The sequence below is a fragment of the Zingiber officinale genome, chromosome 4A, assembly GCF_018446385.1.
Source record: "Zingiber officinale cultivar Zhangliang chromosome 4A, Zo_v1.1, whole genome shotgun sequence".
NCBI classification, from domain to species: domain Eukaryota; kingdom Viridiplantae; phylum Streptophyta; class Magnoliopsida; order Zingiberales; family Zingiberaceae; genus Zingiber; species Zingiber officinale.
In genome coordinates, this window is record NC_055992.1 from 119,864,237 (window position 1) to 120,006,727 (window position 142,491).

Genomic DNA, 142,491 nt, shown 5'->3' on the forward strand with positions numbered 1-142,491 from the left:
AAGAGGCGATTAAGGCGGCGGTGGATTACTTGAAGACTAAAGGTCACATTCCCGCCGAGCTGACCATCCCCCCAGAGGATCTGGCTACCGTGATGGGCGTCATTCCAGATGCTCTTTTTGATTTTGACGCGTGAGGCGTGTTTTTTATCAATCTTTTTGTATCGCCGTTCGGCAAAACTTATGTCTGCTATAACATCTTTTGTTTGCCCAGTGTTGGAATTAAATAGATCATCTTTCCGTTCCCGCAACTTTTGTTTTGGCAAGAAATTTTTCTTTTGTCATGCTTAGTGTTCTTTAAAACTCTACCGCTCGGCTTCATACTTTAACATGAGCTCAAGCCGATTATTTTCAAAAAATGCCTTTCGCCATGCGACTGCATAGCCGCTCGGCCGCGAACGTCACTCGTTCACATGCTCACCTCTTTACTTCCTATTAACCATCTTTTGCTTTGCACCTTACCTCACATTTGCTAAGCGAGCCGCTCACCATATGTTGGCCTTGAAGCTCAGACTGTCGTCGGTCGGCTCTTACCGCCGAAATGTATCACATGGATGCTATCCGCCGGGCTTATGACGCCGCTCGCTCTCGATATTTAACGCCGAGCTCGGCGGCCTTCCTCTGACGGCGTTATAATCGCCGGCTGTGCCTCGATATTTAACGTCGGAGCTCGGCGGCCTTCGCCGGACGTTTATAGGCCTACGGCTCGTCTCGATATTTAACGCCTGAGCTTGACTTCCCGCCGAGCGTTTATAGGCGCCGGCTGTCTCTCGATATTTAACGTCGAGCTCGGACGGCCTCCGCCGCTTATAGCCGTCTCGATATTTAACGTGAGACTCGGTCTTCCGCTCGGACGTTTATAGACGCCGGCTCGTCTCTCTATATTTAACGTCGGAGCTCGACGGCCTATTAAGGCTAATTTTTATTATATACTCCCGAACAACATGGGGTCTTCGTCATTGAGCCTCCGACTTGGCTAACATACTCCCGGCCGAACGGCGCGGGATCTTTGACCTCGATCTTGCTTCGAATAATATACACCCCACCCGAACGGTACGAGGTCTTTGCCATCGAGCCTTCGACTCGTGTAATTTATATGTCATGCCGAACGGCACGGGGTCTTTGCCTTCGAGCATTTGGCTCGTATAATTATACGCCCGGCTGAACGGCACGAGGTCTTCACACAGTAGGCCGTTCGGCGGATAATGCTCAATGTGTTTTTATCTTTTTGCTTCCTGCATTACAAGGACATAGGCGACTAGCATATACACAAAAATGAGTTACATCGGTGCACCTCTCATCCAGCTCGATAAGGCTGGAGATGATTCGTGCTCCATGGCCGATCCAGCTGCCGTCCGTCTTCATCCTCCAAATAGTAAGCGCCCGAGTGGAGCTTTTCGATAACCTTGAAGGGGCCCGCCCAGGGAGCTTCCAGCTTGCCGACCGGCTTGACTTTCTTCCAGACAAGGTCGCCGACCTGGAACGATCTGGGGATTATGCGGCGGTTGTAGTTTTGCTTCATCCGCTGTCGATACGCCATCAGCCGAACGGATGCCTTGGCTCGCTCCTCGTCGACCAAATCCAACTCTATGTTCCTCCGTTCGGCGTTGCCATCATCATAGCTCTGGATCCGGACGGACTCGACGCCGACCTCAACAGGAATGATCGCTTCGCTGCCGTACACCAGGTGGAAAGGCGTGACGCCCGTCCCTTCCTTTGGAGTCGTTCGGATGGCCCATAAGACGCCCGGCACTTCATCCACCCAACTTCCTCCCAAATGGTCGAGCCGAGCACGCAAAATACGAAGAATTTCCCGATTAGCTACTTCAGCATGACCATTGCTTTGGGGGTATGCTATGGACGTGAAGTGTTGCTCGATGCCATAGCTTTGGCACCAATCTTCGAGCAACTTTCCTGTGAATTGCCGCCCGTTGCCGGAAATCAGTCGGCGAGGGATGCCGAACCGACAGATGATGTGCTGCCATATGAACTTTTGACCATCTGTTCGGTGATCCTGGCTAGCGGCTCGACCTCCACCCACTTGGAAAAATAATCGACCGCCACTAGCAGAAATTTCCGCTGTCCAGTCGCCATAGGAAATGGACCAACGATATCCATTCCCCACTGATCGAACGGACATGAGACTGTTGATGCCTTCATTTCCTTTGCCGGTCGGTGATAGAAGTTATGGTACTTCCAGCATGAAAGGCACGTCGACACGGTCCGGCGTACGCTGGCTGGTTGGCGTATACCCCGCCAGATCTTCTTAGCGGCGATCGTCGCGGGATGCCCTCCGCATGATCCTTGATGTACTTCTTGGAGGATGTAGGCCGAGCTCACATTTCAACAACGGGCGTGAGAAAACCTTCTTGTAAAGCTGATCGATGAGTGTGAACCCAAGCTCTCCTCCTTAGTCACTGGCTTCATTCCGATCGGACGGTGGCGCCCGAGAAACTCCGTGATGGGTGTCCTCCAATCGCGGAAACGTAAGGCCTTCCATCATCGGACGTGCGCCACCAACAATACTTGTTCAATTGGTCGTTGAATGGCGATTGGCGTTATTGAGCTCGTGAGTTTGGCTAACTCATCTACCGCTTGATTTTCTGTATCTTGGACAATGACTTCTCTAAAATTGGCTTTAAGCTTCTCAAAGGTTTCACACAGAGCTTGAGCCGACCGATTTGGACCGGAGGAGTCACCGAGCACCAACGAATCAATGAGAGTTACTACCCAAGATCCACATGCCGTGTTGCCGCAGTTGGCCATGAGGGCCTCATTCTCTTCATTGTTTGTAGCTTTATAATCCAGCTGACGGATAAGTGCATCTTTTCCTCTTGAGGAGAGAGCAACAATATTCCAATCCCGCTCGAGTCGAGTGGATGATCCGTCCACAAATATTTTCCACATAGCTTCGGCTCTGGCCTTTGCACCTCGGTCATTGCGCTTTGATTGCCGAGCGGGGTTGGTACTGGATGTCCAATTCACTTAACTCCGTTGTCCATTTGATGAGCCGCCGAACGCTTCATACACGACCGAGCGGGCTATTGGTTTTGATAATTATGGTGCGCGCATGTAGTATGAAGCGGCGAGGCCAGCGAAGCCGGCTCTTCAATTGGCGAGATTCATCTTTAATATATGAAATACACAAGCTTTCTCCGCCTCACTAGTCTAGAGCCAATTGCTTCGGATTGAAGACAAGTATAAAGTGGCTCACCCACAATGGCCTAATCTGAGGAGAGCTCGATATACCTTCAAATCTTCAAACGCCCGATCACATTCTTCGTCCGTGAAACTTAGTAGCCTTGCGCAAGATTTTGAAAAAGGAAGGCTTTTGGAGATGAATCTGAATGTAGCAGCTTATCGAACGACTTCCTTTGTATTTCGGAGGCGGCATGTCTTGTAGAGCTTTTACTTTGCTGGGTTTGCTTGCTTCAATACCCCGCGCTGTATCTATCCCAAGAAACGCCCTCCTTTCTCGAAGAGCACTTACGGGATTTAGCTTGACATATTATTTGTAGCGTTGCTCGGAAGGTTTCCTCCATGTCTTTGAGGAGATCGCCGCCGGACGGACTTGATGAGAATGTCGCCCACGCACTTCCAGATTCGCCCGACCGTCTCTCAATACTTTATTCACCAGCACGATATGTGGCTCCGCGATTCTTCAATCCGAAGCATCACATTATAGCAATAGGTGCCGTCGGCTCACGGTCGACTTTTCTTGATCTTCACAGAGTGGCAGGGATAGCCTTGGTAGCCAGCATCAGATGACATCTAATTATGACTGTGAGAGTCCACCGCTGATCTATCCCAAGAGGATAAAAGTCTTCGGGCAAGCTTTGTTGAGATCCCGAATCTGCATACTCCACTTGTTGCCCGGCTTGAGACTAATAATACCACGCGCCGAACCCTGACTCGCGTATATGGCGGCTTCGAGCTTCTCAACCTCCCTGATGATGGCACTCTGAAATCTCTTTCTTTGCTTGACGTCCGAAGTCCATGACATGTAGCTTAGCGTTATGCTAAATCTCATGGATGTCGACTGCACGAAGACATCACAATTTCTCTGAGGCATTTGATCACTTCCTCCGTTGGCCTCCGGATCGGACGCAATAAAGGTCGTGGCCTCTCGGTGGGTGAATATGCACTCTTTTCTTCATAAATTAGAGGGTGGCTTTCGGTGATGGCGTTTATCTCGATCCGGGCGCTTCAGCTTCTCGGGCGTCCCGCTGACCAGCGCGACCAGCCGCGACTGATCTCCGCACTTCTCCCACTTTGTCTTGACGGGAACTTGATCTTCGGTGGAAGGTGGAGCGCCGCCGAATCGCGGGAGGCGGTCGCCCCAAATGACGCTTGTATGATGAGAGAGAGTCCACCACCACGTCTCAGTCGCCCTCCTGACAGCTCTTCTCCAGAGAGATAGCTACCGGATTTGTCCGACCACCGACTTCGTACCCCGTCGTCCGTAGCGGGCGAGTGCGATCAATTTGTAGTGATCGAACACCTTCTTAAATATGATGTTGATCGAGCTTCCCGTGTCAACAAAGACGCGGTGAATAGTGTAATTGGCTATTACCGCTTTGATGAGGAGAGCGTCATGAGGTACTTCAACTCCTTCCAAGTCCAAACGCGATTTGGTCCACTCGCCTCCGCATGCATGGATGCGAGGCTGTGGACGCGCTTTTCTTGCTCGGTTGAGCCTCCGGCCGCCCACAGCCTATGATGTTGATTTCACGGAAGTATTGTTTATTTTCTTCTTCCCGAGCGGATGGTCGGACCGTTCTCTTGACATTCGGCGATTCTCCACCCCGGAGAGATGCGCCGATCGGAGTTCTGTTGTGCCGTCGGGCCTAGTCCGATCGGCTTCATGAGTTCTCTGCCTGTCGATCGAGGGAGACCATCGGCCGCCATTCGAGGAACGGATGAGCCACGAAGGAAGACGACAATCCCTTGTGTTGTGCGTGATCCGTCCCTGTGGAAGCGTCGGGGTCCATTTCTTCGTTCGCTACAGCCGCTACCTCTCGCACGTGGACCCGCATGGGTGAAGCGGATTACTCGCCCTTGGTCCTGGGCGGCTGATGACGGCGTGTTGTTTCGCCGCAGAGGAGCCCCTTTGAGTTCTTTTTTCCTGCCGCATGCGCTTCCTCCACGCTGATATATTCGTTGGCCCGGTGTAGCATGTGATCATAGTCTAGGGGCGGCTTCCGAATGAGCGATCGGAAGAAATCCCATCCACGAGGCCTTGTGTGAAGGCATTCATCATGGTCTCCGGGGTCGTTGGAATATCCATTGCCACCTTGTTGAACCCGGATGTAAGCTCGAGCGATTCACGGCTTCTTGTTTGATGGCGGACTAACCCCGATTTTTGATAGCGCTAGCCATCGCAGTGGTGGAGGAACCGTCCGAAGTCCTTGAAGCTTGTAATGGATCCGTCCGGCGGCCTCAAACCAACGTTGAGCCGATCCGGATAGGGTGGTGAGGAAAACCCGACACTTCACCCCATTGATATGATGCGGGGTTGCCGTGTTATCAAACTTGCCCAAATGATCATCCGGATCGGTGGTTCCATTGTACCCGATCGTCAAGGCACGTAATGCTTGGACGAGGGTCTCGAGAATAGTCTCGAAAATTGGCGGTTAATCCGCCCGCATGAGTCCCGAGGGGCTTTTCGATCATCTCGCCCCTGATTTCATCCAAGAAGATCCCCGATCTCTATGAGCTTGCTGGGTGCGGAATAGCTGGAATGCAACGATGAGCTTGAGGTGCTTCCGCCACCGATGCTGGTTGCTTCCTGTGATGCCGAGGTTGCTTGTTTGCCTCATTTTGCTCCGCTTCGCCTCAACTCGAAGCCGAGTTCCTCCGGTGGTTACTATGTGTTGTCGTCGCGGCCTCGCCCATTGTTTCCGCTCGATGCTGAGCGTTCCCACAGACGACGCCATTTGATCTCGTCCGAATGTCGAATCAGACGGACGCGCGTCGCTCCCGGCCGACGAGATCTTCGACGGTTGCACGAACCTCCCGCGAACACACAGTCGGGCCGAAGGGTTCCATGCGACCTCCGACGCTCAAGTCGGCAAGCAAGTAGTGAAAAAGATGGCTCCAAAGGTGTCTCACGCGTACCTCGGCCAAGTATGAGGCTCTTTATATAGAGTGAAAGAGCTCCACACATCCACCAGAGGCGTATACGTGTCCACACCCATACCTGTATGTATGCATAAAACTTACTCGACGACGGGCCTACCCAAGCACGTCTTCGATGGGACAACATAAAACCTCGTTGTCGACTTGGAGCATGGCCTAGCCATAGGACTTGACAATCATAAGATGTTCTTGTCCTCTCACCGATCACAGCCGGTATGCCCCAGTGCGTGGGCGAGGGAGTCCATCCCAGCGCCTCATCTTAAGCGCGGCCGGACGCACTCACATCCCCGTCGGGGCATCGATATGCTGGGGATATTTTCGGTAGGGTGCCATGTAGGGACTGTTTAGCAGTCACCTTCTCTTAGGCCTTCCGCTCGGCTCTTTGCTACTGTTCAATTGAGCGTCGGAACCCCGACTTCTGTCGGGACGACTTTTGCCATCGGCTATTCACCGGTCGGCCGGACGGGAGGTCGGCCCCTCCTTCTCCGATCGGCCACCTAGTCTTTTGACTCCCGCGTGACATTGACCCCTCAGAATGGAAGTCCCCTGTTCTAATCGCCGGATCACTATTGCTTTGAGAAAGAATTCTATTTTTTATGCTCCGAGCAAATAAATAGATACGAGTTATCATTTAATTAGAGAAAACATCGATAGAAATGAAGTTCGTACATGAAGATACAATCAACGTGTTGATATTTTTAACCAAACATTGACCTTAAATTTAGACCCTCGAGACTCCGATCCACTTCCGGTGATCCTAAACTAGTTTACCGGGTCAAAATTTAGGAGTCAATTTGAATTTAAGAAGAAGTCAGAGTCAATCTTATTCTCACTGCTGATTTCTAAATCAAACTCTGCAGAGTTATCCTCATTATAATTACTCCCCCAATTAATCTCAGTATATTTTTATAAGAAATATATTGAGAATTTTATTAGAATATATTTGAACGTAATATAAATTTAGTAGGGTTCAAAGCCAAACCATCCGCGTGGGGAGCGAGCCAACGAGTCTGAAGTCAACCACAAATGGAATTGAAGTCCTTCCTCTAAGCATGCATGACTTGCTACAATCTCATGCATGCACACTCTATATAACCCTCATCCTCCTCCCCGTTGCTCCGGCCACCTTCGTTCCAAACCAAAATCCACGATCAGTAATGGCGAAGGCTTGGTCGATCAATAACGTTTTGCTGCTTGTTCTGTTGATGTCGGTGGTGAGCTTGCAGTTATGGCAGGGCCAAGTGGTAAGCACTAAGCCGTGGTGGAGGCACGCCCGATGAAGGGGGTGGAGCGGCGGTACTGGCAGGTTGAGCACGGCAGCCTCCTGCTGCAGTCTCTGTTGCAGGGGCCGGTGCCGTCGTTGGGGCGTCCAGCTACAATCACAGCCCCAACATCAAAGGTGGTGTTATAAGATGAACAAATTACAGCGCTCCTAACTTAATTTCCTGAGAAAGAGTCTTATTAGCTCGTCTACAAGCATGAGCCCAACGTGGGCAGCTAGCTGACACTGGGCCAGACAAAATAAAGTTTATTTACATCTTCTATTTTTTGATATTTTCTGGTCTCTTTTTACCATCTAATTGAATATTAATTCGACTGTATATAGAAAGATATGTTTCGGGAATTAACAACCAAATGCATTCGGTACATTTTTAATGAATCATTTGCATCAAGATGACCACTTCATCTGAATAGCTTGTTTGTTATTCCATGGGTGTGTAGATCCTCGGAATTTTTTATTGCTTGTAAGTCATGACATGAACATGGGCGGAGATTACACAAATAAAATTAAATATATATATATATATATATATTAGTTCCAACCCTTTGCCCACGGGCCGATGGGCCAAATTTCCTTTTTTGCGTACATTTGATAGTTTCTAAGGTTTCATGGATTTCTCGAGATCAGATCTTTTGATCCATAAAAATTGGATCAATTCCTAATCCAATCTTTGCATTAATGGGGGGCAATGGCCCTTCACCTGTAAAGATGAGGGGCATTGCCTCTCACCAATCCCCTTATCTTTGTCCGTTGTCCTCGTCCAGGAGCGGACCAGGACAAGGGGACTAGAAGATCTTATCCCGGATTTCTCTCCTATATTGTGTTCTATATGCCATGTTTGTGGCGACCAAACATATAGATATCCTGCTAAGTCTAATTGAGGCCTTAGGCTAAAATTAAATTTAAGCCAATAATATTATTTTAAAAAAATTCTCACACCATGTTTCATTCCGACTTAGACCGCGTGGGTTTAATTTTTTTAAGGCAAATGAAAATATCAATTTAAAAAATATTTTTTTTATATAAAATCTAATTTATGACGTTTTCTTTAAGAAGATAATAAGCTAAGTGTAAATTAAATTAGCGGAAAATAAATGCATTCATAATTGTTTTAAAATAAAAAAATAAATGTATGTCTAATTACTTAATGCAAGATTTAGAGAATAACTCAATAAAAACAATGAAAGGGTACTGGCAACAAAAAAGTAAATAAAAAACACAACAAAACTTAATATAATCCCTAAAAAATGAAAATCACGGCAAGAGTCATTTTATTATCAAGAACTAAATGATCATTCTAGGCACAAAACAAAAAAAAAAAAAACTTATTTTTCATCACTTAATTAGAATAAGTTAATTATAATAGTTGTAAATGATAGAATAAAAATAAAAAAAATTAAAAAATTTATGAATGTTAATACATCTAAATGAAAGTTAAATTTAATGTCTATTAAGTAAATGTAATGGTTGAGATATGGAACTTGCTGTTACTAAAAAAATTATAAAATCCTTCATTTTAATCCAACACAATAAAGATCAATGCATCAATATAACAGCATTAGATGCATTTTCTCCTCCAATTTTAGCGGGCAATAGAAGCACAAAAAAGAGGAGTTGGAAAAGGGGGCTAAAAAAAACAAACATTTTTATTTTTTATTATATGGATGAGATTAAAAAATAATAATTCATGTTCTTACCGAACAGAGGAGAATGCATCATCAATAAAGAAGAAATGTAACGAGAGAAGGCAAGGGTTCAAAAATATTGAAAATGAATAGATTGAATCTTATAAAATAGCATATATAATTAAAAATAAATTTAAAATACTAAAAAGAAAACCCCTTTACAGTTCTATCCGTTGGAACCATAACAAAATGTTTGCATAATCCAAAACTTTGACTAGAAAATGAGATCATGCGAATCTTTTACAGTGAGTCCTATTCTTTTTTATTTAAAAAAAAATATATATAAAAAATATATTTAATATATTAAAAATAATAGATCCCAATAAAAATTGGAGCAATAGACATAGGACATAATAACCTATGCGTAAAGCCAATTCTATGTCCTCCCAAAGTATATTTGTTTCATCGGGACAATCTAGTGACTAGCGCATGAGGTGCTACCATCATGAGATCTGAGATTCGAATTTCGACATAGCCAAGGTAAATGTTTTCCTCATGTGCCAATCACTTCAAAAGTTAATAATCATTCAGAATTTACTTCTTCCGTATTAATTCTAGGATAAATTAACGAAGATGCTAGGAGCAAATATAATCACCTTTTACAATCACCTTTTACGACCATGAGTCCACTATCCACTCTGCAATCACACGTAATTGTTGTTGCTGCTATTTCAAATTTACTGTCACGGTCTTCAGTTTTCGATCAACCAATTCATAAATCTCAAATGAATTGTAAAACTTTAATAAATCAAGATGAGCACACTCAATGTATCATAATTTTATTATGATATCATAATTTTATTGTGATAAAGGAATTTATTTCGGGATTATGATAAAATTGAAGGTTCTCTTAACTGGAATAACTTTCTTACTTATCTGGAGTTTTTAGATGCTTATAATATCGATATGATGATGTAATATTAAAAAATAACTTTTAAAAATTATAAATTAACATCTTTATCAGAATTGAACATTAATTAAATTTTTGTAGTTAAATATAACGACAAAAATTTAATTATTTAGCAATAGAGTTAAAATTTCGTGTCTAAATTTTGTGCAGAAAAATTTAATTCCAAGGTTAAATTTAGGAACTCAAATTTAATTTCGATCAGCACTCACTATTTTTCATGTAGTGTTCGTATAATTGAACGAAGTTCACAAAGGGCAGCACGATTTACACACCCGGGCAAATTTTGAACAAAATGATTTACATTTTACATAAGAACCCAAAGAATCTGATCTTGTCCGAAAATGAGTCGATGGACACTGAGAGATGGTGCTCATATTGATTGGATGTAGACTGAGGATGATGTGAACCTCCAACGAGTTGAACCTACAACCACAGAGTCGTTAGTGCCGAGCCAGGGAGTGGTTCTCCGGCAATGACCCCCCGACGCTCAAGTCAACTACCAACGGCAAGCGAATGAAGTAGAAAAGAAATGAGCAGTGTAACTGTAGCAATAGTAGTCAAAAACATACCTCCAATGAAACTCTAGGACCCCTTATATAGAGCTGACAGGGGCATGTGCACGCTTTCCAAGGAGAGCACGCTTCTCAAAGCATACCTAGAAACGACGTGTCAGGAAAGCGTGTCTGACGTCATACCTTAATGGCCCTGGCATATCCCTGGCGTGACAGTGGAAGCTTCCACCGTACGATCCTTTACCTGGCCATGCCGCCGATCATGTCGTCTGTCGGTGACACTGGTCCCTATGAAGACATTGCCAACTGCTCCCTTTGTCTGTTATTGGGTCGAGCGGGAGAGTCGCTCGGCCAGTTTGTCGTCCGGGTGATGCAACGGTAGGGCCGAGCGTCCGCTCGGCCAGTGAGCTGTCGTCCGGCTCCACCCTGTCAAGCGAGGGAACCCTACTTGCCGGGTCGAGGCTGCGTCCGTTGCTTAGCCGGGTGGGACGACCACTCGGCCTTCGTCTCTTCCTACTTTGAGCTTCACGAGCGTTGGAAGCTCGATGTCTGACCGAGCTGTCGAAGTATCGGGCCGGCTACTCTTCCTACTGATCGGGAAGGTAGCTCGCCTGATCGGACGCCTACCCCGGATGTTGACCACTTTGACCTCCTGTCGGGCGTGCCCCACCTTACCATCGGATCACGTGCCTCCCCCTCAAGTTTAGTCGAAGGAGGCTGCAAGTCCGACTAACTGGACCAGTAGTCTGGTGACCGATTGGCCGATCGGCTGATAGGTGAGTTGGATCCCGATTGACCTCTGTAGGACTAATCTTTCTCTTCCGGTCGGCGCCTCGAGCCTTTGTACTTGGGTATTTTTCCTCATCGCTTTCGGAGGGGCGCGGGTCGGTCGGTCAATGCTGGCGCAGTCCAAATATCTTCGGGATACGCGTAAATCACCTCTATTAAGGTCAAGCACGCGCCCATGCCCATTAAATGTTGCCCTATGGGAGGACGCCACGTGTTGCCGTCGCAATCGCCGCACGTCCGAGGTGATAGTTGTTGATGTGATGTTTAGCGGTTCGAATTCAACAGCCGGATGTGCGCTCTATTTCCTGTGCCCTAGATCGGATAGCTCCGGTCGGCCGCGTCCATCTTTATAAAGCCTCAGCGTCGCCTTCTCTTCTGCGTCTTCTTCGTGCCTTTCGACGACCTTGCTCCAGCGATTCCGCTTGTGGCCAGTGCTCTGGTGATTCTGGGTTCTTTGCTACAGCGCTTCCTTGCTCCCTCTGGTGGTTCTCCCTTTCTCGTAAGCTTTCACTCCTCATTGCTGCTTTCTCGCCGCTTCTTTTTTCGCCGCCTTATTTTCCAGTTTTCTGTGTTTTCCGGCCATCTTTCCCTTCGTATCCTCTGCCTTTTCGTTTCCCAGTAATGGCGAGCTCCTCGCAGCCGTTCGACCCCGTTTTCGGTCTTTGGTACGCCACCATGGAGACTCGGTTTAACGCGGCCGACGCTGCGAGTTTGATAAACGCCTACGACATCCCTTCTGCCCACGAAATAATTTTAGTCTCCCCGTCCGATCAGCCCAACAACCCGTCGATCGGCGCAGTTTGTTTCTTCCGAGACCAATTCATAGTCGGTCTTCGGTTTCCCATCCACCCCTTCATAACCGAGGTCTGTAACTACTTCCGCGTCCCGCTCGCTCAGCTCGTCCCCAACTCTTTCCGCCTGATGTGCGGCGTGGTAGTGTTGTTCCAAGTGCACAACATTCCACTGACCCTCAGGTCTTCCACTATTTTTACTACCCCAAACAGTCCGAGTTGGGCACTTACCTGTTCCAATCTCGCATTGATCTGGTCTTCTTTGACAAGATGTCCTCCTTCAACAAATATTGGAAGGAGTACTTTTTCTACTTAAGACTCCCCGAGCTGCCAAGCTTCCGGACCAAATGGCAAGTCGGGCTTCCCACTCAACCGAACTTGAAGAAGAACAAGACCCGACTGGATTACCTCCACACTGCTAATATGTTGGTCGGGCTAAAGTTCGACATTCACAAGTTGTTTCCAGAGGGTGTGATGTACGTGTTCGGGCTAAGTCCGATCCGAGCGAAGCTCCCGAGCAGCCTAGGTATGAAATTCTCTTGATCTTTTTTCCCTTAAGTCTAACTGATTCCTTTCTTCTTTTACAGCCGACATCATAATGCTCGCTCGGGCAGCCGGGATAATAAAGGCCAAGCAGGTCGAGATTGAAGCAGCCATAGCCAAGGAGATGGATTGGCTCGGTTTGACCCCTGTTGGCTCGCAAGATGGCACAGTTGGGGAGACCGTAACTGTGGGCGAAGGGACCACTGAGCGGACCCCCAGCATTGGACAAGTGGCCGACCCAAAACCGGTCCGAGAAGCGCCACCCGCCATCCCTGCTGAGGGCTCGAGGTCCTCTGGCGATGAAGTACAGCTCAACCACAAGAGACACCGGACGGACGTGCCTTCCCGATCCGCCACCTCGGCCGTCCAAACCTCTGTAGGAGGCACCTAGTCTCCGACCGCTCTTGTAACATTGGAGGCCACTTCCTCCGAGCGAACTCCATCGTTGGCTGAGCTATCGGAGTCGGAGTCGCTCGCTGTTCAGTCGATCACCTCTTTACCACCAGCTAGGCGGAAGGTGGCGCGGTCCACCATTCTGCTAGTACCTCCCGCTCAAGCTTCCGGCCCATTCACCTCCGCTCAGTCGGCGCCGGCCGAATGACGATCCATTACTACCATGCTCCGCCTCCCGATGGAGGATCTTCTGGCGCCGGGCGACCAGCCCAGCTCTCCTCAGCATCAAGTCTACATCTGAGGTCAGCTCGCCCGCATCTGGGAGGAGGCGAGGGCATAAACGGTAATGAAACCCCCGGACGTGCTGGCTGACAGCCATCTGGAGATGTCCACCAGGGTTAGTATTTTCAACAATCAATTCGTAAGTTACCTCCGCTCGGCACTAATATTTGCTTGCAGTACTAGGTGGAGAATATTGCCATGTGCCAGCGGCTGGCACAAGTGAAGGACGAGCTGAAGAAGCTCAAAATTTCTAGAGAAGCCTCCTCCTCCCAGGGACCGCCGGTCGCCCGTCTGAAGGCCGAACTGGAGAAGGCTTCACAACTCCTCGCCGAGGAGCAGCAAAAGTCGGCCAAACAGGCCAGTAGGATGGGCCAGATCGAGGCACAATTGAAGACATATGATCATAAACTCGAGCTGGCTTCTAAAAGAAAATTGTTGGGACCTTGACGCCGCTAGAGGGGGGTGAATAGCGTCTCACCCAAATCGTCGCTTCCTACGCTTGTTAGTGCACAGCTGAAATACAAAACAAATCTAACAAATAGAAAGCTAAACCTAGAGGCAATAACCAAGACAATCAAACCTCTAACACGTTTATGTAACATGGTTCGGAAATCACTTACTGCTACTCTACGACTGCCCGTAAGGTGGACGATCTTGATCCGTTGGTGGATGACTCCCCGGAAAACCTCCGGCTAGCTCGAGTAGCTCCTTGTGGGTGGAGAAATCTCGCCACAAACTCGCACAAGCTCTTGATACCTTGGAGACTCTAATAGGGGTTAACCACCTCTATTTTCGTCAACCTTAACCAAGCTTCCAATGCTTGGTTATATAGGTCATGAGTTGGAAAACTCCACCTACCAGTCGACTACTAAAGTCATCAGTCGACTGCCCTCTGTGGAGATTCGACCGTTACAACCCAACGGCTATATACCAGTCGACTGATACTTGCATCAGCTGACTGCTCCACACTAACCGAACGAACAGAAGCATTCTATTCGCGCCCAGTCGACTGCCTTGTCGACTGCACCAGTCGACTGATGAAAACACTAGTCGACTGCTACAGTACTGCTACAGTAACACTACAGTAAACCCTAAATCCTAGGATTTAACTCCCGAGTACATTCACTCAACACTCCTCCTCGCCCGACCAACTTAGACTTAGCCTTCTAACCTCCTCCATCAGCCTTGCGTCCCTCGGATGCCTCCCCATCCTTCATGTCTTGCCTTCTGGAGCTTCCATCGACCTTGTCATTATTGTCGGGTCTTCCTTTGCCAAGAGGTCCTCCTCCAGGACTTCATCCATTGCCAAGTCACACTTGGACTTACGTTGCCAAGACTATATGCTTGGACTTACACACCGCCAAGACTCATCCTTGGACTTTCCTCTGCCAAGATCACCCTTGGACTTTCCTTGTCGTACCTGTATCCTGCACACTCATAATGCATATCAAATACACCAATAAATCTAACTTAAACCTTTGCCTAAACATCAAAACCTAGGATACCCAGATTGCTCCAACAAAAACAACGAGCCATCGTCGACCTGGAGCAAAAAAACCAAGATGCTCGGCAGTTGGCCGAGAAGCTGAAGAAGGCAGAGGACTCCCTGGTTGCTGAGCGGGAGAGCCGCTTGGCCAATGAGGTGGAGCTGCAAGGCCAAGTGAAGCGTCTTGAGGAGGAGCTCACGGCCTCCCGTGCTGCTCTGACTACTTATCAAGCAGCCGAACCGGGTCGCTTCGCGGTCCTGAAGAAATAGTACCTCCGCTCGGACACATTCTTGGAGAAGATGACCAACCAGATTGTCCACTCGTTTGAGCTAGCGATCGATGCGATGCTCAGCCAACTGAAGGCGAACGGTCATGTCTCCGAGGCCCTCTCTGATAAAGACGTGAACCGCGTCCAGCTCCTTGAGTCGATTCCCGATGAGGCCTTCGAATACATTGAGTGAGCGAGGGGGCGGTAAAGAATATTTTTGTAATGTTTTGAATGTACTCTTGTCGTTCGGCAGTGACCCATTATCAATGAAATCCTTTTGCGCTCTTTCTTCATATACCATCTGTTTGTCCATCGGCTGTATAGTTCCGATCGGCTATCATGCCCGCTCTTTCGTTATTGAAATATTCACTAGGATCATACCTCCGGGGTTTATAGTCGCCACTCAACTCTAGGTTTTAACGTCTCCGCTTGACAATCTTCTAAGGCAAGAATTTAAGGTCGTCGCTCGACCGTCGATGGAGACATGGGTTTAACATCGCCGCTCGACGATTTGGTGAAGACCGGGGTTTAAGGTCGCCGCTTGACCGTCGATGGAGACATGAGTTTAACGTCGCCGTTTGACGATTTGGTGAAAACCGGGGTTTAAGTCGTCGTTCGACCGTTGATGGAGACATGGGTTTACCATCGCCTCTTGACGATTTGGTGAAGACTGGGGTTTAAGGTCGCCGCTCAACCGTCGATGGAAACATGAGTTTAACGTCGCCGCTCGACGATTCGGTGAAGACCGGGGTTTAAGATCGCTGCTCGACCGTCAGTGGAGATATGAGTTTAATTTCGCCGCTCAACGATTTGATGAATACCGGGGTTTAAGGTCGTCGCTCGACTATCGATGGAGACATGGGTTTAACGTCGTCGTTCGACGATTTGGTGAAGACCAGGGTTTAAGCTTGCCGCTCAACTGTCGATGGAGACATGAGTTTAACGTCGCCGCTCAACGATTTGGTGAAGATCGGGGTTTAAGGTCGTCGCTCGACCGTCGATGGAGACATGGGTTTAACGTCGTCGCTCGACGATTCGGTGAAGACCGGGGTTTAAGGTCGCCGCTCGACCGTCGGTGGAGACATGGGTTTAACGTCGCCACTCGACGATTTGGTGAAGACCGGGGTTTAAGGTCGCCGCTCGACCGTCGGTGGAGACATGGGTTTAACGTCGCTGCTCGATGATGTTTTGGGTAACCTCGTACTCAGCTTCGTTGTTAGTTGCCCGGTACTCTAGCCGAACGGACAACTACACCCGCTCTTCTTGGGGGGAGACAAGCAATATGTCAATCCCGCTACCCTACCGGGTGGACGACCCGTCTACATATACTTTCTAGACCGAGTTGGGTTCAGGGTTTTGTACCTCCGTGACAAAATCGGCTAAAAATTGCGCCTTGATCGCCGTTCGAGCTGATATTGGATATCGAACTCGCTAAGCTCCGTCGTCCATTTAATCAACCGCCGGACACCTCTGGGTTAAGAAGGACTCTTCCCAAAGGGCTGTTGGTCATCACAATGATAGTGTGAGCGAGGAAGTAAGGACGGAGCCTCCGAGCGACGAGTACCAATGCAAGTACGAGCTTCTCAAGACCGGTGTAGCGAGATTTAACATCCTTTAATATATGGATCAAGAAGTACACTGGCTGCTCTTCATCGTTCTGCCGAACCAACGCCGAGCTGACTGCGTGCTCGGTCGAAGACAAATAGATTCGGAGCAGTTCACCGGCAGTATGCTTAGCTAGTACAGGTAGTGAGTTCAGATATGCTTTAAGCTCCTTGAAGGCTTGGTCACACTCCTCATCCCACTGGAACTTGGTGGCTCGGCGCAGGATCTTGAAGAAAGGGAGGCTCCGATCGGACGACTTGGAGATGAAACGCGATAACGCTATTATCCGTCCGGTGAGGCGCTGAGCTTCCTTCAAGTTTCTTGATGGTGGCATATCCTGGAGGGCTTTTACCTTGCTGGGGGTTTGCCTCAATGTCTCGCTCGGTGACGATGTATTCCAGGAAGCGTCCACTCTTTGCGCCGAATAGACACTTCTGGGGATTTAACTTGATTTTGTACGCTTTGAGGGTCTGGCAGGTCTCTTTGATATCTGCGCGGAGATCAACGGCTCGGAGGAATTTAATTAATATGTCATCGATATATACCTCCATGTTGCGACCGATCTGCCGCTGGAAGACTTTGTTCATCAGCTTCTGGTAGGTGGCTCCTGCGTTCTTCAAGCCGAACGACATTACGTTGTAGCAGTACGTACCATCGGCGGTGATGAAACTGACTTTCTCTTGGTCTTCACGGGCGAGTAGCACTTGATGATACCCCTAATATGCGTCCATCATGCATATCAGCTCGCACCCGGCTGTAGAGTCTACCATATGATCTATCATGGGTAATGGATAGAAGTCCTTCGAGCACGCTTTGTTGAGATCTCAGAAGTCGATGCAGACCCTCCATTTGTTGCCCGGTTTGGAGACCAACACCACATTGGCAAGCCAGCTCGGGAACTGAATTTTGCGTATGTGGCCGGCCTCCAACAACTTCTCGATCTCCGCCCGGATGATTAGGTTCTGCTCAGCACTGAAGTCTCTCTTCCTTTGCTTCATCGGCCGAGCGTCTGGTCGGACGTGGAGCTTATGCTGCGCAACGCTCGGGGAAATGTCGGGCAGCTCGTGGGTAGACCATGCGAATACGTCATGGTTCTGCTGGAGACAACTGATCAGCTCGGCCTTCTGCCTAGCCTCCAGGTCAGATGCTATGAAAGTTGTTGCCTCTACTCGGTCCGGATATATCTGCACTTCTTCTTTCTCCTCGTAAACCAAAGTAGGAGGCTTCTCGGTTATGGTGCTTACCTCCATCCGAGGTGCTTTCCGAGCGAACTTTGCCTCAGTCTTGACCATCTCGACATAGCATCTCCGAGCGGCCAACTGATCACCCTTTACTTCTCCGACTCGGTCTTCTACCGAGAACTTAATCTTTTGGCAGAAAGTTGAGACGACCGCTCGGAATTTATTGAGCATCGGTCGACCCAGAATGACAATGTAGGCTGAGGGGGCATCCACTACGATGAAGTTAGTGGCCCTCGTTCTCCGCAGTAGTTCCTCCCCGAGCAAGATGGCCATCTTGATCTGGCCAATTGGCAAGACTTAGTTCCCGGTGAACCCGTATAGAGGGGTCGTCATCAGCAATAGTCCGCCTCGGTCAATTTGGAGCTGGTCAAATGCCTTCTTGAAAATAATGTTGACCGAGCTGCCTGTGTCAACAAATATACGATGAATATATAATTGACGATTACCGCTCGGATAATGAGTGCGTCATCGTGCAACACTTCAACTCCTTCGAGATCGCGGGGGCCAAAGCTGATTTCGGGTCCGCTGGCTTGCTCCCGGCTGCAGCCCACTGTATGAACTTCCAACCACCGAGCGTGTGACTTTCTAGCTCGATTGGAATCCCCGCTGGTCGGCCCGCCAGCTATGGTGTTGATCTCCCCTCGAGCAACGTTGTTCCTGTTCTCTTCCTCCCGAGCGTACGACCTATTTTGCTTACGTCCGGCTCTCACCGGCTCTGCGCTCCTCTGATGAGACAACCTCGGGGATCACCTTGTCTCCTCTCGGCGATCGGAACGATGATACTCGCGCCACCGGTCAGGAGAAGGGGATCGTCGACGATAACTCCTAGGCGCCGGTTGGGCAATTGGGTTGAACCCACGATAGTCACGGGTGTTGTGAGTTGCAGATTGATGGAACGAGTAGAACAAGGGGGTCCATACCTTCCCCTTGGGTCTCGGTCGCTCGACGACAATGTCCTAGACGGCGTGTGGCCTTGCTTCCTGGTGCGGACGCACTCCTTCGGCTCGCGGTCCTCTAGGCGGCTGATGGTTGGTCGGCGGTCGCTGTTCGATTGGCGCCGATGGCTCGGGTGGAGCCTCCTTCCTTCTAGCCGCCTAGGATTCCTCTACATTGATGTACTCACTGGTCTTCTTCAGCATATGGTCGTAGTCGCGAGGCGGCTTCCTGACGAGCAATCGGAAGAAGTTCCCGTCCATGTGCTCTTGTGTGAATGCGTTCATCATGGTCTCAGACGAAACCAAAGGAATATCCATCGCCACTTAATTAAAACGTTGGATGTAGGCTCGGAGGGACTCCCTGGGGCCTTGCTTCATGGAGAACAGGCTGACGCTCGTCTTTTGATAATGCCTGCTGCTCGCGAAGTAGTGGAGGAATGTCGTTCGGAAGTCTTTAAAGCTTCTGATTGACCCGTCCGGCAACCTCCGAAATCACCGTTGTATCGAGCCGGAGAGCGTAGTAAGGAAAACTCGGCACTTAACTCCATCTGTGTACTGATGAAGAGTAGCGACATTGTCAAACTTACCGAGATGGTCGTCTGGGTCGGTCGACCCATTATATTCTCCAATCGCCAAGGGAGCGTAGTGTCTTGGCAACGGATCCTGCAGGATGGCTTCGAAGAATTGGCGGTTGATCCGCTCGGGCGACGAGTCAGCTCGAGGCGCTTTGCCCTTTCTTGTGTCACACATGGGAGCTTCGTCTGAAGAAGAACCTCTGTCCTGGTTGGCTTGAGCAATCTCCGAGGGCGTTTGAAATAATGCTCGGTGAAATGGAATGGGCGCTGGCGGAACCTCTCCAGGAGTGTCGGTCAGCATCTTGTTCTGTCCCCATATGGAAAGTTGCTCCGGTCGGTCTTCATGCGTCGCTCGGCCTCCCAAGGCCAATGTTGCTTGATGTGCTAGCCGATCGGTCAGCGCCTTCTGTTGCTACTGCTCGACTAATTTCGTCGTTCGTACTTGAATGAGCGCATCGAGCTCTTCTGGAGTGAGCGTCACGGTGTGGAGACGTCCAGCTTCCTCCATCTTCTTAGCTCAGATTCAGGTGCGTTTCCACAGATGACGCTAAATTGATCCTGTCCGAGAGTGAGTCGATGGGCACTAGGGAGTTGGCGCTCACGTTGATTGGACGTAGACTGAGGATGACACGGACCTCCAACGAGCTGAACCTGCAACCATAGAGTCATTAGTGTCGAGCCAAGGAGTGGTTCCTCAGCGATGGTCGTCTGACGCTCAAGTCAACTACCAACGACAAGCGAATGAAGTAGAGAAGAAAGGAGCAACGTAACTGTAGCAACAATAGTTTAAAACATACATCCGATGAAGTTCTAAGGCCCTTTATATAGAGCTACTAGGGGGTGCGTGCACACTTTCCAAGGCAAGCACGCTTCTCAAAAAATACCTGGAAAAGACGTGTCAGGAAAACATGTCTGACGTCATACCTTAACGGCCCAGGCATATCCTTGACGTGACAGTGAAAGTTTCCATCGTACGATCCTCTGCCTGACCATGCCGCCGATCATGCCGTCTGTCAGTGGCACTGGTCCCTATGAAGACATTGCCAACTGCTCCCTTTGTCTGTTATTGGGTCGAGCGGGAGAGCCACTCGGCCAGTCTGTCGTCCGGGTGATGCAACGACAGGGCCGAGCGTCCGCTCGGCCAGTGAGCTGTCGTCCAACTCCACCCTGTCGAGCGAGAGAGCCCTACCTGTCGGGTCGAGGCTGCGTCCGTTGCTAAGCCAGACGGGACGGCCGCTCAGCTTTCGTCTCTTCCTGCTTTAAGCTTCACGAGCGTCGAAAACTCGGTGTCTGACCAAGCTGTCGAAGTGTTGGGCCGACTACTCTTCCTGCTGATCGGAAAGGTAGTTCGCCCGATCGGACACCTACCCCGAACGTTGATCACTTTGACCTCCTGCTGGACGGACCTCACCTTACCACCAGATCAGAATCAAACTAGAGTTAACAAGTCAACCTCATCAATAGTGAACAAACAAAATCCAAAAACTAATTTTACAAACAAATACAGGATACAACAGGCGGAAGGGAGAAATTTATGCGTCAGCATACCTCACAAAACTCAGAGCTAAAAAACCAAGAGATGAAGAGTTTGACAGAGTGATTTTACACGAGGGAAACAATGAATACTGATGGCCTTCTAGTGTAGGACTAGCGCAATCCATAAAACAACAATTTAGAGAGCCTGATGTCGTCAGCCCTTCTTATCAGACCGGCTACCGTTGAAACTAAACCATTTCTTTTTGTTGGATTTATCTTTAGCATCAGGACTCCCATTTGGGCTATCAAGTTTATAATCCTCACTAAGAGTTTTTCCACTGCTACTAACATCCCCGTTGGCCACACCACTTTGTACCGTGAAGGTGGAGTGTACATTCTCCCTCTCTTTCAATAGCTCATCCACCTGAAATTAACAGAACATAAATAGAGAAGCACACAAATCTCAGGAGTGAACTAAACTCATTCAAGGCTGAAACATGATGTCTCAATTAACAAAATCTGGCAATTGAATTCATGAAGATGCATAAGACAAGTATTATGACTGCAAGAGAACAAGCAGAAAATGTTTATAAATTCAAAAGGATCTCGGATAGAGATATTGATGCTGCCCAAATCCCATGTTGCTTGATGAGGTAAGTAAAATCAAAGGAAAGAGCGGTCGGCCACTCACAATTATAATACCATTTTACCACTTCAAAGCAAGTTTTTTGTTCTTACTGGGTAGCCTAGTCCAAAGTTCTTTATTGTTGTAAGAAGTTTAGACTTCCTTTGTTTCCTTTTCTCCTCCATGTATACTATAACTTGAGGAAAGGAAACCTCATTCCTTGGGATAAATTTTTGTTTTTCTTTCCACAACTAACAGCTAAGTGTGTAGCTTGGATGTCCGAGTGATTCCACACTTGGTGACATGAGAGATTCCACTACCCAAAAAATAATTCATGGCAATCACCTCATCTTCTTTTCCCATTCCCTACTATTTTCTTGGTATGAAACCAAGGGGGCAACGGATGGTGCCTGAGTCAGGTTCAGCATGAGCCCATTCGGCCAGGTTTTCTTTGTATCATGCTTGGCCCAATAAAGCACATCCCTGAACCTGAAAACCAGCTTTAATCCGTCCAACCACTGCCCTGCCCAAGCATGGGCAAGTGAACACCATGCCTGTGCCGACTCGGACCCAACCTAAGCCTAGACATATGAGCACCGATCTCATGTAAGCCCTAGAGAATTAGAAAAATTAAATTTAAAGTATAAAAATAATTTTAAAATCTAAAAATTAAAGAAAAAAAATAAAAATAGGAAAAACAATATTTACAAGATTGCATATTAACTTTCATACAATATGAATAATCTAATGCATCTTAATTTTACAATTTACAAAAAAATTGAGTCATTTTTGATAATTTTAGGCTTAATAAAAAATATGCAGTTATTTTAAAAGTTTGCAGGCATTTTAGTTAAATTGGTGACAAGATAATCCATTTGACTCATGCTTAACACAAGGACTGTGTTGAGCAGGGTCATGTATCATGCTCAACACGCCCATGAGCATATGTTGTGCCAAGCACACAGGCTTAGAAGCGATGGCCCATCTCAACCCATGGGATAGGTAGGGATACAACCAATCCTTTGACAAATCGAGCCATGCTACAAGCAGCCCATCCTATTTGCTACCTCTAGTGAACCCACTGCCTTGGATGTCCAAGTTGCAACTAAATTTTGCTAAATCAACTTGGAACAAAAGCAAAAAAATTCTTGAAGAGTGAACTATGGCGCAGAGACAAGGCGCGAAAATGAAGATCTTCAAGTAGATATTGATGAGTTAATTTTTATGAACCAAGCAAGAGATGATGAAGAGAATCATGAGAAACTTTCCACCCACAAAACTGACAAGATGGAAGGTCTGCTTAAGGGTCATGATCAAGGAGACAACATCTACAACTCACTACCACAAAGTTGACAAGGTAGGAGGTATACTCATAATGATGAGGGGTACTCCTCCACAAACTCTACAAGAAGAGACAGAGTATCAAGATGATGATATCTGCTGAAATTAGTAGGTATTGGCTAGGACTCTTGAAGGGTTGACAAAGCATCCAAATAGACGTGTTGAATCTAAATGTAAACTCAACCTAGATGCATATGTTGATAAGGTGGCTTCTTTGGAGGCATTCTTTGAGTGAAAGGATCTAAAGAAGTAGAGAGATATAAGACTTCCAAGGGGTGAACATAAGCTGAAATGAAGTCTAAGATTGGATGAGAAGTTTCTACCGAAGGATTATGTTCAAGCTTTGTACCAAAGACTCCGCCAACTCTATTAACAGGCTGATGAGTCAGTGGCAGAATACACAAAGCAATTCTACAAGCTACTCATTCATATAAACCTTAAAAGAGAATAACAGTAAATTTGTGGCTTATTATGTAGGCAGTAGGTTGGCTGAAATCTTCTTTGAAGGGGAATTGATGAGTCATTCGCTGCTAACTTTGCAGGACACTTATCAAAAGACAGAGCAGAGAAACTCAAATAAGACTCTTATAAGAGAGTGGAGGTGTTAAAGTTTGGCAAAGACAAAGAGGAAAGACGTGCTACGTTGAACACTTTGGCTGCCAACAAATACAACGGGGAGGAGAAAGCCACAAGTTTCAAGTGTTTTAGATGTGACACACTTGGCTGCCGATCTATAATGAAGAAATGGAAGAGGGGTATATTTGTGATCCCTTATGAATGTGACAAATTCGGTGATTCAAAGGTCATGGTGAACAAGTTGAAATTGAAATGTGTAGATCACCCACAAACACTAAAAGTATCTTGGGAGGGAGAACACTTATTCCTTGGTGAAAGGAGTGAAGATTACCTTGAATCCTTTGAAAATGGTTCCTTTAATAGTGTTCCACGATAAAACAAGCTTAATATTTTGCATTGAGGGTTTTGTGTCAATGACAATTCAAGTTGGCAAAAGGGACATTTACCTCGGCTATGCCGAGATTCAAACCCGAGACCTCAAGTTGTCAGCACTTTCTCGCTAGCCACCAGACCGTCCCGAGGGGACATATGAAATTGGTAAATCAATGACAATTCAGGTAAAAGAAGAAGATGCACTTGATGTTCCAGAGAAAATTGCTAAATTGCTTTCTCAATTAAAAAATTTGATACCAGAAGAACTCCCAAGAGCACTTTCACCCCTATGACATATGCAACATCACATTTATTTGATTCCATGTGGCATTGTACTTGACTTATCTCACTACCAAATGTCACCAAGGGAGCATAAAGAGTTATCAAAGTTCAGGAGGGAGAGGGGGAGGGGATGGGGGAGTAATAGTAGAAGACAACTTTTAAGATCAAAGTATGAATTGTATGAATGGCTGGTCATCATTTCGGCTCTCAAATGATTTATGGGAGAATTTATTTTGGTTTATTATGATGATATGCTGATCTATACAAAGATCAAACTAGAGCTTGTCACTATGAAGATATCTCCTTGTATGTGGAAGTATACCCTAGGTCATGATAGTGCATTCGCCAACTTTTCTAGTCAAAAGACTCAGTTTAATGACATGACAAGTATCAGGCAGAAATTTTAGGCTCAACCAAAATTTTCTATTAATTAGAGGTAACATGAACTGAACTTGCCCCACAAAGTTCCAGAAAGTGCACTTGCAAGGAAAAAATATGTATAAGGATTATGAAGTTAGCAAAAGTTCAAATCAGAAGAAAGATAATAAAGAAATTAAGTATTGCAATCACTTTACTCAAATCTAGGAAGAGGGGAAACGAGAAATCATTCGTGTATGTAGACAAACACTATCTTAACTGTATGATATGGATTTCTCGATATCAAGATCAAGGATATAACATTCTGAAAATTAAGTGATTCTGTGAAATTAAGTCAAGTACTTACACATTGTTTTTCTTGGATATACTTGTTTGATACCTCCTGAAACTGTGCAAGTGCCTAAATGACCACAAGGAAATATAGAATCAATACACGACAATATTGTAATTATGATGCCTAAGAATAATAATGTGTACCTTTCTATAATCTATTTCAAATTGCCTTAACTCAGTTCTCTTTGCTAAAAGTTTGGACTCAATTTCTTTTAGTTTCTCTGTGGTATCTCCATATGATTTAGCGCACACAGCCTCAATGGTATATGTGGCAGGTTTAAAAAAATTATCACCTGGAGAAGAGAGTTGAATAATATAAGGAACAATTGAATGAACCAAGATATAATACTGGGGAAAAATGGGAAAACATTACATACCATAAACAGCAAATATGTGGGTGCCAGGTTTTAATTCAGACACCTCGCATGGCTGGAGACCTTCCAACTTTTTAAAAAAGGCAGCTTCAGGATCTTTTGCCATGGCTAACTGCACAAAAAAAATTAAACAAAAATTCTTCTACTGGGTATTTCCATCTATTCTTTGCAATGATAAGGATTCAAACGCAGTAGATGAGCTAACCGTGTTAACCACAGAGTCCATATGATAAACTTGAAAGTGTAAAAAGTACATCCCTGCAGATGTTGCTTTGCCAGTCTTCTCACTGTCTTCCTGAAGGTGAACAAAACAAATAGATATAAAAAAGTTAGCAACATTGGATGATTAAAATTGTCATCATATCCGAGACACAACATCAAATTCCTTAATAAAAAAATATAGAACAGTAGTAATATGGCATTACTTTATCATAAACGTGAAATATTATATGCTCAACACGCTACTGACTATGCAAATTTAAAATGAAATAAAAAATAAGCATTAGAAATATTCTATTGAACTATGATTTATAGTGCAAGTTAGAAGAATCCCTAAATTTTTGGCTAGAATAAAAAATAACAAGGGGATTGTCATAAGCAAAAGTGATGACTCGATGAAAGAATCTAGTTATGCAGATAAATAATAAACCAGCAATTACCTAGTATGTATATAGGATTAACCCCTTTGTGCCATGCACAAAAAACCAAATTTGACTATTTGCTAATTTCATTTATTGATTGAATCATATGTATTAGTTGGCAATTTGCTGCATTGTGTCATAATGTCATTACCAATCAAATCACTCAAACTCAAGAATATCTTAAGTGTTGAAGTTTATCTAGCAGTAAATGTCTAGCAGGCAGCAACCAAACATTTCCTGGAAGAAATTACCTTTTTATGTTTTGGGGAGCAACCCAATCCACCCATCCGGCAAAAGACAACTATAGGATAAGGGCTGTGTTGGTATATGGTGACATCTGGTACCATATAGCTAAATGTATGCCACTTGCATGTGCCTTCTTTTCTCCAGTGAATGACAGAGTGTGCAGCACTCAGACTATCATCTGAATATATGGCAACTAAAACTTGCTGCCTCAACTAAAAATTATTGTTCACATAACCAAAGAATGGTAGTATGTCTAGCTGGAGAATCTGACATAAGGATAGAGTTCTTAACTACACAGCAAAGTACTATAATTTAGATAATCAAATAACCCTTCACAGACTTCTAGCTCCCATGGCCAAACAAAGAACTGCAACAAGAATGTTCTAGTGAAAAATACAGACTAACTAGGTAGAAACAGAATCAGTTTTTGCATCTTTCATTTAAGTACCAAAGGCTAACTAAGGTTTTTCTAAATTATGATGGGCATCTGTTAAGATAACATAGTCTACAGTTATATGAGTTGTGTTGGTGCAATATCCCTCAGGTCAAGTCTGACCTGGTTGACCAAGCTTGAGTCTTGGTTTGAGTTTCGATGTTTGACAATGCAGTTGTGCATTTGGGGAGATTGTCTGGTGCAATTCCCCTCTTATCAGGGTCTGATCAGGTTGGATGAAAAAGAGGCAAGTAGGTCAAGATTGACCGGATACTTGACTGGGAAATCCTAACTGGGATGCTAGGCAGTAAGGAAGTCCTAGTGAGTGAAGCTAGGCAGAAAGGAAGTCCTAGTGAGTGAAGCTAGGCAGAAAGGAAAATCCTGGTGAGTGAAGCCAGGTGAAAGTCCTAGTGAGTGAAGCTAGGCAGAAGAGAGAGTCCTAGTGAGTGAAGCTAGGCAGAAAGGAAGTCCTAGTGAGTGAAGCTAGGCAGAAGAGAAAATCCTGGTGAGTGAAGCCAGGTGAAAGTCCTAGTGAGTGAAGCTAGGCAGAAGGGAAAATCCTGGTGAGTGAAGCCAGGTGAAAGACCTAGTGAGTGAAGCTAGGCAATTGGGAAGTCCTAGTGAGTGAAGCTAGGCGGGAGGAAAGTCCTGGTGAGTGAAGCCAGGTGAAAAACCTAGTGAGTGAAGCTAGGCAATTGGGAAAGTCCTGGTGAGTGAAGTCAGGCAGGAGAAATCTAGAGGGGTCAACCGGTCAAGGTTGACCAGACATCTGGTGAGAATCCAAGTAGGTCAAAGGGATTGACCGGATACTTGGCACGAGGAAGAAAAGTCCAAGTAGGTCTTAGGGATTGACCGGATACTTGGCAAGAAGAGAAAAGTCCAAGTGGGTCAAAGGGATTGACCAGACACTGGTGAGAGTCTAGCGGGTCGAGATGACCGGATGCTAGGTCTTATGTACCAACAAGTCATGGTTGACTAGATGTTGGTTTAGGGGGCTTTGGACTTGGTTTTGGGCAAAAACCAAGATCTGGATTGATCAGCCGATTGATCCAGCAGATTTGGATTGATCCGTGAATCGATCCAGCAGATTTGGATCGATCCGTGGATCGATCCAGCAGATCTGGATCGATCAGTGGATCGATCCAGAAGATCTGGATCGATCGGCCGATCGATCCGGTGAGTCCTCGCGAACAGAACCGCTTTGGATCGATCGGTGGATCGATCCAGAGGTCCCAATCGACCAGTGGATCGATTGGGACGCTGCTGCTTCGCGCGATAAGCGCTGGATCGATCCGTGGATCGATCCAGGCGTTTTTCCAGAGCACAGAGACACTCTGGATCGATCCGTGGATCGATCCAAAGCCTCCCCGATCGATTGGGAGCATTCCAATCGATCGGGATTCGACCGTTAGCGTCGATTTAAGCCGCAGGCGTTCATTTCCTTCGGTATCTCTTCACCGATTCATTTCAGATCTTCACCAGCTTCTTCACAGCTCTTCTCAAGCTCGAGATCGCCAGTTCTTGAAGGCTCTTGGAGGTTCTTCCAAGTCAAGAGGCGGATCAAAGCAAGAAGAAGAAACTAGAGTTAGGGTTTTTGCTCTCATTGTAAGCTTGTAAGCTTGTATTTCATTACCTTACCTTTCTTCTTGTATTGAGTCTTGTAGGGCTTCTCCGCCCTTGGTAGTTACCATAAAGGAGAGTTTTATTAGTGGAGGGTGTGTGTGTAGGTGTGGATCCTTGGACTAGTCACCTCTTGTGAGGTGGATACCAAGTAAACCAACCTTGTTAGCGTTGTGTGGTTTGTTTCTGTATTTTCCGCTGCGCATCTTTGAAGAAACAAGCAACGTTGAGCAACGAGCACGCGAAGAGCTATTCACCCCCATCAGAGCGAGGCTGCTCTTCACCGGAATCATCGCCGGAAGGGTCAAGCATAACAAGAAGAGCTAGAGGGTGAAGAAGTTGAAGCAAAATTGTCAAAGTCAAAGAAATTCAAAAGCTCAACTTCTACAATGGAATTCCGAGATGGGCTCGGATTCGACACGAGGGTGGCTCCACCATACACTTCCACGAGCTTCGATTCTTGGAAATCAAGAATCGAAAATTTTCTTATGATGGAGATAGAGCAATGGTTTGCTCTTATGGAAGGCTTCAAGACTCCAACAAACTCAAAGGGCAAAGTTCTCAAGAGGAGCAAGTGGAGCCAAGAGCAAGTCCAAAGGTGCGAGGCCAATGATAAAGTGACCAAGCTTTTGGTCAATTTATTGCCAAGCACCATCCTTTGCAAAATTAGAGAATTTGAAGATGCAAAGGAATTATGGAGTAAATTGGCCAAACTTCATGAAGAGATCCCCTCCACTGTACAAGAGCAAGAAGAATCCAGAGAGGGTGACTCTTTGGAGCAAGACCAAGAGGAGGACTCCGAGGTTGAGAGATGCTCAACCTCCGAAGAAGAAGTCCAAGAAGAAGCTTCATCTTCAAGGGAGTGCAATGAAGAGAACAAGGAGGGAGCATACTCCTTGTTCCATGTACAAGATGATGAAGCCTCCACCTCTAGGATTGAGGGAGAGTGTAGATCAATGAACCCGGAGCAAGAAGAGGCCTCCACATCCGGGTCAAGTGAAGAAGAAGAAGATGGTGCCACCTCCAAAATTCAAGAAATATCAAATGAAGGAGCAAGTGCCATCCCTACACAAGAAGGTATAAATGCTTCAATTAAAAATAAAAATCATATAATATGTTTTGAGTGTAGGGAAAGTGGGCACTACAAGAGCAAGTGTCCCAACTTGGCCAAGAAGAAGGGTCAAGTGACACAAAAGGGCAAAGAGAAGCCCAAGGAGACCACCCCCGGGACAAAGAAGAGCAAGGAGCACATTGTGTCTTGTGTCAACAAAAAGGGCATTACCGAAGTCAATGCCCCAAGGGGAAGAAGATGGTCAAGGCTCAAGGAGGCACTAGTCAAGGGGGAGCCTCCAAGGTAAAGAAGAAGGTAACATTTATTGAGCCTACCCCTTTACGTTATGGTAAAAAGCATGATAGTTCTAATTTTTATCATTTTAATGCAATTTACCATAAGAATAGAAAGCATGAGGGCATTAAGGAAAAGCATGTGGCCTTACATGCCAAGACTACCCAACCTAAGGTTAGGAAGATAGATAGATATTTGGGCAAGAACACTAAGGATAATAGATACAAGCCCAAGAATAAAAATGCTCATGGATCAAATGAAAAATCAAATACTAAGGACTTAGTGAGGGAAAATCAAGTCTTGAGGTCAAGACTTGATAAATTAGAAAAGACCCTAAAAAGATTGGAAAATATCCTATTAGGGCAAAATGAGCATAACCTAGGTTTAGGGGTACAAAAGCCATCAAATGGCCATAGAGGTTTGGGATACAAAACCAAAGCAAAAAATGATGTGCCTAGTTATCATAGGGTTCCATATAGTTATGGAACAAACCCTAAGTCTAGAGGTCAAGTCAAGGATACAAGGGAAGATATCCCTAGAAGTATCTTTGCAACCAAAGTGACTAAGACTTCTAAGAAGTCTAAGAAAGTCACGAACAAGGTTACAAGGGAGGCTATCCCTAGAGTTGACCTAGAAAATGTGACCAAGGCTTCTAAGAAGCCCAACAAGGTCACTAGGAAGGTATCTAGGGAAGTTATCCCTAGTGAGTACCTAAAGCATCCAAGGAGCACCAATAGGTGTTGGGTTCCTAGGAGCATCTTCTCTACCCCATAGATGGGTTAGAGAGTGTCAACTCCGATTAGAAGGGTAGTTAACCCAACTTAGAGGAAATTGACACTCAAGGAGCATTTTCAAGGTTGTTGTTAACCTTTGAAAATGAAATGCAATTATTATTTACTCCTTGAAAGAGTAAAATGTGCCTAATGGTGAAAATTTGATTTTATCTTAAAATAGCATAAATTGGGAAAACCTAGAGAAATACTAAGTTGGGATTTTGGTATTCTCTTAGAAATTTAAGACAATCTGGACCTTGATTTATGTGATTACTCTTGAGGAAAAATGGAATATGCCAACATTTGAGGATATGCTTAATTTTTAAGTGGCATAAACAAATCAAGAGAAATAGAAATGTCAATTTAGGTTTTGGCATTTCTTTGAAGCATCTAGGGCAATCTTGGTTTAACGTTTTAAGTTAAACAAGTGATATATTTTGAGTTAGCAAAGTGGTTAAAGATACTTAAATATGTAATCTAGGTATACTTTATTTATGCTAAATCTTGCCATGATTGTTTGCCCATGATATGCCATGACATCATATTTAGGTTTGTATTTTGCATTCATTCTTTTATTATGAAAAATACAAAAATACCATGTCATGTCATACATACATCATATAGTTATAGGAATCTTTCTTTTGAAAGTTATTTCTTTTTGATGTATGCCATAACATTATCATGCATTATGTTTATTTCCTTAAAATTAAGGACAAGTGTTTTTACCAACAAGTGGTATAAACAAATGACATTTATAAACAAGTGGAATCAACAAGTAACATCCTTGTTGGATGTTTACCACTCAAAATGCCTAGAAAGATATGCATGATCCCTAGATTAGGGCAAAACCAAAATTTACATCTCACAAAGACCTATAAGATGACTTGTATGTGTTTTGTGCACATTAGATACAAGTGAGATGTTAGGATGATGAACAAAACTCAATATGTTGATTTAGTGCATTCTTTTGAGTTTTAAATTCATCAAAACACATAGTTATGTGTGTTTCCCATCATTGGGAAAGCTAATGTACAAATCATGTGCATTAAGCCCAAGGAATATGGTGGGATATTGGTTTTGAAAATGTTTTTAAAATAATTTTGGAAAACCTTGGTGAAGGCTATCTTTTGATAGTAATCACCATTGAATAGTTAGACACGAACTTGAAGAAAACACTAAAGTTTTTGCAAGTTCTCAAGTTTGTGTAAATCTTTGAAAATATGATGTATTTTCATTGAAAACTATTTTTCCATGATAAATTATACCCTAAATAATGTCTACACAAATTTTTACGATTTTTGGAATTTTGTAGAATTTTCTAGGGGTTTCTGAAGTTGACTGAAATGAAATCTCAGCAACTATCAGAGCTCCGATCGATCCATGGATCGATTGGAGTGTCTGAATCGATCAGTGGATCGATTCAGAAGGCAATTCTAGCGAGTAGAAGCTCGCTGGATCGATCAGCCGATCGATCCAAGAAGACTGAATCGATCAGTGGATCGATTCAGCAGGGTTTAATCGATTGGAACCCAACTCCTATCGATTGAAGATGCTGATTTTGGCTGGGAAAGCTTATTTTCAGCATTTTGAACCTATTTTAGTCTAGGTAACCATTCCAAACCCCTGAAAATACATTTGTATACATAAAAAGGGTATTTTCGTGTGGAAAACAAGGATGGATTGGTTAAGGAAGGCTAAGTTAAAGTTTAAGTTGAGGTTTGTTTCAAATTTTGAATATTTGAACCTCAAAACTTCTAAAATTGGGTTTCCTAAAGTTTTAGGGATTCCAAGTCATTGTTGGTGCAATGACAGAAGTTACCACCATGTCTTTAGGGGGAGGGACTCTTTAAAGACATGAAAATTATTTTTCATGAACCTTGGAAGGTGGTTAACCTTCCGTTAAGAACATGCTCAAGGTTGAGCGTTTGAACTTTAATGGGGAGTGGATATCCTCATTGTTCAAGTGGTTTCAAGTGGATAATGCTCAAGGATGGGCATTTGCCTACATTGGGGGAGAATGTAGGGTTAAGGATAATGAAGGGTATGAGATCTTCATTATCGTGTTGATCACAACGAGTGAAGTTGTGAACAACGATGAGCAACTCTTCAGGGGAGAGTTTTCAACAAGTGAATTTGTTGATGTGTGTCCAAAAATGAGGCATGGTTTGATGTGTGCCAATAGGGGGAGAATGAAGGGTTTAAGTTAGGACTTCATTACCTAGAGGGAGTTTGCCCTCTTAGGAGGAGAATGAAGGGTTTAACTTATGTCTTCATTACCTAGTGGCATGAAGGAGGTTGAGGCTATGGGATTAGCCTAACTTAAATGTGTTATTGTCAAACATCAAAAAGGGGGAGATTGTTGGTGCAATATCCCTCAGGTCAAGTCTGACCTGGTTGACCAAGCTTGAGTCTTGGTTTGAGTTTCGATGTTTGACAATGCAGTTGTGCATTTGGGGAGATTGTCTGGTGCAATTCCCCTCTGATCAGGGTCTGATCAGGTTGGATGAAAAAGAGGCAAGTAGGTCAAGATTGACCGGATACTTGACTGGGAAGTCCTAACTGGGATGCTAGGCAGTAAGGAAGTCCTAGTGAGTGAAGCTAGGCATAAAGGAAGTCCTAGTGAGTGAAGCTAGGCAGAAGGGAAAATCCTGGTGAGTGAAGCCAGGTGAAAGACCTAGTGAGTGAAGCTAGGCAATTGGGAAGTCCTAGTGAGTGAAGCCAGGTGAAAGACCTAGTGAGTGAAGCTAGGCAATTGGGAAGTCCTAGTGAGTGAAGCCAGGTGAAAGACCTAGTGAGTGAAGCTAGGCAATTGGGAAGTCCTAGTGAGTGAAGCTAGGCGGGAGGAAAATCCTGGTGAGTGAAGCCAGGTGAAAGACCTAGTGAGTGAAGCTAGGCAATTGGGAAAGTCATGGTGAGTGAAGCCAGGCAGGAGAAATCCAGAGGGGTCAAGGTTGACCAGACATCTGGTGAGAATCCAAGTAGGTCAAAGGGATTGACCGGATACTTGGCACGAGGAAGAAAAGTCCAAGTAGGTCTTAGGGATTGACCGGATACTTGGCAAGAAGAGGAAAAGTCCAAGTGGGTCGAAGGTTGACCGGACATTCAAGAGAGTCCTAGCTGGTCGAGGGTGACCGGATGCTAGGTCTTATGTACCAACAAGTCGTGGTTGACTAGATGTTGGTTTAGGGGCTTTGGACTTGGTTTGGGCAAAACCAAGATCCGGATTGGGAGAAGATTGAGGCGATTTGGATCGATCGTGGATCGATCCAGATCTGGATCGATCGGTGGATCGATCGGAAGATCCTGAATCGATTGGCCGATCGATCGGTGAATGTCCGTGAGAAGCGCGCTTGGATCGATCGGTGGATCGATTCAGAGGTCCCAATCGACCGGTGGATGGGACGCGGCTGCTTCGCGCGATAGCGCTGGATCGATCCGTGGATCGATCCAGCGCTTTCACAGAATAGCCGATCGATCCGTGGATCGATCCAGCCTCCCGATCGATTGGGAGCATTCCAATCGATCGGGATTCGACCCGTTAGCGTCGATTTAAGCCGCAGCGTTCATTTCAGGATCTCTTCACCGATTCATTTGAGATCTTCACCAGCTTCTGCTCTTCTCAAGCTCGAGATCGCCAGTTCTTGAAGGCTCTTGGAGGTTCTTCCAAGTCAAGAGGCGGATCAAAGCAAGAAGAAGAAACTAGAGTTAGGGTTTTTGCTCTCATTGTAAGCTTGTAAGCTTGTATTTCATTACCTTACCTTTCTTCTTGTATTGAGTCTTGTAGGGCTTCTCCGCCCTTGGTAGTTACCATAAAGGAGAGTTTTATTAGTGGAGGGTGTGTGTGTAGGTGTGGATCCTTGGACTAGTCACCTCTTGTGAGGTGGATACCAAGTAAACCAACCTTGTTAGCGTTGTGTGGTTTGTTTCTGTATTTTCCGCTGCGCATCTTTGAAGAAACAAGCAACGTTGAGCAACGAGCACGCGAAGAGCTATTCCCCCCCCCCCCCCCCCCCTCTAGCTACTTTTCGGTCCTAACAAGTTGGGCGTCCCAAAGTAGAAAATCATAACCTTGGATGCTTAAGAATAAAACCTAAAGGCAGAAAGCTATACTTTATAGTCATCAAAAGCTGAGACCCTATGTGAATATCATCCCGACATGTTTCCTTTATGGAATCAAGTGTAATCCAAATATATTTTCCTCCATAAAGTGTTGATTATATATTCTTCTATTAGGTAAATGAACAATATCAAAAAGGAACAAGAACAATATAGCTTAAAAAAATCCACACATATTATGTTATAGCAATTGGAGAGCATAAATCTAAAAAAAAAAAAGGTAATACCTGTAAAGCTAAATCATAGCTACCATTTGCTTCCTCAAAATAAAGTAGCTGAGGCAACAAAACAGAAAAATTAGCTTTGCAGAGTAACAAAGACAACAATAAACAAAGAGCACATGAGCCAATAATTGGTTAATGAGAGTTCAAATATCATAAATAATTATGCTAATTGTCTATGTTCTTCACCTTAAATTTACTTTGTGCTGCAGAAGTTACTCTCACAACAATCCCTGCCTGGGCTTGTTGATCATTAATTGTGACACCAAAAAAATGAGCACATTGCTTATCCACCTACACCAATATTGAAAAAAATAAGAAAGGAAGTTCAATGTAGATATGGCTTTCAGTCAAATACAAGATACAAAAAATGAATACTTTTCCATTGAATGATGTTTCAAGAGCAAGCGGTCTGACTGTGATAGTTCCTTTTAGCGCTTCTTCAAGGACAGTAGCAGAAATTGTAGTTTTGATAGGAACTCCAAGTTTGCTAATAACTTCCACAAATTAGAACATTATTAAGAAGGAAATAGCATGATAATTGGTTCCCATGGCTATAACATTGTTTGAATATCACCTGAAAAGAGCTGCAAACATTGTGTTGAAAGTTCCAAGGTTCGACAAGTCAATTTCCATATCCATGCCCTCACTTTCCAAAGCCTAAGCCAAGATAACCCGTATAAACAAAGTGGTTTTTGAGAGCATTACATCCTTGCAAATAATTGACTTGACGGAATATGGATCCCACACAGGACAATACTGATTCTCCTATTCATAAAGATTTTCATGCAAAACAATGATACAAGTGAACGAGTAATAGTTTGGGACGCAAAAGAAATATCAATAAGCTACTAAAAGGGGCATGTCAAACTTTTTCTAATAAACGTGACTGAGGTTAAAAAGTAGACCTACAGAAAGAAACAGACCAAAAACTCAGTTGATGGTATTGTTAATTCTAAGAAACTCAACTTGGATGTATGGTTAGTTGATAAAAGAGTATTCAATCAAAATATGAGACAAGAGTACAGTTTGAGAGCATAAGAATGTAAGAAATATAGGTCAATCACGGAATGACAGAAGTTACAATAGGCATGTTTTCCTTTGGTATTTAACAGGAACTAAGCTGAGCTGATTTTATCATTTGGTGTAAGTGAATTGATTGCCTACTTGTTATGTTGAGCAAGCAATAGGAAGTGTTGGATTAGACCAAAGGAAACCTCAGCATCAAAGACATTATAGGGAAAAAAAGATGAAGCTAAATGAGCTTCAAGCACCTCAACTTCTCAGTCATAGGCTAATGCTAAGCATGAGGCACGCTCCCATCTATGCTCTTTAATGATATTGGTGATAAGGATTTAATTTATGGGAATAATTTTGGCATGCTGGAAAGGCTGCCCAAAGTGAGACTCCCTTGCCCATCAATGTTGGAATTTCTGCCATGGCAAGTGTCCTAGACCAATTTTGTTACCCCAGGATCAAGTATTTATTACAGTTGCAAACTGCAATAACAAGATAACTATTTATGTCTACAACAATCTGCTCAGTTATCATATGGTTTATATACAACTATAATTATGGAACCCTAGTCTGGTTTCATGGTTGATTTATCTTTCAAATCCTTATCACTCAGAAACTGTGGTACTGTCTTCTCATAAGGTAACATGAAGTTAGAAATCCAACTTCCAGGTTCTCAGAATCGAGTTATCATCACATGAGGAAGACATAGGTAATGCCTAATACAAAGAAAACAAAATTCTTATACTCTCAATAGGCATGCAATTGTTTCTGTTTCTATTGCAATCAACTTGTTCATTATTCATCTTCAGCATCAAGTTTAAAACAATCTGATTTATCAGATTCTTCATTTTCATCCACATAACACAATCTTGTTGGAAATTTGAGTTATAGTTGGTATGCAGTTTAAGCTAGCAGGCTAGGCACAACAATCAACAATCTTGCATGACAAAAAAGAACAAATCAAAAGGCATAATAGTTTGTACTCACATGATTATCTGGTTATAATACTTATACTACTAGGAAGAAATATTGTAATTGCTATGATGTTCAGCCCAATATGGAGATCACAATAATGCAGGTTTCTAGAGTTTATTTTAGCAGCATTTTCATGCAAAATCAAGCCTATCAACTGACAACAGTCCACAAGTCCTGGGCCTGAGGGGCTAGGAGCAACTTCAAAATGGATAGGCTTAAGGATAAGCATACCAGACACATGCTATGCAAAGAAAGTGCATGAACTTATATTCTTGCTTAAGTTAGACTTAATTGTCAACAACACCGACCTCAAAACCAGCAGCATCGTATTGCCTTCTTTTCTCTGGATCAGACAAGATACTGTAGGAATATGCAACTTCTTTGAAAAGCTCAGAAGCTTCAGAATTGCTAGCATTTTTGTCAGGATGGTACCTATTGTTACAAGATTTAGTCATTTCCAATGTGAGATGAAAAGCTAAAGGAGAAAACCCATTAAGTGATGAATATGTAAAACTATCGATACTCGAGCAAGAAAACCAAGAGTCAACGGAAATAAACAATATTAAATTCTGCGTAGTTGCAAAAATAAACAGAAAATGTTTCATGATAATGAAATAGAAAATAGAATAATGAAATAGCAATATTTGAGAGTGATTCAAAAGCATAAAAGAAACCAAATAATCCAAAAAAAAAAACAGTGATGCAGCACCAAAATAAACAATGCGTCTCTACGAGGAATAGCTTTTAAGGAAATGACAATGTTGGTAATTGTCTTTATTTTGGGGTGTTAAGCAATTTTTGGATGTGTTACTTTAGAGAATATCTTTTAATTTGGTAGGAGTTTATGGGATTATTGTCTTCTCCATTCCCAATTAATGGTATTTCTTTCCTATCTTAATTAGGGAGCACAGTCTATAAAAGTGTTGTGATCTTAATATATTTCCTGATCTTTTCAGTTAACAAAAGTTCCCTCTGATTAATCTCTGTTTGACGTACTCTTGGACATAATTATCCCATGTTTCATCAATTTCATCCTACTTTTATTTGTAATATAAGGGTTTAATTTTGTTACAGCATTACCACTCTCCTACCATTCCATCTGCACAAATTAAGTCAAACAGCAAGCATAAAAAAGGAGCTCCCATGCACATTTATAAAGATTTCTTTACACATTGATAATAAGCATGAGAAAAATGTTGGTGCACTCGTCACTCTAACATTTGAGCTTGAGCACTTATTTAAAGAAGTGATAGAAGCTTTTCTTGCCTACTCACTTTTGAAACAAGTGGATTTACAGGTGTCACTAAGTCTCAGAATGACTCAATACTAAGTCTGGGAGTGACTCAATTACAAAGATATTGAGTCTGTTCTAGACTAGCTAATGTTATTATTGCACCTTATTAATACCATTTAGACATTTCACAAAGCATTGCTGAGATTGTTGTGCATTTGCAGGGGGTGTAGGCACAACGTGTAAATTCAAATTTCTTTTCTTTTGTTCTTGCAAATACAAGGCCTTGATAACAATATGTTAGCAACAAGGATTCAGGTGTCGAGAAATGTCAGTCGACACCAGGAATTTACCATTCGTCTGCCAACTAGCACCAAAACACTTCAGCACCAACATGATGGTGGATTGCGTAGGAACCAATTTCTTTCCTTCCTTTACCAAAATTCCAATGATTCCGAACAACCCGATGATCAACCAAATGATCGTGATCTTTCTGCAAGGTCATGGAGGCCTTGCCAAGCCATGAGGCCTCTCATAGCCTCAACTAGCCGCGAGACCTCCACAAGGTCGCAGTGGCCTCATATAGCCGCAAGGCCTTAACGAGGTAACAACAGCCTCCCCTGACCGCAGCATCACCTGGTTGCGGCCTCGCCTAACTGCAAGGCCATTGTCGACTCACGAAGAGTCTGCAGCCAGGTGTGGCCGTCATGGGCTTGGCCAAGTCCTCACGCTAGCTTGGCCAGGCCGTTGCGACCGACCGCTCCATATGGAGTAGATTTCATACAAAAGAGTCAAGTAACCATACATTTCTTAGACTCGATGAAGACTCCATATAGAGTAGATATCATAAATACTCTGCGCTTTTAGCAAACAGGAAGAAGACTTCTCCCAATTTTAAGACAAAAAAACACCCACTTTATTTAAGCTGATAAGATCCTTTAATGGATCTTTTCAAATAAATCTATTAATTTTATTTCCTTTTTAAAATAAGTTTTAGACTTTTTCTTTTTTATTTTAGATAAGTTTTAATTTGACATTTTCTCATGAAAATGTATTTTTATTTTATTTTTCTTTTACACCTTTTCTTTTGAAAAGGTAGTTTTATTTTATTTTTCTTTTAGACCTTTTCTTTTTGAAAAGGTAATTTAGGTCTCTATTTAAAGAGACGTTATGTAACTTTGGAAGATAAGCAATTTCCCTTTTAATTAATCAATTTCGTTTGATTATTGGAGGCCGATCCCCTCGAAGCGATCACCCTATCCCCCTTTTCCCTTTCTCTTTCGATTTTTTCACGTGATAGGCCCCTGGGTTCCTATCAACTTGGTATCAGAGCAAGTTCATTTCATCTTCGTCCTATAGTATCTCGCAGCAACTTCAACAAGCGCATGGTCTTAACCCGACTTCAAGAAAAGAAAATTCACTCTGTCATGGCGACCGGAGGATCTCATCCTGACGCCAAATGGGCTTTGGAATTTGAAGCTAAGCACGAGACAAGGATGGATAAACTCGAAAAAACTATGGCATCGTTGGTCACAATAGTGCAAGAATTGAAGGATCGTTTAGAAGCAGATTCCAGCTCAAGCATACTAATCAAAAAAGGAATAAATCAACAATCTCGACAACAACATTATGACCAAGGAGCAAACTCAAATGAAGATCGAGAGCACAACCATCTACGTATGAAGGTGGAATTTCCTCGCTGGGAGAACAACGATCCGATTGGATGGATTTCAAGGGCTGAAAAATATTTTCGCTTCCACGGCACGTCGGACAATGCAAAGGTAGAACTAGCATCTATAAATCTTGAAGGCGATGCCATCCAATGGTATGACTGGCTTGAAGCATGCCATGGGCCTCCAAAATGGGAGGAATTCAAGGAAGAACTCATTAATCGATTTGGTCCCTCCGGTTATGAGAATGTTGATGGAGAATTGGCCAAAATTCGACAGACTTCAACCGTACTAGAGTACCAAGGGCGATTCGAGCGACTCTCTAATCGAACTCGTGATTGGTCAGAAAAGCAACTACTGGGCACTTTTATTGAAGGACTTCGCCTTGATATACGACGAGAAGTAAAAATGAATCACCCCCGCACCATGAGGGCTACCTTATCCTTTGCACGACTACAAGAAGAGAAGATCAATGAGGAAGGAAGAAGAAATAACAAGGTAATTCGTGAAAACCCATCACATTATTCAACACCTCGTAGATTGACAAAAGAAGAGATCAAGGAAAGGATGGCAAAGGGATTATGTTGGCATTGCGATGAAAAGTGGCACCGTGGTCATCAATGCAAGCAAAAGAGGATACTGATGATTGAACCAATAGAGAACTCCGAGGAAGAAGATGATTTCTATGAAGGTGAAACACAAGATAATATCAACGAAGTACAAGATGACTCTATGGCAATATCAGTACATGCCTTAGAAGGACTACAAACTCCGCAAACAATGAAGGTAAAAGGATTCATTAAAAAGCAACCAGTAATGATACTTATAGATTCAGGAAGCACCAACAATTTTCTAGACTCAACCTTAGCAAGAAGGCTTAAACAAAAATTAGAGCGAGCATCCACATTTGATGTTAAGGTGGCGGATGGAAGATCACTTACAAGTCCAGGAAAATGCGAAGGTATTAAAATTATCTTACCAAATTATGAATTAATCACAGATCTTTTTCTTCTACCCCTGGATGGATGCGATGTTGTACTTGGAGCACAATGGTTGAGAACATTAGGAGACATAATATGGAATTTCTCTCAACTAACAATGCGCTTCCAAGATCAAGGAAAAGAAGTTTGCATCAGAGGCAAGAGACAAGATACTATCACATCAATCAGTAGTTATCAAGCAGAGCGGCTATTAAAGAAAGATTGCTCCATTTTTCTTATGCAACTCTCCATAAAAAAGGATCATAAAGGTACCTCATATACCCCTCCAGAATTAGAGACACTTCTTTCTAAATTTTCTATGATATTTGCTGAGCCAAAGGGACTTCCTCCATCACGTTCACACGTATACCTCTAATACCGGAGTGCACCAGCAAATGTTAGACCTTATCGCTACCCTTACATACAGAAGGAGGTAATTGAGAAGATTGTACAAGAGATGCTTCAAGCTGGTATTGTTCGCCCAAGTGTAAGCCCATATTCATCTCCAGTACTGCTTGTGCGAAAGAAAGATGGAAGTTGGCGAATGTGTGTAGATTATCGGGCACTCAATAAAATTACGGTGAAAGATAAGTATCCCATCCCCATCATTGATGAATTACTTGATGAATTAGGAGGTTCCTCATTCTTCTCAAAATTGGATCTTCGCTCAGGCTTCCATCAGATAAGGATCTATCAGCCGGACATTCCAAAAACAGCCTTTCGGACTCATGATGGTCATTATGAATTTTTAGTCATGCCTTTCGGTTTAACTAATGCACCTTCTACATTCCAAAGTTTGATGAACGATGCCTTATCTCCGCAAGTTTGTTTTGATTTTCTTTGATGATATCCTTGTTTATAGTTCATCATTCGAAGATCATTTGCATCACCTTTATAAAGTACTCACTCTTTTACGTGAGCATTCTCTTTTTGTGAAAAGATCTAAGTGCAGCTTTGGGACAACTAAGGTGGAATACCTTGTTCATATTGTAAGTAAAAAAGGAGTAGCTATTGATCCCTTAAAGGTGCTAGTTATGAAGGAGTGGCCCACCCCAAAGAATATCAAGGCATTACGTGGTTTTCTGGGTCTCACAGGTTATTATCGTAAATTTGTAAAAAATTATGGAAAGATTAGCGCTCCACTAACGGCTTTGTTAAAGAAAGATGCATTTAGATGGTGTCCTGAAGCAGAAAACACATTTCAAAATTTAAAGGAGGCTATGACGACAACACCAGTTCTTGCACTACCTAATTTCAATAAGCAATTTGTCATTGAAGTCGATGCATCTGGAGTTGGAATCGGAGCAGTACTTATGCAAGAAGGACAACCATTAGCTTTTACTAGCAAGGCACTATCTCCTCTACATCAACAAATGTCAATTTATGACAAGGAAATGTTGGCTATCATACATGCCGTTACAAAATGGAGACCCTATCTTCTTGGCCGATGCTTTCAAATACGAACTGATCATAAGAGTCTTAAGTTCATCTTGGATCAACGTATCTCAAATATGGATCAACAAAAATGGATCAAGAGACTTTTAGGATATGATTATGAAATCATTTACAAGAAGGGAACGGAAAATACAGTAGCTGATGCTTTATCTCGCCTTCCTAACCAAATAGAGTTCACTGCTATATCCTTAGTAACTTGCAAAATCTTGGAGAACATAAAAAAGGAGCAAAAGGAAAATTCAGCGGCACAGGCTCTCATCCAAAACATATTACAAAATTCATCGCCAGAACCCCACTATTCTTGGGATGGAGAAATTTTACGATATAAAAATAGAATCTTCCTTCCAAGAAACTCAGTTGAAAAGGAAGTAATCTGGAGGAATTTCATTGTTCACCAATTGCAGGCATTCGGTTTCCTACGACGTATAAACGGATTTCAAGAGCTTTCTATTGGAAGGGAATGAAGAAGGATACCAAAAACTTTGTTGCTGAATGTGATATATGTCAAAGAAACAAAGGAGAAAATGTAGCAAAACCAGGACTTCTTCAACCCCTTCCTATACCTGAACAAATTTGGACAGACATTTCCATGGATTTCATAGATGGGTTACCCACTTCACAGGGACAAAGTACTATCATGGTGGTCGTTGATCGTCTGACAAAGTATGCCCATTTTTGTACATTATCGCATCCTTATACTGCTGCCCGTGTTGCTCAAGCATTTGTTGACCATATAATCAAACTACATGGTCTACCAAGATCTATTGTCACTGATAGAGATCCGGTTTTCATAAGTAAATTTTGGAGAGAATTATTCCAATTACAAGGTACTAAACTTAATTTTAGCACATCTTACCACCCACAGTCTGATGGACAAACAGAGGTTGTTAATCGATGTTTAGAGAATTATTTACGTTGCTTAACTGGTGATAGACCCAAGGAGTGGGTTCGTTGGCTTCCATGGGCAGAATGGTGGTACAATACGACCTACCACTCAGCTATTAAGATTACCCCATTTGAGGCCGTTTATGGATGTATACCACCCTCAGTTAGCTCATACACACGTGGATCAACAAATGTGCATCAAGTCGATCAAAATCTACGCACAAGGGACCAAATATTGCAACTTTTGAAAAACAACTTATGCGATGCACAAGCAAGAATGAAGCAATTGGCCGACATGCATCGTTCGGAAAGAGAATTTGCAATAGAAGATTGGGTTTTTCTAAAACTACAACCATACAAACAAGTTTCAATTCGTCGTTCAAACTCTATAAAGTTGTCACCGAAATTTTATGGCCCTTATAAAGTGATAGAACGTATTGGACCTGTTGCTTATCGCTTGGAGCTTCCATAAAATTCTAAAATACACCCTGTATTTCACGTGTCTTGTTTAAAGAAGAAACTAGGCGATAAATTTACTCCTCAACAACATCTTCCTGAAGTGAATTCAGATGGTGAAGTTAAATTTCAACCTTATGCTATTTTAGAAAGGAGACTTGTGAAGAAGAACAATCAAGCAACAGTTGAGCTATTAATTCAATGGGACAATTTTTCTATCGATGATGCAACATGGGAATTATATGATACCATTCAAGAAAAATTTCCAGAATTTATTGATAAACAACCTTGAGGACAAGGTTGTTTTGAAGGGCGGTGGAATGATAAGATCCTTTAATGGATCTTTTCAAATAAATCTATTAATTTTATTTCCTTTTTAAAATAAGTTTTAGACTTTTTCTTTTTTATTTTAGATAAGTTTTAATTTGACATTTTCTCATGAAAATGTATTTTTATTTTATTTTTCTTTTACACCTTTTCTTTTGAAAAGGTAGTTTTATTTTATTTTTCTTTTAGACCTTTTCTTTTTGAAAAGGTAATTTAGGTCTCTATTTAAAGAGACGTTATGTAACTTTGGAAGATAAGCAATTTCCCTTTTAATTAATCAATTTCATTTGATTATTGGAGGCCGATCCCCTCGAAGCGATCACCCTATCCCCCTTTTCCCTTTCTCTTTCGATTTTTTCACGTGATAGGCCCCTGGGTTCCTATCATAAGCACACATGTACAAGAAAAGCAAGGAGAACAACTAGATAAAGTCATGAAACTGAAACAGCGTATAAGATTATTGACTTGGAGACGCAGTTACGAAAGGAACAGAGGAGAAGAGGGCTCACTTGAGAGCAAGCTTCCGGTAGGCAGTTTTGATCTCCTGATCGGACGAGTCTCTCGATACGCAAAGCACCTCGTAGGGATCTCGGCGGGCTGAGGGCGCCGAAGTACGAGCCACCTTCTCCGACGCCATCCTCCCTCGCTCCCTACCTTCCTACACCGACTCAAGGAACCCTTCAACTTCAACAAAGCTTCTCTGATCCTCCCGAATGAACCCGCCGCCAATCTCAGCGCAGAAAACGCCTGAGAAGGAGGCGGCGGTGGCGGCGGACTGAACGGATCGCGATCGCTTGAACGTTTCTTCGACGGATCGATTCCCCGTAGAAATGTTTGAATCGGGTAACGATCGGATCGTAGGAAGTGGGATCGATTCCGTGGGTACAAGTTTGAGCTGCGCAACCTCCGCTGAGACTTGACAGTAAAAGAGGTGGATAATTACTTAATTAGAAAATGTATATTCAAACTGGACCTACATTTTATCTAGTTTGAAAAGTTAGGTCCTTCTCAATACCTAGCATCTAATATGATATAGTAAAAGGATATTTATGAAAAAAATGAATCGCATACGCATTCCTTCGCTGTTCACCGAACCGTATTGTTTTAATAATTAAAAATAATTTTAAAATATAAATATCCAATTACCTATAAAAAAATTATTCTTTAATATTTAAAATAATTTCGGACAGGGAAACGGTTTGGTTGAATAGGTTGAGTGATTAAATATTAACTAAATTAAATTATTTAACCTCATACGTAATTTGTAATTTAAAATAAATAAAATTAACTCATTACATTATATTTGGTGGAACAATCTAAATGAAAGGAAATTAAGAGAAAAAAATTTATTTATTTGAAAAAAAAATACAAACTAAAGCATAGCAATTATGTTTTATTTAAAAAATGAATTATCTAATAGTGTAGTGGTTTCACCAAATAATTTGTCCGATTAAGATTAATTTTTTTTAATGTATTAATTTATAAATTAAATAAGTATTTACATTATATTTTTAAATTTTAAAATTTTTAGTCGTTTTGTTTCATTAAAGTTTAAAAAGAACTCTCCTCTCCGATAGAGGCGGTCGAAGCTAAAGAGAAATTGATAGCCGTCCTCTTTAATTTTTTAGTATAAAATATTTAAGAATATAAATATAGAGAACAAATGGGAATATGCATAATATCTCTAATATAGGTGATTCTTAAGAATTAATAATTTAAAATTTATTTTTTATCATATTCCTAATATTTATGTACATATATTTATCTTTCTTTATATCCATGTAATCAATATTAAAGAGTTGTTAAGATAATAATTTTTTTTTCAATATAAACACACATTTTTCATCCCAATAATAAATTTTCTAACTCCCAACTTTGATTTTAGTTTTCTATGGCTCCCGAGTTCTCCGTAGAGCAAGCTTTTTATCATGAAAAAAAAACTCTTTAATTAAATGAATTGATTAATAAGAATTCTATTTTTTAAATTAATCTGATAATATTAAAATCATTATACTAAAATACCCCTAAATTAATATTGATTTTGAAAGTTTAGAAGATAGTTTGATAAATTGATAATTTTGATGTTTGGAATAGTAGGTTGACTTATAGAGTCATTTTTGACCATGTGCCATGTTTAGCACGGTATAAAACCCGAGTTGTCTTTATCAAACATAACTAGTGGAAAGAGAAATGGGAGAGAAACATTTATAGACTAAGTTGAATTTTTTAGAAATAGGATAAATTAATGGGGTGAATCGAAAATTTGTGGTAGGGCTAAAGTCTAAAGAGGCTGGGTACACCAAAGCAAATAAACAGTGAGCAGAGTAGACCAACGAGAGAGATATAAGGAATCGAGAAGAAGTGTGAGGGCAGGTTCGATTTCGTGACCAAATCCTTCCCATATCTATCTTTTTTCCCCTTTTCCGCTTCTCAGGGATCTGCTGATCATAGTCGGGAGTTTTTCGTTGGAGGAATGGAAAGGACGGCGCCGGAAAGCTTGCGCAACTCGCACCGCGTTGTTCGCGTACAAGCTCCGCTGGTATATTTCCTCTTCGCTTCCTTTTCCTATTGGGATTTGTTGTCTATGCAAGGATTTTTAGGTGAGATCCTTAGCGAATTCTACTTAGGGAATTATCGGTGAAATGGTTGGCAAAAAACAACTTTTCCCCCTCTTTTATCTGTTTTTTGTGCGATTTACGAAAGATCAGAGGTAAGTTGGAGATTCGTAAGTCGCTCTTTTTCGCCGATGCAAATAAATCATGCTCTTTCGAATTCATAATATAGTCATGACCTACCTTTTTCTCACTGCTTTTAGCTAAATTTACTTGTTTGGAGCTGAACAGGGGATGCGTTTGTAGTCTGAAAAGCTGTGTTGTCTCAAAAGTGTTTTACGTCGCTACTCTTTAAACAATTAGAGGAATGGAAGTGTTCTCTCTCTTTTCCTTTTCCAAGATTCGGTGTCAAAATGCAAAGATTATTGTTATGATGAGTTTCATGTGGCTGATATTTTCAATTACCGTATCATCCTGCTCAGATTATCTGAGAGGAGGAATGACCGTCTTTGGTTTTTTTGGCGGAACCACTAGAACGTCTGAGTGTGCGTTCTGGGAACAACTGGATATTGTTTAACAGGAACTATTTCTGGGTTTTATGGTTATTCTTCATTGGTTAATGATTACGATTCGTTTCTGTCCCTTTGATAATTTACTAATATTCTTTGCATCTAGCTGTTTTTGCTACCAAAATTAATTTTTCTAACCGATGAAATTGAGTAGCAGAGAGATGAGAATGTTAAAGTCGATGTGTGGACATACGAGGATGGACAGAATAAGAAATGAGAGCATCAGAGAGAAAGTTGGAGTTACATCTATTGAGGGAAAACTCCGAGGGACACGTTTAAGATGGTATGGACATATACTTAGACACCAATAAATGCTCCAGTTAGGCAATGTGAAACTATGACAAATACGCATATCAAACGAAAAAGAGGAAGACCAAAAAAGACTTGGTTGGCAACAATAAAATAAGATAAAATGTATTTAAGCATAGATGATTATATAGTAGAGGATAGAGCCTAATAGCGTAAAAGAATTCATATAGTCAATCCCACCTAATGGGATAAGACTTTGTTATTATTGTTGTTGTATGAAATTGAGTAGCAACATGGATGATCTATTTTGTGTGTAAATTGTCCTTTAATCAATTTCTTTACTGAATGAAAAATTAATAGTCAATATTCGCTACGAGGTTACCTCAAAACATATGGAGAGAAGTGATTCTCTTCGCCAAATACATTCTAAATAAGATACCTAACAATAATAGAGACATAAGTCCTGGTGAGTTGTGGAAAGGACATAAGTCTTCCTACAAATATCTCAGATATGTAGGCTGTAAGGTCAAATTAACCTAAATTAAATAGATCAAGACTGGGCATCAAGATTGGGCCTAAGATAATTGATTGCTTATTCATTGGCTATACAAATAATAGTAGTGCATATCGATTTTTTTTTGTCCATAATCATGAATTCCTAATATACATGAAGGGACAATTATTGAATCAAAGAATACACCTTTCAATGTAAACATGAGAAGGGTGAAGTTCTCAATAAAAGAACCCATGATATTGCTTTCTAGAACAAGTGTGTGTGTCACGGTAAAAGTCTAAAGCAGTTAAGCACTTTGGACCAGATTTTCTAACCTACACGTTAGAAGATAAGCCTAAGATAGTTAAAGAAGTATTATCAGTCTAGAAACTTCATTTTGGAAAGTAACTATAAATTACAAAGGAGAATCCGTTGTGCAAAACCATTCCTAGGAGGTGGTAGATGGTAGTAAGTCATTGGGATCCTTCGTGGATCATGACATTCAGTAGATCCTTAACGATCATTCCCTTGTCTAGGTGAAGAGTAAGATCCTTGAGATTACGGTGTCTAGGAGGTCTCTGTGCGATCATCCCCTTGTTTTAAGCAAGCTTTTTTTATCGATACTCTGAATGAACCAACTATCCAAGAAGTATTACTCCATTTGACAAATTTTGCAGGCAGGTAGTCATTGAACCACCAAGTAGGTCTAAGATCTAAATCTGAGTCCAGACACTCCAATGTTGACACTACCAGCCTATATGGCTTTTTCCCCACCTTTATGCAAAACAATTCCTAGGAGATGGTAGATGGTAGTAAGTCGTTAGGATCCTTCATGGATCACGATGTCCAGAAGATCTTTAACGATCATTCCCTTGTCTTAGTGACGAGTAAGATCCTCAAGATTACAGTGTCTAGGAGGTCTCTATGTGATCATCCCCTTGTTTTAGGCAAGCTTTTTTTGTCAATCCTCCGAATCAATCAACTATCCAAGAGGTATTACTCCATTGACAAATTTCGTAGCCCAGTAGTCATTGAATCACCGAGTAGGTCTAAGATCTAAATCTGAGTCCAGACAGTCCAATGCCGACAATACTAGCCTATCTGGCTTTTTTCCCACCTTTATTAATTACTTCTAGAATTAATCTTTATGTAACTCATCAAATGAATAGAGTTTCTTTGAGATTAATATTTTTTTTCTCAAAAAGTTTTCTCCTCAAATTTATACGAGGAAGAGAAACAAAGCTAAATCCATATTGTTTATTGATCACGGGCACAACACTAACTTTGTTTGGACAGCTATAGAGTTATTGGCTATAGTGGACATAAACAAGGGACTAAAGATGGCTCTTCAACTTGTAGCTAGGATTGTTTCTTTGTAAATAAGGGTATCTATGATACCCAAAGTCATAATTGAAATATTGTTGTATTCTCTGGCATAGTTTTTACTTATTATATGATTTACATTCTTGTTGTTCTGATTGTCCTCGAAGACAAGAACCCATACCTAGAAATAGGTTCACTATGAGTCCTTATCACATGGTTGGAAGTATTTCGTATGATAAACTAGATAGAGGATAATCTTTATCCTGAAAATGAAACCAATTTTGTATGTTTTTTAAGTTTTTTCATGGGACTAGTTATTAACTTTTAGAATCTGATTAGACAGTTGTGGGATTGGAAAACGCCAATCTGTTTGAATCCAACTGATATAACCTTTTGATAGATTTTTTTGTCAGTTAGACTCATCATCTAAGCCTTCTCTTATCATATTTATGCAGTTTACTTTCACCAGCTACATTCTTGGATCAGTAACTGATCTTTGATAATCCCTTGTATCTGATTGATTTTTCAGTAACTCAGAGAGAGTTAAGCCTCTATTACATTGGTCGAATTTGTTGTAGATTGCAAGCATAATTCATGTGCTAAATCTAAATTCTTCATTGCATTGCATCATTCGCCTTTAGTGGAGAATCACTGCAATCTTTTGGTCATTTGCTGGATAGTTTTAGGTGCTTGGAGCATGTTCATACTTTTCCTGTTGCATTGGATGGGATATCTACAAGTGTTTTCAAATATTTTACTTGTTTTGTTTTTCATTCCCTATAAGATGCAGTCCTTGAATTGTTCGAATGTCATGCTAATTGCAGGTCGATTCTGTTTCCTGTTACTGTAAAGTAGACACTGGTTTGAAAACAGTTGTAGGGACCAGAAAGTTTGTTCCTGGAGCTAAGCTATGTGGCCAATCTGAAATTGTGCCCATGGGACCAAGACAACATATCACACTGAAGGAGAGAAACAAAAACCAGGGACCCCTCTTACCAGGTCTTCCTGATGATCTTGCTATTGCCTGTTTGATTCGGGTTCCTCGAGCTGAGCACCATAACCTTCACTTAGTTTGCAAAAGATGGAACCAACTCTTATCTCATAATTACTTCTATTCCCTCCGGAAAAATCTTGGGATAGCAGAGGAATGGGTATATGTCATCAGGAGAGACCGTGATGGAAAGGTATCTTGGAACGCCTTCGATCCTATCTATCAAATCTGGAAACCACTGCCACCCCTCCCTCCAGATTATTCAGAAGCGCTTGGTTTTGGTTGTGCTGTTCTTAATGGTTGTTACCTCTACTTATTTGGAGGTAAAGATCCATCAAAGGGATCAATGAGGCGTGTTGTTTTTTTCAATGCTCGGACAAACAAATGGCATAGAGCTCCATATATGCTGCGAAGACGCCATTTTTTTGGCTCATGTGTCGTGAACAACTGCCTTTATGTTGCTGGTGGTGAATGTGAAGGGAACCAAAGAATTCTTCATTCAGCTGAAGTATACGATCCTAACAAAAACAAGTGGACATTCATCACTGAAATGGACACTGCTATGGTGCCCTTTGTAGGGGTTGTTTATGAGGGCAAATGGTTTCTCAAAGGGATTGACTCTCACCGCCAGGTTGTGAGTAAAGTTTACGTACCTTCTACCAACTCCTGGTCCACCATTCATGGTGGGTTGATTACCGACTTGCGAAATCCCTGCATCTCATTAAATGGACGGCTTTTTACAACAGATTGCAGAGATGGCTGCAAGCTTAGAGTCTTTGAATGGGCAACAGATTCTTGGAGCAAGTTCATTGACAGCAAATTTCATCTAGGAAATTCTCAGGCCAATGAAGCTGCATCATTTGTTTGTCTTGATGGTAAGCTTGGCATCATCTGGAACAATATGAGCATTGGTATTGTTGATGTTGCAAATCCAGGAAATAGCATAGTGACAGCCAGTGCTCGCGAGTGGGAGGCAATGGTAGGAAAAGGACAACTGAAGAACTTTGTAGCAAGCCTTTGGTCCTCAATCGCAGGTCGTGGTGGGCCGAAGGGTCATATTCTGCACTGTCAGGTGCTTCAAGCTTGATAGCTTTTGGAAAAAGTGGAATAGTTCCTCGATCAACCCATTACTGTTACTGCATTATCTGGTGACTTATAGCTTCAAGCTCTTCGCTGTCTTACATACATGGTTTTTCTTTGACATCTCATGTTTTCTATATTGGATGGATGGAGAATGCAATTGAACAAAAAGATGCTTCACATCAGACCGGAGCCAAGTAGGAAATTTTGCAATATTCTACGCACTGCATTGAATGGAAGCAGTATCAAGGAAACCCGCAAAGTATGAATTGGTGCTTGCCACTGTTTCCATTCTTGATTGCAGGCCAGCACTAATATATCGAATGATGCTGTCCAGCCTAAAGTTACAAGTATATGCTTTGTTCTTGTGTACATCTAGATATATTCAGATCATATAGATGAAGTTCCACATTGAAAGTTGCCCACTTGTATTATTCTTCTCTATATTGTCTTAATTTCCTGTTTTACACTGTAGTATCTGTTGGAAATTTTTGGTGAGATCCATTGGACATGATCGAGTCTAGTCAGTCATTTCATCGTTATGGTAACCTGGATTGTCTCCTTTTATTTATCCTTCCGGGTGATAGGATTGCCATCGATGATTAATTGATTGTCCAACAACTTCTATCGATGTCAACAAATACTTTCAGGTGCCCTGGGTTATGATACAGCGGCAACAATGTTTCAGTAGTTCTCAAACCTTTATAGTTCCATCTCTAATTATGGTGTATTATAAAGTATTTTTTTTTAATGATAAATTTGGGACGTTAGCCGGTAGGCGACGAGACGTTTGCATTTTTATATTAGTATTTTTTTTTATTTGAGATGATAAACTTGGGACATTAGTTGGTTATTAGACGATGAGACATTTGTATTTTTAGATTTATTCTATAGCTGATTGAAAATTTTTATGAGTCGATACTTTCGGTGCAGTGTAATAGTAAAACATCCAAGGAATACTTAGGAGAGTCAATTAGAAATGAATACTTTAAAAGTTCTTTATTAAGTATGTATAAGTTATCCTCTGGATTTATCTTTGTGCGCGATTGTGATCGACAGATGTGATGTTGTCAGTTTGATTTTTCTACAAATAAAATATGTCATTTATTCTCTCTCTCCTCCCGCATGCAGTTCAAAATAACGTCATGGGAAATTATCCAAAATAAAATTAAAATCTCATGTCCCCTCGGATGGGTCTAGTGGATTAATGTCCACCGTTATAGCATACATATATTAGAAGGATTAATGTCTCCTCGGATGGGTCTAGTGGCTAGCACATAAGGTGTTACCACCAATGAGGTCTGGGGTTCGAATCTCGGCAAAGCCGAGGTAAATGTCTCCCTTATGTGCTAGTCACTATTCCAAAGGCTAGTAGCCGCCCGTGATTTACCTCCTCCGTGTTGGCCCTTAGACGGGTTAGCAGGGGCGCTGGGGCGAGCGTATTCGCCTTTTGCCACCAATATATTAGAAGGATTAATTCTATAACGTGCAGGAACGATGACGTCTACAAACGACTACAGCCTACAGTCACGTCTGCGCGTTAGCTGCTACACGTTGTAGCAGCTACAAACGTGAAGCAGCCACTTGGTTTTGAAAGTTTTATGGTAGATACATTTTCTAACAGATACTACCCCTATAAATATTTAAGTTCATGTATAGCAACTTGGTAAAAAATTATTTGAAATTCTTTTTTACTGATGCAGCATCTTTGCTTCGCTTCTAAACGTTGCAGCAACTACTTCACAGCAAATTATCCTTGTAGCTGCTACAACTTGTAGCAGCTAACTTGGAATGACGGTCGTAGAATGAAGGAAGGATTTATGCTATCTTGCAGCCACTTGGACCTTGCTTTGCTACTACTAGTTATAGTAGCTATTTCGACAGTTAACTGCTACACCTTGTAGCAGCTAACTCTCCATGTAATTACTACAACGTGTAGCAGCTACTTCGATAGGTAACTGCTATACTATGTAGCAGCTAACTCTTCATGTAGCTGCTACAACTTGTAGTAGCTACTTCGACAGGTAACTATTACACCTTTTAGCAGCTAACTCTCCATAGAGCTGCTACAACTTGTAGAAGCTACTTCGACAGATAACTGCTACACCTTGTAGTAGCTAACTCTCCATGTAGCTGCTACAACTTGTAGCAGCCGCTTGGTAAGTTGTGTTTTTACTAGCAATATTTTCTGCAGATATTAAACCTAAAAATACTTGCTAAAAAATTATTTACTTCTTCGTTCACACTCAACAAGATGTTACTCTGCATTTTCAACCAATAATAAATAGATCATATCAATCTCCGTTTTTTATTTAGATCAATTAAATGAGGTTCTACACATTGTAGAAGCAACTGCAGCACGTTGAAGCAGCTAGTCGTCAGAAGCTGTTACACGGTGTGGCAGCTTGTCAAGAGTGGCTGCTACACTGTGTAGCAGTTACTTCTGATTAGCTCCTACACTTTGTAGCAGCTACTCAAGAATAATTGCTACAACACGTAGTAGGTACCTTTGATCTCCAAATAACCTTTTCTGACCAAATAATTTTTTGCAATTATTGTGCAATTACATTTTTACACTTATTGGCTAAAGGTTTAACCCCTAAATTCGTCGTGTGACAAATACTTCGAAAGAATTTCAATCATAGTAGATCGGTGCCCACACGGTACTTCGTCAATCAGTCTCACCGCGACGACTTGTTTCTCATCCAAATCTTCACCTCCATCATAAGTATTCTTTTAGGGGTGAAAGTTTTGAGTCGTCTCGTTTTATTTAGGGGTTTGAATTTTTAGAGTTTTGAATCGTCTCCTAACTACTACAATGGGGATTAATGTTACTGCATTATCTGGTGACTTATAGCTGCAAGCTCTTCACTGTCTTACATACATGGTTTTTCTTTGACATCTCATGTTTTCTATATTGGATGGATGGAGAATGCTATTGAACAAAAAGATGCTTCATATCAGACCGGAGCCAAGTAGGAAATTTTGCAATATTCTACGCACTGCATTGAATGGAAGCAGTATCAAGGAAACCCGCAAAGTATGAGTTGGTGCTTGCAACTGTTTCCATTCTTGATGGCAGGCCAGCACTAATATATCGAATGATGCTGTCCAGCCTAAAGTTACAAGTATATGCTTTGTTCTTGTGCACATCTAGATACATTCAGATCATATAGATGAAGTTCCACATTGAAAGTTGCCCACTTGTATTACTCTTCTCTATATTGTCTTAATTTTTGGTGAGATCCATTGGACATGATCGAGTCTAGTCAGTCATTTCATCGTTATGGTAACCTGGATTGTCTCCTTTTATTTATCCTTCCGGGTGATAGGATTGTCATCGATGATTAATTGATTGTCCAACAATTTCTATCGATGTCAACAAATACTTTCAGGTGCCCTGGGTTATGATACAGTGGCAACAATGTTTTAGTAGTTCAAATGGGGCACATAATTAAACAATGTTGGACTCCTGAGCTACTCGCTGCGAGCACTTTCTGATTTAACCTGATGGCCGGTTGGAAATTTTCGTAAGGTCGGGTCAGTCATCCAAGCTCGACATTACCCAACTTAATTAATTATTTTTTTTTAACTTTTATAGTTCCATTTCTAATTATGGTGTATTATACAATATTTTTCTTTTAATGATAAATTTGGGATGTTAGCTAGTAGGCGATGAGACGTTTGTATTTTTAGACTATGAGACGTTTGTATTTTTAGACTATGAGACGTTTGTATTTTTAGATTTATTCTATAGTTGATTGAAAATTTTTATGAGTCGATTCAGGTTATCTTCAAAATTAATTAGTTTATATATGAATAAATATTTAACTGTAGACCCGTTGCACCTTGGGCGCTTAAATTTAGGAGTTGGGTTATAATAGATTTGAGTTAATAAGATTTTTTTCTCTAGGGTTCAAGCCTCCCTTTTGGATTATAATATTTAAAAATAAAAATTTTAGATACTCACGATGTATATTATATGTATTTAGGATTCAAAATTTTAAAAATTAGGAATTTTGTTATAATGGGTTTGAGTAAATAAGATTTTATCTTCTAGGATTCAAGCTTCCCTTTTGAGTTTTATCCTCTAGTGTATATATATATATATATATATGCGTCGTATACCCTGTGTACACTTGAAAAAAAATTTTGATTTAAAATTTTTTTATACATAATACTATAGTCCAACTCCTAAATTCTAAAAAAATTTACATAGATTTGTACATGCCCCAGGCATCTCCAATTCATTGGAGGCGCCTTGGGATTTTTTTTTTTTAATAACATTAGGTGTCTTAATCAAATTCAAGCGCCTCAATTTTTTTTATTTTTTAATCTCTCTAAATCTTAAATCCTAAATATATATATATATTATACCGCATGAGTACCTAAGTTTTTTTAGTTTTATACTTTTTTTTTCAACTTGAACACTATAACTTAATCCTTAAACCCTAGAGATAAAATTTAATTGGCTTAATCTAAGAGTTAAAAAAATTGACCCTAATACATGGGAGACCCTCACATGTCTGGGCGTCTCGATTCTCGAAAGTGAATCGGAGCACTCGGGAAGGGCTCCTGACACCTGGATTTATGAGGATTGCCTATGAGTGTGCATCGAACCGGTGTACAGGCTAGCATATATGTGTGTGAGAGATGTCATATAATGCACACAAGCCTCTAATGTATTTTTTTTTTCTTTACCTTAAATATTATTACCTGGTCTTGTCTGTAAGTCGGGGAAGTGGATGCTGGGGACGCGGCGCTCCTGCTGACCTCCGATGGACTCCGCGCCTACCTGCAACACTAGCAGCATCAGTGCCAAGTCAAGGAAGGGATCCTCAGCGATGACCCTCCGACGCTCAAGTCAGCCTCCAACGAAGTAAGAAGTAACGAAAACTGTAGCGTAACTGTAGAGATCGCGAGGAAAACATACATCCGTCGATGCCTGGACCCCCTTTATATAGGGCTCCTGTAGAGTGTGTGCACGCTTCTTAAAGCGGGCACGCCATCCCAAGCTTTTCGTGAAGAGACATGTCAGAAAAGTGTTCCTGACACAGTACTTGAATGAGTTGAGCATATCTCTGAAGTGACAGTGGAAGCTTCCGCCGTACGATCCTCTGCTCGACCATGCCGCTCGTCGACGACACTAACTCCCAAAAGGATGTCAGAGGATATCCTGCCGTACCTGTAGCTTGGCCAAGCGGAATGGCCGCTCGGCTGAGAGTCCTTTGTAGCGTCGCCCGTTGCTGGGTCGAGCAAGACAACCGCTCGACCTGAGCGTTGTATGGCTGCTCGACCATATCTCTATTCCTCTGTTCTGAATATTGATGTGAGGTCAAGCGGGGTAGCTGCTCGGTCTGCTTTTGCAGACACTTGACGTTCGTTCCTATGTTGAGCGTCAGGTGCTTCAGCTAGTAGCTAAGCCAGTGATGTCGTCGGGTCGGGCCTCTTTGTATCTCGGTCGTTGGAACCACCTGCCCGATCGGCGAGCTATAGTGGGTCATTAACCGCCTTGACTCTGACCTTCATTGACCTCCACCGTGGCAGCGTGATGGGATCCCTCCTTACCACCGCATCACACGTCTCCCCTTCAAGTCTAGTCGAAGTATAATGTAGTCCGACTGACTGGACCAGTGTGAGCAAATTCCTTCCCGATCAATCTCCGTTGTTGTGGGGTCTCTGGTCGGGATGCACCCGATCCTCACCGATCGACCTTCTGAAGCTTGTCGCTCAGCCCTAGACATGCTCCCTCGATCCGATCGAAAGGACAAAGGTTTATCCTTGTAGAATTTTTTTCCTCTAGCTATCTTGGGTGAGCAGGGGCTCGGGTTACGTCACCCAAATATCTTGGAATTCATGCAAATCTTCTTTCATTAAGGCAGACCAGGTTCCCATGCCAACCTTAATTGCCAACCCGTGGTGGCACGCCACGTGTCATGCCCACAGCCACCGCACGCCTGACGTGACAGGTATCGATAGCGACGTTTGGCGGTTTAAATTCAACAGTCAGATCCTTGCATAGGTTTCCACGACCTAGATCGGACAGTCCCGATCGGCTGAACCCGTAGGTTATAAGCTTGCAACGCCGACCTCTTCCTCATACTTGCATCTTCCTCGAGAGCTGCTGGCGACCTTGCTTCTGTGTGATTCCCCCGGCAGCCTTCCGCGTGTCTTCGACCACTCCCCTTCCCTGTTCCGACGATCCTAATCCTGTAAGCTTCCTTCCCTTCTTGTTCGCTTTCGATCTCTGGCCTTTCCTCATTCCTGATGACTTTCCAGTGATCTTTTCGCTCCCTCAGTCACATTTCTCCCGCTATTTTCGCTTTCTATCGCAATGGCGAGTTCTTCGCAACCATCGGTCGCCGTTCCGGGACTCTAGTACACCACTATGGAGTCCCATTTCGATGCGGGCGACGCAGAGGCTTTAAAAAATACCTTTGAACTCCCTCCTGAGTACGAGATTATTTTACCTTCTCCGTCCGATCGGCCCAATGCTCCGCTGACCGGATGTATTTGTCTGTTCAGAGACCAGTTTCTCGCCGGTCTGCGTTTTTCTATCCATCCTTTTATTGTCGCCGTGTGTAAGTACTTCCGCATCTCCCTTCCTCAACTCGTGCCGAACTCCTTCCGTCTACTGTGCGGCGTCATCATCCTGTTCCGGCTGCACGACATTCCCCTCCTTCCATGAGTCTTTCACAACTTTTATTACCCCAAACAATTCGAGTCAGGGACCTTCCTGTTTCAATCTCGGGTCGGCCTAGTTTTCTTCGATAAAATGTCGACATCTAATAAACACTAGAAAGAATGCTTTCTTTTCCTGCGTCTTCCCGAGCGGCCAGAATTCACGACCCATTGGCAACTTGAAGTGGTGTCTCAGCCCGACCTGAAGCGATATAAGAGCCGCTTGAATTATCTTCATGCGACTTTTATGCTAGCCGATCAGAAATATCACATCCACAAGCTGCTGCAGGAAGGTGTATTGTACATTTTTGGCCTAAGTCTGATTCGCACTGGGCTACCGGCCAGCCTAGGTAAGAGAACCACTTTGCCTATTCCCTTTAATTTTAACTGATTTTTCTTACTTTTTTGCAGCCGAAATCATGTTGCGAGCCCTTCTATCCGGCCCGACCAAGCTCAAAGATGTGGAAATCAACATGGCGCCCGCTGAGGAACCAACGAGTCGTGGCCTCCCTCCGGTCGGCTCGCAAGAAGACCCACAGGCTGCTGACGCAGCAGCTCCTATGGGAGGAGCGCTCCCTCCACCGGCGCAACTCCCTCCTGCCCAGGCTGAAGGCTCCGGCTCGTTTGGTGAGCCTCTCATAAGGCGCAAGAGGCGTCGAGCGGAGACTCCCTCTAGCTCCACTACTTCTATCGTGGGGGCTGCCAAGAGGGTCGAGACATCGGCCCCCGCTATTCTAGAAATCGAGGAGGCGGCCTCATCCGATCAGACTCCTTCCTCCGTCGAGCCGCTGCAAGGCACGATTGTTGCGTCGCCTGTGGCTTTCTTGCCACCACCCTCCCAACCGTCGAGGGTGCTGAGGTCGGGCATTCGCCCAGCGACCGCATCCCGTGCCTCTTGTCGAGCGGCTTCGGCTCACTCTGCTCTGAGCAGCAAACGCTCCGTTACAACGGTCCTTCATCTGCTCACGGAGGATTACAGCGAGTCGAGTGCTCAATCGAGGACCCCCGAACATCAGATCATCATATGGGGTATGCTCACCCAAGTTTGGGAGGAGGCGAGAGCTTGTGCCGCGGTGATGCCTCCGGGCGGCCTAGCCAACAGTCACACACAAATGGCCACCGAGGTGAGTATTTTAATCGTAAATTCTTGGTTTACCTCCACTTGGCGCTGACCTGCTTCCGCTTATCCTCAATACTGGGTGGAGAGTCTGGCCATATGCCACAGGCTCGCTTTTTTGGAAGATGAATTCAAGAAACTTCAAGTCTCAAGCTGCCCATCCTCTTCCCAAGGGCCATCGACCGCCGACGTTAATAAGCTGAAGGCCGACTTGGAGAAGGGCACCAAGCTGCTTGAAGCCGAACGGGCGAAAATCGCTGGCCAGGAGGTGATGCTGGAGCGACTTAACAAGCAGGTCAACACCTTCGACAAAGAAGATCAAGTCAGCAACTGCGAGGAAGAACCGAGCCATCGTCGACTTAGAACTGAAGAATCAAGAGGTCCGGTCTATCTCTCAGAAGTTGAAGGAGGCTGAAGATTTTCTGATGACCAAGCGAGACAACCGCTCGGTCAAAGAAGCCTCTCTCTGGAGAAACCTAAAAGCTGCTGAGGATGAATTGACAGCTTCCCGAGCAGCTTTGCAGACATACCAAGAGGCCGAGCCGAGCCGGTTTGAAGCACTGAAGCAAGCTTACCTCTGCTCGGACGCCTTTAATGATAAAGTCGCCAACCAACTTCTTCGGCTTTTCGAGCTGGCTATCGACGGGACGCTCACTCAACTCCGAGAAGACCACCACATCCCCGCCGCTCTGAAGGACAACGTCATCAGCCGCAGCAAACTGAACGACTCACTGCCTGATGACGTTTTGGATTATCTCGAGTGAGGTTGAGCGTTTGTTCCGTAATCATCTAATGTAAGCCACTTTTAAGTTGCAATGAATGTCTGTCGCTCGGCAAGGCTTTTCTCTAGTAATACTTTTGTGCAAATGTCTATCTTTTCGGCGAATCGTTTATCATTGTAGTTTCGACTCTCCCCTATTCATGTCCCCCGATCGGGCCTACAGGCTGGGATCCGGCGGTTTCAAGGCTACCCCTATTTGCATCACTGTTCGGTGTTTTCCCAGCTCGGGTTTAGCGTCGTTGTTTAACGGTTCGTCAGGACTCACGTTTAAGGTCGCTACTTAATGATTTGGGGAAGGCTCGTGTTTAAGGTCAATGTTCGACCGTTGCGGAGTCTTGCGTTTAACGTTGCTGCTCGACAATTTGGTGAAGAATCGCGTTTAAGGTCGCCACTTGACCATTTGTGGAGACTAGGGTTTAAGGTCGCCGCTCGACCGTTGGTGAAGACTAGGATTTAAGGTTGTCGCTCGACCATTGGCGAAAACTAGGGTTTAAGGTCGTCGTTCGACCATTGGTGGAGACTAGGGTTTAAGGTCGCCGCTCGACCGTTGACAGAGACTAGGGTTTAAGGTCGCCGCTCGACCGTTGGGTTTAAGGTCGCTGCTTGATCGTTGGTAAAGACTAGTATTTACTGTCGCTGCTCGACGATTTGATGTGTCATTCGGCATATAACTTAGAAATCCTTTTTTTTGACCCTACATTCAGAGAGGACGTACAAAAATGTATAAATACACTTTCACTTACGCACCTCTCATCCGCCCCGATAGGGTTGTTGATGGTTTGCACTTCATGGTTGTTCGGGCTCCCTTCCGTCTTCTCGCCGCTCGATTGAACGGCGACGATCTCGTCGATCTGGAGATGGCGAGCGACGACGATACCCCCTAGGCATCGGTTGACTGACAATCGACGTCAGTCCTCGGCAACCCCATGTGTTGTGTGTCGCCGATTGGTGGAACGAACAGAACATAGGCGTCCATACCTTGCCCTTTGACGCCTTCGGCCGATCGGATGCCACATGCTGAACGGCGTGTGCCCGAGAATCTTGATGTGGCCGCACTCTTTCATCTCTTGGCCCTTTTGGTAGCAGATGGCTGCTAGCTGGTCTACGTTCGGTCGGCGCTAAATGCTCGATCGGCATCTCCTTTCTTCTGGCTGTTTAGGCTTCTTCCACATTAATGTACTCATTGGCCTTTTTCAGCATGTGGTTGAAGTCCCGGGGTAGCTTCCTGATGAGTGATGGGAAAAAGTCCTGCTCGGCGAGCCCTTGGGTGAAAGCATTCATCATGATATCAAACGAGACTGAGGGGATATCCATGGCCACCTGGTTAAAGCACTCGATGTACGCTCGGAGCGCTTCCTTGGGCCCTTATTTTAAGGCGAAAAGGCGGACGCTTGTCTTCTGGTAGTGTTGGCTGCTAGGGAAGTGATGCTGGAAGGCGGCTTAGAAATCTTTGAAACTTCGTATTGAGCCATCCGACAGCCAAGGGGAGGTGCCACCAACGTCGATCTCTTTCCATCGTGCCCTATTCCAAACCCCCTCGGTGGTTAGCCATCCGACGTCTTCCATTTCCTTAGCTCGGATTCCCACAGACGGCGACAAATATGATCCTGTCCGCAAGTCGGGGAAGTGGATGCTGGAGACGTGGCACTCCTGTTGACCTCCGATGGACTTCGTGCCTACCTGCAACACTTGCAGCATCAGTGTTGAGCTAGGAAAGGGATCCCCAACGATGGTCCTCCGATGCTCAAGTCAGCCTACGATGAAATAAGAAGTAATGAAAATTGTAGCGTAACTGTAGAGATCACGAGGAAAGCATACCTCCACCGATACCTGGACCCCCTTTATATAGGGCTCCTGAAGCGTGTGTGCACGCTTCTTAAAGCAGGCACGCCATCCCAAGCTTTTCGTGAAAAGACATGTTAGAAAAGTGTCTCTGACACAGTACTTGAACGAGCCGAGCATATCTCTGAAGTGACAGTGGAAGCTTGCGTCGTACGATCCTCTGTCTAATCATGCCGCCCGTTGACGACATTAACTCCCAAAAGGATGTCGGAGGATATTCTACCGTACCTATGGCTTGGCTGAGCGGAATAGCCACTCAGCTGAGAGTCCTTTGTAACGTCGCCCGTTGCTGGGTTTAGTGAGACAACCACTTAACCTGAGCGTTGTATGGCTGCTCGTCCATATCTCTATTCCGCTGTTCTGAATATTGATGTGAGGCCGAGCGAGATAGTCGCTCGATCTGCTTCTGCAGACACTTAGCGTTCGTTCCTATGTTGAGCGTCAGGTGCTTCAGCTAGTAGCTAAGCCAGTGATGTCGTCGGGTCGGGCCTCTTTGTATCTTGGTCATTGAAACCACCTGCCCGATCAGCGAGCTATAGTGGGATGTTGACCGCCTTGACTCTGACCTTCGTTGACCTCTACCGTGGCAACATGGTGGGGTCCCTCCTTACCACCGCATCATAACCTAAACCTTAAGCTTTAAAAAAAATTACATTAAGTGCTTATAGGGTGTGCACCATAAAATATGTGGCGTAACAAAATTCTATACTACACACATGACATTTTTAACCTAGGCGCCTAGTATGACATCATCCTAGGTGATCTTTTTTATTTATTTATTTTAAACTTTCAGTTATATCAATAAAATTTTATCTTTAGAGTTTAAATATTAGATTATGATATTATATATAAAAAAAATCAATCTGAACAAAAAAATTAAGTGCTCACAGTGTGTATATCTAGAGACTATATATATATATATATATATACCCCGCACACGCCTCCGTTGAACAACTGAGAGTTGGGGCACTCAAAAGTGATTGCCAGATCACTTCCAGACAGGGCCAGCTTTAGGCATAGGCCATTAAGACCTATTCCTAGTGCCCCAATTTTATTGGAGTCCATTATTTTTAAGATATTAAATATATTTTTATGTATTTTTTTAAAGAGAATGAAAAAAATATGACCCATGTAATAAAAGATTGTACAATCTTATTCTCTAAAAATTAGGGACATTATTTTTAATATATTAAATATATTTTTATAATAGAGTTCACGTGATTAAAGATTTACATAATTTGATCAAAGTTTCGGCAAAGATCTCATTATAGTTCCAATGGATAGAATCGTAAAAGGGCTCTTTTTTTAAACAAATTAAATTTATTTTTAATTATGGATGTTATTTTATAAGATATACTCTATTACTCTTCAATATCTCTCAATCCTAGCTTTCTCTTGTTACGTTCCTCTTTCGTTAATGATGTTTTCTCCTTTGATCAATAAGAACATAAATTAGAAAGTTTTTATCTTATCCATATAATATAAAATAAAAATGCTAGTTTTTTTTTTGAGTTCCCCCTCTTCTCCTTTTCCAACTCACCTTCTCTGTGCTTCTCTTCCTTGTTGAGATTAGAGAAGAGAAACCACACCTAATACTAACACGCTGATCTGGTTGGTGCTGATATTATGCTCCTTGCTTAATTAAATTCCAATATTGATGCATTCATCCATATTATGTCTAATCGAAATGGAATATTTTATTATTTTTGAGCAATAACAAATTAGATACCTTTTATTATTTTTATTCCACGATAGACATTAAGTTTAACTTTTATTTAGATATATTTACAATCATAAATTGTTCGATTTCCCTTTGTCTTCATCCTATCATTTATAACTAGTTCTGGTTTAGGTGATAAAAAATATGATTTTTTTTCTCTTTTGCTTTGTGCCTAAAAGGCTCTCATTTAGTTCTTGATAAATGATAATAGTTGATTTGATCTCGTTGTGATTTTTATTTTTATTTTTTATCATTTTATACATATTTTTTTTATTTTTTTTTTGTACTTCGCGGATGATGATGAGTTGAGCATGAGAGCATAATTTTTTTTTTCTATTGTTATCCTATTTTATTATTTTTATTTTCTCAATTTTGTTTCTTTTCGTAAGAGTTGTTTTCTCCATCTTTTATCTAAGTAATTAGGCATATTTTTATCTTTCTTCATTTTAAAATAATTTTGAATACACTTATTTTTAGCTAAGTGAATTGTAAATTTATTATCTCCTTAGGTATATTTATTATATCTAATAATAATACTCTGTTTAATATTATAAAATCTATATTTTTCTCAATTAAGTTATCAAAATTTGAATATGAAAATTTAATTAATAATTTTACATCTCACAGTGAGAAAATTAAATTTTCTAAAAACAATAAATTAGTATTTTAATTTATCAAAAAAAATTAAACCATCATTTTAGATCCCAAATAAGAATGAAAAAATATGAAGAAATATTTTTTTAAAACAATATCAAAAACTTAAATTTTTTATTTCCTCCTATGATCTTAAATAGATTTGAGTCACCCTACTTTCAGATATCCAACTCACTCAATCATGCAATATAGACGCAGAAGTAAGGTGCACATCATATTAAAATTATATATACAGATCACCCTATGTTTCTAAAATTTTTTTTCGATCTTAAATTTGTTAGTGTCATCTGTGGTGGCTGCCCACGAAAGATATATTTTGTATTTTAAACAATTGAAATACAAATAGCATTTGTTTTGCAGGAGTTTGGCTATGATAAAAAATAAATTAAAAAATCAAAAATATAATTTGAATTGGGGTTTAAGCAAATAAGGAACACGTTAGCATTACTAGTTTCAGCATGCTTGACTTGACCAAGTCAGGGTAGGCCAGAGTACATCCATAAAAGTACGAGGGGCGAAACATAATTTCAACAGTAGGGGTTCTTGCACTAAATATTTTATTTATTTATTTTGGTTTGACCGACAAAGGGAATTGGACGTATGCGCCGGATTCGTTTCACATTCGTCGGCGAAACCGGAAGAACGCAGCGGAGAATTTTTTGACCAGCGCCATGGCGGATTCCACCTCCCTTCCTTCCTCTTTCTTCCTTGCCTTCCAAGTTAGGATCCATCCCGACTAGTGCCGGCTTGTCTACCCCTCTGACCCATGATTTTTAGAACCCGGGGATCAAATCGTGGCTTCGTGGTACTTTCTTGCACGCGTCTGCCTCCATTAAAGCGCTTCTTTTGCCGCAGTTCTTATTGCAAGGAGTAGGTGCAATCATACAGCACAAGAGAGTGGGAGGAGCTTTGAGTTACGAGTTCCGATTTGGAGGTAACCAAATGGTTGAGGAGTAGGGTTTTGAAAGGGAGCAGTAGCTTTGATCTTCGGGAAAATTTCGAATTTTGGGAAGTTTGTGGTAACTTGCGCGAAAAGATTTCATTTTTTAAAGCTTCTGCCACCTTTTGTGTGATTGTCTTGTTTTAGGGAAAAGGAGTCGATCTTATTGGATTAGTCTGAGGAAGACGAAAGGTTGGATCTTTGTTGAAATCTCTGTAAAATCCGATGGGTAATTGTTGCGCCACCCCCGCCGTTTTGGACAGCACTAGCGAGGTTCAGAGAAAGAAGCCGAACCCCTACGCGATCAATCCCAACCGAGAATCCCAACACAGGCCCGGCCTCGAAGTCCTCAAGCACCCCACCGGCCGCGACATCAAGAGCCGGTACGACCTCGGCCGAGAGCTTGGTCGTGGGGAGTTCGGCGTGACATACCTATGCACAGACAGGCAGACAGGGGAGCATTTCGCTTGCAAGTCCATCTCCAAGAAGAAGCTGCGGACTGCGATCGATATCGAGGACGTGCGGAGGGAGGTCGAGATCATGAAGCATTTGCAGGAGCACCCCAATATAGTGAAGCTCAAGGATACCTATGAGGATTCCAATGCCGTGCACATCGTCATGGAGCTCTGTGAAGGAGGCGAATTGTTTGATCGGATTGTTGCGAAGGGCCACTTCACCGAGCGGGCTGCTGCCATGGTCATCAAAACTATTATAGAAGTGGTTCAGGTACTACTCCTTGCAGAATCTAATGCTTGCGTTTCTTATTCAACATGGTTATTCTCCTGTCATCAGTCCATTTGTCTTTGATTAGCTAATGCATGGAGATCAATCGTCTTCTTTCAAGAATTATGTGTATTTAAAAGTTTCAAGAATTGTGTTAAAAGTTTTAAAATAAATTAATATATGTTAAAAAGCTGCCTTCTCTGATTTCTGAACCATTACCATTTAGATCAGTTTACATAGTGAGCATCTCTTGCCAAAAGCTTTCATTATTACATTGGATTTACTTAATCTGTTGGCAGACTAATTTAAGATTTGTTAAGTTACTTAATGTTGTATTACATGGCTTCGTCTCTGTCCATTTTTTTTTCCTTTTTTGAAAAATATTGGAGTGAACAGTGTAGTTCATTCGAGCATTTATAAAGTAAGATAAGAGTACATTTGATTTGCTAACTTATTTGTTCAAATGTATGTTTTGAAGAATTCAGGGTAGATTTTGATTTCCTCCTTTTTGCAGTAATTATGTTGCTAATTAGTCCTACTCTTTGTATGAGAGTAAATCAAAACTTATATTAATTTTCTTTGGTCAAGTTAAATGTGATTCTATGTCTGTTCAAGCTGGATTTGGAATTGTGACTTGATTATGCTGTGTATTTTAATAAATGACTTGAATTGCAATGTTGCTGCAGTCTGTTTTCAGTCTGCAATTTATTTATGTCATTCCATGTCACTGCAGAATTGCCACAAGCAAGGAGTGATTCACCGAGACCTCAAGCCTGAGAATTTCTTGTTTGGAAACAAAAAGGAAAATGCCCCTTTAAAAGCAATTGATTTCGGGTTGTCTATATTTTTTAGTCCAGGTAATTTACAATTTGAAATGATGACTTTTTATACCATCTTGGCTTCCAGTTCTAAATTTAAATCATTAAACCCCTGAGCTACAACTGATTCATTTTCCAGGGTAGTAAATAAATTAACATTTACTCATCCCTATTACATTAATAATCTAATTATTCTAATTATCATTTTGTTGGAAAGGTCAATGCTTCAACGAGATAGTTGGCAGTCCTTACTACATGGCCCCGGAGGTCTTAAAACGGAATTATGGCCCGGAAATTGATGTCTGGAGTGCAGGAGTGATACTTTACATTTTGCTTTGTGGTGTACCACCATTTTGGGCAGGTAGATTTTGTTAGTGGAACACTGTACTTCTTAGTTTGGTGCTATATGTGCTAGATGCTTCAGTTTATTATAATTGATGAATTCTACTAAATCTGTAAGATTTTCCAAGAGGCATCTCTTACTTTAATGTATAATGATTGTGCAGAAACGGAACAAGGCATTGCACAGGCAATCATTCGCAGTGCCATTGATTTTAAAAGAGAACCATGGCCTAAGGTTTCTGCTAATGCTAAAGACCTTGTGAGGCGGATGCTTGACCCAAATCCTAAGACACGTTTGACAGCTCAACAAGTGCTTGGTAAGTCTTAATTTCCAATTTGTTGCTATGTCTTGTGACTTTTAACTGACTCAAATTCATGCTCTACTAAATTAAATATTCTGCATTTTTAAAAGCACAAAATAATACTTTTGAAAGCTAATTTTTCCTTGAGCTTCATACAATGTAGAGAAATTAATTTGATGACAGAAAACCAAGAGTTCTGTTAGTCCTATGATTTAATTGTCTTTTTCTCAAGCATGTTGTGCAAATTGATTCTCTGTTCCTCTGAACATTGTTTTATCAGTATATTGCAATATCTGCTAATACCTTTGCCTTAATACTGCATCGTATCTTCTGTATTCTCAACATTACCCTCATGATTCACATTACAGATCATCCTTGGCTGCAGAATGCCAATAAGGCACCCAATGTAAATCTTGGTGAAACTGTTCGAGCAAGACTCCAGCAATTTTCAGTGATGAATAAATTTAAAAAGAAAGCTCTTAGGGTGAGAATATTTTCTTTCATGAAAGACTCTTTCTGTGTCAATGCTTGACATTTGTCCAGCTGATTATTCCAAGACACACCTAGTATTATTATGATCATTCTAAAACTACATTAATGCAGGTGATAGCTGAACACTTGTCTGTGGAGGAGATTGCCGACATAAAGGAAATGTTTGAGAATATGGATATCAACAAAAAAGGGCAGATAAATTTTGATGAGTTAAAGTATGGTTTGCGCAAGCTTGGACACCAGGTTGCTGATTCAGATGTCAAAGCATTATTGGAAGCAGTAAGTTATTGCTGAAGATGCAATCTTTTTTTTTTAATAAAAAAAAATTAACTGTGGGTTATGGCAATCACACCATTTCCATTGGCATTACACAATTATGAGGTGACAATGGATAACAAACACAGAATTAGACACAAATTCAAGCCACAACCCAAGAAACTCTTGGTGGTGAGAAGCAAGGTCGGCTAGCTTGCACCCTCACTCTCCATGTATAGAGTAAATCGAGCCAAGGCTGACGCATATATGGAGTAAATAGAACCAAGGTTGCAGCTAGCTGGCACCCTCACTCGTTATGCAGGAGGAGCCAAATCATCATTTTCACTTTGTTAACGAAATAAAAGTTCCACACAAGATAGGCCACTGAGGAAATACTGACCTTATAGAAAATACTCCACCTGGTTCCCATCCCCAATTCAACTTCTCCCCTTCATTAGCTAACCTGCCAATCAAAGCTACTAGATCCATCAAGGAATTCATCAAGAGTTGCTGACCAAACAAGATCCAAAGAGTGGATGCTGACAAATTCAGCTGGCTAAACTTAATATCTTGGTTAGAGCAGACTAAAAATAGCAAAGGAAATCTCCAAACCACCCCATTACCCCACTGACTATGCCATAAGTATCCTCCGAAAATTAGGGCTAAGATTCAGGCTTCTTTATGCTTTTGATGCATGAGTAACTTGTTTCATTTGGATCTCACGAAATGACATGTGACTTCATGAGTGTGATCATCTTAGTTTTCTTGATCAGTTTAACAATGAATTAAGAAAGAATGAACAGCGAGCAACTACAAGTTTGTAGTTACCAATAAATGCAAGTCTATTACACGAAAAATACTTTTCTGCTATGGACTTATTTGCCTTCCTCATAACAGGCTGATACTGATGGAAATGGTTTCCTGGACTACGGAGAGTTTGTTGCCGTCTCCATTCACCTCAGAAAGATTGGAAATGATGAGCACCTGCAGAGAGCTTTTGGATACTTTGATAAAAATAAGAGTGGATACATTGAAATTGAAGAGCTCAAAAGTTGCTTGTCGGATGACTTAGGTTTGAACCACGAAGAAGTCATCAACGCCATTATTCGCGATGTAGACACAGACAAGGTTAGTTACCAACAGTTTGGCTAGATATAAATTTTCCTACCTTTCTATTTCAATTCTGTTTCGGCTCCTATCCCTACAAATATATAAAGCACCCTCGTAGAGTGTTACAAATTCAGGCATGATACCAGTATAGTGTTTTAAAAATATTCTTAGGCATCAGAAAAAAATGTAGATATAAAGGACTTTCTGATTTTCTTGTGGGATAGGTGTTGAAATTCACAAACTTTTCTAGCTGGATTGTAGATGGGAAAACATTCCTCTTATTAAAATTGTCCTTTTCCCTAAATCTCAGGATGGGAAAATAAGCTACGAAGAGTTTGCCGCAATGATGAAGGCAGGTACAGATTGGAGGAAAGCTTCACGGCAGTACTCAAGGGAGAGGTTCAACAGCCTAAGTGCAAAACTGATGAGAGATGGGTCTTTTCTTCTAAAAAGTGAGAAGTGAATGGGCCTAATCTCTGCACTTCCAAGTTTCAAATCCTTTAGTTTGTTTTATGATATTAGTCTTCCTATTTGCTTCAGTCTGATTCAGAATTCTTTGGTTTCATGTGATTGTAAATATTTGCCACTTGTAATGTGGTGCGCAAAAACGATGCTGCATTTTCACAAGTTTAGAGTGAGAAGAGATAGAACTGGTAACCTCATTACAAAGTACAACTTGAATAGTATGATTTACAGGGTTTTTTTTTCGTTAGTATTTCTACAAAGTGTAACTTGAATCTTTGTATTCATAGATTTGTTCCATTAGTATTTCTAAGTTATGGTTTGAACAAAAACTACTTATTTCAGTTCACGGTAGGTCAACCCTGATACGAGATGAAATCATAGCCTAGTCAAGGATAGTTAAGATCATCATTGATTCATGATCGTTAAAAAAAAAAGAAAGTTTAGCCATCATTCTCTTCACCATCCATATACTCATTACGAAAAATATATTCAAGAGTTATTCGGAAAAAATATGTTCAAGTGCCCCAAAACTCATTAACCTGACTAAATAAAGTTGGTAGTTATAGGAGCAATAAAAGGTAACAAACCTTCATAATTTTCAGGGATGATTGCGATTTGCGAAGGCGCTAATGAAAATTTTAGACTTGATAATTCACCAAGAACATATTAAAATCAAACTATATGAAAGGAGTGAACAATTATTTACTTTAATAAAATAAAGTAGATTTGTGTAGATAAAAAAAATTATCTAGAATAGAGAATGATGGGTGGTAAAAAATTACAATAAAGAGATTTTTGTAGTAAAAGATGAAATCATCTTAATGGTCCTTCTAAGATGGTCTTACACACCCTGAAAGGAATAAATCGTGAGGGGCATTGGTCCTAGAATAACAACTTTTTGTATGAAAGAGGTTAGACACATTATATCCGCTAAAAATTAACCCTAATATTTATATAGTTGTTAATTTGGATTGAGTCCATCAGGTTGGTCCTAGGAATGACAATGGGACGGGGATGAGTTTGTCATCCCCATCCTCGCCCCCGAATTTCATCCCCGCTCCCATCCTCACTTTTTTTGGATCCAAAGAATCCCCGAACTTGAATCATCGGGATCAAATCCCTATCCCGGCCCCATCCCCGCTTTCATCCCCAAATTAATTTAATATTATTATTATTTTACTATTAATATTAATATTAATATCACTGTTAATAATAATTTTATTATTAATATTTTAAATTTTTTTGATATTAATATTATTATCAATATTATTATTAATATTTTTTAAAATAATATTATTATATTAAAATAATAATAACAATATTATTATTATTATTATTTTCGGGACGGATTCAGGATGAGAACAATATCCCCATACCCGCCCCATCCCCGAAAAAAATCTCTAAACCCGTCTCCATCCTCGAATAAATCGGGGATCCCCGTCCCCATTTCGAGTTTTCCCCGCGGGGCCCTGAATCCACGGGGAAAATTGTCATCCCTAGTTAGCCTTACCCGCCAAATAATTTAAGAAGGTTAAGTTAGAATTTTATCAACTGAAGCTCGTTGTGACTCGACCCGCCTAGGCCCACAACTTGCACAAGCTGGACCGTGGGGTTGAAAAATATATGTAAACTAAGTTTTATGTCAATTTATTATCTTTATTTGTTATAATTTTAAAATAAAATATTAATTTTCATCTAGCATGAGTACTTATTTATGCCCATTTATATTTAAATTATCTATTTCTGAATATATTTGATTTATGAAACTTTTCCAAAGTAAAATGTTAAAGATATATTTTTTAATTTTTGATAGACTCACGAGTTCGCTCTCCTAATTCGTAATCTGTCTTAGATTGAGTTGGGGATTTTTCAATCTATCAAAATGACGAGTCGGCTTGCCCCGTCCCATCAAATAGTTGACCCGTCATGGACTGACCCGCCCAACTACAAGTTAACCAGTTTGACAGCTCTAATGCCAAGCAATGAAGAAATTATGATGTATAATGAGATGGCTATTGCTGTAAAAAAAACATTGCAACTAGTTCTGCTTAAAAAAACTTTTATTTCAATTGTTTTGGATGCCAAGAACATTGACTCAACTCCTTCAAAAGAGAGGGATATATTTATTTAGAGTCAGCAATTATGCATCAAATGTTTCTAAAAAGGTTCAAGAATTCACAAAAACCACACTTGAAATGTCAGATAAGAACACTGAAAGTCATTTTGGAAAGTAGAATCAATTTTTGAAGGGAAATGAACATCATCATTGATAATTATGACGTGAATATCAAAACAACCACCTTCAAATGGCTAAGACAAACATGAGTTAATTATAATGAGTCACTGACATGGAGACAATGCTTAAAAATTCCCTTAAGTAATTAAAATGGAAAGAATGATTAAAAAGGAACATGTTTACACCAAAAAAATCATATTCCAAAATTATCGTTAAGAACAATTCTCTTGTCAAAACTGAGTAGATGTATCTCTTGTATCAAACAGGCATTTAATTAAAGTAACAAAACAAAACAGCCTGAAGGCAAATCTACCATCTGTGGCACTATTCTTGCTGTACAAGGACTCCTAACAGAGCAGTGGAGAGAGAAAAAAAATGCCTCCTTTCAAACAGAATGATAATAGTCCAGGATAGTTCTCCTTTTAGTAGAGGGAGGAGGACTCAAAACAGAAGAAGGGCTACCAGAAATAGCTTCAAGACTTTCCTGCATCTCTTTTCCATCCATAAGAAATGAAGAACTTCTCTTTCTTCCTGATTCAGGTGTTCTGAACTCAACAACTTTGCATTGAGCAGGCGAGGATGGCTCATGTACTGTTGCTTCCATAGCTTGGAAATTATCTTTCATGGAAGCTGAACATGTAGGAGGCTCATCTAATATCAGCCTTCTGGGCTCAACTGAAGGAGCAATTATCCGCTTCCTAATTGCTGCTGGAGATCTTGTATTTAAGCAACCATCCTTATTCATTTTCCAAACACGCACCTGAGGAATGACATGGTTAGAAAACTTTAGTTTAGCTTGTTCATTGTAGCCTGCTGAAAACCTGACAAGCTTACCATAAAGTCATCTGAAGAAGTGACTACTTTTCCAAGTTCGGATGAGCACCTGAAGAGCAAGAGCATTCAGGTATGAGGATTGAAAAGTAATAAAACAGTAAAAAAAAAAAAGTGTCGGCTTGTATCTTATTGCTTTTCTTTTTACTCACCAATCGACAGAAGTAACTTCTCCTTGATGACCTTTCAGAATAGTTGGTGCACTTTCTGGTCTCCTCACCTTAAACAAAAACATAGGAAAATGTTCGATACTAAGAGGATAAATGGAGAAGTTTCCCCTCGAAGAACAAGTAATCGGTACAAGTTAATTGACTACCTGCCATATGTAAGCATTGTCGTCACTGGAACCCCCAAGAATGTGAGCACCATCAAGGCTAATAACAGACTGCACCCACATGATAGGATTGATCATTAATAAATTAACAAAACCTCACTGAAAAAAGATTTTAGAAAGCATGTGAAGAATTTTCTTGCCTTCACGAAGAATGACCCAATTTTACTTCCAGAAAAAATCTTTATGGGACCTCTATCAAGTTTCAGCACATCATATAGATAAATCCTGATAGCCATTTACAAACTATTTCAGTGTTTTGAGTGAATAAAAGTTGTTGAATTTAAGTGATGTAGCTTTTAGCACCTGTTATCCCTGCAGGAAGCTGCAAGAGAAACACCATAGGAATCTTGCGAAAGGCTAGTAATTCCATGTTGAATCTTTTCCTTATATATGCAAAAAAAGAAAAAAAAATAAATATCATTTTTGAGAAAAAAATTGTGCATAAAGGAACATATTGGCTTTATTTTAATGCTATTTGATAAGACCAGAGGACAAGTATCCTAGCTCAGATAGAAATTACTTATCAAATGATAAAAGGCACATATACATATACAATGTATGTGTCTTGTTACCCTACGGTCCGTTTGGTATGGAACATCCACGACAACTTGTTTTTTTTTTTATTTTTTAGAAATAAAAAATTCATTAAATCTTAGACCCTATACATCCTAAACACATATATTGTATCATATGAACATCTAAATTTTTTTTTAATTTTAATTTTTTTTAGTTTGAACACAAAAACCTAACTTCTAAACTCTAAAAACAAAAATCTATTTTATTTGAAATGTCTGAATAAATTCCAAACGCCCCAAATCAAGTTCAAAGGAGCCTGCAACATAAGATCCACAACATATATCACTACACTTACTGATTTTGTTGATGGCTCAGCAGCAGGGCATGTTTGAATTATAGATGTTTTCAGATTGCGTGTATCCCAGAACTTCACAACACTGATTAATAGGAAAGAAAAACTGTTGTTACTTTCCCGCGTTCTCTGCTGTAGAATGAGTTATATCATTTATAATAAAATTTGAAATGTATTTTCAAACCTGTTTACTGCTCCAGCTGTGGCAATGGAAATCCCATCTTTGAGATAAAGAACTGAAGTGATGCTCTTAGAATCAGCCTACATATCAAATAAGCAATTAAGATAGAATGACAAGCAGAAAAAATAGATTACTATCACAAATGACAATAGAATATTGAACACCTTTCCTCGCCGACCCCTCTTTCTTTGGGTGAGTGCATGGGCATCATTGACAAGCGAAATAGGCCTAAACAAGATTTTAAAGGTAAATCACCATTGAATTGAAAGACTAAAATAAGTGGAAAGAAGCCAATTATAGAATTATAAAGTTGATTTTCATACGATAAACATGTTTCCCCAAAGCGATTTGTGGAACTAAAACTGCATCTTAGATCCCAAAGAGCAAAAGATCCATCTCTTGAACCAGAAACAACAAGGTCTGCAAATAAAAGATTGACACTTGATTGCTCAAGATACTCAATATAAGGTTAATAACAAAAATGAGCTCATAGTCTAAGTAGCATAAGTGGCTACCAGGATTTGATGAGTGAGAGCAAACTGTTTTAACGCTGCCTGTATGCCCTGCCAAGCTCCCAGTGCATGTTCTCTTTTCAGCATTCCAAATCTTGATCTAATTTAATAGAATTGAAATTTTAATGGTTTTCATGAATGAACAGACAGAACAGACAAAACTAAGAAAATTCATATCAAATAGGTATTCAAGGGCTAGTACAGTTTGTCTCCCTACTTACATGTTGATCACCTGAAGCAGTTAAAATCTGATTATCTTCCTGCAGCAGATACATAGAGATCACTTGCATAAACTCTTCGAAATAGTTTACAGATAGTAAAGAACAGATAATGGAAGCGCTTGGACCAAACGTATGGGTGCCTATGCATGTATCTGGGAATAACAAATGTCAAGGAAATGTACCTTGTTCCAGCATATGTCAAATATAGCATTGCTATGTGCAATCCAATTGCAAACCCTAGCTTGTCCTGCAATGGTAAATAGCAAAATTTTTACGCATCTAGGAGAGCTAATTTCGTCAAAAACCCTAGCTCAACTTTTAGGAAATAACGATTTTTGCCTTCAATTAGAGAAGTATCGTGCAGAAGAACAGAGTATACCTGCTCCTTCCCAGCAAGATGAATAGGACGGCAAGCTGCGGCGCGTGTCATAGAAGCTGATGTATCCTTCTTCATCAGACACCGCAAGGAGGTGGGGATTTCTACTACTCTGCCCAAACAAACCACCCAAAAGCAAATATTTTATAAGGATCGTGAGTCATTATAGCATTAGGCGAACGATTTCAAACCATCGAATAGAGCGAAAATTTTGATTAAAATACAATACCTTGCAGAAGGAGACGGCTGTGGGAGGCGAGGGCTCGCCATCGTGCTCGATGGCGAGCACTCCTGCGCCAGCTCCGCTGGCATCCGACGAAAGGTCCCCGAGATGCGACCTTTTACGAACTACAAAAGGGGGAATTGGATTGCGATCAGAAAGTGAAAGAGACTGGAGATCCAGCAGCATTTAGGATCAAGAAGGACTACCTCTTAGGCCATTTAACTCTCTGGAACGCAGATCGCCGAAGAAGGAAGAAGGGCGACACCGATTCTCCATTGCTAAACGGAGAGAGGAAGGAGAGAGAGTGGATTGCGGCATCGGGTCGGACATGTTTGATATATAGAGGAAAAAGCGGGCGGTGTAAGGTTTCCGCGGGAAGCTTCGTTTTGGTAATTTTGAAGCGGGAATTGGAATTGAACAGCGGGATTTTCGCAGGCACCAAATTCTGTTCCGACAGGGACGATCTATTTCGGCCGATATAATGGGCCGGTATAATATATTGGACCTATATTGGGTTTTCGGATTAGTTGAGTTTAAACCCAAATTATTAAAGAAAAAACAGAAAGAGTATTTAGCTTACCATTTTAATTAGCTAATATTAGGGTAAGCACTAAATAATATTTTGACAAATAATAATTGCCCAATATTTCACACCTCATTAGTCATATAATAATTGATTTTTTCTATTATTTAATATTAAACACAATTATATTTTAATTAAAATATATATTATTTTAAGGCTCTAAAAACTTTAACCAAATTGATAAAAGAAAACTGCGTTTGAGTTTATAAAAACATACTTATATATTTTAAAAGTGAAAAATCTATATAGGAAAGAAAAAAAATCTTTATAAATTTTTAATTATGCCTATAAAAGTTATTAGAAAACTCATCCAAGGATATTTTAAAAAACTAAATTATTGATTGCGTACAATATTTCCTGTTTTAATCGTTACGCTCTAATCTTTTTTCATAACGAATATTCCTACTTTATGCAAAAAGTAGATATTAATATTTTAAAAGAAAAATTTTAACATAAAGAAAAATAAATGGAGCATGAAATTTCCAAGCTTTTTCAAAAGGACGACACCACGCGATTCTTGATGCTTCTGGCACTCAACCACTGACCACTACTCGGGAAGTTGAAGAGATTCTGACCCTTCCAGGAGAAGGAAGACGAGGTCTCACCTGGTTCAGGTTTTTCTCTCTCTCTCCCTATTCTGGCGTGTATCTCTTTTTCCTCAACATTTGACTTCAGCGTTATCTTCTCCGCCACCGGGTCTTCTCGACGAGAAATTTGAGGTGCTGATCGCGGAAGGGAAAGGTGTTTGGGAGCCCTTTCGTTCGGTTCTAGTGTTTCTGGTACGCGTGCAAGCGGTCGAGCAGCCATGGGGGAGATATTCTGGCTCGGATCGGTTGTTTCTCTATAAAAGATGGCGTCTTTGGATACTAGTCTCCTGCACTCGGCCTCTACATCAATGATGTCTTCTCCTCTTCGAATTTTCTTCAAGGATGCCGGGTATGAGGTTCATGATTTGGTGATTTCCTTTAAAACGTTTACGTGAATCTAAAATTGAGGGCTTTATTACGTTTTCCTCTTCTTAACTTGAATTTTGTGGCGCAGGCGCGTCTTTAAATTGGATGAGCTCGGAGTGGAGATTATGAGCATTGCCTTGCCGGCAGCTCTTGCCTTGATGGCTGATCCCGTTGCTTCTCTCATTGATACTGCCTTTATTGGTCACATAGGTATAGTCTCCTCTGAACGTCTGCTTGCGTCAGTGCTCACTCTTTGCGTGTAGATTTATGCGCATTACTGTTGTCATAGTTTGCGAGATTTTTTTTGTCTGATTGAAATGAGCAAAAATGTTCCTTGATTTCTCGACTCCTATTTAAGGAGTACCAGCCACTGCATCTGATTTACAGGGCAGTCCCTACTCCCTATTTCTTTAGTACTGAACTGTGGAGGTCGTGGCAAATCCCATGTTTCCTTTTGTATATACACCAGTAATTTTAGAGCCATCAAAAGTTGGTAACACATGCAAAAATTTCTTCTGTTATTCAATGGGGATTTTCACTAAAATGACTGCATGCCTTCCAAGGTTACATTATGCAGTCCAACGTGTCTCTCCTGCCAAATAGCTAACTTAACTATGACAATTTCTTAATATACGGACATTGATGCTGAGTGTATATAGCATGCACGGAGGCAACATCCTTCATTACCCATGATGATCATTTATGCTCTGACCTTCTTTCACTTCAGCTAAATCATCTGTTTTGGGTCTGAACTTTGAACAAACTTGATACATATAACCCAACACAACAGGTTATTGTCTTCACATTAGGGCAGTGAAAGGATACGATTTTGAATTTCAACAGCATTCTTGATCTCATGACTGTGATTCTGAAGAGAAACTAATAGAACGAGAAACTACCTAGGAGTTTCAGTATGATAAGATGGATGAATTTTTTATTCATGTCTTAAGAAATCATCGAGACTCATGGGCCAGAGTAATATTTTGAAATTCTTTTTATTGGCTCGCTTTTGTTCATTATTTTTTCTACTAAACTTTGTCTTTGGGTTCACAAGGAATACATTACGAAAAAAAGTAAAAACCCACAATGTGCACAAAGATATGCTCAAACTGGGGATCGACCCATCCCTCCACACTTACATTCACCTTCACCATCTTAGCGAGTTTTTGTTTGGATAATTTTTCATTTCATGAATGTATCCATGCAATTTTCCATCAAGTTGGTCTTTTTTTCTCAGGATATTAATATGTTAAGCCTACGCTTTAATCAATACTATTATTTATTACAGGCCCAACTGAACTTGCAGCTGTAGGTGTGGCTATTGCAGTGTTTAATCAAGCATCAAAAATTGCTATCTTTCCTGTTGTTAGTGTCACAACGTCATTTGTTGCTGAGGAGGATGCTGCAAGCAAATTATCAAGTGCTGATCTTGAAAATGTGGAGCGCAATGAGTTTTTTTCTGAAGATAGTGAAATGAAGGAACTGATATCTCACAATGGTATGCAATTCCTAATGTTTGGTATTTTGTAATCATTGATCTTTTTCACAAAGTAAAAAAAAAAGGACATCTAGGATATAGCATTAGGTGTGAGTCCCACTTAGATTGGTCCATACTCAATCACCTTTTTCACAGGTCATGATGAGCAACTGCAAGCCTCATCCTCATTCTCTGATACCAACACAGTTGCATTTGGCCATCGAAAACGTATTCCTTCAGCCTCTTCAGCATTAATAATTGGAGGGATACTTGGTCTCCTGCAAACCATATTCCTAGTTTTGGGAGCAAAGCCCATTTTGAACTATATGGGTGTGACAAATGTATGACTACACATCTCCTTTATAACTTTCTGTTTTGATCTCAAATTTTCCTATGTTTTGGCCAGCTTAATTACGGGTCCGTTGATCTGTCAAGTTTTGCTATTGAAAACCATGGTAGCCTTGCTGAAAACATTGTTTAAGTAGTATGAAGTGTCTTAACAACATGGAATTTGGTGATTATATAAGCATTATGGTTGTTTTTGTTACTGCTAGACAGCGAATTCATGTATTTCAATGTCATACATAGTATGTCTTAGGTGAGTTGTTGAGACAAATAAAGGATGTGCATGTATGCACATGCATGTGTTTTGGGGGGTGGGGGAGGAAGACGGAGGAAGATTGAGAGAGTGGAAAAATAGGTAAATTTGTAAATGATTTACATGAGAAGGATGAGAACCAAGGTAATAGGTGCAATATATTTGTCTTGTCTTTAGAGTCATCCTTTGTTAAGGCCTTGCAGAACTCCTGTGAATTTGCTTCTTAAGTACTAGGTAATTCTACTCCTTTCTCGACTCCTAATATCTAGTTGTAACTGTCAAATTAGATGCAATCCTTTTTGAAGTTTCAATTTCCATGTTTTGTGTGAATTGTTGCTATACAATAACAGGGTTTATCAACAGGACTCTCCTATGATGACACCAGCATTCCAATACTTGACATTGCGATCACTTGGTGCTCCTGCTGTTCTCCTGTCTTTGGCCATGCAAGGAGTATTTCGTGGATTTAAGGATACAAAAACTCCTCTGTATGCAACTGGTGAGATAAATTATAACTGTAAATGCCCAACCAACGCACCAATGCTGTACCATGTTTAATTTGGAGGTTTTTTCTCTTTTTAAGTGTTGTCCTGCATTATGTCAGTATAAGGGTTTAGCTATACCTCTAAAACTAAAATTTAGTTCTTGTTTGCTGCTGACCTTAATCTTCTACTTATCTTTTTCAGGGCCATTGTTTTATCTTTACAATTTATCTGCCTTTTGTGGTTCTTGTTTCCTCTCTCTTTTAATTTTTATTTAGATAATTATTTTCTTTCTCCAATATTATGTTTCTAAGTTCTAAGGATGTTTTATCTTATTGAAAACATTTTTTTGAATACTTCTTTGGAAGATTTATTGTTAGTTTTTATGCAAGATTGGTTGCCTAGTTTTAATTTTTAGAATGCTATTGTTTCTCAAAGATATGGTTCATCATTTTGTCTTGAGACCTTTAAAGAAATCATTGCTATTATCTGCCAAATGTATTTATAGGTCTGTTGGTTGTTGCACTCGTCTCTTGCCCAAATTCTCCCATATACATGGTGTAGGACCGTTGGGCCGGCTAGAAGGGGGGGTTGAATAGCCCTGTAAAATAAAAAACAAAACAACCCTTCTCGAACTCTTAAACTAACACTTGCATAAAATTAACTTAAACAAGAAAAAGCAAGAAAAGGAAGAGGCACCGGATTTGACTTGGTTACAACCGGGATGGTTGTTAATCCAAGAAAGATGATCGCACTATCAACCTCCTTCAGGCGGAGAAGCCTCTTACAATGTTGAAGCTCAGGAAACAGAAGCTAACTACAGAGAGCGAACAAGTGTTTGAAAGAAATGCTTGAGTTCTGAATTGATGAAAATCTTCTGGACCAAAGCTATATTTATCGGGGTTCCGGGCGCCCTGGGGGATAAAACTTTATCCCCCAACGTTCAGATCGCGTAATTCGCGATCCTGGTCAAAATCAGGGTCCGAGCGCCCGGAAGGGTTGCGGGCGCCCCGGAGCCCAAAGTCAACAGGTGTTGACTTTTTCGTCTGGACCTCCTCTGGTTCAGTCCCGCCTCGGTCCGGTTCTTCTCTTCCGGATCTGCTCGCTTGGGTGATCTCTGTCATCCGGAAAAGGACTCACCCGAACCCAACTTCCGGTCTTCTCGAGCGTGCTTCCTTCCGGCTTCTCGTCCCTCGGAATTGCCGCGTGTTTCCTTCTCGTCCGCCAGCGTACTCATCCGCAGTTTTCGTCCCTCGATCGTCGACCTTCTCGCTAGCTGCGTCTCTTGCTCCCCGAGCAATCTTCCGCTCCGGCTTTCGTCCCTCAGAACCACCGCGCGCTTCCTTCTCGTCCGCCGGTGTACTCTTCCGCAGCGCCTCGTCCCTCGGACGCACAGCGTGCTGTCCTTCTCGCTAGCTGCGTCTTCCGCTCGACTACCTGTGCTCCTAAGCTCCTGCACACTTAGACACAAGGTTAGAAACACACAGGACCTAACTTAACTTGTTAATCACACCAAAACAACCTTAGGGTTCCAACAATCTCCCCCTTTTTGGTGTGATCAACCCAAGTTAAGCTAGGGTTAAAATAGACATTAAATAAAATTAAGTAAATTAACTTAATTTGCAATTTAAGTACAAAAAGATAGAAAAAATTAAATCTATCTACTTCCCCCTAGACTTATACTTTCCCTTCTTCCCCTTTGATCACAAAAAAAAATGGGGTTCCAAGAAAAACAATCTAAGGGTTAAAAATTTAGTAAATTTGAAAAATATTTAAAAGAAATTCTAAGTTAAAAACAATTCTAAGTAAAGTTTTGAAAATCTGACTTAAGCAATTTTTTTTTTAAAAAAAATTCTAAGTAATTTGAGCATAAATTTCTAATTTTAGAAAATCTTTTAATTTAAGAAAAACAAAAAAAAAATCTAAGTAAAGATTATTTTTGAAAGAAAATTTTCTAACTTAATCATTTGAGAAATTTTAAGAAAAATTTTTCTAAGTAAAAAAATGACTTAGTCAATTTAAAAAAATTTTAAGTAGGTAAATTTCTAAATTAAAAAAAAATTATTTTGAATAACCTTTTTAAAGCATTAATCAATTCTTGCATTAATGCTTTATTAGTAAGTTAATTAAACATTTATTTCAATATTTTGACTTCCAGGTCGTGGCGAGGCACTAGACCTTCTTGGTTATTGGAGCAACAACCACTTCCTTGACAAAGCCTCATGAAGAAATTCTTTGTTTAATTTTCTCACTTAAAGCGCTAATTTTAATTTTAAAATTAATTTAAGCATGACTTCGGAACCCAATATAGGTTCCAGCCTACTGGATTAACAAAAAAATTTTTAGAGACATATTTTCTTGAAATGTTCTTAATTTGTCCCGGGTGATATTTAAAGTACCAATTTAAATTATTAAATCTTCTAAAATTGGTTTTAGATGAACATGCATAGTTTTTCAAGTTATCTACTTGAATTCTCAAATCATCATTTTCAAGTTTCAATTTTTCATTTGCTAATTTAATTTATCTAATTCTTCTACGAGACAAGACTTAGCTAGAATTACTTTTAAATTTTTATTTTCACTTTCTAATTTGCAGCAATCTTTTGTTAAAAGTTTAACGAACTTAAACATTTTATCGGGAGGAAGAGATCGTACCTGACTTACCTTGTCGATCTCGTTGTCCGTTTCTCCCCCTGAGCTGTTTTCTTTCGACGTGTCTCCCCTCATGTTCTTCTCCTTGATGACTTGCCATCGGTGCAGTCCAGAGAGTGCTTCGATCTCTGATCTGACGACGTATCATCCCACGTCGCCTTGAGGTTCGCTTTTCTGGATATGCTTCTTCTCCTTGTCTTTGTTCTTCATTGGGCAGTTGTCCTTGACGTGCCCTTCTTTGTCGCAGTGGTAGCAGCGGATCGTCCTTTTCTTCTTCCCTGCGGATGGTTAGTAGATCTAGATTTACAAAGTTTCTTGAATCTTCTTACCATCATTACCATTCCTCGTCGTCGAGAGAGGATTCCGACTAGGTTCGTCTCTCGAAGCTTTGAGAGCGACGTTGTTCTTGGGCTCCTTCATTCCTGCGCACATCTTAACTCATGCACTTCAAATGTTGAAAAATTCTTCTAATGAAATTTTTCTAAGTCCTTCGAAATGTAAAAAGCATCTACTAGTGATGCCCATTTTAAATTTCTTGGAAATGAATTTAACGCGTACCTGAGCGAATCTCGGTTACTTACCTTTTCTCCGAGATTCGTGAGTCCGGTGATGATTTCTTTTATTCTGGAGTGCAGATGTGCGACTGTCTCGTCTTCCCCAAGTCGCAAGCTGGTGAGCTGATTGCGAAGCAGATCTCGTCTAGCGAGCTTGGCTTCGGACATACCTTCATACAGCTCGAGGAACTTCTCCCAAAGTTCCTTTGCGGAGTTATATTTACCGATCCTGTTGACTTCTTGAGGCGGAAGAACGCTCAGCAGATGGTATTCTGCTTTGCCGTTCGCCACGAAGTCGGCCTGCTCTCTTTTTGTCCATTGATTTATTTCCTTGTCCTCTGGAGCTTCAAAGCCAAGTTTCATTGTTAAAATTAATTCAATATCCGTTGTAAAAAATACCTGCATTTGTTTTTTCTAGATAGCGAAGTCCCCTTAGTGTTTCGGCGGGTGGATGCTTGGTCCGGCCATCTCGTTGCTTCGTTCGGCGGTTAGTCCTCCTGAAGCGTCTCGGCTCTGATACAACTTATAGGACCGTTGGGCCGGCTAGAAGGGGGGGGTTGAATAGCCCTGTAAAATGAAAAACAAAACAACCCTTCTCGAACTCTTAAACTAACACTTGCATAAAATTAACTTTAACAAGAAAAAGCAAGAAAAGGAAGAGGCACCGGATTTGACTTGGTTACAACCGGGGTGGTTGTTAATCCAAGAAAGATGATCGCACTATCAACCTCCTTAAGGCGGAGAAGCCTCTTACAACGTTGAAGCTTAGGAAATAGAAGTTAACTACAGAGAGCGTACAAGTGTTTGAAAGAAATGCTTGAGTTCTGAATTGATGAAAAGCTTCTGGACCAAGGTTATATTTATAGCCTTGGTCGGGGCGCCTGGAAGGGTTCCGGGCGCCCTAGGGGGATAAAACTTTATCCCCCAACGTTCAGATCGCGTAATTCGCGATCCTGGTCAACATCAGGGTCCGGGTGCTCGGAAGGGTTTCGGGCGTCCCGGAGCCCAAAGTCAACAGGTGTTGACTTTTTCGTCCGGGACCTCTTCTCTGGTTCAGTCCCGCCTCGGTCCGGTTCTTCTCCTCCGAATCCGCTCGCTTGGGTGATCTCTGCCATCCGGAAAAGGGCTCACCCGAACCCAACTTCCGATCTTCTCGAGCGTGCTTTCCTCCGGCTTCTCGTCCCTCGGAATTGCCGCGTGTTTCCTTCTCGTCCGCTAGCATACTCATTCGCAGTCTTCGTCCCTTGATCGTCGACCTTCTCGCTAGCTGCGTCTCTTGCTCCCCGAGCAATCTTTCGCTCCGGCTTTCGTCCCTCGGAACCACCGCGCGCTTCCTTCTCGTTCGCCGGTGTACTCTTTCGCAGCGCCTCGTCCTTCGGACGCACAGCGTGTCGTCCTTCTCGCTAGCTGCGTCTTCCGCTCGACTACCTGTGCTCCTAAGCTCCTGCACACTTAGACACAAGGTTAGAAACACACAGGACCTAACTTAACTTGTTGATCACACCAAAACAACCTTGGGGTTCCAACACATGGGACTATAGCCATACACTTTTTGTAGGTGTTATGTATGCCTCAAATTAAGTGTATCTTTTTTGTGTCAGAATTTCATTGATTTCCAGAAAATTATTTAAAATAAAAAATTGGGAGGCAAATGTAGGCTCCAAATCATGACCAGTCATGGGATGCAGCAGGTTTCTTTCTTCATGCTAGAGATATGTGTATCCAATTAATTTTTGATATATGTAGTTCAGAATTTGAGATGTACTTTCCTTGTGGCTTTTGAGGGTATTTTCTATAGCTGTCATTGAATGATTGTCTTGTATTAATTGAGAGGTTGTACTTTGTTAACGTAGTGAAATCATCTTCTTGTTAGAATGTTTATGTTGTCTTTACTTAACTATGGTGCTGATGAATTATGTCAGTGGCAATTCTGATTCAGTTAATGTGTTCTATGAGTAACAGTAAGTGTCATATACCCATAGAAAAAAATTTCGTTCCATGTCGGGCGGAACGGGCGAAACTTACCGTTTCGCCCGCGCACCGAAATCGGCATCGGACGAGCGACGATTTCGTCGCGTCGTGCGTCACGCGCTAGGAGGAGTCGCGCACATGCCAGAAATATCGCACCAGGAGGAACAGCGTCGCCAGAAGCTTCCGGCTTCTTCGGAAGGTTCGCAGCGCCTGAAGCGCGTCTCTGGCGACGCCGAAAACATCACTGACGCTTCTGGCGCCGCCGGAATCGTCGTCGGACTCCTCCGGTGCCGCCGGAGGTGTCGCCAGACGCCTCCGGCGCTGTCGAAGGCGTCGCGGGCATGGGGGCGGGCGCGGGCGCTCGGTCGCGGCGCGGGTCGCAAGCAGGGGACACTGTGCAAAATTACAATTTAAATAAATTAAACAATTCTCATTTAATCGTGATATTTTAAAGAGGCTTTCATAAATCCTAATTAAATTATCCCAATAAAATATAAAAAATATATTTAAAATTTTTTAAAAAATAATCAATTTTCTTAAATAATATTCTGAAATTATTTTTACTATTTTTAAATTTTTAAAAATTCTAAAAAAAATTAAAAATTTTTATTAAAATTCTATTAAATCAAATTTATATTCTTATATATATATTTTAATTATTTTATATTTTTTTACTGATTTAATGTTTAAATAAAATTACCGAAACCGTATTGGCACAGCACGATACGATACCGAAACCGTATCGTTCCGGTCTTGGACCGAAACCTTGGCACGGGTCGAAATTTTAAACCTTGCATATACCTAACCGGAGTATGATGTTTTGTTAGAGAGTTAATCATATTGATAATATTAGTTTGTCCTTGGCATCCTTCTGGAGGTGATATTATTCTGAAGAAGATTAACACAGGTGACCACGGGTTTGAGCATTACTTGAACTTCATGAGTATTTGTTTCAATTTGCAGTAAGTATCATGTAGGGGTTTTGGTGAAAAGGTGGAGAAATTTTGAGACAAGCTTAAAGACAGTGGTATCAGAATCAGTTGTGATCCTTGTTCCTAACAGTTGCAAGCCAGGACTCACAACTGGTGCTGATATTCAAGGGAAGGAAGGGGAGAGGAAGGGGGGAGGAAGAGTAAGAAAAACAAAGGAAGAAGATGCACATGCAACTATGCAAGTCCTGCACTTCTCATCCACCATTTGCCTAGGGCTTGTGATTTCTAAGGATCTGTTCACTTTAGAGGAAGGGTGTTGTGATAGGGAAGGTACTGCACTGTCTTCCCTATCTGCTGTTTTCTTGGAAAGCTGTTGCTGCAAGAAGGGAGACTCAATTCATTCCATGGAATCAATTTGTTCCAAAACCCGCCCACCAAAATCATACAGGAGTGCTAAAAAGAGTTAAAATGTAAAAACCACCCTTCAACTCTCACTTCTTGTCAGTTTTTTCATGTTTCCTTGAGGGAAAAAGTGAAGGGAGAAACAACAATGCTCTAGTTGATCTCAATGTTGTGTTGTTTGCAGTGGTGCTAAGGGCGTCAACTAACTGCAACATGATGGTGGTGGTGGCGGTATAGTCAACGTCCTCAGAGTGTCTATTTTTACAGTCTTCTTTGATGATTGATTTTTATTACTTGAAAGAATTGTTGTACCATTTGAAATCTTTTTCCTTCTTGCAGTTTTTTTTTTCTCTTCTATTTTGGAGTTTCCATGAAAATCTAATGTGTTTTTATTGTCTGCAGTCTTTTGTGTTCGTGTTTATTCCACGTGATTGTACTCAAGATTAATCTCATTGTATTTGCATGTATTTTTGAGTTTAGCAGTCTATATTTAACTGTGTCTATTTGTTAAATACTTAAATTGGATAGCCGGGGCTCTTCTTTCTCTAGAAAATTGCAAAATTAGCCTCCTTAACAGTTCCCTTCATCTACACATCTGTCAACAACTCTAGTGGTATGTTCTAATTCACTGTGTGATGATGGAAGATGGACAAATGAGAGGGTGCATGAAATGTGGGTAGGATAGAGTCTTGTCTTGTTCTTTGTCTATCAAATTTTTTTAAAAAAAAAATCCCATGTTTGTGTATCCATGGCTGAAAATTTGCACATGGATTTACTGATATTCTTGAGTCTTGCTTCCATAAGAGTTGAGCAAAAAATTTGTTTTGCATTGGTACTATAGCACATAATGTTCCACCAACTTAGCAAATCTATCCCTTTTTTCTCTATTGCATGTCGCAGTCATGGTAGATTTTTTGTACTCATCTACAAATTTTTGAAACTTTTGGTCAAAATATCACCAACATTGAGAAACATATTGCTGTGATGTATTCCAACTGTTAATTTTTCTGGATGAAGTACCAAGAATATTCTTTCTCCCTAATGCAGTGGCTGGAGATGTAATCAACATATTCTTGGATCCAATTTTTATTTTCTTTCTCCGATTAGGTGTTAGTGGTGCTGCAATTGCTCACGTCATTTCTCAGTATGTATACATTTTGTCTTCTACATCTGGTTTGTCTTTTTATTTGCATTTATCTGTTGAATACAAATATAATTATTCCTTTTTGCTTTTGTTATGTACTGCAGATACTTGATTGCGGTAATACTCTTATGGAAATTGCTAAGACAAGTTGATATCTTGCCTCCTGGTATTAAAGATCTGCAATTTAGTCGATTCCTTAAAAATGGTAAGTAGTTCCATGTATCTGACTGTCATGTTCGATGTCAAAGTTATCCATTCTGTATTCAGTATACTTATGTCCGATTTTTACCAACTTGTAGATTGTGTGTTTTTGAGCCATAATCAACTATTTTGCTTCAGTTTTGTTAGTTTGCTAAGGCAGCTATTGTTACTCTTCTGTGGAAAGAAGAATTACTTTTTAGAATTGACTTTCAGTAGTAGTTACACTTCCTATTTGCACAAGTACTTAGCCTTAACCTCTTAGGCATGCTATCAGTGCTTCTTATTCTTGGTTCTCACCGGATTGGATCTGTTGGGTGCTTTCTACCCAATTGATGTCTTTGGAGCTACAACACAAATGTTTGTTTTTTCCTTCAGGTTTTCTATTGCTTCTGCGTGTGATTGCAGCAACTTTCTGTGTAACACTAGCAGCTTCAATGGCTGCACGGGAAGGATCAGTTCCCATGGCAGCATTCCAGATATGCTTGCAGATTTGGCTGGCAAGTTCTCTTCTTGCTGATGGTTTGGCTGTCGCTGGGCAGGTTAGGAAACAACTTTAACATATATGCAAAATTACTACATAGTAGAGTGAAAGTATTTTGCATTTACATTTAATTCTTCCATTTTTTTTTCTTACTTTCACATTCATTTTGTGTTTCTTTTATTTTCTACTTGATTCACTGAAAAAGACTTGTAGCCTGAAAGTTAACCTTTTTCTGTTAAGTTTTGCCAATGATGCAATACAATAGTGTTGCCATTTTGCATTATTTAGCAATTAACGCAGAAAACTGATGGGTGCAAGGAGCTTCGTGCATTGTGATATTTGGAAGTGACAAGTATGATATTTAGTAATTATGCATAATAATCTTTGTTGTAGTAATTTATATCCATACATAGGTTTCGTTCTGTTTGTGCTTTTCCTATATGCTAATCTCACTAGAATTCTCTCCAAATGCCATTATACGTACCTTTTATTTTATTTGTGTGGCATTCTGTAGCTGTCGAGAATATAGATTATTTAGGAAAGCTCTGAGGTGTAAATTATGCTAGCTAGCTGTCTTGATTATTTTTAGCAAGCTTTAATTAGCTTTAATTAGCATTAATTATTCTTAATTGCTGTAAATCATTGAGCTGTAATTATATTGTAAATTATTATAAATACAATCTCAATAGGAGAGATCATTATGCCCTCAAGTCATCTCTTTCAAGTTGGTATCAGAGCCATCCTTCCTTGTCCAGAAATTTCTTAAGCCAAAGTCATGTCTGAACACTCCAGCGAATCCACCACCATTCCTCAGTCCTCCTCACATCCCACCCAGATAACCACCATCAAGCTGAACGGCGACAACTTCTTACGGTGGTCGCAATCAGTGAAGATGTATATTCGGGGCCGAGGAATGATGGGCTATTTAACGGGTGAAAAGAAAACTCCATCGGAAAAAGACCCAATGTATGCTACATGGGATGCTGAAAATTCCATGGTAATGACATGGCTCGTAAATTCCATGGAAGAGGAGATTGGCGCAAATTATATGTGTTTCCCTACGGCATATGAATTATGGGAAAACATAAATCAGATGTACTTTGATTTGGGGAATCAGTCCCAAATCTTTGAGTTGACTCTCAAACTTGGTGAATTGCGGCAAGGAGAAGAACCGGTCACCAAGTATTTCAACTCCTTGAAGAGGATCTGGCAGGACCTTGATCTTTTTGATCCATATGAGTGGAAGAATGTTGAAGATGGACAGTACCACAAGAAAACAGTGGAAGGCAGTCGTATCTTCAAATTCTTGGCTGGCCTTAATGTTGAGTTCGATGAGGTAAGAGGAAGAATCATTGGTAGGAGACCACTACCATCCCTCGGTGAAGTCTTCTCCGAAGTTAGAAGGGAGGAGAGCCGGAGGAATGTTATGCTTGGCAAAAAAGGACCTACGACTATCATTGAAGGTTCAGCCCTTACCTCTACAGGCTCAAACATACGCAGAGGCACTGCCAATCTACGTAAACCAGAAGAAAAATAAGTTCTGTGGTGCGACTTTTGCAACAAGCCACGTCACACCCGAGAAACTTGCTGGAAAATTCATGGCAAACCTGCCAACTTTAAAAGCAAATCAGGTGAGAAAAATGGACGTATCTTTCCCACTGCGAATGAGGCAATGACTACTGCTAGCACCATCACAAAAGAGCATCTGGAGTAACTTCTAGCACTGTTAACTTCAAACCCATCATCCAGTACTCCTAATGTTTCTGTGGCGCATACAGGTAACGAAATAATTGTCTTTCCATGTGGTTTCGGAATTTCTGCTGCATGGATAATTGATTCTGGAGCATCTGATCATATGACCAATTCCTTGAAATTGTTAAAACTATACTCACCCTGTCTTGAAAATAAAAAGTTTAAGATTGCAGATGGAAGTTTTTCACCTATTGCCGGAAAAGGTTCAGTCCAAATTTCTGAGAATATAGATCTTAAGTCTGTTCTCTATGTACCTAAACTTACATGCAATCTTCTTTCAGTCAGTAAATTATCCAAAGACTCTAACTGTCGTGTAGTTTTTTGTGACTCTCATTGTACCTTTCAGGACCGGAGCTCGGGGAAGACGATTGGCAGTGCTAAAATGGTGAATGGTCTTTACTACTTTGAGGACATTTTACCTAGTAAGGAAATTGTGCAAGGACTTAGTAGTATTAGTTCTCTTTCTGTTTATGATCAAATAATGGTTTGGCATTGCCGTTTAGGTCACCCTAGTTTTTCATATATGAAACATTTATTCCCTGATTTGTTTAAAAATATGAACCCCTTAGATTTTCAATGCGAAAGTTGTACTCTTGCAAAAAGTCCTCGTAAAACATATGTCTCTAGACCTTACCTTGAATCAAAGCCTTTTTACTTATTCCACAGTGATGTGTGGAGACCCTCAAAGGTAACTACATCATCAGGACAAAAATGGTTTGTAAGCTTTACCGATGACCATACTCGACTCTGTTGGGTTTTTTTGATGAGAAACAAGAATGAGGTTGAGAAAATTTTTAAAGAATTCTACAATTTGATTGAAAACCAATTTCAAACAAAAATAAGTATTTTGAGAACAGATAATGGTACAGAATATTTCAATCAATCTGTAGAAATATTTTTGAGGGAAAAATGCATCTTACATCAATCAACATGTCCTGATACTCCAGAACAAAATGGAGTCTCTGAAAGAAAAAATAGGCACTTACTTGAAGTTGCTAGGGCCATAATGTTTTACATGAATATTCCAAAGTACTTGTGGGGAGATGCAATTCTAACAGCAACTTATTTAATTAATAGGATGCCTACTAGAGTTTTAAACTACATCACGCCGTTGCAATGTCTGAAAAAATACTTCTCTGAATCTCGCATCAATTCTGATTTACCCCTTAAAGTATTTGGTTGCACCGCTTATGTACACATACCTAAGAGATCACGGTCAAAATTAGATCCTAGGGCAGAAAAATGTGTTTTTATAGGCTATGCTGCAAATCGCAAAGGCTACAAATTTTTTTGTCCTCTAAAAAAACGGTTCTTTATAACAATGGATGCCACTTTCATGGAAACCAAACCATATTTTACGAAAAATTTGATTCAGGGGGAGAATCTAAGGGAACCAAATTTTTGGGAGATAACTAGAACTCTTCCAAATTTGGTTATTGACCAACCTCAAAAATCTCAAAATGAAAATAATGGGGAGTCCGAACCCATAATTGTCAACCATGAAATTGGTCTATCAGAAAAGGAAATACTTCGAATGGAAAAAAACCGAAATATCCTTGAACCTTTGGTTTATTCTAGGAGAAATGTCCTTGGAAGAAGTAGAGATGAATTAACCATTCCAGCACAAGCCTCTTTGGAAGCCCCGGGCGAAGGAACACTGAATACTCCAGGTACCTCTTTTTCCCCTAACTCACATGAAAACTCCACTTTACCTATTATTCTTGAGTCTACTAGTCCAACCTCAATTGTTCCACAAGAAAATGACCCTGACAATCTTGACCTCCCCATTGCTTTTCGAAAAGGTACCCGAACATGTACCAAACATCCCATTGCCAGATACATAACCCATGATCATTTATCCGAATCACATAAGGCATTTACTATTAATATTTCAAAACTTGTTGTACCTAGAAATATTCAGGAAGCACTGGAGGACAAGGATTGGAGATTAGCAGTGTTTGAAGAAATGAATGCCTTACATAAAAATGGTACTTGGGAAATTGTTGAAGCACCTAAGGATCAAAAGATAGTAGGGTGCAGATGGCTCTTCACTATAAAGAGTAAACCAGATGGAAGTGTAGAGAGATATAAGGCAAGGCTTGTAGCAAAAGGCTTTACACAGACATATGGAATAGATTACCAGGAAACATTTGCTCCTATCGCAAAAATTAACTCAATTCGAGTTCTTCTGTCACTTGCGGTCAATCTCAAATGGCCCTTATATCAGCTGGATGTTAAAAATGCCTTCCTAAATGGAGATCTAGATGAAGAAGTACTTATGAGCCTCCCTCCAGGTTTTGAAAGAAAGTTCGGAGTCGGAAAGGTGTGTAAACTGAAGAAGGCCTTGTATGGTCTAAAGCAATCCCCAAGGGCATGGTTTGAACGCTTTGGCAAAGCTGTGAAGCGACTTGGTTATGTTCAAAGTCAAGCTGATCACACCATGTTTTACAAACACTCAAAGGAAGGTAAAACAGCTGTGCTTATTGTATATGTTGATGATATTATCCTAACAGGGAGTGACTACAAGGAACTTGAAGAACTTAAAGGAAAGCTTGCAAAAGAATTTGAAATCAAGGACTTGGGAGTGTTAAAATACTTTCTTGGCATGGAGTTTGCAAGGTCCAAAGAAGGTATATTTGTCAACCAACGAAAATATGTCCTTGACTTGCTGACCGAAACTGGTATGCTGGGATGTAAGCCAGCTGAGACGCCTATGGAGCCTTACGTCAAACTACAACCAGCAGCGACAGAATCAGTAAAGGAAAGGGAGCGCTATCAAAGACTTGTCGGGAGACTGATTTATCTATCACACACTCGGCCTGATATAGCATTTCCAGTAAGTGTAGTTAGCCAATTCATGCACTCGCCTGGGGCTGAACACTTCGATGCTGTGTATCGGATCCTAAGGTATCTAAAGAGAACACCCGGTAAAGGACTTCTGTTTAAAATCCGGGGGCATCTACAAGTTGAAGCTTACACTGACGCTGACTGGGCAGGAAGTCTAACTGATAGAAGGTCTACTTCGGGATATTGCTCGTTTGTGGGTGGTAATTTGGTCACTTGGCGTAGCAAGAAACAAAATGTGGTAGCTCGAAGCAGCGCAGAGGCTGAGTTTAGAGCCTTAGCTCATGGAATATGTGAAGTTTTGTGGATCAAGAGACTATTATTGGAATTGAAGATATCAGAGTTGGCGCCAATAAAGATGCACTATGACAACAGAGCAGCAATTTCAATTGCACACAATCCAGTACTTCATGATCGCACAAAGCATGTGGAAGTCGACAAGCACTTCATCAAAGAAAAAATAGACAATCATGTGATTAGTGTGGACTATATTCCCACCATTGAACAGGTTGCTGATCTACTTACAAAAGGGCTACACAAAAGACAATTTGAATGTCTAGTAAGCAAGCTGGGTATGGAAGATATCTTTAAACCAGCTTGAGGGGGAGTGTCGAGAATATAGATTATTTAGGAAAGCTCTGAGGTGTAAATTATGCTAGCTAGCTGTCTTGATTATTTTTAGCAAGCTTTAATTAGCTTTAATTAGCATTAATTAGCATTAATTATTCTTAATTGCTGTAAATCATTGAGCTGTAATTATATTGTAAATTATTATAAATACAATCTCAATAGGAGAGATCATTATGCCCTCAAGTCATCTCTTTCAAGTATAGCATTGATCAATTTCTCTCTACTTGGACTAAAGTCATCCTCTGGAGTGATGCATGAAGGCATTTTTCAAAACATGCATGTATAATTTGAGTCGAGCACTTGAGCTCATCAATTTTCCTGTCTACTGTCCTTAAGAACTTGTTTGTTCATTTTGGAGTACTGAGATAGATCCACTTTTTTGCAGGCAGTACTTGCAAGTGCATTCGCTAGAAATGATCATACGAGAGCAATATCTTCAGCATCACGTGTACTGCAGGTACATTTTCTAAAACTCAATGTTCACACTTCATACTTCATACTTCAGATGCTACAGTTCATTTATAATTTTATATTATGACACGCAGTGGGGTATGGTTCTAGGACTTGTCCTATGCATCATACTCGGGACTGGTTTGCAGTATGCATCAAGATTGTTCACAAAGGATGCTGAAGTGTTACAACTCATTCATACTGGAATCCCGGTATCTGATTAACTCATTGTTGGAATAGTTTTGCTATTTTCAGTTAGAAATATTGTGATTTGGATATTAGAGGCAGCTTCCTGAACGTCATGCACTAGTCTGTCTCGCCTAAACTCTGTTTAGAAATCTAATTTCTGCTTAATGTATTTCATTCTCCTTTGCAGTTTGTGGCACTAACTCAGCCAATAAATGCTTTGGCCTTTGTCTTCGATGGTGTCAATTATGGAGCGTCGGATTTTGCATATTCTGCATATTCCATGGTAAATTATGAATAACTTCAGGAATTTGATAAACTGCTAAAACTTTCATGCTCCACCAGCATCTGACTGTATTTTATCACAGATTCTGGTGGCGATAGTCAGCATTGCGTGTCTGGTTGTCCTATCCTCTAGTTACGGCTTTGCTGGTATCTGGATAGCTCTAACGATCTACATGAGTTTGCGAATGTTTGCTGGTTTCTGGAGGTAACACTGGACCTCTTATTATTTATTTTAAATGTCTTTTACATTTCAATTTTCACTGTAGACCTTTACACTATCACATGCTTGTAGATATATTAACAGGGGTGAAATTAGGACGGGTCAAGATGGAATCTACGTAAATTGATTCAAGTCATGAAAAAAAAAAAATGAAATCGAAATCTATTTCAGAACCCCTAGAATCTGAACCTATGGGAAGAAATCCTGGATTGAAAATTCACTCATTTTGGCCACAATTGCAGATTAAGGTTTTTAATTTCGATGATGATATTTAGCTTTTTGACGCACAAGAAGCATTCAACTTGAGTAGGAAACATGCTCGGTAAATGCACTGCTTCTAAGTTCGACTTCCCATCAGTGGGAAAATTTCCTCTCACCTGAAAAAGGTGCAACCTTGCAAGTTCTTAGGTAAGGAATTCAGTGGAAAACGAGGGGAGAAACATCCACTCATAAACTTCTTATGCTAGGTTTGGTTCATGAAATGGAATCGATAGGAAATGCTTAGTGACAATGTAATTTGCCCAATTCATCCAGTCCGTTGAGCCTACTCAGCTCGTCTGGTCCACTTGTTCTGCTCACTATATTTGACATGCATTGCCAGCTTATTCTTCAATATCTATATCAAATAGTTATCCCTTGGCATGGAGTATCGAATAGATTAAAAGAGGATGATTAGAGAATAGCGACGTCATAAGAATTGCTATTTTGAGATTATATTTACTAAACAAACAGATAGATACTCGCAATGATTGATAAGGAACAAGTCATTTTTCCGAACCAAACCCACCACACCGCTGCTCAATAGTATCTTGGAAAATTTAAGGAGGAAATGTATGTTAGATGACCAACCCAAACCAGAACCACTTAGGGATACTGCATGTTTCCTGGTCCATCTGCGTGTTTGTCATCATTTTGCAGCTCAGTTCCGTATTTTGCCTTCAGATGTCACTCACTGCTTTTCAGCTTCAGCTGCTGCTTGGTCCATGCATTTACTTGTACTACTGAAACTTTTTCTTCAAATTGATCCACAGGATCGGAGCAGGGAGGGGACCGTGGACCTTCCTTTGGAGTTGATCTGAAGAAAAGAAAAAAACGAAGAGATTCTAATTCACAGGCATAAAATGAAGCCTAATTGAATTGCAATTGTACAAGTATTCTTCTTTTTTGGAAAAGCTACCTTAAGTTGATTATACTTGATGTAGAGAGGTCCTTAAAAATGTTTTTGATATGTAAGCATATAAAGTGAAAAAAGAACAAACTGCTGATGGTACTAATACAGATGCTTTCAACTCGATCGCTTTCTTGTGTGCTGGCGAATGTGGCAGAATTGCATCAGTTGGGATTGAAGATCGGAGTAATACCATTAACGGTCATAGTGTAAGTTTATTGATGATGCTAAATGAAGTGTAGTTATGTTTTTTTCACTGTGGATTCGGCAAAATTGATTTGCATAACAGTGAATTTTATTGGATAAAAATCATAAGTGTCTATCTCATCACTATATATTTTACTTTTTGAAATGATTTTTATTTTTAATATTGTTGTAGTAGTAATGATATGTCGTAGCTGCTACTCAATTATAATAATTATAATCTTATAATTGTTATATACAATGTTAATCCGAAATAAAATACGAGTTATGATTTGTTCTACTATGATATAATGATAATCAATGTTTCAGTATTGATCAATGTTAATGAAAGATAAAGTGTTCATGTAATGGCTACATCAAAGTATTATTATTTGTCATGGTTAATTTTATACATTATTATTATTATTTGATACGTTATTAGAATTTATGAATAGATTCTATTCATTATACCATAAAAATTTATAACACGAGAAATATATTTATTTTCTTTACAAAAATACATGACTAGTATGAGAAAATTTAAAACCTTTAAAACATATGACTATGTATTATGACTATTTTTCAAATATTATTAATATGAAAAAAATAATAATTTTAATATGCTTTGAAAAATGTTTTGTGTGCCCGAATGCATTGTATTCCTTGATATTCTTTAAAAAACAAAAGGTCAAAGATAAATTTTCATAAAAAAGTATTAAAAGACACGAGATTAAAATTTTGATAATAAAATGGCAATCGAGACTTCACGCTACATTTACAAGATCTTTTCTCACTTATCATTTGAAAGTAATAAAGTTTAAAAATTTGGTAGCAATAAAGAATAGATATATGAGTTTTTTTTTCAACTCTTTTGAAGGATGATATTTAAATGATCACATACTTTTAAATCACAAAGACGGACTAAAACATAGTTCGGGACTATGGTATAATAGGTTTTTCAACTCTTTTGAAGGATGATATTTAAATGATCTCATACTTTTAATAGGACGATAACTCTAAGAATAATGATTATTTTAATGGATCTACTTTCTAATTTATTTTGGTAACTAAAAAACTCTAGAGGATAAGAGTTCAAATAAATTGGATATTTGCATTAAAAAAACAAACTTATTACCTTTATTTAGCCAAAACTACTAAAACTACTAAATGACTATATTTTGATTACTTTTGCTCCAAAAGTAATCAAAATATTTTTAAATAATCATTTAGGAGTTTTGACTAAACCTACTAAATGACTATATTATAATTATAACCAAAATAACTAAATAAATCTATTAATTTTGACTTATAGGATCATATTTTTTATTTTTAGAAATTAAATTTATCTTACACTACATAACTAATATCACCTACTCTCCGGTCCTTATGCTTAAATTTTAAAATTTTAATATATAATTTATACTATAATTTTGATTAAAATTAATTTAATAGCCATTTACTATTTATATAAATGTATTAATGAATCATTGATCTAAGAACATAGTAGTTTCTGATTTATCAGGTAAGCTATAGAAAACGTTCACTTTTAGAATTAATAGACATAAATTAAATATATAACGTAACTAAAATAATAATAATAATGTATATATACACATTTGAAAAGGACCACCTCTGATATTTACCATATTTTCATATGCTTTTTGAGTTTGGACAGCAGTGCGACGTCAAAAATATCCAATCTCGAAAGGGGTGCAGTTTCAATCTTTAGCAACGCGGCCCATCGCAATCCAAACTATGACCTCACCGATCACGCAGACGCCCACACCACGTCACCGAGCCATCCCACCAAAACCTCGCAGACCTTTATGCCAGCTGTAGTCCACGACACCCAACCCTACAATCCAAACCCCAAAGCTAATAACCCTAAACGACACCCAACCCTACCAATCCAAACCCCAAAATTAATAACCCTAAACGACAGCAAACCCCAAAATTAATAACCCTAAATGACACCCAACCTTACCAATCCAAAACCCCAAATTAATAGCCCCCTGATAACCCCAATGCGCCGCCGATCCAGACCACAGCCTTGGCTCGCCACGCGTCGCTCATCCACGCATCCCCGCCAACACTGTCGCGCCGTGGCGTCTCCCCTGTTTCGGCAAAAGCAGGACTAGACCACCGCCATGGAGTTATCGTCGTAGTCCTCGCCCAGGAATTAGTCGAGTCGATCGCTCCGCCGCTTGGTCGCCGAGCGCATGGATTGATTCTGATTGTCTCCGTGATTAGGTGGATTGTCGTAAAAGATGCTGTCGCTCGCCGACTGCGCTTCCGTGGTAGATCGCTCGCTCGGTCGGTCTGCGCGGACGGTGTCGCCCTCGGCCTCGCGGCGCTCCTCCACCGTGTCCGGTGAGATGACCGACTCGGTCATCGACTTGCAGCTGAATGAGCTCGCCAAAGCGCCCTCCTTGCGGTTTTCCTCTTCGCCGACCTTCGGCGAGTCAGCCGCCGAGCTGCTCGACCTCTCGCGGGATTTCTCCTGCCATGGTAGTTTTGACTGTGACGTCTCCGGTGAGCTCCGGCGTTTGGCGTTGATCCCTCCCGACGAGGTGGGGCCGAGCGCAGTGGATTCCCTGACCGGCGACGTCGAGGCGCTCATGCTAGAGATAGGCGACATGGAGGAAGAGTCCATCGAGAGCGTGGAGCCGGCGGTTAAGGCATGCTTGGAGGGACTGGTCTCGACGTCGACGGATACGAAGCGTGCGGCGGCAGCAGCTATACGACTTCTAGCGAAGCACCGGTCCGATTTTCGACTGCTAATTGGGGCGTCGGGGGCGATACCGCTGCTGGTGCCGCTTCTGAAGAACACGGACCCGGAGACGCAGGAGACGGCGGTCACAGCGCTTCTGAACCTATCTCTGGAGGTGGAGAACCAGGGCCCCATTATGGCTGCGGGCGCCGTCAAGCCGCTGGTCTACGTTTTGCGCACGGGGACGGCAGTGGCGAAACAGAACGCGGCGTGCGCGCTGCTCAGCCTATCGATGGAGGAGGAGAACCGCGTCCCGATCGGGGCCTCAGGCTCTATTCCGCCGCTCGTGGCGCTCCTCGTCGGCGGGACGAGCCGGGGAAAAAAAGACTCTCTAACGACGCTGTACAAGCTGTGTTCGTCTAGGCGTAACAAGGAGCGGGCGGTCAGGGCGGGGGCGGTGTCACCGCTGCTGGTGCTGGCGGGGGATCACGGCGGGGGCATGGCGGAGAAAGCGCTGGTGGTGCTGGGGAGCCTGGCGACGATACCGGAAGGAATGAAGGCGATCGTGGACACCGGAGGAATGCCGGTGCTGGTGGAGGCCATGCAGGAAGGGCCGACCCGCGGGCGGGAGTTCGCCGTGCAAGCTCTGCTCCAGCTCTGCGCCGACAGCACCGCCAACCGGGGTCTCCTTGCTCGAGAGGGCGTCATTCCGCCGCTGGTGGCGCTCTCGCAGGCCGGCTCTTCCCGTGGCAAGCAAAAGGTATCTCTCAACAAAACTAGCTGCCATTCCAATCCAATCATTCTTAGCTTCATTTCAGTCTCATTCTCTCTCTCCATCGATGAAGGCGGAGAAGCTCCTTGGATACTTACGGGAACAGCGACCGTGAGGAGCGCCGCCGCCGCTGCCGGACGGTGAAGGCGACGGAAAAATCTCATCTTTATCAAGCAATCATCTACCAGTTTCCATACCGTCTGCTGTGAAAGGAAAAAAAAAAAAAAGAGTTCTTGGTGATTTGATTTGCTGGCGTGTTTTCGGATTGCAAACTTGTCCTCTGAACTCATTGATTTATTCATTAATTTGGATACGAGCGTGAATTGTTTTGATCAAATCGGAATACTTCCCTTGGTGTTCTTGCCATTCCTGGTTCTTTCTTCCAGTTCTAGTACCAGTTGAAGGACACCACTTTATGAACTGATCTGATAGTTAGTGTTTCTAAAATCTCACCATTACCTGTGCTTCTGAATCTGATCATCTACAAATACTTCTTGGACAGTGGTCTGAGAGATTGGCGAAAATTTAGATGTTGGATAGCTTTTTCTTTGCATCTTTGCTTTTCGATATCCTTTCTTTACTGATGGTTGGGGATTTGGTGGGCAAACACATCATGTTGGTTCCCTTACTAGATAGAAAGCTCAAGAATGGTGTAGATTTTTGTTATTGTCATGTGCAGTGAAGACATCATTGTTGATCTCGGAGAAAGGAGGAAAAAAAAGTAAATTAAGGAGAGATAGGGATGACCTCCATGGTTGTTAAGCTGCTCATTAACACATAAAAGCTTCTCAGAGGTACTTTTAGTGCAATTAGGTTGAGTGGTGAGACCTGTTGTTTCCATCTTCCTTTGTTTATGCCAATTCAACACTTCAGTGGTGTCGTAAAACAGTCATTTGCACCCTTATTTTCCATGAATGCATACTGATAATCACTGATACATCCCTGCAGTCTCTTCACGAGCACTCTTGGTGCCAACTTACTCGATGCTAATCGATTCAAGAGCTACTGGTCTACAGTCAGCTCGTGCTATGGCATTCTGAATTTCAATTGTTGCACCATTGATCTCCAATGGATGAAGAGCATAAAACTATAACCTTGGCAACATGCGAGCTCGCCTGAGTAAAATATTTGATGATCGAGCTAAGACACACCCTTATACAACCAAGAAAACTATATTATGATAATCAAGCTGCAATACATATAACCTCAAATTTGGTATTGCATGAGATAAAGCATATAGAGATTTGTAGCAACTAGAGTTTCTTTATTATATTTGAACAGATCTCTTATGACATAAGTAAATATGTATAGCATAGAGGAAATTATATATATTTTCTTAAACACTAACCATAAAGAAGAAATTATGTCATATTCAAAATCTTCACATTGACTAGCCATTTTTATTTATTTTCTATATTTAAAAAAGTGTATAATACTGGTCCTCCTATTCTAATAACAGGGAGTCATGAAAGTGATAGAGTAACTACTTGACCTCAAACTCTCTTTTTGGCCTTCTAATCATTAGTCAAATTAAGCAGCTATCAAGACAAAGAAATAAACATTATATTTTTTTTAAACAGATATGGAGCTGCATTACTTCATGTGTTTATTGCAATCAGAAACAAGTTCATCAAAGTTTCCTTTGGAACACTGTTTGATTACATCATTGCTGATCTTATTGTATGTATCTTTGAAGAAGAAGAAGGAGGAGGAGGAAGTTGAATCTTGAATATGTATTGTACAGTTGAATTACTTATTTCCATGTATGATGAAATTTTTTGCTTATACTTGTTGAATGAATGACTCAAATTTTAACGACTGGTTTAGTAACTTACACGTGTTTAAGGCTTAAATATGTGGATAATTAGCTTGATATATTTTGATGTTGTTATAGTCAACTTCTTCCTTTAGGAAGTGTTATGTGAAATAAAAGATAGTGTTTGAGGGATTCCTTCTCATCTTCCCTACTAATTAGGCCAAGGGAGCAATTGGGGCCTTTTAATTGGGCCTGCCAGGATCCCAACTCAATCCAATTCCATGCAAATCATTATTTAATTAACTCTTATTTTTAGTTAAGTTTTAATCAAATTTAATTCAAATAATTTTGATAAAAACTACTGCAGTATTAATCAAAATTATTCTAATATTGCCCCACGGTGCAAGATGTATAATGGATTTACATAGTACCACAGTTCAAAATCTAACTAGGATAAGAGTATATTTTACGGTAAATTTTTAACTATGACGGTCAATTGTTTGATAAATTGCCATGAGTACTTTCGAATTTATTCAATAGATGAATAGGAGAAGTCCATTCTCCTAAGCTATAGAAAAATCAGAGTCTGAGTATCCAATCATCAAAGTCTAAGCATTTAGTAAAATCAGAGTCTGAGTATCCAATAATCTCTAGATGATCTGATCTCCGATATGTGAGCATCTAATCCTTCATTCTATGCAGATACGACTTTCTAATTCTCTGGTTCAGGGTTACTCAAATATCTGTCCAATATTCTCACAATGTACGCAAGATCCGAGTGCGTACATACTTGAGCATACATCAAACTCCCTACTGCTAATGCATAGGGAAATTGCTATATTTCCTTGATCTCAAGTTCATGACCCGAACACTATTATATTGCAAGCTTAGCCTATTATCCTTTGCCATCAAAGTGTTGCCGGGAGCATAATTCTGCATGTCATACTGAATGAGCACCTTTCTATATAGGGCTTTTGTAATAGTCCAAGTGTATACTTTGAATGATCACAAATAATCTGTACGCCTAAGATAAAAGATACTTCATTTCAAATTAACCGGATAGAAATGACTTGGTTTCTAGCAATAGACTTATATTATTGCTTGCCAACAATATATCATCCACATATAGAACAAGTATAATAAATTTGCTCCTTGATATACAAACATTGATCAACCGAGTTCTCCTTTAAATCATATGAAGAAACCACTTGATCAAATTTTTGGTACTATTGACGAGATGTCTGCTTTAAACCATAAATGAACTTCCTTAGTTTACATATTAGGTGCTTTGAATAATCCGACTCAAAGTTCTCTGGTTGCACCATGTATATAGTTTCTTCAATGTTTCCATTGAGAAATGCAGTCTTAATGTCTATTTGGTGTAGCTCTAGGTCATAATGAGATACAAGTGTCATAATTATCCTAAGAGTCTTTTATCGAAACCGACGAAAAAGTTGATGGGACCTTGACGTTTGGGTAGGGTTGTACATTCGATCAAAACCGAATTGACCGAACCGAATAAACCGAAAATCAAACAAACCGAATTTTTTTTTTCGAACCAACCGAACCGACCGAAATTTTAAAAAAAAAACCTGAAATAACCGAACCGATATAATTTCGGTTAATTCGGTTTTAAACCGAAATAACCGAATTTATTTTATTTAAAAAAACTCATAAACCGCTTACCATCTCTGACAAGTGACAACGATCTCTCTACCAACTGGGATTGACATGAACATGATTGTAAAATGGCAATCTCCACATATTCTTAAGAACTCTTACTGGAGCTTCAGCCTTCAGCTGGTAACTTTAGAAGGCCATATGCAGCGACCAATTTCTCACTATAGGTAGACAAGACATACTCTTTTTGCTCAGTCTCAATTATATCTTCAGTTTTGAAATGATCAAAAATATACTTTTTTAAAATCATGTATAATTTTTCCCAAATCAATAAAATATAAAAATTTATAATCAAGTAGAGATAAAACAAGATTATCTTAGTAATGAACTGAGAATATATTTGAATATTACCAAATTTGCTGAATAATTAGAGTCATGATAAGGAAATCAAGCTCACTTCATGCAGAAATAAAAAAAAAATAGTCTCCACAACTTGTTATGTTCACAACAGCCAAGACAATACAGATTACACTTTTCTTATCAAAAGATAGTTTCTTATCCAACTTGAATTGAGTAGAAGCATTGGAGGGCTTGACCTTCAGTCACTCCTTCAGCATCATAATTAGTCGAGGATGATGCATATATTTTTCTAAAGAAATGAAAAGAGAAAAAGAAAACAGTTAGAACGATAACAAAGCATCTTGAATTTGTGTTGGCAGTTTAATGATAAGCAAGCTCGATTTAGAAGTGGTTAGAATTTGTATAATAGCAAATGTTGGGAGGAGTTAAACCTTTCATGATGACTCATGGTCATGACACAAAATATCACCATGAAACTAGCAAAATTTAGTGCATCAGAACCTGATTATATGATCTAAAAAGAATAATGAAGAAATTAATATAATCTAGATAAAGGAACTTTCTCCTATTTATAAGTTTGATTATAAGTAAATAAAAAAAAGAGACAATTCTCTTTTAGGAAGAATAAAAAAAGAGCATACACTTTAACATTTTGTCCATCAATAGTTTCCTCCAAAAATCTGTGGATAAAACATAGAACCATAGACATAAGGCATTTAGTAGACAAAATATGGAATTTTATATGGGATTGCAATTTGCAATATGAGATTTAGTAGACAAAATATGGGATTCAATTAGAAATTGAATTTTACATTGCAATATGAGAATAGATATGCTAATTGTAAATCATGGAAAAATAGAACTGATATCATATTACCGTAGTAGACATAACATACCATTGATTATTATGTCATTCATCCATGCATCGGTATTGACGAAGAAGACGAATCTAGTATAATATTTGAAAATTCTGACACAAAAATATAAGTTAAATAAATAAATACTTTATAAGTTTATAATTATAAATAAAAATCTAATTCTATTTTTCTTAAAAAATAAAAACTTACTGCTTTCTATTTTTTCCACATCTTCTAGAATTTCTTCAATGTTGAGTGGTTTCAAACTTAACCGAAGTCAATCTTGAGTACAAATAAGACTTTCTACCACCCTAGGAATCAATGAACTCCTAAAACAATCAAGTACCTGACCACCAGTACTGAAAGCAGATTCTGAAGCAACTGTTGATATTGGAATAGCTAATACATCACGAGCAATTTGAGCAAGTATAGGAAATCTGTGACAATTTTGCTTCCACCATCCCAAAATGTCAAAAATATCATAATACTCTTCAATTATTTCATTAAGATACTTTGTCTAATTCTGACATGTTGCCATCACCAAAAACTTGAGCCTTTTGTTTCTTATACTTCTCAATGATATATTGTCTTTTTAAATCCATTTGACTCATATTTGTTGAAGCATTATCATTAACTGATTCTGAAATACATGGAATGCTTGTTGAAGTATTGCATTGAGACTTCATTTTTTCCTTATAATTCTTGTACAAAGCAAATAAAAGGTCCTTTATCATCTTTCCTACTCTTGTACCCTCCTCATCTCCATATAATTCAATCAACATAAATTCTACGAAACCCAATTTATGTCTTGGATCAAGCACCACCGCAATATAAATCAACTTATTCATTTTCTTCGGATCTCCCCAATACTTATCAAATTTATTTTTCATTTTAATTCCCATCGAATACACATCAAGATCATCACTTTCTTGCCACTCCTTCAAGATGGTATGAATATAACTAATCTCATGTGCAAAAGTATTGGATGTGACATACAAAGATCTAGAAACTTTTAATGTTAGCTCATAAAAAACATTCAGTAGAGATGCAAAAAGTCTAATGTTATTTCAATCTGCACTTGTTGGCTTCCCATCAAAAGTCTTTAACTCTCTTTTAGGTTTACCATCTGATTCAAACATCATCTCTCCATTTTCATTCAAAACAACAAGTCAATCTGTATATTGAAGATCTAATTTAAAGCATGGATCTTATTCATCAAACCTATCAAAAGCTCTTTCAAATTTTTGAGCTATATTCAACATCAAGAAAGTTGAATTCCATCTAGTTGGTACATCTAAACATAATGAATTCTTGCTTTCAATTTTTTCAATCTCTACACATTCTTTAAACTTGCTTAATCTGGAGGGAGATTGCTTAACATATTTAATCGCATTCCTCACCCTCATCACAAATTGATTTATGTCTTTTAAGTCATCAGAAACAATCAAATTGATTATATGAGCTACACATCTCATATGAATATATTCTCCCTTCAAAATAGTGGAATCCCAATTAATCATTTTTTTTTGAAACTATTGATAGCAACATCATTTGAACTTGCATTATCAACTGTAATAGTAAAAATTTCATTAATTCCCCAACCCCTCAAGCAATTTTCAATGGCTAAACTAATAGCCCCGCCTTTATGACTTGTAATCGGACAAAAATTGAGAATTCTTTTCTGTAAATTCCAGTTTGTATCAATAAAATGAGTTGTTAGACACATATAGTTGATTTTTTGAATAGAAGACCATGAATTAGTGGTCAAACAAACTCTTTGTGTTGAATCACACAATAAATTTTTCAATTTTTCCCATTCAACTGCATATAATTCAATGCAATCACGTGCAACCGTCCATCTTGAAGGAATTCAAAATTTTGGACATACCGTGGCCATAAATGTTTTAAATCCTTCTCTTTCTACAAATTTGAAAGGGAGTTCATCCATTATAATCATTCTAGCTAATATTTTTCTAGAAGCATCTTGATCAAATTTCCAAGAAGTCAGAGACACCTCACCCTCTCTTGAACCTACTTGTAAACTTAACTACGCTTGAGCTGTTTCAATAGCATGAGGGTGTTTTTTACATGAGGTGATATGAGATCTCAAACTTGTAGTTCCATTCTTGTATGGATCACAAAAAAACTCTTTATCACAATATTTGCATTTAGCTTTTATCTCTGATTCAACATTACTAAACTTTACGAAATGATCCCAAACTTCACTTCTTGGTTTCATTGTTTTTCTCTTGGTTATCTTTCCTTTATAATTTACAGCAGTTTTTTTTCCCACCGAAGGACAGGTATCAGATTGTGGTACCGAACAACTATTACCAACATCCATATTTGCTAAATCTCTTTGCATTGACATCAGACAAATACTGATCTACCTACAATACTATTCAAAATATTACAAGGTGTGATAATTGATAAGACTAATCAAAATATAATAGACTAAAACCAAAAGACAAATATGAAACTAAAAGCATGATTGATACTTATCAGGATATCTAATTCTAAACACTGTTAAATATTTGAGTTCAATAAGGATATACATATGACCAAAACAAAATCAATGCAGAGATTACTATAAAATATTGAGAAGATAGAATCACTACTTACTCACACTAGTTGGCGGTCCTTGTTACTGTGGTGCGAGGACGAGAGGGAGATGCGGAACTGGTGGAATAGACTCTAGTAAATCACTCTTATGAGTTGTGAATCAAAATCTGAACAGAAGTTATGCCTAGGCAAAAGCAACACAATGGTAGTCTTAAGTATCATGTTTTCTCCTCTCTTTTGAGCAGAAGCTATGCCTCTAACCCAAGAACAAACTAACAACAAAAAAAAGAACAAAATCAGCAACAGAAAAGCACTTACTATTGTGGAGATTCAAGGTTCATGGCGAGAGGGAGACCTTGATTGTGAGAGAGACGAGAGCGACTTGAGGAGGGTTGAGGCTGTGAGAGAGCGACGGTAAGAGATCATGGGAGGGGATCGAGGCTCGCCGTCGCCGGAGACAAGAACGACAAGGACGGGAGGGATCGAGCAGCGAGGAGGGGCGCGAAGTCTTGAAGACGTGAAGTGCGGCGGAATAGATTTGGGATTTAGGGATTTAGGGTTTCTATTTTCTATGTGAAGTGTGGCAGAATAGATGTGAAGTGCGGCAGAAAAAAGTCATGGATGGTTTCTATTTTATAGGATTTGATTTTTAAATTATGATTAATATTATTTCGGTTTATTTGGTTTAACCGAATATTGATTTCTAAAATCAAAACTGAACCGATATAACAAAAAATAACCGATTTTTTTCAAAGACAAAAACCGAATTACCGAACAGACCGAACCGAATTTATAAATTCGGTCGATTCAGTCGGTTTTTTCGGTTTAACCGAATTTTTACTCACCCCTACGTCTTGGGGGGTGAATAGCGGTTCACCCAACGTTTGTTTCCTATAATGGTTAGTATGTACAGCGGAATACAAAAATAATACTAACAAGAGGAAGCAAATCTAACACGTTGATTTAACGTAGTTCGGAGATAAATCTCCTACTTCATGGTTGTCTGTAAGTTGGATGATCTCAATCCATCGGTGGATGACTTCTCGGAAAACCTTTGGCTAGGTCACGTAACTCCTTATGAGTGGAGAAACCTTGCCACAAACTCGCTGGAGACTCTAATAGGGGTTAACCACCTCTATTTTCGTCAACCATGGCTAAGCACCCCGAGCTCTATTAAATAGAGCTCTGGAGGAAACACCTAGCTGTGTTTCCTGCCACCAGTCGATTGGTACAACCACCAGTCGACTGGTCCTAAATGAAATTTGACCATCACAAGCCACCGGTCGGCTACTAGTCAACTGATTAAAACAACAGTCAACTGCTACAATAACGCTACAGTACTATACAGTAACGCTACAGTACTGATACAGTAACGTTATAGTACACACTGGAATTTTACACTGAATACAGTCTCTCATACACTCGTCCTTGTCCTTGTCCGCATAACCTAGACCTAGCCTTCTAGCTTTCTCCATCAACCTCGTGTCCCTCGGATGTCTCCTCATCCTTCACACCTTGCCTTCTGTAGCTTCCATCAGCCTTGTCATTATTGTTGGGTCTTCCTTTACCAAGAGGTCGCGCCTCCGGTGTTGATACAGTCTGACCTGGATGTTGTTTTGATGTTGACACTGATTTAAGTTTCAATCAGATATTGAATTAACTCAGACAAATCAGGGTTGACTTGGTTGACCTGATTAATCTGATTGGGAAAAGTCCGAGCAAGGAGCTTGGCACGGGAAAGTCCTGGTGAGTGAAGCCAGGCAATTGGAGAAGTCCTGGTGAGTGAAGCCAGGCAATTGGAAAAGTCCTGGTGAGTGAAGCCAGGCAATTGGAAAGTCCTGGTGAGTGAAGCCAGGCAATTGGAAAGTCCTGGTGAGTGAAGCCAGGCAAGGGAAAATCCAGATGGATCAAGGGTGATCGGACATCTGGTGTTGGGAAGTCCAAGTATGGAAACTTGGCATGTATAGTCGGAGAAGAGCTCGGTAGCTCGGTCTCTGGACTGTCAGGATTAAGGGTAGCAAGCTTGGAAGCTTGCCTCTTAAATCACAGCCTTGGATCGGTCTGATGACCGATCCAGTGGCACAAGTGGCACGGGTGATCGGTCGGCAGACCGATCCAGTGACACTAAGTGTGTCCTGATCGGTCTACGGACCGATCAGTAAACACTCAGTAGCATACTGTGTTGTTACTGATCGGTCCGCCGACCGATCAGTGAGAACTCAGTGGCATACTGCGAATACTCAGTATGCTACTGTATCGATACTGACCGGTCTCGGGACCGGTCAGATTGATGCCTGATCGGTCCGGAGACCGATCAGGCTTGTGCGCGCGACACCTGATCGGTCTGGGGACCGATCAGGTTAGTTTCTGATCGGTCCGCAGACCGATCAGTAACGATCGAAAAAGAGATTTGAACGTATGGATCGGTCTGCAGACCGATCCATATTATAGCCTGTTTTGCATGCACTTTCTCTGATTCTTTCTGATTCAAAGTTGCTTTTGCCTAAATATTTCTAACCATCTGCTGCAAGATTTTGAGGTGCAGGTTACTGGTAATTTGCAATTGGTTGATTTCAAATTGAGCTTCATTAGTAGAGGATACCAGAGAAACTTTTGCTATGTTCCACTGTAAACCTGTTAAAGCAGCAAAGTCGTGGCTGCGATCTGGCGGTGATCTGGCATCGATCAGCTCAACTCATGGTGATTGGGTGGAGCTCAGAGACACCAGTGAAGACCAGAATTCCATTGGTGTGAGCTCAGATGATCAGATGAGAAAGAAGCGTGATTGGCGATGCTATGGCTGGATGCAGAGATTTGCTGCAGTTTGGCAGGGATCCGTTGCGGGCAAAAGGCAGAGATGGCAGAGACATAAAAGGCTGGTTGAAGAGAGGGTTAAGAAGAAGTTTTTCTGGAGAAAAGAAACGCTCTGTCGATCGGTGCAAAAGCTTTGACGCTCGGGGCTGAGAAGCGGCTGTCTCGACTTGCTCTCTGTTTCACTGACCTTCGCGTGACTGTAAGCTTAATATTCATTCTCCTAAGTCACCAAGCTCAGTAAGTCTTGTGCTATATTCTACATACCTGTTGAGATTTTGTTGAGAGGTCACTCCACCGAGAAGGAGAAAGTTCATAGCCGGGTGTTCACCGGGGTTGATCTACCGAAGATCGGCTTGTCCACCTTACGGACACCGAGGAGTAGGGGCAAGTTATCCCCGAACCTCGTAAACACTTGAGTCACTGTGGTTTGCTTTGGTTCTTCTCTTATTCTTATTCTGTTCTTAACTTGTTTTCCGCTGCGCTAACCACTCGTGTGAGTTTTATCTTTGAGTTTTAGCTTTTGAAGAGGCTATTCACCCCCCTCTAGCCATCCAGGATCCTAACAAGTGGTATCAGAGCTTGGAGCTCTTCATCCGGCTTAACAACCTAAGAGCAAAGAGATGGCCATGAGGGAAGGTTTTAGCACAAATCGACCACCTTACTTTGAAGGGGCAGATTTCCAGTACTGGAAGGGACGCATGGAGTATTACCTAAAGACGGACATTGCCATGTGGTTCTCAGTCAAGGAAGGCTACACACCACCAAGAGATGAGGAAGGTAAGGAGCTCGAATCGTCAAGGTGGTCTACCGAACAACTCCGCAAAGCACAAGCCGATGCCAAGGCCATGGTCACCTTGCAATGTGGAATCGCCAAGGACCAACTAGTCAAGGTAGGTCCTTTTACTAGTGCAAGAGATCTATGGAACAAGCTCATTGAGCTTCAAGAAGGAACTCGGGACTCTCGAATTGCCAAGAGAGACTTGTTCCTCAACCAACTCCAGAACCTCACCATGAAGGAAAATGAGAATGTAAGTGAACTTCATGGTAGGTTTAAAGAGATCATTAACGGTCTCCATTCCATAGATGAACGTGTAGAAAACCGCGATCTTGTAAGGTATGCACTTAAAGCTTTTCCTAGGAATGCCTTGTGGTCATCTATGGTAGATGCCTACAAGGTATCCAAGGATCTTTCAATTGTCAAGTTAGATGAATTTTTCTGTGAAATGGAATTACATGAACTTGCTAACAAAGGCCAAAAGGAGAAAGGTATTGCTCTTGTTGCAGGAGAAAGGAGCAAGGATGGGAGAAGGAAGAAGGAAAAGAAGAAAGAAAAGGAGATCTCCTCATCCACCTCTTCCTCCGAGTCCGATGACGAAGGCGAATCATCGTCATCAAGCGAAATGGCGAATTTCGTGAGGAGGATCATGAGAAGAAGCCGAAGATACAAAGGTAAACCTAATGATCCGAACATTGATAAATCTAACGTTACGTGCTATGAATGTAGTAAGAAAGGGCACTACCGAAGTGAGTGTCCTAAGCTCAAGAAGGAAGAACGAGCCAAGAAGAAGGAAGAACGAGCCAAGAAGAAAGAAGAAAGAAGCAAAAAGAAGAAGGCCCTTAAGGCCACTTGGGATGAGTCATCTTCAAGCTCATCCGAGGAAGAAGAGAAGAAGGAGAAGAGCACTCGCCATTTAGCACTCATGGCAAGGGAGGACTCCGGAAGCGATGGCAACTCAAGTGATGCTTCAAACGCGGCCTCATCATCCTCGGATGATGAAGAGGTAACCTCTTCTCATGTAGAAAAATGTTATAAGACTATTACTCATTTATCTACATTGCTTAAAAAGTCGAAAACAGAAAATAAATTGTTAAAAGAAGAAGTAGAAATGCTAAAGGCTCTTAGGGAAGATGAGGTTGATGACCTTCATCTAGAGCTTCTTGAAGATGAGAACAAGGCTTTGAAGAGTGAGGTTGAGAAGCTCAAGAAAATGCTTGAGAAATTCTCAACTAGCTCTAAGACATTAGACATGATCTTAAATGCCCAAAGGGCAGTCTACAACAAAGCCGGGATAGGTTATCAACCCAAAGAATCGAGTTTTATCTCATTAGTGTCTAGGACCCAATACCATAGATCAAATGATTCTAGGGTTCATGGAACTAGGAAGGGTATGACCAAAGCATGGGTTCCTAGGTCACTTCTTGTAGATGCATTAGGTCCCAAGATTTGGGTACCTAAAACATCTATCTTTCGTATCTTGTAGGCATTGATCGAGGGGGAGCACCTATCAACTTGGTTTGTTGATAGTGGATGCTCCAAGCACATGACCGGGGACAAATCTCTATTTGCTTCTCTTCAAAACAAAAGTAGAGGTAATGTGTCCTTTGGTAACAATGGTAGTCTTAAGGTAATAGGAGTTGGAGACATTCATATATCCGAATGTCTTCATATCAAGAATGTCCTTCTAGTCAAGGGATTGACTTTTAATCTCCTAAGTGTCAGTCAATTGTGTGATACGGGTTACACAATTGAATTTCATTCAAGTCAATGTTTGGTTAAAAACATTGACACACTTGACACAGTACTAGTAGGCACAAGGGTAGACAATATTTATCAAGTATCATTTAAAAGTGCTACTAATGCTTTGATTAAGTGTTTCATGTCAAAAGAAGAAGAGTCTTGGCTATGGCATAGAAGGTTGGCACATGTAAACATGAAGAACATCCGGAAGCTAGCAAACAAAGGATTAGTGCGAGGCTTACCAAGCATCAAATATCAAAAGAACAAACTATGTGATGCATGTCAAAAGGGTAAGCAAACAAAAGCGGTTCATAAAGGTAAAAGCATTGTAAGTACTTCTACTCCGTTAGACTTATTGCACATGGACCTATTTGATTGCAGTAGTGTAATATCTTTGAATGGAAGTAGATATTGTCTTGTGATTATTGATGATTTCACTAGATATACTTGGACCTTCTTTTTGAAACATAAGGACCAAACCATAGATATTTTCATTTCTTTTTGTAGAAGAACGGAAAATGAAAAATCAACCACAATTAAAACCATTAGGAGTGATCATGGTGGTGAATTCCAAAACCATAGGTTTTTAGAGTTTTGTCAAGAGAAGGGTTATAGACATGAGTTCTCTACTCCAAGGACCCCACAGCAAAATGGGGTTGTGGAGAGAAAGAACCGAGTCCTACAGGAAGCTGCACGAAGCATGCTCAATGAGTACTCTTTGCCGAGCTACTTATGGGCCGAAGCTGTGAGTACAGCTTGCTATGTGCAAAATCGAGTCCTAATACACAGATTCTTAGGAAAGACCCCTCATGAACTTTGGTTTGGGAAACCACCTACAATTAAACATCTTAGGGTGTTTGGTTGTAAGGTGTTTATCTTGAACACAAAGGATCATCTTGGGAAGTTCACGGCTAAGGCTGATGAAGGGATACTGGTCGGGTATTCACTCACCAGCAAAGCCTATCGAGTCTACAACAGTAGGACTAAATTGATTGAAGAGTCCTCTGATGTAGCTTTTGAAGAAATCCCTAATTTAAATGATCAATCAAGGGATGTAGAACAAATTCAATTCGAACTTAGAAGGCTAAGTTTGAATGACCAAAACATCGAAAGAGTCGAAATTGACTCTGATAATGATGAGCAAGGACAACAAAGAACTCAGGTGGATCCATTGCCTGATATTGAGTCCTTGTCTGTGCCAAGTGAGACCACTCATGAGGCACCATCAGCACCAAGGCAGTCTAGGTTAAACACTAGTCACCCCCAAGACCAGATTGTGGGAGACATCCATCAAGGGGTTAGGACTAGGTCATTCTTTAGAAATGAGTCCAATGAGGTCGCCTTGATCTCAGAAATTGAACCTAGATTAATTGATGAGGCATTGCATGATCCTGAGTGGATCATAGCTATGCAAGACGAATTAGGTCAATTTGAAAGGAGCCAAGTATGGGACTTGGTTCCCAGACCTAAGAAGACCACCATTATTGGAACCAAATGGGTCTTCAAGAACAAATTGAACCAAAAGGGAGAGGTAGTTAGAAACAAGGCAAGACTTGTAGCCAAGGGCTATAGTCAAGTTGAAGGCCTTGATTATGATGAGACATATGCTCCAGTGGCCCGATTAGAGTCCATTCGCTTAATGCTAGCTTTTGCTGCACATAGAGGTTTCAAGCTCTATCAAATGGATGTAAAATCGGCCTTCTTAAATGGTCTCATTAAGGAAGAAGTTTATGTTGAACAACCACCGGGATTTGTGAATACCGAATCTCCAAATCACGTGTACAAGCTCAAGAAAGCACTTTATGGGCTTAAACAAGCACCACGAGCTTGGTACGAAAGGTTGTCAACATATCTACTAGAGAAGGGCTTTGTTAGAGGACAAATAGACCCAACACTATTTCTACGTAGAGATGGTGAAAATATTTTTGTAGCCCAAGTATATGTCGATGACATAATTTGTGGCTCAAACAACAAGGGCTATTTAAATGAGTTCATCACTCACATGGAGAGTGAGTTTGAGATGAGTCTAGTGGGAGAATTGACTTTCTTCCTTGGACTCGAAATCAAACAAACTAGAGATGGTATTTATGTCCATCAAGCAAAATACACTCAAGAGATGCTCAGAAAATTCAATATGAGTGACTCTAAGGAAGTGTCCACTCCAATGGCGACAAACACTCGCCTTGACAATGATGAGAGTGGAAAAACAGTTGATCTAACGCAATATAGAAGCATGATCGGTAGTCTTCTATATCTCACAGCCAGAGACCCGATATACTTTTTGCTGTGGGCATGTGCGCTAGGTATCAAGTCTGTGCAAAGGAATCTCATTTAATTGCAGTTAAAAGAATTTTGAGATATCTTAAGGGCACAATAAGAGTAGGTCTTTGGTATCCTCGTACCGAGTCTTTTGACTTGATAGGTTACACCGATTCCGATTATGCTGGGTGCAAATTGGATCGGAAAAGTACGAGTGGGGGTTGCCAATTTTTAGGGTCATCTTTAGTTAGTTGGTCAAGTCGGAAGCAACATTGTGTTGCTCTCTCCACGACCGAGGCTGAATATATTGCCATGGGAGAGAGTGTATCGCAATTGTTGTGGATGATACACACCTTAGAGGATTATGGATTTTCTTACAAGGGTGTACAAGTGCTATGTGATAACATTAGCACGATTAACCTAACTAAAAATCCAGTCCATCATTCAAGGACAAAACACATTGAAGTGCGTCATCACTTCATTAGAGATCATGTAGCTAGGGAGACATTGCACTCACATATGTTGAGTCAAAGTCAAACCTAGCTGATATTTTCACCAAACCCCTTCCGGAAAATGAATTTAGTCATTTAAGGAGGGAGTTGGGAATGTGTTTGGCTCCTTAGGTCATTAGAGTTTCACCATGATCAATAAGGACTATTAAAATGACAAGAGTAATTGGGACAAAAATTTGGGCAACTTGGGAACATCTCACATACACTATAAGGTTTAACAAAATGTTTTTGTTTGCTAGAAATGGGGTGAGATGCTAGGATCAACCAAATTATTCAAAATGTATCATGCATCCCTTGAATAATTAGGTTGAAGAGACATTAATTGAGTTTGGGGAACACCATTACACAATTCATGTGTATTTGGTTCCTAGATCTTACTCATACATTCCAACCAAGGAATCTTGGTTGGACTTTTGTCTAGAAATTGTCTAACATAGTTAATGTGTTTGGTTGATACTTTTTGCTTGATACATTTCATGACTTTGATTGATGTTAGGACAAGTTGATAAAGAAGTATTAGGAACTAAGACTTATTTTGACAAACTTGAAACTAATCATAGAGAGGACGAATTTTGGAATAGGTTATAGGTAGCCTATGTCAGTTTTGGGACTTTGCTTCACTACAGATTGTAGTTTCAGCAATTTCCTAAGTTTGTGAAGATTCACTGATTTTGAAGCTAAGAATCGAGAAGGTTTAAATTTTGAATTTCTAAGCCTTGAATGAGTTCAATTCTTGAGAGCAAATCATTAGGAATTATCCGTCTGATATCACTAACTATAATCTATGGGCTTCTAGGATCCTAGGAAGTTGTTGGAACAAAATTTAGGACTTTTGATACGAGTTTCAGATATCAGAAGTCTGAAGTATCAGACACTGATCGGTCGCTGGACCGATCAGGAAATTCCGATAGGTTTGTTCGCGTTTTGAACGGTCCCGGGACCGATCTGAAGGATGCCTGATCGGTCCAGGGACCGATCCGCTATCTCCGATCCAAGGATCTGATCGTTCAATCCTTCTCCTGATCGGACGGCCGTCCGATCGGGTTGGTCACCTACCCTCTTAAAACCTCCCACTCTTTGGCGTCTCACGCGAACCCTACCTCTCCGCTTCTCTCGTTTCTTCTTCCCAGCGCCGGCCGACCCTCGTTTCTTTCTCCGACGAACGAAGTAATGCCTCCAAGGTAACTTCCTCTTCCCATTCTATTCATCCTTAGCATTTTTTTTAATTTAGTTCTCACTGCATTTGCGTTTTTGGGTCGGTACTCATCTGTTGTGGTCTTGTGCTCCCATGTGTACCCCGGTCATGTCCCATTTCCCATCCTTAGGAAGAAATCTGCAGGGGAGGGTACCTCTAAGTCGGATAAGTCCAAATCTAAGGTTCCTACCTCTTCCCGACCTCAACCATCAAGTTCGGGGAGATTCCCGAACCAACAGTTTGAGAAAAACTTTAAGGACAGGATTTTCAAGTTGCTCCCGTGTAGGTCGGTTGATAAGAAGTACATGAACGAATTTTGTCCGTCCATAACCGAAACTATCGCCTACTACAAACTTGACGCCTTGGTATATTTGGAGAGAGACATCAACCTTGACTTAGTCTCGGAATTCTATAATAACCTTCATCCGACTCCTGATGGTAGTTATAGAACAAGAGTGGCTAAGCAAAACATTGATGTCGACATAATTGCCTTCTTTGGGTATTTAGGTTGTCGTTTGTGTTCGGGGACGGTGTTCTCCATCTATCCTGTTTTGCCTGAACCCGTACCTCATCCTCTTGATGTCTCTTCTGACTCAATCTATGAGTACTTCTTTGGTCATCCGAGACTGGATGGTTTAGATGAGTTAGATGACGACTTTCCTACATTTGCAGCCCTTAGACTTTCTGCTCCTGACTACATTCTTTTCAAAATTGTCACACAATGTCTTCTACCTATCACCTCTAAACCGTTGGCAGAAATTCGACCATATCACTGTCTGATGCTTTATGGGTTACGTCGACGTCTAGATTTTGATATTATGTCGAGTGTCTATATGTCTATCATTTCCCATAGCGAACCGAGCGGCGACAACATCTATATGCCTTTTGGGCATATAATTATTGATTGGCTCGAGTCCATGGGTATTGACGTCTCTAGGGGGAGGATAGTGAAGATGGTCAGGCAGGATTGTCGACTTGGGAAACGTGCGTTTTCCAAGTCCGGAATCCTAAGTCAGGATGGGACGGTTAGGTGGAAGGATGGGAGGGCACTGGGTGAGTTACCACTCCCACGACAGGGTGCTCGTGCTCCTGCTCCAGCTGCACTTGTCGAGGCGGATCCAGATCTGCGCTGGCAGATCGCGGAGTTGGAGGACCGATTTGATCGCCACGAGGAGATGGTGGCTGCTGAGTTCGTTGGTCTACGTCTCCACATTGACCGACGCTTTGAGACCCTACAGAGACATCAGCTGGCTACTCATCAGGCGTTTATGGGATGGATGGCCAGCCACCCACCACCTCAGCCTTCTACAGACGATCCATCTTCAGGCAGCGGCGTGCCCCCTCAGGGATTCTCTTATCCTGTTGCTGATGACACTGCTCCTCATGATGAGGATGCGAGTTGATTTTGATTATGTGATTGATTGTTGATTGTGCTACTTTGTTCTAGATACGATGTTGATTGCCTGTCCTGGATGGTTGCTACTTTAGACATTATGTTTATTTTCATGCGTTTTGTACTCCTATGATATCTTTTTCATGCTATGTATATGACATTGCTTGAGTTCTATCATATCTTACTTCTTTTTGTGGATTATGATATGGGTTTAAGGGGGAGGTGTTTGTCAGTCCTCATATTTTTTTTTATATATATATACCTTTTCGGTGTTTGACAAAGGGGGAGAGAGTATTTGAAGTTTAGAGACGAATTGGAAGATATTTAAGATATATCCGTCTTAGGGGGAGGATCCCGATTTCCCTAAAATTATGGATATGAAAGCATTTCTGATCTAAACTTAAATCGTGTTGTCAAACAACAAAAGAAGATAGGTCAGACTGATCTGGATGTTGTTTTGATGTTGACACCGATTTAAGTTTCAATCAGATATTGAATTAACTCAGACAAATCAGGGTTGACTTGGTTGACCTGATTAATCTGATTGGGAAAAGTCCGAGCAAGGAGCTTGGCACGGGAAAGTCCTGGTGAGTGAAGCCAGGCAATTGGAGAAGTCCTGGTGAGTGAAGCCAGGCAATTGGAAAAGTCCTGGTGAGTGAAGCCAGGCAATTGGAAAGTCCTGGTGAGTGAAGCCAGGCAATTGGAAAGTCCTGGTGAGTGAAGCCAGGCAAGGGAAAATCCAGATGGATCAAGGGTGATCGGACATCTGGTGTTGGGAAGTCCAAGTATGGAAACTTGGCATGTATAGTCGGAGAAGAGCTCGGTAGCTCGGTCTCTGGACTGTCAGGATTAAGGGTAGCAAGCTTGGAAGCTTGCCTCTTAAATCACATCTGGATCGGTCCGATGACCGATCCAGGCACTAGTGGCACGGGTGATCGGTCGGCAGACCGATCCGGGACACTAAGTGTCTGATCGGTCACGGACCGATCAAGAACACTCGAGCATATTGTGTTATTCTTGATCGGTCCGCCGACCGATCGCTGAGAACTCGATGGCATCTGCGAATACTCGAGATGCTAGTGATCGACATCGACCGGTCTCGGACCGGTCGTTGATGCCCTGATCGGTCCGAGACCGATCGCCAGGCTTGCGACACCGATCGGTGCGGGACCGATCGGTTTTCGATCGGTCGCATCCGATCGTACGATCGAAAAGAGATTTGACGTATGGATCGGTCCGACGATCCATATTATAGCCTGCTTTGCATGCACTTTCTCCGATTCTTCCGATTCAAAGTTGCTTTTGCCTAAATATTTCTAACCATCTACGCAAGATTTTGAGGTGCAGGTTACTGGTAATTTGCAATTGGTTGATTTCAAATTGAGCTTCATTAGTAGAGGATACCAGAGAAACTTTTGCTATGTTCCACTGTAAACCTGTTAAAGCAGCAAAGTCGTGGCTGTGATCTGGCGGTGATCTGGCATCGATCAGCTCAACTCATGGTGATTGGGTGGAGCTCAGAGACACCAGTGAAGACCAGAATTCCATTGGTGTGAGCTCAGATGATCAGATGAGAAAGAAGCGTGATTGGCGATGCTATGGCTGGATGCAGAGATTTGCTGCAGTTTGGCAGGGATCCGTTGCGGGCGAAAGGCAGAGATGGCAGAGACATAAAAGGCTGGTTGAAGAGAGGGTTAAGAAGAAGTTTTTCTGGAGAAAAGAAACGCTCTGTCGATCGGTGCAAAAGCTTTGACGCTCGGGGCTGAGAAGCGGCTGTCTCGACTTGCTCTCTGTTTCACTGACCTTCGCGTGACTGTAAGCTTAATATTCATTCTCCTAAGTCACCAAGCTCAGTAAGTCTTGTGCTATATTCTACATACCTGTTGAGATTTTGTTGAGAGGTCACTCCACCGAGAAGGAGAAAGTTCATAGCCGGGTGTTCACCGGGGTTGATCTACCGAAGATCGGCTTGTCCACCTTACGGACACCGAGGAGTAGGGGCAAGTTATCCCCGAACCTCGTAAACACTTGAGTCACTGTGGTTTGCTTTGGTTCTTCTCTTATTCTTATTCTGTTCTTAACTTGTTTTCCGCTGCGCTAACCACTCGTGTGAGTTTTATCTTTGAGTTTTAGCTTTTGAAGAGGCTATTCACCCCCCTCTAGCCATCCAGGATCCTAACATCCGGGACTTCATTCATTGTCAAGTCACACTTGGACTCTCCTTATTGTACTTATATCCAGCATACTCACAATGCATATCAAATACAACAATAAACCTAATTTAAATCTTTGCCCAAATATCAAAACCTAGGGTTACACTACATTGCTCCAACAAAAGTCTCCTTGTAATCAATGTCCTCCTTTTGATTGAATCTCTTGGCAACTAGGCGTGTCTTATACTTTTTTACATTGTCATGCAAATCCTGTTTGGTTTTAAATATCCATTTACAACCAACGGATTTCACATCTTTAGGCAATTCTATATGTTCCTAAACGTCGTTGTTGCCTATAGACTTCATCTCTTCCTTCATGACATTGATTCATTTTTCTAAATGAGAGCATTGTTTGACTTCTTGGAATGATGTGGGATCATATTCCAACCCAATGTCAAATTCATGCTCTTGAAGATATACATAATCATGAAACATCGTAGATCTCCTCTCTCTAATGGATCTTCTTAGTGGCACTTGATCTTAAAGTAGTTGGGAGTCATTCTCAACCATAGGAGGGAATACCTCTATTTGAGATCATGTACCTTCCAAATGAATTGGAGGTGACTGGTACTCGTCGTGAACGCGATATCAAAAGAATTTTAAGTTCTGAACCTCCTCTAACTACACTAATGCAGTATAGAATTGACTCAGGTTGTCTCCCAACGAATGCAACGATGGGATGGTAATTTAGGATTATTTGTTATTCTTATTTTTGGGGTTTTTAATTTGGAAATGGGGGTTTTGGATTTTGATTCTAAATCTAACGAATGAAAAGTAAAGCAAGTAGGAAACTAATCTAGTGTTGGAATGAAATCTAACTAAGTGTCAATAATTAATCCACAACGCATTGTCACTCTACGTTATAGTTTAACCATCAACACAATTAAACTAAGAAATAAAATGACAAAGCATTAAATGAAACATAATCTAGTAAATGAAAGACAACGCATGTAATAAAAGCTAAGTCTAACCTAACTATAATTGCAAAAAATAAAAGGCAATATGAAATAAAGTAAGTATTTAATGAACCCTAAAACATTAAAGAAATCTAATCTAACCTAACCTAATTGCATACAATCAAAACTAGAACTTAACGAAATTGAAAGAACAAGACAAAGCAAGAATTAAACAAATTAAAATGCATCAAATTAAACCTAACTGATGGTTGAAGCAATTGATCAAACACGTTGCGTGCATGAAATTAATTAAGCATAATATGTGCAATTTAAACATGGGGAATCAAGTTTGATACAAGCATTTAATCAGAAGCATCAACACAAGCAAATTGACACAATTAACAAAATTAAACTAAGAAATCTAAACCACAATCCATTCATCCACTTCGATAACAAGGACTACCCTTGTCGTCACACGAAGGCCCGAAGATCGAACCTTGAACTCCGATGAACATTAGCTCCAGCCATCTGCTGCTTGCTTCTACAACAACAAGGATGATACAAATCTTCCAACAAAGAACCCCTCCGCTGGAAGTTAACTGGTTGTGGGATTGCGTTGTGAAATTGAATGAACCGTCGCCGCTGCCTCCTTGCTCCACCGCTTGAACCCACGAGGTGATGTAGCTACCAGAAGGAAGTCGGACGGTGGAGATTGTTGGTGCAGCGGGGACCGGCAAGAGAGGGGTGAATTGCTTGCAATCAAAAATTATACCCTTCTCAAACTTTAACTCTAAAATAAAGCAACACTAATAATTAAAGTAATTAACAGAAAAGAAAAGAGAGACGACTCAGCTATTTGACTTGATTACAACAGAGACGGTTGTTAATCCAAGGCGGTGGAAAGGTGCACTAAAAGAGTCTCCTTCTTTGAAGGCGGAGAAGCCTTTTACACTTTAAGAGCACAGAGGTTGCTTAGAAGAGAATTACAAAGTTGATGATTTTCGTTGTTCTGTTCGAGACCCCTTTTTATAGGGGTTCCAAGACTCATCCAGAGCCCCTGATCTTCGGGATCAGGGTTTGACTTCGAGAGGGGGATCGATCGACCGATCCCCAAGTTCGGTCGACCGAACCTGTGTACTTTCCCAGCTTCCCGTCTGGATGCAGGGTCTGTGGATCGAGCTTAGGTTTGGTCAACCGATCCTTGTATTCGGTCGATCGATCAGCCAACGGTCTCTGCTCGATCTGACCCGATCAAATCGCTTCGACCAAGTCTTTGATTATCTTCGGTTCGGTCGACCGATCATAGGGTTCGGTCGACCGATCAGCCATTGGTTGCTGACGTGGCTGCTGACGTGTCTCCAATGACTGGCTTCTGATGAAAAGGGGTTCGGTCGACCGATCAGAGGGTCCGGTCGACCGAACCTTGTCAAGTCAACTTCCCGGTTGACTTGCTCTGGTTCAGCTTGCTTGGGCGATTTTAGCCATCCAGAATAGGGTTCACCCGAACCCAGTTCCCGGCCTTCTTCTCGAGCAGTCTTCCGTCCCGGCTTTACGTCCCTTGAACGCCACGTACATTCTTCACGCCCATCGGTGTACTCTTCCACAGCTCTCTCGTCCTTCGGACGCACCGAGCCCGTCGACTCCCTTCCCGTGTCGTCCTTCTCGCTAGCTGCGTCTTCCGCTCGACTTCCTGTGCTCCTAAGTTCCTGCACACTTAGACACAGGGATCAGATAAACATGACCTAACCTAAACTTGGTTGATCACATCAAAACAACTACGAGGTCCAACAGATATCACATCAGAGAACCCCTCCGGTGAGGTGAAGATGGTTGTTGTCGTTGCCGTCGCTCACAGCATCCACCAAGGATGCTTGCTGTCGTCGCTGCTTGGATCTAGAAGGAGAAGGTGGAAAGGGCTGGCCGGCTGGCAGCAAGGGAAGAGAAGGTGCCACCGGCCGGTGGTGAGGAAGAAGAAAGGAAGAAGAGGTAGAGGTGCGGTGTGGTGGGAGTTCTCGCGAGCCCTAACACGCGAGGAAAAGGATCGCGAACAGAAAGGGTATGTCTTGTTCATCCGCTTGAAGGGGAATATGTTTCGAGTTTTGGATATTGGATTAGCTTGATATATTTTGATGTTGTTATAGTCAACTTCTTCCTTTAGGTAGTGTTATGTTAAAGAAAAGATAGTGTTTGAGGGATTCCTTCTCCTCTTCCCAACTAATTACTCATTGGGCCAAGGGAGCAATTGGGCTGTCGGTCACTTTGCAAATTGCCAACCTTTTAATTGGACCTGCCAGGATCTCAACTCAATCCAATTCCATGCAAATCATTATGTAATTTACTCACATTTTCAGTTAAGTTTTAATCAAATTTAATTCAAATAATGTTGATAAAAACTACAGCAGTATTAATAAAAATTTACTAATATTGCCCCCACGGTGCAAGATGTATAATAGATTTAGATGTATAATAGATTTACATAGTACCACGGTTCAAAATCTAACTAGGATAAGAGTATATTTTACGGTAAAATTTTAGTTATGAAGGTCAGTTATTCAATAATCATGAAGGTCAGTTATTCAATAGACGAATCGGAGAAGTTCATCCTCCTAAGATTAATAAAAAATTCTAATACTAATTAAAATTACTTTATCTACCAAAACTATTTGATATTATTATAACAATTTTAATCAAAACTGTGTTATAATTTTAAATAAAGACGTTGAATAAAGTAAAGACGCAATGACTACCATTGTAAAGCCATTTATGACCTTGTTGAATTTTTTTTCAAGCTAGATAAAGAGAAGTCGATTCATCATGAGTCATGAGCCTGTTTGCTCGATATCGATCTATTAAAGACAGACACGTTAAGAGTTGACTTTGTAGGAGTTGACCCGCTTGAAGAGTTGGATCCCGTAGCAAATGATACAGTACAAATCAACAAGGGACAATCCAGTGACGGATCAATAATATATAATAAATTTGATAAAACTATTTATACCATTAATTCTAATTAAAATTATAACAACAAGAATATTTTTTAAATAAAAAAAATTGATGCTTTTTGATTTTTTCCCCAATTGAAGATTAAAAAAAATAAAAGTGTCCTTTTGAATTTATTTGCCTCTCTAAAATTTTCTATAGCTTAGTTTTGCCCTGAGAATAAAGTAGGGGCATCACATCATATCAACAAGATTAAGATAGGGAAAGCATAAAAACTAAGATCACAAATTCCCAAGTTATAACATAACTTGAAAATTGAAAACTAAATAATGGGTTTGAAGAACTGAGTCATAATTTTGATAAATTAATATATAAATTTCTCTTAAGGGAGGATTAATTTAAAAATGTTAAACTAATAGACCACTTGCTATGAATGTTCTTGATTATTTACTTGATAAATAGTGTAAAATTTCTATAAAATCATATTGATCATCCTAAGATTAGTCAACGTAAGTTAAGTATTTAATGTCAACTAAGAATAAATAAATAAAAGAATCAAATGGCTCTCGAGGTAATAGTGAAGTGATAGGATATTTTTTTAATTTTTAAGATCTCTTAATTTTGATAAACAGTCACCCGCTACAAGGAATCAAATAGCCCCAAGCTATGAATCTTAACTGTGCTCATAACAGAACAAAACTAGGAACATAATAATGGCGATTTTTTTTGCTGGTTATTTACACTTAATGTAAACAGCAATCACGAAATCGGAATAGAATGGTGTTGTTATCTTCACATAGTGTACACGATTGACATAGAATTCAAATAGAGTAGGATATTTTTCTCAAGCTTTTGCAGTTACCTGCCTTAATGTATAGTGTATATTTTGATTGAATCCACTTATATCTTTCTATTCATTTGGATCCTCACTCAGTCTCTAAATATATTGTTAGAATTACAATACATTATACATGAACTATAGGATACATCTACAATAGGATTGTACTATCATCAATCTCTAAAACAGTAAAGCGCAATAGAAAACCAAAGCATAAGTTGACCTGAATCCATCACAAAACTATCACTTTTTACTTGTCGCCGATGTTCCTGCTAGTGCAGAATAGTCTTCTACAGAAATGGGCGGCGACAATCCTTAATTCTTTCTCAATGGGAAAGAAAAGAGGTTGAAGAGAGCTCTAGAACATACCCTAATTAATGAGCATCTTTCTTTATATATCAAGCCCAACTTATAGAGACTATCCACCTTAAAGTTCATCCATCATTAACAGTTCATCAATATTAATGAACAAGGTTATTGGATCTACATATCAAATCCACATCCATTTAATCCAAACTCTCTTTATATGCATTGAAGCATTAGATCACTTAATTGAATTTAGTTAATTTAATGATAATTAATTGCATGTGTTAATCAAGTGTAAGCCCACCTTATGAAGATTAAGTCCACTTATGTGAATTTAATCCTACAATCTCACACTTAAACTATATTTGATTCCTTATACACCATACAACCACTTAGTTGAGCTCAACATATTAAATTTTATGGGTTAAATACTCCTTAAAACAATCTCATCTATTAAATCAGTTAGTACAGGACTAAAGAAGTCATAACTATTATAACTGTAACAAGACCCAACAGTAATCATAACACTAATTTCATTAACGACATAAATTAAATGTGGATGTGTAGCACAAGAATGACACAAAATGTGATCTACAAATGTATATTCTCAATAAGTCCTCTTTATGACTCAAACTGGATCCAAATCATATTTAGTAGAACTTTATGCTAAACTGCAGTGGTAAATCATGATTTAGCCTTATGACGCCAAACATAGTCCACATCATATTTACAATAACCAAATACAAAATCGCAACAGCAATATGATATTCATATGTCAAAGAAAGTCAAAATCATGCACACATATAGAAAAACTACAATATATACAATGAGCCAAAAAAATATGTGTTCATGAGCATAGACATTACACAAAATACATATTTCTACATAATAGATATTTCATCAAAAGGATGAACCTCCATATTTAGCACATGCTGAAGAATACCTTGGGTGACAAACCCTTAGTGAATGGATCTGCTAACATAGAATGTGTTCTTATATACTCTATTATTAGTTGACCATTCTGAACTCTTTCTTTAATCGTCAAAAACTTTATGTCAATGTGTTTAGACTTCGACAAACTACGATTGTTCTTGGAATGCAATTCTACAATTTTATTATCACAATTGATTCTTAATGTCTTGTCAATGCACCCAATGATTTGTAACCTTATGATAAGGTTTCACATATATATCCTGTGGTTGAAAGATTTATAGCAGTCTATAAACTTTGCCTCTATAGTGGAAGTAGTCATTAGCGTCTGTTTGATGTTTTTCCATGATATAGCTCCTTCTACCAACATAAAAACATAACCTAAGGTGGACCTCTTGCTATCTAAGCATCCAGCAAAAATCAGAGTCTGAGTATTCAATGATCTCTAGGTAATCTGATCTCCGATATGTGAGCATGTAATCCTTCGTTCTTTGCAGATACGACTTTCCAATGATCTGGTTCAAGGTTACTCAAATATCTATCCAATATCCCCACAATGTACGCAAGATTCGTATACGTACATACCTAAGCATACATCAAACTTCCTACTGCTAATGCATATGGAAATTACTGCATTTTCTTGATCTCAAGTTCGTGACATGGACATTATTGCAAGCTTAGTCTATCACCCTTTGCTACTAGAGTATCGCCAAGAGTACAATTCTATATGTCATACCGAATGAACACCTTTTCTATATAGGCCTTTTGTGATAGTCCAAATATATACCTTAAACGATCACGAACAATCTGTATGCCTAAGACAAAAGATGTTTCATCAAGATCTTTCATTTCAAATTCATCGGATAGAAATGACTTAGTTTCTAGCAGCATACTCATATTATTGCTTGCCAACAATATATCATCCATATATAGAATAAATATAATAAACTTACTCCTACTAAACTTGATATACAAACATTGATCAATCGGGTTATTCTTGAAGTCATATGAAAAAACCACTTGATCAAACTTCCAGTATCATTGATAAGATATTTGTTTTAAAGCATAAATAGACTTCCTTAGTTTACATACTAAGTACTTGAATAATCCGACTCAAAGTTCTCTTATTGCACCATTTATATAGTTTCTTCAATGTTTCCATTGAAAAATACAGTCTTAACGTCTATTTGGTGTAGCTCTAGATCAACATGAGCTACAAGTATCATGATTACTCTAAGAGAGTCTTTCATCGAAACCGATGAAAAAATCTCCTTGTAATTGATGTCCTCCTTCTGAGTAAATCCCTTGGTGACTAGGCATGTCTTATACTTTTTGATATTGGCATGCGAATCTCATTTGATTTTAAATATCCATTTACAACCAATGAGTTTCACATCTTCAGGCAATTCTACAAGTTCTCAAACGTTATTGTCCGTCATAGACTTCATCTCTTCCTTCATGGTATTGATCCATTTTTCTAGATGAAGGCATTGTTTGACTTCTTAGAATGATGTGAGATAATCTTTCAATCCAATGTCAAATTCATGCTCTTAGAGATATACATAATCATGAGACATCGTGGATCTCCTCTCTCTAATGGATCTTTTTGGTGGCACTTGATCTTGAAGTGGTTGGGAGTCATTCTCAATCATAGGAGGGAATACCTTTATTTGAGATGATGTACCTTCCAAATGAATTGAAGGTGACATGTGAATATTATGACCAACTATCCCTTCCGATTATACGACTTCAATTATATGTGGAACGGTGACTATTTCACTATTAACTGCATTAGTAGTTATCATATCAGGATCACTAATGTTCTCCTCAAATAATATATCCCTAGCTTTATCACTCCCATCATTCTTAATGAATTTGACATTACCCATCTCGGAAAAAGATCTACTCAAAGGGTTATAGAACTTGAAACCTCTTGAGTTTTTAGAGTATCCTACAAAGTGACAGTTAGTTCTTGAGTTCAATTTTCTTTCGTTAGGCCTATGGGGTTTAGCTCCAGCTGGACAACTCCAGACATGTAGATGCCTTAGACTAGGCGCTCTACCTGTCCATAACTCGTATGGGGTTTTCATTATTACCTTACTAGGAACTCTTTGAGCAGGTAAACTGTAGTCTTGAGTGTTTCACTCCACAAGGACTCTGATAGAGAAGAAACTACAATTATACTTCTCACCATATCCTTAAGGGTCCGGCTTTATCGCTCTGCTACACCATTCTGCTAAGGTGTCTTAGGTATGATGTATTGTGCCATGATACCACACTCAATAAGGTAATTAACAAATAACCTAGAATGTTGTTCACCTTATCTATCAGACCTACCATAGTATTCACCACCATGGTCGGATCTTACGACCTTAATCTTCTTACCAAGTTCATGTTCAACTTCAACTTTGAAGGTTTTAAACATATCTAAGGATTGGACTTCTCATGAATAAGGTACAAATATCCATATCGGGAATAATTATCTATAAAGCTTCTAAAGTATGCTTGATCATTCCAAGAGCTTTAAGGAATAATCTACATATATTCATATGTATAAACTCTAAGACTTCATTACTTTGTCTTGAACCCTTATTACTTTTGTTAGATGTTTTCTCTTTAAACACTCAATGCAGATTCTAAAATCTTACATATCAAGGCAATCAAGAGTTTCTTATGGCATTAACCTTTATATGCATTGTTTAGAGATATGCCCTAAACGTCTATGCCATAACATGGATGAATTCTCATTTGCCACATTATGCTTCACACTTATACTATACATCATAAGATTATCCATATAAGTTTCAGTGTCCAATCTATATAGTTTGTCAATCAGGAAACCAATATCACACAAGATAGAATTTTAAAAAATACTAAATTTTCTACTTCTAAATTTAAAAGTACATTATTCCCCAAATAAACTTTAAAGATATTTATTATCTCTACTTTTGTCTTCTTACCCATTCCCGTATAGACGAATTTTTTTGCATCAATTGGCATTTAGCTCGTGAGACAACTCTGCATAGTTACACTTATGTGAGTAATTGTATCAGTATTTATCAACTAAGTGTTATTAGGTACAGTAGTTAAATTGACTTCTAAACTAACAAAGTTGAGAAGTATACCTTTCTTGGCACGTTAATTAATGTATCTAGAGCAATCATTCTTCAGATGACCTTTCTTTTTATAAAAGAAACAAGTTGGATCCGGATCTTGTTGCTTTTACACCTTATGTCCTAAAGCCTCAGTCACTACCAGGGTCGTACCTGAGTTTTCGTAGGCCTGAGTCGAAGTTTCAAAATTAGGCCCCTGCAATTAATTTTTTTTTATCAAAAGTATTCTTCATTAAGACAAAATACAATGCAAAATATTAATTTGAAATTGTATATACAATATATGTAATTTAGTTAAACAATAATAAATTATAGATATTACCAATACTCACTTAAATATAACACGTCTTGTCGTTTTTGATGCAAAAATATCAATTAAGCATGAGTAATCAAGATATTCCATAATTTTCTTCTCAATTGATAGCATGGCCAGCCCGTTCAATCTTTCTTGTGACATAGTTGATCGAAGATAATTTTTGATCAATTTCAACTTCGAGAAACTTCTTTCGACAGTTGCAACTGTAACTGGTATAGTCAACAAAATTCTGTAAGCAATATAAGCATTCGGATAACAATTATCCACATCTTTGAGATGATTCAACACGTCTATTGCTCTTTTTGCTTCTGTTGGTAAAGAATGCTTCAAAAGAGTTAACTCCATGAATAACTCATGTCCATCAATATCAGAATTGTCATTATGCTTTAAACATTGTTCAAGATTTTCACAAGATCTTAACAAATTATCATCATCAACACACTTTAATTTCTCCAAACTGAATAAAAATCTAAAAGTTTCTTCATATTTTTTAAATTGTTCAAACCGGCTTTGTAGAGAAGAATACCCTTGATCAATCAAAAAGAGAAAGTAGTTAACTCTGAAAGATTCGTCCGCTGATTGTGTTACCTCATTTGTAATAGTTTCATCAAACTGTTTTTTTCTTCTAATAATACGTTTTTCCTTGAATGAAGCTTCAATTCCCAATTCATTTGCCATTTGTTTAGCTTCATTAACAGCCTTTTCAAATCCATGTTCTCTATATTCTTCAAAATTCAACATAAGACCCTTTATATGTTTAATAGCAACATCAATATCTACATCTTCAGCTTGGAGAATCTTGCTTACAATATTTACTGAATGCAACAACTTATACCAAATTACCAAATCAACCAAGAATTCAAAATTTTCAAGATCATGTGTTGCTAAAGACTCAGCCTCACTCTTTCCTGTTGAATCATCACCCATGTCTGCTAAGTCAAGTAAAGCATCTCTTATCTTTGAAATTTATTCTTTTATCGGTCTCACACTTTCAACGTGACTTTCCCAACAGGTTTGTGGCAATGGCTTAAGTGTTAAACCTTCCACGTGATGTTTGAAAATTTTCCATCGCTTGGTAGAAGATGAGAACAATTGATATATCCGTTGTATTACTCCAAAAAATGACATAGCTTGAGGACAACAATTCGCAATATCACATAATGCCAAATTTAGGCTGTGACATCCACAAGGAGTATAGAATGCTCTAGGGTTAATATCTAATAATCTTCACTGCACTCCATTATGTTTTCCTTTCATATTTGATCCATTGCCATATCCTTGGCCTCTTATATCATCAAGATTAAGTCCAAGATTTTTCAACACAGTTTTTAACTCAATAAAAAGTCCATGTCCTGATGTATCATCTACCTTCAAAAATTCAACCCAATATTCTTCTATCACTGCAGAGGTTGCTGAATCATCCACACAACGTATTACAAGGGACATTTGTTCCTCATGACCTGCATCTGGAGTACAATCTAGTATAACTGCATAATATTTGGCCTTTTTAACTTTTGCAATGATTGATTTTTTCACTTCATGTGCTAGCATCTGTATCAACTCATTTTGGATTTTAGGACCAAGATATGTATAATGAGTTTCACTTGATTGTATCCGACGAATGTGTTCTTTCATTATTGGATCAAACTCCGCTATCATTTCAATCATTTGCAAAAAATTGCCATTGTTTTCAGCATAAATTTTCTCATAATCTCCTCGAAATGCCAAGTTGTTTTTTGCCAATCTATGCACAATAGCAATTATCCTCTTTAATAGTTGTCTCCAATGCTCCTTCTCTTTGTTGATTTCTACTTGTATACTATCATCAATTGTCTTATTTTTTTCCGACCTTTTCTCCAATTCAATCCAATTAATCATACAATCAATATGTTCCTTACTTGCTTCATGATTTTTCAGACTATGACTCAAGTTATGCCAATCTTTGTACCCTTCATTAGCCAATTGACCAATTTTGTACATGGTACTTTGAGTTTTGAATAATTTGCAACAGAAGCAAAATACTTTGTCGGAAGAAATTGAATACACAAGCCACTTTCTATTTTTTTTTTCGCCATTAGATAGTAATCTCTTGTAATGTGATGCATCAAAATGCCTACCATTATTATCCTTAGGAAACAAAACACCATCAACTCTACTTGAACCCCTTTCAACTAAAAAATCCCGAATATTTGGATCAATCTTATCCCAATTTGCTTGATCATCAACATTAAGTGGAAACAAAGTCTCTTGATTTTCAGATTGATTATTAACCACATCCACATCATCTTCATCATTCGATTCATTTACATTGAGGGTTTGAATCAATTCTATATCCAAAGATTGATCAAGTTCTTCAACATGAATGTTGTTTTCATTCTCTTGTTCCACATTCGTTGGATTATCAATTGTTTCTTCTACCATCATTCTCTTATTACTAGAAAAATATTTATCAATATCTCCTGCTTGACTTTGAATTAATGCTTATTCCTTTTGCTTTCTCTTTCTTTTCTGATAGCCAGATAGATGTTTGGGATTAGAAGCCATTAATTATATATTTTACCTAAAAAATGTGTAAGAATTATCCAAATATTGTTGTCAAAATTCTTCTAAGAAATTATTTTAACTACAAGAAAAACCCACCTCAAGGGAAGAATTTCCAATTTGATATTTTTGCCTATATTATGCTCCCCTTAGTTAACTGTAACCAAATATGCAAGATATAAACAAGATTCCAATTCTTACTAATAATCTTAATCATCAAGACAAAATCAAAAAAAAAAAATCCAGCGACATTGAAAGATACAAATGGAAACTTTAATCTTGTGTCTCATACCTTATCGAACCTTAGGTAAAGAGAAATTGAAGCTCTAATCTTTAATTTTGTGTCAGATAAATGGAAGCTTTAATCCAAACACAACAAATTCAGCAAAAACAAATTCTGATTTCTGCAATAAGAGAAATAGGGTTATAGCATTAAAACCCCAGATTGAAACATCATCAAATTCAAACCCACTAGTCACTAGAGAAGATACGATCATACGAACCTTGCACAGACAGCACAGTTGCACTGAATGATTAGAATCGATGAATGGGAAAGAAAGAAATGTCGACAATGACGTGAACAACAAGTCAGCACTCAGCAACTTAGGTAGCGAACCAGCGATTGTTGAATGTTGAGCCTCGATCGATGCTTCCTTGTTCAAAAATTTTGATAGAGGGTGGCAGCCGACAAGAGACCGCAATAGAAAGGCTGTAAGGGGAGGAGAAGCATCACAGGTGGCTTCGTGGAACAACGGCAAGTCGGCGACGCGGAACGACAGCAGCAGTGCGGACTGACGCGGAACGACAGCAGCAGTGCAGACCGACGGCGTTAGTTGCTGGCGGCAAGGGAAATGAAAAATCGAGAACCTGTGGAAGAAAAAGGGGAAATAGGGTTAACTTATTATTTTACACTTTTACATAAAGTTTTTAAAATTATAATTAAGTCCTGAAAAGTATAGCATGATTACTACAAAGACCCTCTTGCTCCAACTAATGGGCCCCTAAGATGATGGGCCCTGAGACAGTTGACTCTTGGAACTGTGCTCAGGTCCGACCCTGGTCACTACAAGTTGTTTACCCTTACTCTTATTATTATCCTTCTTTTTCTTATTCGAATACTGAGCTGAGGATGCATAGTGAGTACTTTGAGATGCGCCACCTCTCAATCTCTCTTCTTCTTGTACACACTGAGCTATGAGCTCATTTAGTGTCCATTTCTCCTTTTGAGTATTATAGTTAATCTTAAAAGCAGTGAACTATGTAGGCAGAGAGATTAAGATAGGATTTACAAGAACACTTTCAAACATGTCTAACGTTAGTGTCTTAAGTCATGTAACAAAGTTGGACATCTCTATGATATACTCCCTAATATTATCCTTCCTTGTGTACCACATGGACACTAACTTCATGAGAAATGTGGTAGTCTCAACTTTTTCATTTGAGATGAATCGTTCTGCTAATTCCTTAAGAAAGGTTTTAGTATCCTTCTTCTCAGTTATCAAATCCCTAAATGACTTTGGAATTGACATTCTCATATCATCAGACTCATGCAATTAGATCACTCCCACTTTTCAAAGTTCACATTTTGATCCACAATGGAAGCATCAGTTAAAGGTGCAGGGGCAATCATGCCTAAATGCATAGTCCAAATTCATGAGCTCAATAAAACTTTAATATGCTCTTTCCATTGTCCTAAGTTTGTGTTAGTAAGCACAGGGATATTGTTCGAGTATGCAGACATTGAGAGTACTGCATAAACAAAAACAAAGAACATAGCTTAATTTAACAAATAAGGCATGTATCTTTATAGTTGTGCAATAACAAAATGCAACAAATAAAACATGCAACTATATAGTCATTAATAGAGATATTTAGTACAACATTACATTAAGTCTTTGGACTATATTGTAACTTGCTATTGGTGCTCTCTAAATAACTCATGATTATCTTCATCTGCCACATAACTGACCTTTTTTTGGACCGATGCATTATGCGCATAATATTTTATTCATGAGCTTCCTTAGTTAGCTTATGTTTTATAATATTACTCACAATACTTCTGATCAGTCACATGATGCCCCTTCCTTTTGGCCGACATACCATGTGCATGATCAGGAAATTTAACTCAATTTGTAAGCTTCCTTAAACATATATCCGACATAAAAATGATTTTCCTTTGGGCCAATCACCCTTAGCATGGACATACATCCCTCTACACTAATACTCCTAGCCTCTCCAATAGTTCTCACTTTGGTGATGGTATAGATTTGACTAAGTAGCACGAGCGAAGAAGAATTCAGGAAGAAACTGCTGAAAACTAAGCTAACTTCAGTTATCAATCGATTGATATTAGATATCAATTGATTGACACCCTTGTCCATTGATCAAGAATGGATGTGAATCAATTCACACGCGTGTCAATTAATTGATCAATTGATTAAATACATATGAATCGATTCACTCATCGATCCAGAAGGTCTCTGTTCGCTTGTTCATTCACCCTAATCGATCAGCTAATCAATTGACTAATGTCAATCGATTCACCAATCGATTCGGTTAATGGACAATCCAGCGAACGTCAATCGATTATCCGATTGATTAGTGAACCCCAATCGATTAGTCGATCATTTTAGAAGTTCTATGTGGACTTCCTTATAAACTTCAATCAATTGACTGATCAATTGGTGAATACCAATCGATCAGCCGATCAATTCAAAAGCCTTTTGTGGACTTCCAATGATTCCAAAATCGATTGCGTGATCGATTGAAGAACTCGAATCGATCACCCAATAGATTTGGGACCTTTATAGTAATCGAGCAATCTCAATCGATTGACTCTTTATGCTGATTGATTGGTAAATACCAATCAATCAATTGATCGATTCCGGACCCCTTTGTTCACCAATTTGAGCATCCCAATCGATTGAGTCTTACACCAATCGATTGGTAAATATCAATCGACCAACTAATCGATTCAGAAAACTTCTATTCATGAATTTGCGACTACCAATCGATTGAGAACCTTCCCAATCGATTGATATCAAAAAAATCTGATTTCTGAATGTAATTTTCAGCCCTAAAATCAAGCCGCTAATCTAGTTCTTCACTGATAATGCGAAAATCTCGATTCATAGGTTAAGTCCTAATCTATCCATGCTACATTCAACGAATACACACCAATTTCGCTCATTCATATGGAATCAAATGGAAAAATTGATGTGTATGTGCTAAAAAGTTGAAAAATAATCTTTACGCCTTAAAAACTAATAATAAGTCAATCCTAAGCTCTGATTACAATTATTAGAATTGCAATACATCATACATGAACTAAAGGATGCGTCTACAATAGGATCTTGCTATCATCAATCTCTAAAGCTCAATAGAAAATCGAAACAATAGCTAGCACAAGTTGACGTGAATCCATCGCAAAGCTATCACTTATTACTTGTCGTCGGTGTTCCTACTAATGCGGAATAGTCTTGTACATGAGTGGACAGTGATAATCCTTAGTTCTTTCTCAATGGGAAAGAAAGAAGATTGAAAAAAGCTCTAGAGCATACCCTAATTCATGAGCATCTTCCTTTATATACCAAGCTCATCCTATAGGGGCTATCCACCTTAAAACTCATCCATTATTAATAGTTCATCAAGGTTAATAAATCGGGTTATTAGATTTACACATTAAATCCACATCCTTTTAATCCAAACCCTCTTTATATGTATTGAAGCATTAGATCACTTAATTAGGTTTAGTTACTCTAATGATAATTAGTTGTATGTGTGTGTTAATCAAGTGTAAGCCCACCTTATAAAGATTAAGTTCATCTATATAAATTTAATTTGATTTAGTCCACCCATATGAACTTAATCCTACATATATATTATTGTTATAATAATTAGATATATGTTAAATTTATCTCCATCTCAATTTGATCAGTTTTCTCTTAGCACTTTATTTGGATGGAAATCTCCAAACTAAATAAAGAGAGAGATAATTGTTTTATTTTATTTTATTTTATTTTCATCTTATCTCCTTGGTAAAAATTCTGTCCTTAATTATTTAAAATTGTTGCATGCTAATATTTATAGTTTTTAGATTTAAACCATCCTCTGTTATCTTGATATATACATATCTAACAAGAAGCACTAGAATTTGTTTGAATATCAGTGATGCATTAGAGTTCATGAACTTCCTTCCAATCATGGACTTATGGTGAAATGATGAGCAGGTGATGATCTTCAGCTCACAAACTATGGATGAACAAATTTGCACTGCTATAAATGCTAGCTCAGACAAGTTGGTATACAAAAATAACTCACCTCTTGGAATGTTCCGGGACCATAAATTAAAGGACCAGGGCGTTGCCATGGACTCTCAGAACCTTTTGGATCCACATTGGCCACCATATCAACCTAATCATTTAACACTTTCAAACTTCAAATCTGCGTAAGATTGGAAAATGAATGATGGGTACTTGGCAGCTAATTTGTCATGTTGCAGAGGAGTATGGCTCACCAGTCTTGATCAATTCTTCAAATGTGTCTTTATCTTTTTCTTTTCCTTTTTGAATGTTTGATCTAATGAGTTCAGTTTCACTTGAATAGCTTTTGTGTAGTTTAATCATCTACCTGTACACCTTGCATAAACTTGAAGCAGACAAATGTTGCAGGACCAGTCAGCAGGCTCCCTTGTCACTGGACAGGAAAACTTGAGATCGACATTCTTTAGAGATTCCTGAAAGACTATCTTTTTGACCTATAGCTTCATGTCAGCACCTTCAGTGATTTAGTCTTCTGACACAGATAGCTGTTTAACAACTATGACAGATTCCTCCTCATTATTGAAGAATTTCAAAATAACAATTAAAAGTTCAACTGTGACGACATCCAGTTATTTATGACTAGCTAGAATGATCAAAGTCGTAGCAAAGGGCAATCAATTTGCATTGGCATCTATGGCATTGCGTTCTGATCGACGATTCTTGGCGGCTAGATAGATGCTCAAAACAGATCTGCAGCAAAGTCTTCCATGGCAATTCTTGTGTAAAAGCTCTTCTGCTGTAGTGTTCCAGACATATGCAACAGCACAAAGTGGTCTGGAAAAATTCCTTTGCCTAGAATGATCAAAATAGGATAAGGAAAACAGAATTTCTTATGGTTCGTGTGTCTGCAAACCGATGACTTAGCTCTGTAAGGTCACTGACTAACAGTCTCTGCAAACCGATGACTTAGCTCTGTAAGATCACTGACTAACAGTCTCTGCAAATCGAGTGGGGTCTCCTCACTAATAGTGGGAAGTGCAACAAGCATTTTCATTTTTCATATGGTGATATTTATCTAGTTTCACTTTGCCAAATATTACAAATTGGAACAGCAATAGTATAATTTAATTTAGACATTTGTTCGTATAATTTCACTAACAGGGAATTTCATATCTCCTTTCTGATTTTTTTTTCCTTTTTTAATTTTCAGATGCAAGAAGCCCTACGCAAGATCGTAGAAGAGCTATTAGCATTTTTGTCTCCATCGAAAATTGAGGGATATTAGATCAACTACTACCACTTCTTCAACTTCGTCTTGGTGGTGTAGGGCATGTCAGGGTAAATAAAAAAACACCAATGTATTTTGAACTCCACAGATATAATGTGTACTAGATGAAATTCGATTCCTCATTGCTTAAGAAATCCATCCCACCACTTACCGTAGGGGCCTCCTCTCCTCTACTTGCTACTATACTTCAAAAGTTATTGTAGTAGATTTGACTTGGCAAATGCTAATAGTTTGTTAATATTTATGAATAATATTCACGAATAAAATTTCACAAATTATATTTATCAATAAAATTCTTATCAATATAGTAAATAAAAAATAAATAAGCTTGTAATATCAAGTTCACTAATCAACTAAATAATTTTAAAGTATAAAATTTTGAAACAATCAAATAATTTTAAATTGAAAGTTCAATAACATTTAAATGAATCAAGTCAAATCCAAATTAAATCAAATTTAAACTCATAAAAAAGAAATCAAGTTAAACTTAAACAACTATTTCCATAGTTTGATTCATCTTAGACTCGATTAGTTTAACCAAATTAATTTATTAAGGATAATGCTCATCTCATTCACTGTCCACCTTAAAAAAATTATTAAATCAAATAACATCGAATGAATCTAGAATGATCAACCCAACCTTCCACGAAAATTTTCTACTAATTATTAGTATAAATCAAAAAGTAATGGGGTGGACCGTTTAGAAATTTAATATCATATGATTACATGTCTCATTAAAAAAAATCTTACAAGATGACCCACCTCTCAAGGCCTATAAAAGGAAAGTAAATCACGGTAAGAAAATATAAGTTTAGACCCGCCGTGCTCGTCGCGCACCGAAGTCTAACGAGAAGACTAGTAGCTTGGAGATGTTGCCACGTCAAGTAACGTGATTTTCAGGGAAGAATTGACGCAAGTGGACCCTTTTTTGGCAAAGAAACTTGATTTGATGGAAAGTAGCTACAAGAGACAACGAGGCGAAATGGCCGTTTATGTCATGTTATTATTTATGTTGATTTTATTTTACTCTTTTTTTTTTTTTTTTTGTTGAAAGCGCTCTATCTGATTTAATTTGGCTGTGCTGTGCTGCACCAGCTCGCTCGCCTAGTTCTCGTGTCGATCACAGCAGAGCAGCGCTGTTCTGCTTCTCAAGTTATCCGGAAGCAAGCAAGCGCAGCAGATCTCTTTTCTCCCGCTCCGAAGCTCGAGCCCTCTTCGGTCCCCTTTGCGCGCGTCCCTTCGCGATAGTGCTGGTCGATGACCTGATCCGAGGGGGAACCCTAAAAGGATTTAGGGCGAGTGCCTTTTTTCTTAGGTTGGTACATTTGTGTGCCCTTTTCTTTTGTAGCTTTTTGCAGGTTTGGTTATTCTAGCACTAGCTTGCTCGTGATCTGGTAAATGCGGAGGAAATCTTTACACAATCGTCTCTTTTTTTTTTCAATGGTTTCCTGCAGGTTCGGGCAAGTTTGTTTGTTTTTCTTTTCTTCTTTCTTTTTTCTTTCTTTTTTTTCCCCTTTCATTTTCTTCTTTGGCTCAGAGGTGTTGATCTTTTCTGGCAGCAGATTGCGGTATATTCGAAGAAAAGGAAATGAGTTTTTTCCTACAGGCATCTAGATTTTTTCTTCCCTGTTCAGAAAGTTTAGTTGTAGATGTTGTTTCGTTATTTTGTTCGAACTTCGAAAGAAGTAAACTTGTTGAAGGGAACGAGTTACGCTTGTTCCCATTAGGTCGCCTAGAGATACAAATCAAGATCTCCCCGTTCTTTTGTTTGTTTTTTGGTTCTTCCATTCTTTTCAAGTGTTTGAGGGTTTCTTCTCCGAGCATCCTCATACACTACCAGTAGTCATCTTTCGTCACTGTTCTTTGAAAAGCATGACGTATTGCTCCTCCGGTTTTTCCTTAGTTGTATGTAGTGTCAACTTAATTTCTTATGATGGCAAGATCTTGTATTCTTGATCAGAGGATCGCATGAAAATTTGTGCTTCTGAGCTCGCTAGATCCAATTAGCCGTGTTTGATCTTTTGGATGCCTGATTGTTGGCAAATTTACTCGGCCGTTCTTTAATATTTACCATATTTTTGGGTCTAATTGCCCTTCTCCTGTTCCCTTTTTCTAGGATTGCTTTTTTATCTGAAATATTTTTTTTCCCCTAACTTCAAATCAATCGGGAAATAATTAGTATTTTATGGAAAAATGGCGTCAAGAGATATCTGGATGGTTCTATTGATCGGCTGTCTTTTTCAGAATACTCTTGCTAGAATTCAATAATTTTCTTCTTCATTTAGACAACTTCTTTTCACACTGTTATCACTTCTTTTTTTTAAAGGAACATGAAGCTGGGTTCAAAGAAGGCTTGGAAATCTTTCATGCCTCTTCGGCTAGGCAGGAGATCCTCCTCCCGTTTTTGTATGTTCCCCAAGGTTCGATCAGCCAGTAAAACAACAGGAAACACACCAGTTTATTTGAATGTATATGACTTGACACATATAAATGGCTACATGTATTGGGCAGGCCTTGGGGTATTTCACACCGGGATTGAAGGTACTGTTTGCTCTCCTTCTTTGACTTGAATAAGTAGTCCATAGAGAAAAAACTACACGATTGTTATTTATTGAATTTGCTTCTTTCTCATGAACTGTTTGCATCTGAAAATTAGTATGCCTCTTGAAATTGTGTGACTACTATTTAACTAACTTCATTTAAGTTTGTGAGATCTTTGCAATGCCTTTACTAGTTAAGATACGTATATGCAAAATATTTGATACTGTTTGCAAAATATTTGATAAGTTGATTTTGCGCACTTGAGAGTTGGTGGAAAATCACTTACTTCATTAATATTGTCAGAGTTTCAGGACATTCACATTCCTTTGTGTCTATGTTCATGAAGTGGTGGTCTGATTGCTGCCTATGAACAACTGTTTTTCATATTTTGTCTCTTAAATTTCAAAAGATACACATTTCTTCAGGCTTATATCAGTTCTGATCGTATTTGCTCTTGTAGTACATGGAGTGGAATATGCATTTGGAGCACATGACTATCCAACAAGTGGAGTCTTTGAGGTTGAGCCTCGCCAATGTCCGGGCTTCAGGTTTAGGAAGTCAATATTCATGGGTACAACTTGTTTAGACCCATTGCAAGTCAGAGAGTTTATGGAACTGCAATCTGTTAATTATAATGGTGATGCATATCACCTGATTATGAAAAACTGCAACCATTTCTGCAAAGATATCTGTTACAAGTTGACCGGCAACTCAATCCCAAAATGGGTAAACCGACTTGCTAGGATAGGTATCCTTTTTCACATATACTTTTCACATATACAAATTATTCTTTCTTATAAAATTGTGTTTTTTTATTGATCATAAACTACTACAGTTTGTTTATGCAACTATTGTACCTCAAATCACACGTCTTCAGAGAATAGTGAGTGGAAACTATAGCTTACTTTACTAGGTTAGTATGGTTCAGCCGGTCCTAAACAATCCTAGGATATCAAATTTGCATATCCTCCTTGCTCAGCAACTCCAGTTGTTTAGATAAATTTATGGAATTGTTAATTGCTATATTTGGGCAAGTAGAAAGTTGAAACTTTTCCATTCACTGCATCTACAATTTACTATACTTATCGGGTAAATTATTTCTTTTGAAGTTAGTTGTTCCATTCCAACTTGAGGTACGTAAGGAAGAAGCAATGGCTGTTCAATGCCAACTTCCTTTGCCAACATAGATATTCATTATGCTCTCTAGATATCCATGTGTCGCTCTGATTAGAACCGGCAACAACTGTGTAATATTGTTATACTGATGCTGTACTTGTATAGGGTTCACATGCTGACACAACTACATAACTTTCAAATGTGAATGTGATATTGCCAATTAATTATGTATTTTGGTACCATTTACATTGGATACTTCTTGCTTGGGATACTTGATGTTTTCTGCATACATTTTGAGTTTCTTTAATCAGATGTATGAATTTAATGTTCACCTTTTCCATGAAATGAGTTCCAGATTTTCTTGCACCCTACACAATGTCAGGAAACCCATAGGAATAACTGGATACAAACCAAATTCAGTCTTAAGAGATATACAAACTCTTAGACTAGCATAGCATTAAACTGCTTGGCGATTGAAGTCTTCCATTATGTCTAGATTTAAGTGAATCAGATGACCGGTCACCTAGGTTCAAGTGAATTATATCATTTTTGTCTAGATTCAAGTGAATCAAACCATTTATCTGCGTCCAGCCAACCAAGCAAGATATGTTGAGACCATCCTATAGAAGAATTTATCCATGTCGAGTAAAAAAAGGGCAGCCCGGTGCACGAAGCTCCCGCCGTGCGGGTCCCGGGGAAGGATCCATTGTACGCAGCCTTATCCATGTCGAGTATTATGTAGTAAATTTCCACTGTGAACTGAGTTGAAGCTCTAGACCTAAAACATTCTCCATCAATCAAAGCTACTGGTTGGAAAACGATTTTCTTTGATATCATTTTCCATCTATTTTTGTCACAAGTACATAATTTATATTTAATAAAAATAAATTGTGATTTCATCTTATTTTAGAGTCATCATTTATTTATCTATTTTATTTGTTTTAAATATATAGTATATACAATTCTGCAGGCTCCCTTTGCAATTGTCTTTTGCCTGAAGCCCTTAAGATAACTGCTGTCCAACATGATCCTGATTCCCAGAGTGAAGATGGCGAGAAAAGGAGGCTCAGAAGTGCATTCAGTTGTCTTTCTTCTATTTCTATGCGTCAAAGACAGTTCTCAACTTCTTCTCTTTTATTAACATCTCCTCTCAGAGGCTGCCTTTCACACTGGGAGTTAAGAAGATCAGGAGCTATTGCTTTAAAAGACAATTGAAAATATTATAATCTCCTGACAAGTAGTTTGATAGTTTCTGAGATCTTTTCCATGTTTGGAAGCTTGTTATGAATGTTTATCATGGTACGGGGAGATTGCAGGCCAGAACATCCTAATATGCTATGCTCCTGCTTTATAAGCTTGCCATGGACAGAAGGGCTTGACGAAGTCTTTGTTTCATTTCAAAATTAAGGTACGATGCTTTTCTGCTGTTGGGAATTCTGGTAGGTAGCTGACTTAGCAGAATGATTTAATACCCTATTCACTGAAGTTTCTCGTATGATTTTGTCATACCCAAAACCTAATGCCCATATTTTGGATGAGCAATGTGAAAGCCTATTTACTTTGAAAAGTGATAAGCCAAAGTTGGGAATGTAATCAACTGTATTATGCTGAGCTATTCTTCTGTTTACTTTGAAGTACTACTGTCTCAAAAGCTCAGATTTATCAGCTTATTCTTTTTGAAGATCTCAAGCCGTGCAGAAGGATTCAGACCATATTACATAAGAATAAAGAGGAACCTTGCATAAATCTGTCACCAAATAATTCAGCCGATTCCATAAATCTTCATGTAGTTCAAGTCATACTCATGCATTGGCACAAGACTAATTGCCTCTGAGACTTTGCTATCTCTTCAACTCATCCTCCTGTCTATATTAATCCTGTGCCAAACTCAAGACTAATAGTTTGCTTAATGGCTAACTGGGCTTGATTAGTGGTGCAATGAATTATTAGGCATGTCTAACTACAATGGACACTGTCTATGTTGAAGGATTAGATGCCCAAATTGTAAGGAGTTCAACTGCATTTGGATCTCTCTCTCTCTCTCTCTCTCTCTCTCTCTCTCTCTCTCAATAATCAAGGTGTCAAGTCTTGCCCAACTAATCTTGGGGGTACACTGATTGAGTAAATCTAGAGCACAACTTATAAGAGACTGATTTTTAGAAAATTTGATTCGAACTTTCATGTTCTTGTTTGTTCTTCCAAGTGTTTTACCGCTGTATTGTGCCTGTGGGGTAGGATATGTCTCTCTTGCTCAAGTTTGGAGAAGTTATTTTTTGATTTGCCAAAGTCAGTAAGTATAATTTTTTTTATTTTACATACGCCACTATTAAAAAATAATAATTTACTAGCATATAAGAATAAGTATTGATGTAGAATTAGAAACAAGAACAATCAACTTGTAATTAGATTTAGAAGAAATTTTATAGTATTTTATGTATTTTTTGTTAGATTTGCTTTAAAGTATTTTCCTACCTTGTAGAAATATATGGAGAGGAGATTAATGAGGGATTATTAATAAAAATTTGTTGAAGTTAATAAAATGCAACCTAAGAAATATAATGTAATATGGAGTTTATTTTGCTCTGTCACGTATAATTATTACATCTGGGGGTTTAATGTCAAAGTTTCCATATATTATACAATTTGTATGAATAACTAAAACATTTTAAGAATTCCTAGTGTGCAAAAAAAAATTTGTATATAATCCATAAAAACAACATTAAAATTATATTTTAGAATAAAACATTTGTGTAAAGCAGTTATCAACTAGTTTAACCGATTATAATGTAATCTGAAATTAAGCTGAAACACAAGAACAATTTTTCCCCCAAGAATCTTAACCAGCTTGGGTGT

The 142,491-nt window shown here is 40.0% G+C and overlaps 10 protein-coding genes and 1 long non-coding RNA gene across 18 annotated transcripts in view; 6 read left to right on the forward strand and 5 right to left on the reverse strand.

The window, feature by feature from the left end:
- Positions 1–20,897: 20,897 nt before the first annotated feature.
- Positions 20,898–44,509, reverse strand: LOC121970776 (chaperone protein dnaJ 15-like). The gene is made up of 11 exons (XM_042521728.1): positions 44,091–44,509; positions 36,886–37,009; positions 35,163–35,245; positions 34,964–35,075; positions 34,775–34,879; positions 34,592–34,639; positions 25,396–25,485; positions 25,194–25,302; positions 24,961–25,109; positions 24,830–24,883; positions 20,898–21,333 (listed from the first exon to the last, which is right to left on the reverse strand). The coding sequence occupies exons 1-11, from the start codon at positions 44,216–44,218 to the stop codon at positions 21,124–21,126; spliced, it is 1,212 nt and encodes a 403-aa protein (XP_042377662.1). The 5' UTR covers positions 44,219–44,509; the 3' UTR covers positions 20,898–21,123.
- Positions 44,510–45,893: 1,384 nt separating this feature from the next.
- LOC121970777 (F-box/kelch-repeat protein At1g55270-like) lies at positions 45,894–53,878 on the forward strand. 2 transcript variants are annotated; one of them, XR_006109014.1, is made up of 3 exons: positions 45,894–46,120; positions 49,592–50,940; positions 53,719–53,878. XR_006109014.1 is itself a non-coding variant. In XM_042521729.1 (2 exons), exons 1-2 carry the CDS (start codon positions 46,055–46,057, stop codon positions 50,843–50,845), a joined length of 1,320 nt encoding a protein of 439 aa, XP_042377663.1. In that variant the 5' UTR covers positions 45,894–46,054; the 3' UTR covers positions 50,846–51,558. The 2 variants fall into 2 exon arrangements, 1 of the variants encoding a protein (XP_042377663.1); XM_042521729.1 differs by lacking the exon at positions 53,719–53,878 and having other exon boundaries at positions 49,592–51,558.
- A 10,368-nt stretch (positions 53,879–64,246) lies between these two features.
- On the forward strand, positions 64,247–69,390 carry LOC121970778 (calcium-dependent protein kinase 20-like). 2 transcript variants are annotated; one of them, XM_042521731.1, is made up of 9 exons: positions 64,247–64,567; positions 64,721–65,299; positions 66,030–66,153; positions 66,332–66,475; positions 66,621–66,773; positions 67,127–67,242; positions 67,362–67,529; positions 68,403–68,633; positions 68,926–69,390. In XM_042521731.1, exons 2-9 carry the CDS (start codon positions 64,799–64,801, stop codon positions 69,076–69,078), a joined length of 1,590 nt encoding a protein of 529 aa, XP_042377665.1. In that variant the 5' UTR covers positions 64,247–64,567; positions 64,721–64,798; the 3' UTR covers positions 69,079–69,390. The 2 variants fall into 2 exon arrangements, with proteins under 2 accessions (XP_042377665.1, XP_042377664.1); XM_042521730.1 differs by having other exon boundaries at positions 64,247–65,299.
- A 2,089-nt stretch (positions 69,391–71,479) lies between these two features.
- On the reverse strand, positions 71,480–75,167 carry LOC121970781 (denticleless protein homolog). Its single transcript, XM_042521734.1, has 16 exons — positions 75,069–75,167; positions 74,869–74,987; positions 74,643–74,751; positions 74,446–74,510; positions 74,264–74,302; positions 74,046–74,142; positions 73,854–73,950; positions 73,695–73,758; positions 73,534–73,610; positions 73,353–73,434; positions 72,785–72,864; positions 72,622–72,706; positions 72,464–72,532; positions 72,300–72,367; positions 72,151–72,199; positions 71,480–72,076 (listed from the first exon to the last, which is right to left on the reverse strand). The coding sequence occupies exons 1-16, from the start codon at positions 75,136–75,138 to the stop codon at positions 71,702–71,704; spliced, it is 1,545 nt and encodes a 514-aa protein (XP_042377668.1). The 5' UTR covers positions 75,139–75,167; the 3' UTR covers positions 71,480–71,701.
- Positions 75,168–75,936: 769 nt separating this feature from the next.
- On the forward strand, positions 75,937–94,742 carry LOC121970780 (protein DETOXIFICATION 42-like). Of its 2 annotated transcripts, XM_042521732.1 has the most exons (13): positions 75,938–76,381; positions 76,487–76,608; positions 77,687–77,896; positions 78,032–78,216; positions 78,837–78,972; positions 86,514–86,610; positions 86,715–86,815; positions 87,187–87,350; positions 92,904–92,975; positions 93,064–93,180; positions 93,345–93,440; positions 93,523–93,644; positions 94,691–94,742. In XM_042521732.1, the coding sequence occupies exons 1-13, from the start codon at positions 76,296–76,298 to the stop codon at positions 94,731–94,733; spliced, it is 1,551 nt and encodes a 516-aa protein (XP_042377666.1). In that variant the 5' UTR covers positions 75,938–76,295; the 3' UTR covers positions 94,734–94,742. The 2 variants fall into 2 exon arrangements, with proteins under 2 accessions (XP_042377667.1, XP_042377666.1); XM_042521733.1 differs by lacking the exons at positions 92,904–92,975; positions 93,064–93,180; positions 93,345–93,440; positions 93,523–93,644; positions 94,691–94,742 and adding an exon at positions 87,982–88,720 and having other exon boundaries at positions 75,937–76,381.
- Positions 84,758–86,183, forward strand: LOC121970782. The gene is made up of 2 exons (XR_006109015.1): positions 84,758–85,534; positions 85,651–86,183. It is a non-coding gene; the product is annotated as an uncharacterized LOC121970782 (long non-coding RNA).
- A 2,178-nt stretch (positions 94,743–96,920) lies between the features above and the next one.
- On the forward strand, positions 96,921–98,845 carry LOC121973595 (U-box domain-containing protein 4-like). Its single transcript, XM_042524990.1, has 2 exons — positions 96,921–98,480; positions 98,566–98,845. The coding sequence occupies exons 1-2, from the start codon at positions 97,278–97,280 to the stop codon at positions 98,605–98,607; spliced, it is 1,245 nt and encodes a 414-aa protein (XP_042380924.1). The 5' UTR covers positions 96,921–97,277; the 3' UTR covers positions 98,608–98,845.
- A 29,057-nt stretch (positions 98,846–127,902) lies between these two features.
- On the reverse strand, positions 127,903–128,817 carry LOC121972703 (52 kDa repressor of the inhibitor of the protein kinase-like). The gene has a single exon (XM_042524348.1). The coding sequence runs from the start codon at positions 128,815–128,817 to the stop codon at positions 127,903–127,905; it is 915 nt and encodes a 304-aa protein (XP_042380282.1).
- A 300-nt stretch (positions 128,818–129,117) lies between these two features.
- On the reverse strand, positions 129,118–130,311 carry LOC121972704. The gene has a single exon (XM_042524349.1). The coding sequence runs from the start codon at positions 130,309–130,311 to the stop codon at positions 129,118–129,120; it is 1,194 nt and encodes a 397-aa protein (XP_042380283.1).
- A 6,719-nt stretch (positions 130,312–137,030) lies between these two features.
- Positions 137,031–141,272, forward strand: LOC121970783 (deSI-like protein At4g17486). Of its 4 annotated transcripts, none has more exons than XM_042521738.1 (4): positions 137,031–137,296; positions 138,308–138,522; positions 138,983–139,270; positions 140,609–141,272. In XM_042521738.1, exons 2-4 carry the CDS (start codon positions 138,312–138,314, stop codon positions 140,851–140,853), a joined length of 744 nt encoding a protein of 247 aa, XP_042377672.1. In that variant the 5' UTR covers positions 137,031–137,296; positions 138,308–138,311; the 3' UTR covers positions 140,854–141,272. The 4 variants fall into 4 exon arrangements, with proteins under 4 accessions (XP_042377672.1, XP_042377674.1, XP_042377671.1 ...); XM_042521740.1 differs by lacking the exon at positions 137,031–137,296 and adding an exon at positions 137,315–137,375; XM_042521737.1 differs by lacking the exon at positions 137,031–137,296 and adding an exon at positions 137,350–137,435.
- A 1,184-nt stretch (positions 141,273–142,456) lies between these two features.
- The window catches only part of LOC121970784 (myosin-11-like), a 26,133-nt gene continuing 26,098 nt past the window's right edge, over positions 142,457–142,491 (reverse strand). The window contains exon 39 of one of the 2 annotated variants that reach the window (XM_042521742.1): positions 142,457–142,491. This exon is cut by the window's right edge and continues 444 nt beyond it. The gene's annotated coding sequence lies outside the window, so the exon portion shown is untranslated. The other variant, XM_042521741.1, reaches the window with a different exon arrangement.

What these genes read in the sequence shown, in the direction of transcription:
- LOC121970778 (XM_042521730.1), top strand. Translation starts at nt 64,799, where the DNA reads ATGGGTAATTGTTGCGCCACCCCCGCCGTTTTGGACAGCACTAGCGAG. An exon ending in GTCTATATTTTTTAGTCCAG is followed by an intron (nt 66,154 to 66,331) that starts GTAATTTACAAT and finishes TTTGTTGGAAAG; the next exon opens with GTCAATGCTTCAACGAGATA. An exon ending in GACAGCTCAACAAGTGCTTG is followed by an intron (nt 66,774 to 67,126) that starts GTAAGTCTTAAT and finishes TTCACATTACAG; the next exon opens with ATCATCCTTGGCTGCAGAAT.
- LOC121972704 (XM_042524349.1), bottom strand. Translation starts at nt 130,311, where the DNA reads ATGGTAGAAGAAACAATTGATAATCCAACGAATGTGGAACAAGAGAAT.
- LOC121970777 (XM_042521729.1), top strand. Translation starts at nt 46,055, where the DNA reads ATGGAAAGGACGGCGCCGGAAAGCTTGCGCAACTCGCACCGCGTTGTT. An exon ending in TTCGCGTACAAGCTCCGCTG is followed by an intron (nt 46,121 to 49,591) that starts GTATATTTCCTC and finishes TGCTAATTGCAG; the next exon opens with GTCGATTCTGTTTCCTGTTA.
- LOC121973595 (XM_042524990.1), top strand. Translation starts at nt 97,278, where the DNA reads ATGCTGTCGCTCGCCGACTGCGCTTCCGTGGTAGATCGCTCGCTCGGT. An exon ending in CTTCCCGTGGCAAGCAAAAG is followed by an intron (nt 98,481 to 98,565) that starts GTATCTCTCAAC and finishes CCATCGATGAAG; the next exon opens with GCGGAGAAGCTCCTTGGATA.
- LOC121970783 (XM_042521737.1), top strand. Translation starts at nt 137,380, where the DNA reads ATGCGGAGGAAATCTTTACACAATCGTCTCTTTTTTTTTTCAATGGTT. An exon ending in ATTTCACACCGGGATTGAAG is followed by an intron (nt 138,523 to 138,982) that starts GTACTGTTTGCT and finishes TTGCTCTTGTAG; the next exon opens with TACATGGAGTGGAATATGCA. An exon ending in AAACCGACTTGCTAGGATAG is followed by an intron (nt 139,271 to 140,608) that starts GTATCCTTTTTC and finishes ACAATTCTGCAG; the next exon opens with GCTCCCTTTGCAATTGTCTT.
- LOC121970781 (XM_042521734.1), bottom strand. Translation starts at nt 75,138, where the DNA reads ATGGAGAATCGGTGTCGCCCTTCTTCCTTCTTCGGCGATCTGCGTTCC. An exon ending in CAGCCGTCTCCTTCTGCAAG is followed by an intron (nt 74,752 to 74,868) that starts GTATTGTATTTT and finishes TTGTTTGGGCAG; the next exon opens with AGTAGTAGAAATCCCCACCT. An exon ending in TTGGGTCATTCTTCGTGAAG is followed by an intron (nt 72,533 to 72,621) that starts GCAAGAAAATTC and finishes ATGTGGGTGCAG; the next exon opens with TCTGTTATTAGCCTTGATGG.
- LOC121972703 (XM_042524348.1), bottom strand. Translation starts at nt 128,817, where the DNA reads ATGGGTGATGATTCAACAGGAAAGAGTGAGGCTGAGTCTTTAGCAACA.
- LOC121970776 (XM_042521728.1), bottom strand. Translation starts at nt 44,218, where the DNA reads ATGGCGTCGGAGAAGGTGGCTCGTACTTCGGCGCCCTCAGCCCGCCGA. An exon ending in AAACATCATTCAATGGAAAA is followed by an intron (nt 34,880 to 34,963) that starts GTATTCATTTTT and finishes ATATTGGTGTAG; the next exon opens with GTGGATAAGCAATGTGCTCA. An exon ending in TTGAAATAGATTATAGAAAG is followed by an intron (nt 24,884 to 24,960) that starts GTACACATTATT and finishes GTGGTCATTTAG; the next exon opens with GCACTTGCACAGTTTCAGGA.
- LOC121970780 (XM_042521732.1), top strand. Translation starts at nt 76,296, where the DNA reads ATGGCGTCTTTGGATACTAGTCTCCTGCACTCGGCCTCTACATCAATG. An exon ending in GTTTGGCTGTCGCTGGGCAG is followed by an intron (nt 87,351 to 92,903) that starts GTTAGGAAACAA and finishes ACTTTTTTGCAG; the next exon opens with GCAGTACTTGCAAGTGCATT. An exon ending in CATATTCTGCATATTCCATG is followed by an intron (nt 93,441 to 93,522) that starts GTAAATTATGAA and finishes ATTTTATCACAG; the next exon opens with ATTCTGGTGGCGATAGTCAG.